This window comes from Struthio camelus, chromosome 18 (assembly GCF_040807025.1).
Source record: "Struthio camelus isolate bStrCam1 chromosome 18, bStrCam1.hap1, whole genome shotgun sequence".
Lineage (NCBI taxonomy): Eukaryota > Metazoa > Chordata > Aves > Struthioniformes > Struthionidae > Struthio > Struthio camelus.
Window position 1 is genome coordinate 8,286,538 of NC_090959.1, and position 140,991 is coordinate 8,427,528.

The 140,991-nt window shown below is 47.9% G+C and overlaps 5 protein-coding genes across 10 annotated transcripts; 1 reads left to right on the forward strand and 4 right to left on the reverse strand.

Moving 5' to 3' along the window:
- Positions 1-626: 626 nt before the first annotated feature.
- On the reverse strand, positions 627-18,427 carry LOC104141729 (thyrotropin-releasing hormone receptor). Its single transcript, XM_009671166.2, has 6 exons — positions 18,411-18,427; positions 16,765-16,835; positions 14,992-15,101; positions 13,105-13,291; positions 11,599-12,371; positions 627-2,721 (listed from the first exon to the last, which is right to left on the reverse strand). The coding sequence occupies exons 4-6, from the start codon at positions 13,178-13,180 to the stop codon at positions 2,326-2,328; spliced, it is 1,245 nt and encodes a 414-aa protein (XP_009669461.2). The 5' UTR covers positions 13,181-13,291; positions 14,992-15,101; positions 16,765-16,835; positions 18,411-18,427; the 3' UTR covers positions 627-2,325.
- A 4,838-nt stretch (positions 18,428-23,265) lies between these two features.
- On the reverse strand, positions 23,266-30,817 carry OCSTAMP (osteoclast stimulatory transmembrane protein). 4 transcript variants are annotated; one of them, XM_068912734.1, is made up of 4 exons: positions 30,799-30,817; positions 30,224-30,331; positions 28,082-29,126; positions 23,266-26,657 (listed from the first exon to the last, which is right to left on the reverse strand). In XM_068912734.1, the coding sequence occupies exons 2-4, from the start codon at positions 30,265-30,267 to the stop codon at positions 26,316-26,318; spliced, it is 1,431 nt and encodes a 476-aa protein (XP_068768835.1). In that variant the 5' UTR covers positions 30,268-30,331; positions 30,799-30,817; the 3' UTR covers positions 23,266-26,315. The 4 variants fall into 4 exon arrangements, with proteins under 4 accessions (XP_068768835.1, XP_068768836.1, XP_009669390.1 ...); XM_068912735.1 differs by lacking the exon at positions 30,799-30,817 and adding an exon at positions 30,633-30,719; XM_009671095.2 differs by lacking the exon at positions 30,799-30,817 and adding an exon at positions 30,562-30,647.
- A 4,692-nt stretch (positions 30,818-35,509) lies between these two features.
- On the reverse strand, positions 35,510-73,160 carry SLC13A3 (solute carrier family 13 member 3). Of its 2 annotated transcripts, XM_068912171.1 has the most exons (14): positions 72,851-73,160; positions 71,408-71,645; positions 54,781-55,046; positions 54,231-54,394; positions 48,820-48,886; positions 47,899-48,084; positions 46,934-47,059; positions 43,133-43,228; positions 41,196-41,300; positions 40,039-40,136; positions 38,726-38,838; positions 38,201-38,362; positions 37,730-37,867; positions 35,510-37,155 (listed from the first exon to the last, which is right to left on the reverse strand). In XM_068912171.1, the coding sequence occupies exons 3-14, from the start codon at positions 55,014-55,016 to the stop codon at positions 36,970-36,972; spliced, it is 1,677 nt and encodes a 558-aa protein (XP_068768272.1). In that variant the 5' UTR covers positions 55,017-55,046; positions 71,408-71,645; positions 72,851-73,160; the 3' UTR covers positions 35,510-36,969. The 2 variants fall into 2 exon arrangements, with proteins under 2 accessions (XP_068768272.1, XP_068768271.1); XM_068912170.1 differs by lacking the exons at positions 71,408-71,645; positions 72,851-73,160 and adding an exon at positions 65,552-65,718.
- Positions 73,161-74,578: 1,418 nt separating this feature from the next.
- TP53RK (TP53 regulating kinase) lies at positions 74,579-75,952 on the reverse strand. Its single transcript, XM_068912173.1, has 2 exons — positions 75,674-75,952; positions 74,579-75,200 (listed from the first exon to the last, which is right to left on the reverse strand). The coding sequence occupies exons 1-2, from the start codon at positions 75,915-75,917 to the stop codon at positions 74,722-74,724; spliced, it is 723 nt and encodes a 240-aa protein (XP_068768274.1). The 5' UTR covers positions 75,918-75,952; the 3' UTR covers positions 74,579-74,721.
- A 4,253-nt stretch (positions 75,953-80,205) lies between these two features.
- Positions 80,206-88,426, forward strand: SLC2A10 (solute carrier family 2 member 10). 2 transcript variants are annotated; one of them, XM_068912172.1, is made up of 5 exons: positions 80,206-80,279; positions 84,068-85,405; positions 86,366-86,488; positions 87,116-87,251; positions 88,022-88,426. In XM_068912172.1, the coding sequence occupies exons 1-5, from the start codon at positions 80,276-80,278 to the stop codon at positions 88,116-88,118; spliced, it is 1,698 nt and encodes a 565-aa protein (XP_068768273.1). In that variant the 5' UTR covers positions 80,206-80,275; the 3' UTR covers positions 88,119-88,426. The 2 variants fall into 2 exon arrangements, with proteins under 2 accessions (XP_068768273.1, XP_009669387.2); XM_009671092.2 differs by lacking the exon at positions 80,206-80,279 and having other exon boundaries at positions 80,467-85,405.
- The last annotated feature ends 52,565 nt before the right edge of the window (positions 88,427-140,991 follow it).

Sequence of the window (140,991 nt, forward strand, 5' to 3'; positions counted from 1 at the left end):
AAAGGTCCTTTAAATTTTAGGGCTTTCTGCTCACTTTCAACATTACATATGCAAATTTAGCTGCTATTTGAGCTGCAGCAACGGGAGTATCCAGCTGCCATTCCGGATGATAAATATGTTTAGACATAGAGGCTGTTACAGAGGGGAAAAAGCAACCTCCTGGATAGTGATGCAGGGATCATCTCCCAGATATAGGAGGTCATGGTTCAGATCTGCTCTTGTCTGCGCTGTAGTTATAATTTTGTAATACAGCAACGAGCCACAGCCGTGCATGGCGCATGCAGTCACAATCTAACCGTGGACACCGTCAGGCTCCTGTGACAGGGCCCCTGCCCTCCCCTTCCCCACCTTACCCTTGACCTGTGCGTTACTTCAAGGTGCCCCTTGTGCTACGAGACTTTTTTGTCTGCTGATGCTTTTGCCAGTGGTTTGCTCTAAACTGCTGAGGAAAAACCTGTGCTAAGGGAAAAAGTGCCTGTACTAGAGAAAAGATTGTCACCAGTAAATCATTTCTTTTCCTAGTTTCTTTTTCTAAGTGGAACAATTTTCTCATGCTGTAGCCAAAGTATTTCCATTTTCTTCAAGAAGCAAATCCCAAATCCATGTGCAGAACTTCCGTAATAACAACAAGGAAGATCTATGTTTGTAAAGTCCTCGTATACACAAAAAAGAACAAAAAGGACATAATCCCTTAAATTCCAAACAAACACTATTTCACAAATACCTGCAAAAACAATATTCTTTTTCTTCACCCCACAACTATTTTGGGTCCAGAATAAGTAGTTTAATAAGTCACAATATACTAATCATGCAAAGTCCCCTAACACCAAACCAAAATAGACCCTGAGCAGGTCTCTGCTCCCTGGTGGAAAGTGTAGGTCTTGTTCTGACTCACGCGGGGAAGTTATTTTCCATAGATACAGAACAGTTACTTAAAGCCTTGCGCTCTTAAAAATATCACACAAGTCTTCCCAAAGTTGAGGTAAAATTGTAAGATCATTTAATGCTACAGTTTGCCAAAAAACAATGTTAAATAGTGAGACTGAATTAGCTGTCCTAGGAAGAATCTTTTACAGTCACTTTCGGGTTACTGGTGGCTGACATTTATTTTATTTGGCAAGAGTCTCAGCATTTGGTTCACACGTAATCTTTTACATTTTACTCCTAGTTGAGTCTCCTGCAAGGCTGGGGCAACCGTCCTTGGGCTGGTCTCTTGAACATGTCGGGTAATGAACATCTACTTTGCTCATTAGATAGTAGCAGCAAAGAGTATTCCTAATGTCTTACAGTTAGCGTGTCACTTATCACAAAACACATCATTACAAATTTCCACAAATTATTCTCAGAAAATAAGAGACTTGCTTTACCTGCATTACAGTTGAAATGCAACTGTACCTGGGGCAGAGCATGGCACCTGAGCAATGGTATGCTGCTGCACCACACCACATTGAGCAGAACTACAACACCCAGTTGAAACGACTGTAGGAGTTTAGGCAGGAAGGATAAAATTATCCAGAAAAAATTAGACTAAGATAGTAATATTATTACTATCTTAAGGAACACCCACTATTCTCAGTTTCTTTCTTTTCCTGTAACAGATGAAGCCAGTCTGGACCTTGGGTTTATGTGCTACCAGCACAGCAGCATTCCCAGGAGCACGGGGTGACAGTCAGGACAGCCAGCCTCAGACCTCCAAAACAGGAGTTTCCATCTGAGATGGTCAGCTCGGTTCCTTCACAGTCAGTGAAGAGAAACAGTCACATCTATGGAGTCATTCGCTCCTCCTAAGGCAAGTGTCTTCCTCAGATGACTACCCTGAGGTGAGACAAGCCACTTTCTGGAAGCGCCTAATCAGCTCCATTAACTATAACGGGACTCTAGTGGAGCAGCTCACATGGAGGTTTCTATGGATGGATGTCATAGGCATCTAAATTTGGATGGGTGAATCTCACCCACCCTATAAGAAAACTGGTCCAGCAGAAAGGGCTTTTTTGCAGGTAAGCCTTTCTCTTTCCGGATTTCCTTTCAATGGTCTGGCCTAACGGAACCAATAGTTGCATTTGCACGTAACACAGAATGGATTTGCAATGCTATATTTAACTGTAGATTCTTTAAAGATGCTAAACGTTGACCTGTGCCTACCACTTCACCAAGCAAGAATAAATTAGCATTAAGTAAAAACAAATTATTTTGCCTCTAAGAATCTGTTTTGCTAAATGCCCTAGAGAAGTAATAAATTAAGCTTGCTGCAATGCCAAAGCAATTTCTATTGGCACTTTCCCACTGCAGTGCATACAGCCACATACGCCCGCTGCCTTGGGTGTTTCAGGGTCCTGGTGCTTCTTTGGCAGGCTTGCTTTTCTTTGCCAGTGCAGGGAGACTGTTGAGATCTTCTTGTTCAGTAATGTTGTGATCAGAGCTGTCATGAGAATAGTCCTTCATAACACTGTAGTACACTGGAGCAGTGTATGGGGGGTGGTTTTTGGCACTCTTCTTTTCACACTTGCATAACTTTCTAAAAGCAGCCCTGAATTTCTGGGACATCAGGTTGTAAATGATGGGGTTGATGGCACTGTTCAGGTAAATGCACATCCGACAGAAGAGGAGGAACCAGATGTTCAGGTATGGAGGGTCCATGAAGGAGTTCACTACCACCAGCGTGCGATAAGGCATCCACAGGAGGGCAAAGAGGACCACGACAACAGCCAGCATTTTGGTCACCTTTCGGGTGCAGTTATGCAAAAAGAAAAATAGTCAGATGAGGCTAAATCTCCAGCAGAGCCTTCCTACCTGAAAACAATTGTGCAGACAGCTAATTCAAAGTCTATGTATCACTCACATCTCTCTTTAAGCATTTATAATAAGATTTAAATAGGTACATACACTATGGGACTCTCTAGTCCTCTCTGATCAATTTTGTTCCATGAAACCAATTTTGCGTAAATAAAACCCTTAAATGATGGGTTTTCACCTAGCATTTAAGCTATGGAAACTCTTCAGGACAAGCATACACTAACCTAGAAATGAGTTGGAAATAGTCAAGGGAAATTCTGTAATAGAAAGCAATTTTGAAAATTGCGCACAGGAAATCAGTGGAGAAACCAACCTGCGCAAAGGTGAGATCCCAAGGTCTGCGGCCACTGTGGGGTATGTCTCAACTATCTATCCCAGAGGGACTGACCTCCTACACCACCTACGCTGTTTCCATCGAGAGCCTCCCAGTACAGCGCAGCAGCACTGGCAGCAGAGGAGAGCGTCTGGAGTCTTACACAAATTCCTCACTCATGCTGGTAGGGGAGATACTTAGCTAATTAATATGGGTTATTTTAATTTGCAGCACACTAGGGAAGTACTACATTAACATATTAGGAACAAGGAGACATTGAGAATTCAGAAGTGGGTGGTAATTGCCCTCAGCTGGACTCAAGCTTGATTAAGAAAATGTTTTTTGCACTGAAACTCCAGTGATCCAAATAATTTTGACAGCTAGTTCTAGTAGGTGACAATCATCTCAATCATCTCCAGCAAATACTTACACAATAGACATGTCCTCAAGGAGGAGAGCATGAGTAAATAGTGGTGCCGCATGCATATTAAGGCAGTGGTGTTTCAAATGTCAAGAAAGAGGATTGTGCAGTTTGTCCAATTCTCTATAAGGAAATAAGCTCTTAGAAGCTCTTAGATCATGTTCATACTCTCTCAGCTTTTCTTGTAGTACTTTTTTTTTTTTTTTTTTTTTTACTGTTGCAAGCAACCATGCCTTCCTGAAACGCTTTGAGTGGAAATCAGGGGTGGCTGGCAGTGGCAACAAAACTTTCCCCACAAGGAAGAGGAACTGTTGTCAAGCTGAAGCCAAAACAGAAATGTTTTGCTGTGTGCGGTTTATTGGGAAAGTGAGGACACTTCCCAGAATAAGAGCTTACAAAGATATTGTGAGTTCTTAGGCTGTTGCTAAGATCGCAACGTGCTTGCTGTCCCAGTCTATTGCCTTCCGGAAAGATATAGGAGATTCAGTAAAAGGTAACTTCAGAGCTTTTCAGTGCCTTGCTTGCAAGGGCTGGCTGGATTCAGAAAAGTGAGTACCATCTCGCAAGCTTTTGGCTCCCAGCTATCCCATCTGGCATGGAACTGCTATGGTGATGCCTGTCTTTTTTTAGAAATATTCCTCAGCAGATAGCTTGGGGAGCAGACAGCAGCAGTTTCAGCAGCACTTGGTGCACACTTGACCATGACCAACTCTCTAACCGCCAGCATGGTTGTTACCGCTGAGGGTCCCATGCCGGGCAAGACTGACTGGACTGCCCCATGCCAGGAGCAGCAGTGTCTTTGCGCTGGTGCTGAGACTGTATTGAAGCGGTCTGCCCTGCAAGACCTGCTAACAGAGAGCTCCAGGGTACCAAATCAGCACAGCAAGGGGCAGGTCTCGCCTCGTGTCTGTACGCTGCACAGGCGGCGCGTGTGAACGGGACCTGCGTGCTCTGCTTCTCTGTCTAAACCTCTTTATCTGTGATTCTGTGATTACAGCAAATAGGCATAAAGGATGCCAGTGATACATACAGCATAAATAAAAAAAAACTTTTTTTAAAAAAAAGGATATTATTTGCCCCAGCTGGTGACGAAAGAGGAATGAAGTCTTGAGAATGAGGATGAGATGGATTTCATGGCAATCCTGATGTGTCTTTGTAGGTGTCACCTTGGGTGTTTTTACTGATAATGACAATGAAGCTGATGAACTCGATGCTAAAAATTTGTAATGGATAAAAAGAAAAAAAATACAATAACCGCAAGAACTATTGTTACCAGTTAATGGGAAAAGATATATAACATGATAGAGGCTAGCACACCACTGGGAGAAGTAATGGCTATTGTGAGAAATTAATCTGAGAGAGACAGACAGGGAGCAGCTGAGTGCAGAGACCCAACTCCGCAGCAGAGCCATTGAGGCTATTTCTGTCTATATAGGAAGAGCTCAGATCATACTGACAAACCTGGGTACTTTTGCCTGCTTTTCAGATTTGTAAAGAGATTTGCTCTCACCATATCTGGGTGCATCTGAGAACCCGAATGCAGCTGATTTGAACAAAATGGCGATAGTCAGCTGAACCCTACAGCAAAATGCAACCAATTCCTCCTCTTAGGAGCTCCTAAGTACAATTTCAGTCAGCATTTAGTTCCCCTCAGCTAAGGAATTTATTCAGATCGATCCTCCTGGAAGGTTTGGCAGGCTCCATGTTTTATACAGCTGATCCTGAGTCTGATGGCCCCTTAGTCCAGCCTGAAGGGGCCCCTTGCCAAAGGGACGTCTCTGGGACAAGGGAGGTGGGAGTCTATCAACTTTAGCAGTCCTCAGCAGCAGGTTCACTGCAAAATATGTCCCATGAAAGTGAAATACTACACCTACGCAGATCGTCACTGAAACACAGACACTTGTCACTCAACATAACAGTTGTCTCGGTGCCCAAGGTGCAAAACAACCCACCTCGGGGCTGCGCAGAGTAACCCCCTGGACTTGTGCCCTTAGCTCTGCTCTCTGGCAAGTGTCACTTCTGGATAAGAACTTTCTATAGGGCTGACATGTCTCCCTTAAAGCCAATAGATTAATGTTGCTTTCTTGTGACCCTTAAACGTCTTTGACTTTTTGACTGTTGTAACTCTCTGCCTTGTTTTATTGCTCAGAGAACCACAGTGTTTGCAAATAGTAATCTACACACTTAATAGTAGCAACAGTGACAGAGGGAGGGCATCTTAATAAGGCTGAAAAGCAAGTTGGTTCCAGTAATTTCTGAGGCCACGGGAAATTAAATATGGAAAAGAACTAGTGATTCATCTGCCTTTTAGCCATAACTGCCCCTGCTTTTCAGCCGGTTGTTATGGAAATGCCAGCAGACCCAGCACGCACTCGCCCCAGCTTCGGCCTGATTTAGTATCTGTTTGTTCCCAGAGCACCTACTCCCAGACTACAGAAGCTCTGTGATCAAAAGAGTACTTCCCAATACACATCCTAAAGCCCTTCAAAAATGTTATCTTTGCCCCGTGAGAGGAAACTGCCTGTAGAAACAACGCTGTAAGGATTTATTGCCTCTCTCTTCCTAAATGCATTCAGTCCTCTCCTAGGACACTGTGTCCAGACTGCAAGATGAGATGGGCATCCCTGCCCTGAGCCTGCTGGAACACTGAAATACGCTTTTTAAAGTCAGCTATCGGTACGGACCACGTTCTCCTAGGTGTTACCTGCGCAGAGCTGTATATGATGCAGTATGCCTCCTCTGCTTACAACGGAGCATCTCAAACTCACTTTCATATTTCCATCAAGGGGAATGAAATGCTCCAACATCATTGTCTCTATGCCTGGAAACCCGTTTCCATGCCTCACCTCACTTTACCTTCACAGGGATAGTAGTTATAGCACACCTCAGATAAGTGTGTTTTCCTGTGGCTATGCTTTAGGCAGCTCATTTATGCCCTTTCCTAGGCTAATGGAGGAGGGCAGAAGTAGAACCTTTTTTTGTTTTGTAAGTTTTTCCAAAAATCACAAGCATCAAAGAAGTATCATGAGGAATCACAGTGGTCTAGGGCTTCCTAACCTCTCATTTCTAATGCTCTAGTGATAAATGAACCTAATCAGCACTGGAGTGGGCTTGGGAGAACACAAAGACATTTATCCCTTGAATTACGATCCAAAAAAGACAGAACTTTGCTGTAGTCTCAAAGCATCCCCCCAGCTCAGCAGAGAGCAACTTCTTGAACAACTGTTTTACAACTGTGTTAATGCAGTGTGTACTTACAACGGCAATAAAGGAGCTATGGAGAGAAGCAACACAAGGTTTTGTAGAGAAAGATGAGATATTTTGCTAGATTAGTTGATATAACTAAAAAAATGCTTGAGGAGTTAAGGCAGTGTTTTAAGTTGCTGATTACATCCTGTTGGCCAAAGTCAAGGGGCAGCTCTAAGTCCACCAGGCTGCTCCATTGGCCAAGCTAAGTACAATTCCCAGAACAACCCCCCCTTCTCAGTACGAAGGGATTGGCGTCTTGGGCCCCACTACAGTCCTTAGATCTGTTCCCTTTTACAGCGTGTGTGTGAAACTGCCTCCATGCAGCCTCACCCTGCCTGGCTAATGGCCAGATATTCCTCCCCACCAGTGTCGCCCTTCCTCCTCCAGGGCACCATCCTCTTGAATTTCAGCGTCTTGTTTAGGAAACCCGCACCCTCTAGTGGCCCTTCACCAGCAGACAAAACGCACTTTTGAGGAGTCTGGTGTTCACATCTACAGCACTTCATTTCTGTAGGTCTTCATTTCTATAGACATAGCAAAATCCGTGCCTTGCCTTGCCCTGCTCCAGACCTGCGTGTTTTAGAGGCAGCAGTGAGGGAAAGCCAGCACCTTCACACTCAAAAAATCAAGCCGTGCAACAGGGAGACTGTCCAGGAGCACCCAGGGCAAGTCCTATGGCTGAACTGCAGATCTCCACAGTAAAACACCCCCAGCCATCCGAGCTCTGTATAGTCAATGGAGAAAAATGGGGATCTCTGGGGTATCCTCTGCCAGGTACCTCCTGGGGGAGTGTATGCATGGTGCCTGGAAGAGCCTGTCCCCTGTGGGCTGGAGGTCAGCGGACCCGCGCAGATGTGGTCGTCTACATCTCGGTCAGGCATTTGCAGGGTCGGGCTCCTGCTGCGTCACATCACTCAGGAAACAACCTGCCACGTGCACGTTCTTGTGAAGCATTCGCTGCACGTGTGGCTCTTGCGAGACAGCAACGACGGTATTGCTGTTTTGGCCCTGAACTTGGAAACACGTTTTCTAATGTTGTTTTTAGCATTTTAGTCTATTTTTGGCAATCACATTTTTAAAGAAGTTATACACCTCTACAGGAAAATTACCTTAACGCTGCCTACTGGTGGCACACATGCCACCTTTGTAGCCCCCTCCTCGCCCTTTCAGTTTGGAGACCTCCAGCATTTGTTACTAGAGCAGCTGCCGATGCTGTACCCGTGCTCGTGACAAGGCTCTTTAGCAAGGAAAACCTTGGAAACCCCCGGTGACGTTTTCAGGCGCTGTCAGCACGCCTCTGGAGAGCGTGCTAGGCAAAGGCCTTAGCCCAGGAGGCAGCTCTTTCCTCTCTGCCCTGGCCACAGGTGATTAATGAACAAGTAAACCGCTTACAAGCTCCAAAGCCAGCATCAGCTGTGGTGAAGCAGCGTCCGTGGTACAATTCGAGATGCAGTGGTGTTTCCTCCCATTTTGGGGGGAGCAATGCCATGGCTGGGGCAAGGCGCTGCAGCAATCTGAACAGAAACTCAGCTAGGGACCAGGATCAGTGCCCTTTCCTGACGAAAGCATTGTTTGAACAACAGAAAATTTTAACTTTGACTCATCCTAACGCAGACTTTGCTAACACCTTTTAAGCTCTCACTAGCAAGACTGTAGGGCCCAGACCAACAGCCTGTCACTCAGTTACAGGATAAGCAGCTGATGGCACAGTCGTGATTTCTTTCCCCATCACTGCCTCAACACAGACTGCTTTGGAGAGCTGCTGGTTTGCAGTCAGAAGGATGCATTGAACAAAATGTGGCTGGAAGCCCTGGGAAATAAGAGTCTGGCCCAAGACACTTCCCAGCACACAGGGTTTCGCACATCTCTGCTTCCTTCCTTTACCGCAAGAAGAAACATTTGCAAGGAACCAGCACCAAAGTGCTCTGCAGTGGCCTCCAGGTCCTCCGCGCAAAGAAGCATCTGCTGTGGAGCTGGCACAAGGCTGCCATCGCCTCTCCCTCCTGCAAAGCAGCTTCCTCAGCAGCCAGATGGGGAGAGATAGCAGTAAAGTGTGAAAATGGTATAAAGTCTCCCCATACCGCAGGGGCAGATAAAGAAATGGTTGGGGATGCCACATGTACGCTGATATTTATTCAAAAATATCTGCTTGGGCTTTTTTAACCTTTAGAGGAAAGCCCTCTCCCCGGGCCCTGCGTACAGGTTCGGCCTTAATCCTCGGTTATTGGCACACTTCTCCCGGTGGGCTGGGGCAGGCAGCTCGCAGCCCCTGCAGATGCTGCGGGAGGATGGTCCCTCACCTCCTACCATACCAAGGAGCCACCTGGGACTCACCCCTACCAGCAGCTTGGAAAAGGACGTTCTGGTCCACCTTGCCAACCAGAATTTGATAGATTGGGTCCAGGATGCTCACTTATTTTATGCTGACAACTGCTGTGGTATCAAGGAAGTACTGGTATCTAACAGTACCCTGGTCTGAAGTCAGCATTATGAATGCTAAAAATATGCCCTGAACTGGGTGTAAGTTACATTGCTTCTCACTCACTGGCCTTCGAAGGGCTTCAGTGAGCTAAGTACTTCCAAATACTACAACAGTAACAATCACACACACTAACAACCCTCTCATCTCTGTCTGCAAGGGCTTCCTCTAGTATGTGTGGATCAAAACTTGGCAGTGTGGCTGTGAGGGAGCCGCTGCTTTCTCTCCTGGACAGGCAGCAGCCTCACAGCAGGCTCTCAGGTGCTTCAGCTGGGCTTTTTATAAAGCCAAAAGCTAGAGAATAATTCCGCAAATCAACAGCTAGCTTCCTGGCTCTGGGGTTAATGACTCGCTTCCACTTCTCTTTGTAAACTCTAATAATCGAATCAGGCTCTCAGCAATTTGCTGCTTAAAGCTGGATGGCTCTCAGCTAAATATCGAAAGGGAGTTTTCCATCTCGGAGGCATATCAGACAACAGCAGAGCCATGAAAGGAGCTGGGGCAGCATGAGGCATCCTACCACCAAAACTTCACATCTCAAGAAATGGTTTGAACATGTCAGCTAGAAGCCAAGTTTGTCTGTGTGGGCCTCGTCCTGTATGAGCTCTGCTTCTACGTTACACTACCATAAGTTCATCTGAGAAGATTTTTGAAACTAGGATCAGAGAAAATAATCTCTTGAGAGCCTGCCAAGTTCATGCTAGAGCTTTTCATTTACCAGGTGAAGGCAGGCAGTCAGCTCACCTCCATCAGGACTGGCCAGAAAAGCAAGGAGAGAAAAAGCATGCGTGACGGGACAGCAGGACCTACGCTGTGTCTGAAAGGAGTCTCATTGCCCGCCGTCTCCTCGGAGCCCTTGTCTGATCTGGGCCAGCGAGACGACCCTCCGCTGCCTCTCTGCTGAGGCTTTCCCGGAGCAGGGCTGTGCGCGGCCGCCGGGGCCAGCAAAGCTCAGCCGGACACTGCCAGCCTCTGGCAACAGCTTGGGGTTTTTTACCCAAGGCTCCTCGTGACTCTGTCTCTTTTTTCTATCATTTCTATAATCAGAATACTGGTTATCATAATCAATACTGTCATTACATGCATATTTTTATATAAGGAGATAGGTGTGGATTACATAATGGAGATAATAAGACTCTACCTTTCCAAAAAAAACTTCCAGCTTTACGGTTTAAAAGCTCAATAACATATCCATTGTGGGACTGGCTTGGAGTAACTAGAGACCTGGCTGCCAAGCACCACGTCCAGCCTACCAAAGCAGCCAGAGACTATGGAGGAGCAGTCAAGTACTTTAAGAGAAATCACTACTTGCACAAAGCCTTCCTGTGCTAGAGGGAAAGAAAAAGCTGAAGTGAGAAGACTTAGTTCATAAAGAAATACACATTTCGTGGAGCTGTTCTCTCCCTCTCAGTGACTCTGAATCGTCTCTCCCAGGGAGTGGAGGCTCTTGTGCTAGTTAAGTAATGAAATACTGAATTGTAAAAGTCAGAGCTCTAAGACAGACTGAAGTCTGTCTAAGGCTGGCTGGAAATCAGGTCCCGCTTGCTCAGGATCACAGCAGAACGGCTAACGTCAGAGGCTTAAGCCAAACTCCCAGATCCACACCTTTCTTTTAAAACAGCCGATGTCTCAGCTTATTCAAAGTTTGAAACCTGAACTGCAAGGTCTCCTGCAACCTGCCAGGTAACAGGCAAGAGAGTCCTGTCTCCAGACCCTGGCCTGTCTAAGGAGATGGGGACAAGACAGTAAATCATCCATGTGGCAGAGAGCGAGAGTAGAAACAAGGGCAAAAGAAGGTGGGAAGGAGATGGAGAGAGAGAGAGAAAGCAGGCAGAAGGCAGAGGAGTCACTGAAACTGAGAACAAGCTGCTGTCTCACAAAGGCAGGTTCCCAGTGCCAGGAGCCCGGGGCTCCGAGGGCAGGGAGGGGGGGAGTGCCAGCTCTCCCTTTGCTCCTCTAAACCCCAGGCTACCTGCACAGGACTCTGCTGGGGGAGGGGGGGGTGAGTCCCACTGGCATAGTGGGATCTAGCACTCCCCTCCTCAGGGGGGCAATTAGTCACTAATTATCCAGCTACCTTCCTTGCTTCAAGAGAGGTGGAGCCCTGCTGTCCTGCCTCTCCCAAGTCACACTGGAGTCCAGCTCTGCTCCCTGGAGCCCAGCCAGAGCCGGGGGACACATCTCCACTGCTGCGCAGGCAGCCAACCCCTCCCAGCACCGACCACCAAGGGAAATAAAATATTGGGGTGCCCAAGCCCTGCCAGAGTCCCCCCTTCTGAGCACAGAGACCTTTCAGCACTGTCTCCAGCCCAGCCCTGCCCCAGCCCGGCACGGTGCCCCTACCTGCTTGCGGGAGCTGAGGGCCCCCTTGTTGCCCTGGCAGGAGAGCTTGCGGGAGCCACCCTGGTGCGTGGAGCCCAGGCAGGCATGCTGCAGCGTGGTGGGCAGGGGGCTCACGAAGAGGATGCGGGCAATGAGTCCGTAGAGGACAGTTGCCAGCCCCAACGGGATGAGGTAGAAGATAGCAAAGTCCAAGAAATAGATGGGCATGTAAAGGCTTCTGGAGACTCGGTAGCCACAGCTGACCTGTGCCCCATCCGAAAAGGTGACCTGGGACGTGTCCACCAGGAAGAACCACATGAGGCAATAGAGGGAGGTGAAGAGCCACAGCGAGGAGATGATGCGCTTGGCTCGGGATACGGTGCACAGGAGCTGCGCCTTGATGGAGTGGCAGATAGCGATGTAGCGCTCCACTGTGAAAGCGGTGATGGACCAGGCTGAGATGTTGATGCCCAGGTACTGCAAATAGGTGATGCAAAGGCAGCCAGCATAGCCATACACCCAAGAAGCCATCACTTCCGAAATGTTGGGCAGCCCCGCTGCCAGCAGGACGATGAGGTCGGCCACAGCCAGGCTCACCAAGTAGCAGTTGGTGGGGGTCAGCATGTGCTTGGTGCGGAGCACCACCAGCACCACCATAGCGTTGCCCGCGATGCCCACCCCACAGACGAGCAGCACCAGCAGGATGGTCACCACCTGCAGCTCCAGAGGGTGCTGGGGCATCTTGCCCAGGGTCTGGTTGCCGCCGGGGGGGCCCAGCGCGGGGCCCGGGCGGGCTGTGCCGTTGTCCATGGGCGCAGTGGGCCGGGGGCTCCTGCGTGCCCCGACCCGGCTCCCGGGCGCAGCTAGGTGCGGAGCTGCCCCCCGCGCCCCCCTCTCTCTGGCCCCGGCTCCTCCCTCGCCTTTTTGCCCAATTCCCCCCCAAATCTTGCTCGCAGCCGGCTCCGCGCGTCCGCCGTCGGGCAAACTTCCCCGCTGCTGCGCCTTGGCGGGAGAGGCGGGGACCGCCCAGGGCGCCCCCAGCCCCCAGGTCCCCCCCCAGCCCAGGGAGCCCCCGGCCCCCGCCCGCCGCATCCCCCGCCCTCCCCGCCGGGTCCTAGCGCGCCGCTGAGCGGAGGAGGAGGAGGAGGAGGAAGCCCAGCAGGGAGGCGGGGGGCAGGCTGCAGACCCCGCAGCGGTTTCCCTGGTATCTCTTCCCGGGGAGGCTGGAGGGAGTTAGCTCCGGGGACCCAGGCGTCCGGGTGCCTGGCTTGGCAAGAGGAGCCGCAGGCTGCGCTCCCTCTGGTGAAGGAGAGCTGAGGCCACCCTCCCCTCCTCGTCCCCAGGAGGGTGGGAACAGGGCATGCCAGGGGGACCTGTGGCTTTTCCCGTTTCCCTTGGGCTGGGGCCGCAAGTTTAGAAGACCCTTCCCTGGGGGTCAGTAAGCGCAAGGTAACCACCTCCCTTCTTCATCTTTCCCACCGCCGTCCCTGCTCCATCCTGGTGGCAGACGGCTGGGGAACAGCTTACCCAGTCCTGCAGATGGGACATCCAGTGACAGTGTCGCCCGCCGGGCAGGTGCGTGGTACCCCGAAAGCCCGAGCATTTGCTGTTGGCTCCGTGCTTGCTCCGGGCATCTCCGCAGGCTCAGAAAAAGCGTTTTCGAGTTGAAACAGCAGTTTTGTTTGCAGAGATAAAGTGTTAACAGTCCCCTAACCTACAGGGCAGAGGTCAGGACCAGGGGAAGAAGCTCACTTCTTGGTTGGGCAAGATTTTAATTAGCAGCAGAGCTATCCAAAATGGGAAGGATCATTTTGCTGCCAGATGATTCAAGTCCAGGTTTTCAAAGGCAAGTTTCTGCACCTGGGCTTTACAAACTGAGCATACATAAAAGGCAGCGTGCTCTCTGCAGGAGCAGCAGCCTGTCCTCTGTGCTTTTTGTGTTGCTGTGACTGATAATTCTTTTCACTTTTCTCTGGGGAAACCTCCCTTTTTGCTCTGTAGAGGAGAATCCCTTTACATGGCAGCTCTCTTTTCTGTCCTTACAGACCTCCTCAGGACATGCTTTGTTCTCCCTTTTTCCCTGCTTTTTAAAAAAAATGCACTTTAAAATCCCATGAGTAGTTACAGATGTTTAAAAATACTATTGAGACTGTATTCACCTATTTAGATTGTAGTCACTTATTTGGAGTTAGGCAGCCCCACATTTAGTCACCTGGACAACCTTAATCCTGCTGCTTCTCCCCCCGCGTCATCCTGCAACTCTCACTAGGGGATGAGACGCTCTCCCTCCCTCCAGCCGACACACCGAGGGAGGCTGGGGCACAAAACTCATCACACAGAGAGGCTGAACGAAGTCTGTGCTGCAGCTGTGCACCTTCCCACTGCCAGAGCACCTGAGCTCAGCAGCAGTCGCAGGGCACACTACAAATGTGTGTGCGTATATCGATTATCTCCATGTAAGGAGCACTATCCATCATACAACGCTTTTTGAGGCTTGGAAAATGCTTTGTTGCTGTCAGATAAAAGGCACTATCACAGTTATCGGTCACAATAAAAATTATAATCAGCACTGTTGTCCTCTGGCAAGAGCACAACCTATTTATTACAGTTGCAGCGTCATGGTTATTTATTCTGTGCCATTAGCAGAGCTGCAACACGTTATTCCTCTCCGAAGCTTGCCCTGTGGTCTCACTGTAGTTGTCATCTGTCTTGACCCTTCTCCAGTCTGAATAAATACCCTATTCCTGCATATCATTCATTGTGGCCACGGTGCAGTTATTTTCAATAGAAAGAAATTTGACGTCCCTGGCAGCCTCCTGCCCTGCACCGTCCGTGACGGAGACTGCTGGGAAACATCCAGACGTGAGCAGCTCCGTGGCCAGAAACGGGTCTCTGCTGTTACGGTGGCACGGAGAGTTAATTGTGAAGCAGCAATAGCAGAAGATAGATGAGTAATGACAAGATTTAATCTTGCCTGTGTTGGTGGGAAGGAGGGGGAGTGTGGGCACGCATATCTGCTCACGCTGTTCAAGGCTTTACATCCCCCCGTTGCTCCAGGGTGACTCCAACACAAACAGGCTCCCAGCAGTTAGTCAGACTGTCGCTGTGTTTAACAATCCTGGGGATGGAGGTGGGGGGGTCCTTCAGGTTCAGACTGCAGCAGGGACAACCAAGGCCTCAGAAATAAAATCACTGGTGCCTGCTTTTCATTAGTTAATTAAAAATCATCAGTACTTATTTCAAGTCAGAGTTATTCTTCCCCACAGAGCTCTCACTCTTTTCCTACCCCCCTCCCCATTTTCCCTCTTCTTTCCAGCGGATTTAGGATGCTTGTCACCTACTAAAGTGATGAGCTGTGGGAGCTGGCTTGAGTCCTGTGCTTGACCCACTAGACCGTGTTTTCCCTTTCCTCACCTTTCCTTTGCGAGTGGAGGCCCTGGACGTGGCACTGAGCAGCGTCACGTGGCCGTGCAGCTCAGCAGGCTGAGCCGGAGCCTGACGCCTCACAGCGCCTGTTACAAATTCTGCAAAAAAGACCTTGGCTGTGAGTTGCGAGCAGTCGGCTGAGCAGTACTGACAGAGACGGACAAAAAGTTGTGCACGTTTCCTAGCTGGGAGATCTCTGCAGCATATTCCTGGCATGTCTTCTACTGCAAAATGTGGGGAAGGGAGAGGTGCAGTCTTGGTGGCAATGCATGCTGGAGAGGAGGAGGAGAAGTCACAAAACCCTGAGTAAATATCATGAGGGGGTATTTCAGCTCAGCTGGTTCCTCAAACAAGTTCCAGGAACCGCCTGTCTGGGATCAGGAAGCAAAAATAAAACGAGCTCCTGCAGAGACTGGAGAAACACTTTGTATGGGTTCAAACCTAGAATAATTTGCAGGATCGTTGTGGATAATTATTTCCCTTGACACTTTGCTTTGTGTCACTGACAAGTCAACAATTATTAGCACACCAGTAATAACAACATTATTTTGTCTGGCTAAACCAACTCACTTCTTGCCTCAGTCCCAGAAGAGGTATCTAATTTGCATATAGACATGCAAGTGCATATATGAGGGCGGGTGTCTATGTGCAACGCGCACAGCTGTGTAATATTTCCTACACATTCTCAATATGTTAAGGCTTTCTGTAAAGACTGACTAACACTTCCCATCATAAATTCTCTTTTCAGTAGCTTATAACTTTCAGGACACGACTGGGCCATCCTGGCAGCTCTGGCAAGGGCTGCCTCTGAAACAGGATGCATACGCGGACCCCTGCGCAAGGTTGGCAGGTGCTCATGGAAGTTCAAACCCAGCTTCATGGCTTTCCCTCACCCCTAATAAAACTCATTTCTTTAACACAGCATCCCTAGGCAGTTCATTTAGCCCTACCAACAGAAAAAAACCTTTGAGGCTTAGCATATTTAATAAACAAAGCTGTGAGAAATCGATCTTGCCCAAATTTGTGACAAACATTTGTATTCTCTGGTGCTTCATAACCCACAAATATTAAACCCATAAAACTTCTGCAGTTAGAGCTGGGGCACGAAGGCTGCCTCTGAACCCCGAGCTTGCTGCTGGTGAAAGGAGAGAAGATGAATCACAAAAATGGCACAAATGGGTTTTTTTTGAGTGGATTACAGAATTTGGGGAGAACTGCCAAATTTTGAACTGCTGAGCAACTGTGGGGAAGTTATTCCCACCTCTGTACCCCTCGTTCTCAGCAAGAAATACAGAAAAGGTGCTCGTCTGCTCCGCAGAGCAGCTTGAGCACTGCTGCTGGCAAGTGCTGTTAAAAAGAGGGGCATGAGTCAGTCTATTAAAATCAGTAGTTATTGCTCGCTCGGAAAGACAAAGGAGGGGGAAGGTCTACCAAAATCACCTTGACTTGTTTCAGAGGCGCTGCCTAGAAGCAGATAGCTTCGGGTACTTGTGGGTCAATGTCCTACCAGATCAAACCCAAGCAAAGTCATAGCAGTCAAAAATTACAAAGATGCAAAATCAACATGGGCTCTAAGAGGAGACTGTGGCTGGGTTAACCAAAGCTGAGCCTTTGCCAGCTGCAGCAAGGCAAGAAGCATCGCTGAAGGCGCAAAACGGTGTGTCCGCAGATTTTGTCCTTTGGGCACTGGCTGCATCACATCCTTCCCAAATTGCCTGCTCCAGTGCTCATCCCGCAGACAGCACATGGGGTAAAACGCACCTGCAGTTCGGGCCAGAAATGGTCTGTTCCTGAAAACAGTGATCAGTGTGGACGAGCTGCCGGGGGCCGTCCTGCAGGAGTAAGAGCAGAGATAATGCTGTGGGGAGACAAAAGCACTATGTACAATATTAGGAAAGAAGAAAACCATGGCAGAATATTTGACTGTAATTTTGAGTTACTTCAGGTTCTGTGACATCTAAATGTCCACCCAGTAATGCTGTAACAACCAGCACTCGGCCATCACGATACACAGCGGATTAACCCAGCCGTGGAGCGGGGTGCAGCCACCTTTGTATCTGTGCTCTCCCTCCTCTTAGACCTGGAGCGTAAAGCAAGGCTCTGCCGCACCCGCGCACCCACCCGCATCCAAACGTGGAGCTGGCGTCCACTGAGGGTATCAGCTGTCCGCCGTGAGTGAACGCCCCAGGGCGCAGCAGGGCTTCGACTTTGCTTTGCAGATATCTGCCCTGGGCTAAACACCAGAGCTGTGGGGCAGCAAGGGGCTCTCCTGCCTCCTCCGCCACCACCAGAGGTGAGGAGAAGGTGTCCAGCTCCGCACCGGGTTGGGACCTTCCAGCACAAGAGCTCCCATGTTGTAGCTTAGCATGTGGGTCCCTGTCACAACGTGCCTTAGGAGACACGAGGCAGCCAGGTGCAGGGGGTCACGCTGTGTGAGCCACACCAAGCCAGGGAAAATGTCTGGACAACAACACTATGTCCATGAGGAGGGTGTTCAAAGCTCTGCGTACTTTGGCTGTGCTGAAACAAATATCCAGGTGCTCACCTGAACTTGTGTCCGAAAGACTAGAAACTCCGAACTCCAGCACCGCGCTGTGCATGACGGTGTTTGCAAACTGCTGGCCCGTGTGCCTACGGGTACACAGCCAAGTTTGAAGCTTCATCAAAAAAGGTGGCCGAAAGGGGCTGTCAAGACAACTTCATTTGTCCCATGCCAGTTCACCCCTGCACGGGGCAGGCTTTGCCAAAGCGAGAGGTGCTGTTTGCAAGCTGGATGAGCATCACAGCCAGGGCCTTTGGCAGACACTTCACACTGCACTGCAGTGGCAGATAGCATCAAGCTCCGCAAACAAGCATCTGCAGCAGGGATGCTCCATTCCTGCACTGGCCCTGCTGAGGCTGCCGAAATCCCCTGCCACACTGAGCCCTCTCTGCATAGGTAGTGATCAGGGAATAAGAAAACAGCCAGAGACTCTCACAGGGTAGACATAGGAGCTGAGAGGCAGCGGGAAAAAAAAAAAAAATCTATTAGGATGAGTAAACATGGCTGGGCTTCGGGATGCATCGGGCCTCAGCTCCCCTTTCCCTGGAGACGCTTTGTACCGTCCCTGCACTCACAGCCTCAAAGCACCTCGCCGTTCTCACGGGCCCAGGGGAGACATAGCAAGGCAGAGAGTTGCCCCCAGCTGGGCTCTGTCCCAGGTGATCTCCTGCACACTTGGTGATGAGCTAAATGTACCTCAGGGATCAATTGCTCTGTAGGATCTACCATCTCCTGGGCACTAAAGTGCAGGAGCTCGTCCGGCTGAAGCCTCCATCTCTCTTCCTGCCACCACAGAGCAAACGCCCCAGCCAGCGTCTCTAACCCACCCACCTTCACGCCTCGGAGCTGCACGACTCTGCCTTACCCACTGCTTCTGCCAGTATGTTCAGTCGCTCCCCTGCCAAAAGCAGTCGCGCGGGGTGAGGAGTGGCAGGAGGAACAGCTCTACCGGTGGCATCGTGCTGGTGCTGTTAGCGCCACTGGTGCAGGAGGTGACCTGCTCGGGCAGATGGGGAGTCAGGGTGCAGGGAGCAAACTCCTTCCTCGTGTGAGCGCCGGGGGGAGCGCGACCGCAGGCCTCCGAGGAGCCGGAGCCACCGGGTGCAACCTCATCCGCTCCAGGGAAAGGAAAACCCAAGCTGGTTTTCAGTTCCTCTTTAGGACATGGCCAGGGGTGACCAAAGTTTCCCAGCACACCCACTTAACTCAGTTTGCAAATTTTGCCTTGCCAAATGCCCTGGGAGCACAGAGTATGAAGTATCGGTCACGTGTAGCATTTTCTCTCCTGTGGGGAAAAGAAACCACAGCTGAGACCGGTCTAGTAAAGCCCTCCGCAGCATCGTGTCTAAGACTCCCCCCTCCCTTCCTGCCATCCAGGCTCCCTGCTTTACTGTCTGAGCAGTCAGGACATATCTTTACCTAATGCAAGAGGAGGCTTTCAGCCTTTGAACTTGGTCATTTCAGCTTTTCAACCTGCTTCAAAGGGTAAATTAATATCAAAGCTACAGATCACTCCCTGTCCAAGATAATATCTCCCTGGTCGTATCGCTGTGGCTAAGCCGTAACGGGAACACCAGACCAGGAAAGGAGCAGGCAGCCCAGGGCTGCTTCCCCCGCAGGCGCTTTGCTGCCAGCTCTCCTCCAGTGGTCACCTCCCCTTGTCTCCCTCCTCCTAGGATCTTGCACCATATTTCAAGTGCAACTTTTTGTTGACTTAAAGGATTTTTTTTCCCAATTCTCTGTGGAGAAATGAATTTACAGAGGTGGCTTCTATCTCTTCACCGAAATAAAGCATATTTTTCCTGTGATTTCAAGTAACAGGAGGAATTACAGAAAGTTAGACTGGGACAGCATACAAAATAGGAAAAGTGCAGCTATGTGGGACTTTTTTCATCCTTATATTTGCATGTTGAAAACATTTCTTCCAGTGAATTCAATTCCTCAGTCCTCATTCGCGAAGAAACCCAAAAGTGATTCTGTTCCAGTGCCTGGGCAATAACATGACGGGCTGGGGTGCCTGAGCACAAACTGCGGTCTAGTTGACTTTGTTTCATGAGAATTTCATCAAGCTTTCATAAATCGCAGCGCTTCAGGACATTTCATGTAGCCAGTGATCCATAGTGCTGTGGCACTAAAATGGATGGCTGAAATCAAGCATCTTGGGGCTTCTCTGAGTGCCTGAAAAGTGAGCTGGTTGTCAAATCGCCTGTTATCTTTGGAATCAGTACTTGCACAAAGTTTTGGAAATCAAGGAGATTGACAGAATAAGGTGCCTAAAATATAGGCTTGATTATTGACATCTAGGTTTTCAGCAGTCACCTCCAATAACCAGCATTGCTTGCTGGGCAGGAAGCAGTCTCTTTTTAACAGTACCAGTTCAGGATAGTGCAATGGTGACATCTCTTCTACGGCACTGCCTCAAATCAGCCTCCGGCAACCTCTGCACTTAGACATAGGTTTGCTTATCACCTCTGACCTCTGAAGATAATCTTTTACGTACCTCTCTTGTTTTGGTACTAGTGCCCTTCAGCCTACCAAAGGCCCTGGAGTAGGCTTTTCTTTGGGGGAAGGCTTGTAAAATCGCTATCTGAAAGATGCTTTTCCCCTGACCAACTGGTTTGAAGGCTTGGAGGAAGGCTCTCAACTCTCCCACCTTTGTCTAAAATGCCTGGGGCTGGAAGCTGCCCCACTCGGTGGCTGTGCAGCACCCAGCACTACCTGCACACGGGGCTTCTCCTGGCAGCAGAACGCACTCCCTTAAATAAATGCTAACTCAATAGTCATCTCTTGGACAGGGCAGAGCTTGCTGAAGTGTCAGACCTGCTCATCTCAGTGGCAATCCGAGACGCCAGCTCACAGAGAGCACCATTACTGAATCACTCCTTGGAGTTTCTGTATATTTATATGGGAGTTGTAGGTGGGATTAAATGTTTGAGACCACGTTGTGCTGGGCAGCGCTGTTCCTGGCAGCATGGTGCTGGGCTGTGCTGTGCTCACTGGCTCTAAGCCGTCAGGGTTACTGGGATGAGCAATTTTGGTGACAGTGAAAGCAATTCTTGTCCAGCAGCATCATAAAGATGCTGCAGAAGCAAGTGATTTCTGTAGGCAAATCAAAGCAAAAGAGAAAATCTTCCCCTCAGGAAGGCTTTGCACAGACATTATTTTGCTTTTCTTTTACTGAAGTTATGCTGCCTTTGTTCAACCACGGCACAAATCTAGCTCTGGACGCTTGCAACAAGGCAGTTTCCCACAATACCAGCTAGAGGTCTAGATGTTCTTGCAAAGCAAATCAGAGATACCACTGCAGACCATTACTCAATCTCACCCCATTATATGCTAGGCAGAACTCACATTTAAAATCGTTATACTCAGTTCCTTCTCCTGATTCCCTTTCCCAAAGCAATGGCAAATCCAGCTTCGGTGAGGCTCCAGAGGCATGGCTAATGCGCTCTTACAGAGGCCTGAACAGGCTTCCTAAATTACTTCGAGCCTGAAAAGTCCCTCAGAGGACATCGCCTGTCCGGGATCCAGCGCCACTGGCAACCCTTGCCATGGTATTACCAGTGTAGGATGGTATCAGGGTCGACAGGCATCTAGGCATCTCGGAAAAGAGCCACAAGGTTTCCTGCAGTTCTGGAGGAACCAAATCAGGGAAAAGGCATCATTTCTGACCTTAAAATCTTTTCTGCCATGCTGGTTCCATGTTTCACTGCCGAACTGTGAAGATTATGTTCAGTCTCGACACAAGCACTGAGCTTTCTCTCTGAGGGGTTTCCGTTCAAAAACCCTCCCCTCTCCCCTCATCCCCTGCAGGCCACGTGGGCTCTCTAGACACCCGCAGCGAACGACAAGTGCTGCAGGGCATCAAAGGTGCTTTCAAGACCTGTGCTCGTTCCCAATTTCCTTCCGTCTCGGAGGCAGGAGGGTGGTGCTGAATGAAAACGAAGGTAGGATGCGCAGGAGGAGTGAGGGCTGGGAGTACGGGAGGGCCATGAAGTATGAAAATCTCTTAGCAAATAACGAAGCTTGTAAATTAGTCCTACTTAAAAAGTGTATGTAAATACATTAACTTCACCTGCCAGTTAAGTCTGTTTGGTATTTCTCTGTTGCATGTTTAAGTAAATTCTGGAAGGGCAGCTTACATCTCTAGCATATAATAAGAAAACACAGCAGGTAAAACTGTATTTCGGCCTGCTCTGATCTCGCTGAGAGCCAACACCTCACAGGAGAGAAAGCTGGTGTCCACCAGCCGTGCCCCCCGCCGTACCCTCCCCAGCCCGATTCGGCGTTCAGGGACAGCGAAGCGAGGATAGCCGATACCTCGCGCTCCGCTCTTCGCTCTTTGGGGCCTGCCTCCTGTTCCTGGGAGCCCCCAGGGGATTTAGAAAGCAGGTTCCCGCAGGGACTGAGCTGCCTCCCCTGCCTGAGGGGCGATCTTTACTAGCCTGAGCTGTTTGCAGACGGGCTGAGAATCCCCGCTCAGCCTTCCTCCACATTCCCAGAGGGCGGCCAGGCTGGTGTGGCTTTTACCTCCTCTATTCTTCTGCTCTGGGTATTTTCTTTCTGTTTTAGTCTTGGTACAGTCACCCTTCCCCTTGCAGCTGCCTTCCAGGCCCACAGCCCCGCACAGCCCTTCCTCGCACTTCCTCTTTCCTGTGCGGTTCCCGACGCTCGCCGTCCCAGCTGATCGCTCTGGTTTAGCCTTCGACTAAGCCCAAAGGAGCAGCAGTGCCAGGAGAGCGCTGAGCTGCCTGCATTGCACGCGTTCCAGCCAAAGATACGTCCTTCAGCCTGTGTGCCGCAGCGGAGGTGGAGATGGAGATGCCCACACGGGAGGTTTCAGGGAGAAGGGGCGAGGAGGAGCACCTCGAGCCGCTGGTGCTGCTGCTGCCCCAATGCATCTGTCTCCCATGCAACGCTCTGTGGCGAGGTCTGGTTGCGTCTGGTTAAGTCACATCACCGTTTTGTGCCCTTGCTCTTTCTCTGAACTGGCCTCAACACCTCCGCAGCCCGGCTCCGTACCACCCATGCAGTGCTTGAAAGCTGAAGGGCTTACCAAAAACAGGAAGGGAAAGTAACACAGCCCTGGGCTGCTGCGAGAAGGTGCCAAGCACGGATCTCTTGACGTAACGCTGCTGAGGATCTGAGCTAAAGTGTTGCAATTAATGGAAGAAGTCCTGGGAGGTGCACAGAAGAAACGTCGCTCAACTGTTTCCACGGGGATTTCTTACTGCATTTGCAATGAGAAGTTATAGTGGGCAGCCTCCATGCAAGGAAATTCTGCAGTAATTTGGCTAAATCCATATCTCATTGCAAAGCCAGGCCACCGCTCCTGGGCTTGGGAAGTCCTTCTCCCACACCAAGCCCTCGGGCTGCAGCAGCTGGCCAGGCCCCGAGCTGGCCCAGCCACGGGAACCAGCCCGTGGCAGCGCCTGCTGCTCCAACATCTCCCTGTTGCACAACAGCACGGCTGCGTGACGCTTGTCACTGGGTGGCCTGTGGCACGTCACTTTTGCCACAATTTCCTGGGTTTAGCTTTTCATGGGAAAAGCAGGGCTGTGGGTTAAGTGGCATAATGCCAAAGAAACAGTCTTTAACAACCCTTTTTTCCTCAAAAAGGATTCATCAGGTATATGGATAAGATACGCGTAATGCCACAACCTCAAGCTACAGTAGTCTTGTTTTAACGTCTATTCGTATGCATTGACATCTCAGTGCTATTCAAGTATAATGTTATCTTTATTTACCATTGAATATACACATACTGAGTGTTTTAACATCAATACAAATTCACCCCCAAAATATCAGTGATGAGTATCAAAAGGATATTTTCCTTCCTACATAAAAAAAAAAACCCTTCTGGCACTAACAACATGAAACTTCACAGCGCTCCACATGTAGCAATTCACAAATTTCTTGCTGCCCTTTCTAATTAAAAAAATCCAACATCTCTGGGACAAAAGCCAGTCATCCATCTGCCGCCCTACCCTCACCTCCTCACCAAAGCTCCTGGCTCACTGGGCTTTCGCCTCTTAAACTCAAATTCTTTCCTTGCTGGTTTTTACATGACTGTTAAAACTAAAATCTTTGCATGAAGGTAACCAGGCAGAGGAGAGCCCTAGGATTGCTCCCTGAGGGCACGATTCATCACCCCTGTGGCAGATGTCCAAAATGGGGCAGGTGAGCTGACCTATAGATGTAGCCAGGCAAAAGGAGCTCTGCTGCACACAGTTAGCTGCCACTGAAATCACTGAAATTCGTGTGATATGCACCACAGTACTTCATAAAAACTTGTTCTTAATCTCTCTGGATCTCAAATTCCCCTGTAAAATGGAAATGAGTGCGTCTCCCCTTCCTGAAGGATTTATGAAGGCTGTAACTGGGGGCAGAGGCAGAGCAGCAGTACCTTACACTGATTATTATTATACTTTCAAGCAGATATAATTACCCTAATCAAGGCTTAGCTGATAGTGAGATTTCCAGTCTAGAAGTACAAAGTTCTTAGGATTTGTCTTTAGTGGGTAAAATTTAGTGGCAGCTGACAAGCTCTAGAAAAGAGAGATTAGGCTGAAAGCGTGCGTTTCAGGAGCTGCTTCACATACCGTACAGCTGTCCCATGTGGGAGATGGCCAGCACCCATCAGTAGGAGGCAATGGGAGGCTTGGAGCAGTGCTTGGCCCTGTTAGTTCTTCTCCTTGGCCTCACCCAAGCCTGCACGTGAACCTAAGTCCTCTCCATCTCTGCACTGGGTCTAAGTATTTCAATTAGAGAAAGGGAGAAGGGATTTGCTAACGGTTTAAGGAGGCAGGAGCTAACCCAAAATCAAATGTTTCAGTGCCTTCCCTCTTCTGGCTGGGTCCTATCATCTCAATCAAGTGAAACACCCAGGATGTACTTGAGCATGTAACTACCCTTGCTCAGATAAGCCACCTCCAGATCATTAATGCTCAGCCTAGGCTCTATTTAGAAGAATCTTTTCAAAAGGGGCTGTTATTTATTGTTCTGGTTTCTCATCTGACAGGAAGATGTAGCTTGGTGCAGTTTCAGCAAAGGCACCTTGATCAAGATAGCTTTCTCTGATGCTTCTCATTGCCTGGGCCAGCCTCTCACAGAGCAAACACCTGCAGTCAGCTCCACAGAGAAACTCTTTCTTTGCTCTGCCGGATGCCCTGCTCCCTCTTTCTGAACAGCCTTCCTAAATATTCCCACTCCAATCTCCAACCTCTTCTGAATTTTCTTTTCCATGAGCTGGTAGGTAGGGTGAAGAATTGGAAGCTGCTGTTTCAGTCCCTGGCTCCAGATAATTTTAGCTATTCAAAAGACATATGGAAATCTTTTTGCTTTCCCAAAACAGAAGAACATAGAGCATTTTCTAGAGAAACCTCAAGACAAAAAGCCCCTAGTTGCTGCAGAAGCAGAAAGGTGCTTAGATTAACCACCATAACAGCAGGGAATTAGGAAACCTGGGGAGAAGAATATACCAGGGTTTTGTTAGACGCTAAATAAAAAAAAAAGAAAGAAATTAAAAAAAATAAAATCCAGACTGACTTTTTTCAAGCATCTCCAAACCTGAGAGAATATGATGCATCTGGCTGCAGCTGCCACTTCACTTTTGCAATTTAATTTCATTGACGTGCATTATGTCAAATAATTACCTTAATGAAGACTAATGGGAGAAGAGAGAAAAAGAATAGACACACTTGGAAAAAAGGAAGCTGTGAAAATGCTTTGTTTTTAACCCGGCAGATTTACCTCCCTTTCTTCCTGGCTCTTGCCTGGAAGGGGCCTGATCTGCCCCTTTTTCAAAAGTATCAGGTTTCCAATGTAGCTCCAGTGATAATTTTTCACATTTTAGGTACATTGCCATGGTTTATGCCAGCGCAACATGTTAAAACAGCTATTTGTTCGGAAGAATCCAGGCGTCCAAGTCCTGCTACTTCTCTGCTCCCTGCGGTGCACTGACTCAAATGCCAGGTTTCAGTCTGCCACTTTTAAGGTCCTCCAGGATTTTGGCCTAAGTTAACCTTTGTTGGCTGCTCTTATCTTCTGCTCACGTCCTTCAACAATTTTATTGATGTTTCTTTTTGGAGAGCCCCTGTGCAGTCATTTCAGAAAGCCCTTCCATACTGACCTCCACCACCAGGAAAGCCATGCCCAGGATCTGCATCTAATGCTCATATTGATTAATGCTCATTTGTTTCAGTGGGCTGAAACTGCACTTTAGTGGATGAACTATCTACTAAGGACTAATCATCATCTAATCTATTCAAATTTCTGTGCGTGAAACCTGAAAGGAAAACTCCCTGAAAATTAAATTCACTCAAGTATGTTTCCTCTCCTGCTGTCCAAAAGGATAACCGGAGAGAGAAAGGGAAGCATGTACTTCCTCAGGTGTGGATGTGACAGGGAAGGTAAATGAACCAACTCCCATGTATTTCCCATGTAGCATTGCCTAATGCTGCGGTTATCCTCCAAATCATATGAATTATCTCTACTCCCTTCCCCTCCATTCCTGGCAAAGCTAACTCCTAACCCTGAAGATTTAAAAAAAAAAAAAAAAAGTACATTAATTTGATTTAAAATGGGCTAAATATAAAATGTAATAATTCTTTTTTTTTTTTTCCTCCTTTTTTTGGCAGATTCCAAACATTTCTCTGACTCTGGAAAACAAATTATCCAAGAGAAGGCAGCTATGTGATCCCACTCCAGAAACCTGAGCCCAGCTACTGCCCAGAGGCCTCAGGCAATCCTTGAATTCCTAAAACTGTTCTTAGTTTCTTACAGAGTTTTTCTCCTCCTCAAACTTCCTGGACAGCTTGTTGTAGAGGTAAAGGGCTCGCTTCTCCTCTTGGCTCTCAAAGAAGGAGGCTGCAATTTTTCTGCATGAGCGGTGGGCATAGGTTTCCAGAAATACCGTGGCGTAGATGATGCAGTAGAGCAGCCCGACAACAAGCACCACCGAGTTATTGGGAGGTCTTGGTGGGCTGATCCTGCAATGAGCAGAGCTGAAGCTCAGATAATGACGGTAACTTTTTTCAAAGTCCTGAATTAGTAGCCCTCCGTAAGGAATCTGGAAAAGTTTCCAGAGGAAGGGTAAGGTCCTTATTTTTGCCTGAAATGAACAAAGTAAAAGGTTAGATGGGATATAAACAAAATAAACAGGTTACTACAAAAGCGTCAGCCTAGAGGTGTGTAATCAATGTTACAGCTTGTTCGGGTGCAGTAAGACCAGGACGTTGAAGTGTATATATGCTTCAGGCTGCCCGAGCGTAACAGCACGCTGTGTAAGCACTGAATACTTGGTATGGGAAGACCTAGTCCTATCTGTGATCTTCATTTGCTATTACAGTGACTGTAAAAGGTATTCACAGGGCGAGATTTACAATGAAGTACATAATTCAAAGGTTAGCATTAGTAGCTACACTTTTCAGATTTGAAGTTTGTTTCTAAGCCTCCTCCCTCCCTTATTTTTTTTTTTTAAAGCTATAAATTCATGAGAAGCAGGTGTTTGAGCTAAGAAGCCTCAGAGCTGAGGAGGGGAAAGGCTGCATGGTAGAATCACAGAATGGCTGAGGTTGGAAGGGACCTCTGGAGATCATCTCAAGCGGAGTCCTCTAGAGCATATTTCCCAGGGTCACATCCAGACGGGCTTTGAATATCTCCAATGAAGGAGACTCCACTGCCTCTCCGGGCAACCCGTTCCAGTGCTCAGTCACCCTCCCAGTAAAGGAGCTTTTCCTCATGTTCAGAGGGAACTGCCTGTGGTTCAGTTTGTGCCCGTTGCCTCTTGTCCTGTCACCGGGCACCACGGAGAAGAGTCTGGCCCCACCCTCTCGACACCCCCCCTTCAGATACTTGTAGACATTGATGAGATCGCCTCTCAGTTTCTCTTCTCTGAGAGAACGGGGGGGGGAGGGGAGAAAAAAACCCCTCACCACCGAAACACATAACCCCCCCCCACACACACACACACAATTAGTCCAGATAAAGGATATTAAAATAGATTGAACCTAGAGAGGCTTGCAAAATAGGATTGAACAGGGTGATAACAGGAAGCCAATGAGCAGAGCTTTCTTTTCAAGGAACAGCCAATGCAATAAAATGAGAAGACATCCTCATGGATGAGAAGTGTGTTAGTCTGCCTCCCTTTACAGTTCTCAGTGTTTTTCTACACCCCCTGAGGCCCACAGACAAGTGATGTGGGGCAGCTCAGCTGGGCACCTCTCCGAGGGGAAGCCGGGTCCCATCTGTGTGTGCACCAGCCCCAGCCCCGTGTGCAGAGCCGCTCACTCAGAGCTGCTCCCTGAGACCAGGCCCTCCAGGGGCCCTGCTGCTCCTGTTCCCTGGTTGCATCCCTCACAGCTTTTGAAAGACAAGACTTTTTGAGCATCACCAGTCCCTGCTGTGAGTCATAATCTCCCTCCATCCCTTCTGCACACTGGGTGAAAGAGCCACTCCAGAAAGGATTTGCATCAGCTGCCCAGAGAACTGATATACCTGTATTTCATGAGCTGGACAAGCAAACCCGGCACTTACACTGTATTTGATGCCGAGAGTCACAGGCACCACGGAGAACTGAGCCACATTTCTCACTGCAGCGTCTGCTACGCTGAACGCAAAGTGGTCCATGGCAACGATGACCAGCATCAGCATCAGGACCACAGTAAGGAACATCATTTGCACAAGGCAGAGCATCAGTTCCTCCCGGGACAACTTCAGACCTGTTCGCCGAAGGAGATGTTTGGATGAGCCTGTCAGCAGATGAGCCGCTTTTCTGTCCATGGATAAACGCTCCAGTTTCTTGGTGATGTAAAAATTGTCAAAGCGGAGGTCGGTAAGATAATTTTTCAAATAGCAGGCGGACTCCAAACAGAGATAGAGCATGGAGAGGCCAGCTACCAGTCTGTTGCCTGCTCGTACCGAATCTTTTACCAGTGCTTCAACCACCAAAAAGTTGTTCCTAATTCTCTCACCAGCAAGATGCATTTGCTGATTAACCAAGGTGCTGTTATTAAGTAGTGCAAATTTAAAATGCCCATTCATAGGCCTCCAAACATTATTGTCATCAACAATTGTTTGGATTACACCTCCAAACTCCTGGGACGCTTCTCCTAAAAGAGTGGTTGAGTTCAAAAGGCTCTCTGAGTAATTCTTGCAGATGCATTCAATAACCTGCAGTATGGTTTTAATGTTACTTATAATGTTCGGTGTTACGTTAACCGCCACAATCATGACGCACGTAGACAAGAGAAGCTTCCGACCTTGTTTTGTACCTAAAGTTGGCATCGTTATACTGAAGGCACAACGGGCAGGATGCACCAAAAAAAGGGTCAGCAGAAGGAGCAGACTGAAGGAAACGGCAATTGCAGTAGAGAGATGCCACGAATACTCCAGGGAAGCAAACATCCAGTTGTAAAAGAGGCCTCCTATCACCACTGTGATGCAGAAACACTGTAGAAATAAGGCCCACAGTTCTCTGCCGTTTGCTGGAACAGGCTTGGAGTAAACTGACCATTGATCTACCATGGTCCTGTGTACCTTTGGGAACAAAAAGTCTTCACAATAGACACAGACTCTCAACCTGTACAAAGAAGAAATATCTGGGTATTAGCAGAGGAAACACAGAAATGCACTCACTAGGGGGCTTTCTTGAGACAACCTCTCATGGGTCTTTATGACTTCCTTATACAAATACCCCTGGTCTCCCCCTTCTCTGCCTCTCTGCTGAACTGAGCAGCTAGAACCAGGAAGATCTTCCCCAGAATGATGCAGGACAGAAAAGTTCAAAGCATTTCTTGAAAGGTTAAATACCAATTACAGTGCAATAGTTCCTCCTCAAATGTAAGCACAGAACAGTATTATATCATTCTATAAAAATCCAAATAAGGTCACTCAGAGGGGTGAAATCTTTAGTGGTGGCCTGGGTTATTTAGAGGAAGCTGCGGGGAGAGGAGGGAGCAGTAGGCTCCTTCTACAGGGATGTGGCTCCTGGCTGCTGTGGCCGTCATTAGCTCCAGCTCTACAATTATAGGGTGTTCAATGGATGAGAGGAGGTAGAGCAGGAGCTTTTGCTCTCCCTGCCTCTTAATAGAAAACCAAACTAAAATCAGGGAATTCAAGGGTGACAAGTACAGAACTGATCAGAGAAGATACTGTTTCACACTGATGTTCCAGCACCAGCGAAAATCCCCAAGGATAAGATTTGGCCAGGGCAGACAGGATGATATGTCCCATAGAGCTATTTAAATGTCTAATGAAAACAAACATTGGGGAAGGAACATCATTTCTCAGGCCTTGGATCTGAAGGGACTCTCTAGAGACCAGAAAACCTGGGGTGGGGGGGATGAATTCTCCCACTGGGCGGGGGTTTTTGTTTTTTTTTTTGTTTGTTTTGGGTTTTTTTTTCCCCCTCTCTCCTCTACATAGCCCAAAAACCTCTCCCATAGTCTTGTGGGGCTGACTACTGCCAGGGAGAAGGCATGGGGTGAAACCCAGCCAGGCAATCCCTGTCTCCCCCAGTCAGAAGCAACCTCAGCTACTTCATCAGGAACAATTCTGCCTAGCAAGTTTGGCCAATTCATTTACTGCAAGTTTTTTTTTTTTTTTCCAGTGGAAAAAAACATCTCAACAGCTATCAAGGCAGAGGAGGGGGTAAAGGTTAAAGTAGATACTACATACCAAGCTGCAGAAAGGTGCCCCAGTCTTGCTCGTAACCTCTCCATGCTCCAGGGAAGCACCTTGCCTTATTGCACTCAGAGAGGATCTTGGATACAGCTGCTGTGACACCTGGGAGAAAATATAGAGACAGTTAACACTACGGCCAAGATTTAAAAAAAAAAAAAAAAAAAAAAAAAGGGGGGGGGGGAGGCTTTTTAAAGCAATTCAGATTAGCAAAAGCTGCCAATTCCAGAAGCAGGTAGCACGAGCTGAGCACATGTCCAAGGAAATAACCCCACTGCTAGGACAGGGCAAGGAGGCACCACAGCAGTTAGGTTTTGCACCTCTTTGTGCCTTACTGTTGTTACAGAGAAGGCTGATTTTCACAACACTCAGCTGAAAAAAGTGAGTCAATGACTTATGGACTGACTAATGTGGAGCAAGCATCACATGGGAGATGGGGTGTTATTGTCACTTATTGGGAAATCGGATGTCTCATCCCAGCTGACTCCTCCTTGCACTGCCCACCGGTAAGCAGTGCGGTTGGGATCTCTCTGCAGCCTGCAGAGAGAAGGGGAGTTTTTACTCTTTCATACGTCAGTCCTGGCGTGAAGGCATCACCGGGCAGGATCCCGCGCTGGGCACGGGGGAGAAGACTGGCCGGTTCTCGCAGCCCTAGCCGTGCGCGACCGAGCTTCAACTCCTTCCTTTCCCAATTCCCTATTCCCAGCAAATCCACTGCAGGGAAAATGCTGCCGTAGTGCAGGATTCCCAAACGGCTGAGAAGGACCCAGGCTTGCAGGCCAGAAGGGGCCCCGCGCGACCGTCTCGTCCGATCCCCTGGGTAGCGCCGGCCACGGGGCTCCCACGGGTGGGGGCCGGCCGGGGCGCTTGCCCTTCAGCCAGCGTTTTCGGGGGAGAGGATTGTCCCTCCTCCAGCTAGCAAACGAGAGAAACCGTTGGGCAAAACCCCACGAAACCCCCCGGCTTTTCCCACCTTGCCGCGAGCCTGCGCGGTTTACGGGAGCCCGCTGCGGGGTCCAGCAAGCCTGCGGCTTTGCCGGAGGCTTTTCTGCCCAACCCGCTGCGTCCGGGGGAAGCGTCACGGCCCGCTACAGCTCCCTCCTCGAGCAGGCCAGGCCTCGCCGAGCGCGTCTGCAGAGGGCACCTGCCGCCCGCGCTGCGGCACGCCGAGCCGAGCCTTCCCGACGGGGACCTCGCGGGCTCCCCCCGCGGGAGAGGGCGAAGGGCTCGGGGTCGACCCCGGCCTCGGGGGCCCGGGCGCAAACGGGGCTCGGCTTTCCCGAGGCGGCCGCCTTCCCCGGGCAGCCCGTGCCGAGGGCAGGCGCTGGAAGACGAGCCGTGGGGAGCGGATCCGGCCCCTTCCCGCGGGCAGCGACCGCGGCGGCTCCGGCCCCCGCTGCTCCGCCGACCCTTGCTGCTCAGGGAGAGAAATCCTGCTGCCCGGAGGCTTCCTCCCGGGGCGCCGGGGCGCAGACGCCGAACGAGGCTCGCCGGACTGCTCCGGCTGAGAACGGGCGCCAGCCAGGCGGGCACGTAGGAGACCGTTGTTCATCTGGAGCGTCCACTAGTTGTTGAACTAAGTGTGCAGACTGCGAAGGACCACGCCAAAGGGCCCGGAGCCGTATCCTGCCAGACTGGCTGGGTTCTCCTGAGCAGCTATTCGGAGATTAACCTTCTGTCGGAGAAGAAAGATGCTGATTTCAGAGCTAACCCATATCAGCAAAGCCCCTGGGGCCCCCATCTGGGCTAAGTGGGCAGCTTTCTGGGGCAGCAAAAAAAATTTTAGCAATAGACCATGAAGAACAGAAAATCCCTAAAATCCACTTCACTGTGATGAGTGTTTTCCGACTTTGCGCCATCCTCTGGCAACGGGGAGAGGAAGCTAGTGAGGCAGCTCTTCTTCACTCTGAGCAGCAACAAGAAGTGTCGTATGTGTAGTTAAATCTAGATTTTCCTTCTGATTTGACCTTAAAGTTGCTCTCGGTAGGGGCGACATGAGGAGGGGTTAAATCTGGAATGTCCTCTGTTTTATACCCCCAGCTGATAATCTGCAAATGAGCTGGCGACATCAATGCCTAACTTTCCCCAGGACACAGTGAAGAAGATTGCTTTGCAGAAATAAAAAATATACATATATATGTGTGCATATATATATGTATGTATAAATAAGTTTATATGTGTATAAATGTATGTATGTAGCCTGGGGTGTGGGACATATACACACACACACACACACACACACACACACACACACAGAGGATTATATATGTATGTGAAGCAACTGTGACATCTTGCGGTCAGACTCTGTTAAACTGCCTCAAGGTCTGTGTTCATCTGAGCTCATAAATTATTCGGGTGTGTGGATGCAAGGAGACCTTCAAGGAAAATTGAGGACATGAAGGAGAAACGGGACTGCAGGCAAGTCAGTGACGGGTCCGTGTCCCCGTGGGGATGTGCCAGGGTGCCCTTTGCCACTCAGGGTCACCAGAGGTCTGCTGGCCAGCTCCCAGGAGACAGAAATGGGCTTTGCTTTCTCCACAAGCTCCACTGTGGGAAGCTATAATCATCTTGCTCAAACATCTCCGATTTAGATTTTCAGCGATACGGTAGCAGACAAAGAGACCCAAGTGCATGGGAGCTAGCTAACAGGGAGTTCTGCGACTTGATATAATGGTGTGAAGAAGATAAAAGGTTTAATCAGTGTAATAGCCAGGAAGCATAGCCGACCTTCGCACTGAACAGGGGATAGTGACTGATCTCACATCAACCAGGACACAGATTTTCGATGCATTTCTGCTCTTTAGGCTGCAATTTGCACAGGACAGGTCCCAGGGCAGTCCCAACGGAGCATCGTGCCAAAACACCTGCAGGTTCAACCTGCAGTAACAGCACGGGCATGGTGGGGGTGGTGAGGAGGGTGCAAGGGGATGCAATGTAAGGGAGAAGCTGCCTCGCAGGCAGCGTGGGGTACGTGAACTATACAGCATCAGAAAAGGACTGGGTAAATTAGATGAATGCAGGTATAAAATATTATGGCTTAAGGCTGAAGAAATTTCCCCATGGCACTATCATCAGCACCTGCTGAACATGTTATTCAGCCAAGAAATTAGAGGGTGTGGGAAAGATCAGCCTGCTAGCGGTGGTGGTTTGTTTGTTAGAAATCACATGCAAATGAACAATTTATGGTGATACAGGGTCAGGTTGTGTCGTCTTTGTTTTCTACTGTAGAAATACAGAAAAATCCCGGCAGTAACCATTCTGTGACTCTTCAGGGGAATAAACGTAGTAAGGGATTCAGAGCTATTTAGCCTGTAATAGCTAAATTTCATCTATTATGCTGCAGGTTCATTTTTTTTCATTTTTTTCTTTTCTTTCTTGAACTTGTTGTATTGCTGCTGGGTGCAAATAGGCTGTGCACAGCCGAGAAGCGGCTGCATCTCTCCGGCGGAGGCATTTGTTATCATGCTGAATTACTCACCACTGTAAAAATCCAGATAGCAAGGCTTCTAGTGGGTCTCTGAACAGCTTGTAAAGGAACTTTAATATTTGTTTCAGGGACAAAAGATACTATGAAATGCTTTACTACTGCAAATAAAACCAGCATGGTATTACTCTAAGCATCTCAAGAGAACATACGGATTTTTCTTTCCAGATTGGATGGGAAACTTCAAAGGAATAAAGCAGAGTTCTTCTGGAAGTTGAATTTTAATGTGCCAGTGGCATTTCCTGTTAATTAAAATTCAAAGCAGGCTGCTAATGTGAATGGCTTTTGTGGTTATTGTTGGATTTTTACATTCCTAAAGAAACAGTGCATAGGCAGGCAAAGATCCTTTAAAATAACGTTGTCTAAGTTACAGAAGGGTAATACAGCATTCGAAATGCTGTTACCTGCAGATTTTCATATTTCTAGTCGCCTCACAGGAGCTTCAAGAATAATGGGGGGGTTAACTCACCCTAAAAAAACCTTCTTTTGGTGATGTTAGTGCTAGCAGCAGCAAATGTAGTTAGACTGTATTTATGCACGCCAGTTCATTCTTGAGCCCCAGAAGTACTAAACCTTATAGATTTCTGTTTTAAAAAAATTAAGGATGCCAGAATAGTCCTGCTCTCACAGATGCCTGGATACAAAAAAGTAGAATTAGGTAATGCTATAATACACACACCTTTAATCAGCTCCTTTGGGGAGTCCCTGGGAAATATAAAAAGCATCTTGATTATGAGGCTGTGGGTAAAGCTGGCAGAAGCCAGGTCTTTGGCAGAGGCTGAGGATCCAGGTGATCCTTGCACCCTTCCCAGGTCTGCCAAGGCCCCGTTGACCTATGTGAGCTTGGGTAAAAGTCACTAACTCTCTCTATGCCTCAGTTTCCCACATCTGGCACCGAGACCATAAGCCTTCCTTTACAGAGAGGGGGCTTGTGAGATATCTTCTGATCTTTGAGCAAAAAGTGCTACAGAAGTGCCAGGATTCTGGCAGCAACTTTTGAGGGCACTTCTACACGTTCTGTGGTGTCAGTTCTGGTTTCATGCTCAAATGAAACCTTGTCCCTAGGTACCACCAGGATGCACCTAACCAGATCGGAGCCCATAAGTAAATCTGTAACCCATGCATTTGTAATGGAGCGGGACCTGATGTTATCATTCAAGCCTCTGAATCAGACATTCTGACCCATCAGAAGGGTCTTGCTGATGATCCTCCAGGCTGTGGGCTACAGAGAGCACGAGACCCGATTCGTTCCACTGAGCGAATCTGCTTTCTCGCAAGGGCAGCGACAGCCACAGGCGCAGAGCAGGGACAGCAGGGGCTCTTCCGGCGGCTCCGAGCTGCGCCGAGTACAGCCAGTTCCCTGGCTGGGGACAGAGACCTGACACAGTTCACAGGCGAGCTGGCTGCGCAGCGACCTGCACGGAGTCCATGTCCCTTCGCCGGTCAGCCCCTGCGTGCTAGGGCACGACGATGACTGTCTGTACAGAAAAAAGCCTCCAGAGCCAGAGCTGACACTGAGCTGCCTCCAGGAGGCTGGTCAGGCGAGAAGGGGTCCCCGTCGCTCCTGGCTGGCAAGGCGGCAGAGGTAGCCTTGAGATCCTGGTCTAGGATGTTTCCCAGGCTTATTGCCCCACCTGTTTAGCAGGGCTCTGTTTTGGCTCAGCCTGGGGCCGTGCCTTGCTCTCCCTCGCACTTTTGGGGAACAGCAGCCAACATCAGGGGAGTGAAGCTGGTAGAAAGGGAGCCTTGGCCCTTCCTTTTCTCCCCTCAATCTACAGAGCAAACAGGACAATGTAACATGCTAATAAATGTGCTTTATTGTACATTTTCCAGAATCATTAAGGATTTTGTCTCTGGATTGATCAAGTTCCACATTCAGTCAGTCTCTTCTGGTGGTTTTGGTTCAACCTCCAAAGGTTCCTACCTACAATGCAGCCCCGATGCAATTCCATAGCAGCAGTAACTGTGATTGAAAAGAGCATTGGGTCTGAGGGATGAATTACCCTGTGTGCTCTCAGAGCTGACGCTGGGCACTGTCAGCAACACAGGCGTAGTACCAAAAAAACGGAGTCAGATCCCCCGGCTCCTGCTAATCAGCCTTGCTGGCCAGCCTGGACTGGAGCTCCACCAGTTTACCCCATCAGAGAAAGGGACCCAGTGGAGTCCAATACCTAGCATAGGGACTCAGTCACTAACCTTCCTAAACCAAGAAGTTAGATCCTTTGTCCCACAGTCCATCTATTTCAGTGATTGACCTTTTAAATTAAATATTTTAGATTCTTAGAGAAAAATTTAAAAAAAGTTGGATAAAATGTTAAGTGATTAAATCACAGTCAATTTGCAATCCTTTCATTGAAAGTACCCAAGTAATCAGATTTTTTTTAGATGTTAAGAATCAAAGTCTACTCTTCAAAAATGTCAATAATATTCTGATGCAAATTGTCCACTGACCTGTAACGTAGCAGCTCGCTCACGAGTGAGTCAATCTCACAAACCTAAGATTGGCTACATTTACCAACGGTGAGATACCACCCGATGTCCTCAGACTCAGAAATGAATTTGGCTCCCAATCTCCATCTGTGTATTCAGTGCAAAGAACCAGGCAGAAATTACTGTCCTAGGTTTTCAAACCATTGAATGCGTTTGGAAACAAACTGCTGCCTCCCCATTTCCAAAGCATGGAGTAATATGCCAAGTCCTGCCTACACATCTCCTGAATCATCCTTTCACGTGCAAACCTGAAGAAATAGTCTGCATCCTACATGACAGAATTACTCACGAGACCGTAATGAAACCCCATTCTCCAGTCCTGCAACAGCCATACGGCCAAGGCCAGGTTCTGACACGCTCACATTGGGCAGCACATAAATAATCCTGTTGCCTCCACCCTGGTGACAGGGTTACTCTCCAAAATGCAATACGGTATCAGGAGCTAGAACAGCAAAACTCCCTCGCTTTCAGGGGAGAGGCATCTCCCCGGAGATGCCATATACTTGCAGGGTTGTCCAGTAAACAACTACCTATCAAGGATGGATAAAGTTCTCTGGGAATATCTGTCCTCTCCCTGTCAGAGAGAGGAGAAACATCTTCAGAGAAAATAACAAATTGATATCGTGACATACACCAATATTTATAAAAATAAAATTAAACCAGAAGGTCCAGTAGGTGTGAGCAGCCATGTGGCCTTCCTCCTCTGCATACTCTGATGATTCCAGTGCCCAAGTCCTAAGTGAGTGAGTCCTCCCCGGGGTGGCTTTGTTCATATTTTATTTAGAGCACTTAAAGTGACATTTTCTACAGCTGTCATAAGCGATGTGGCATTTTCTGCATGGATGTTGGCCCATGCAGGGAAGGTCCCCAACTGGAAGATGCTTTTGGCCCATGTATTCATAGCCAAGCTAAGAAGCAGAACTCCCATAAGATTCATGAGCAAGCCAGTTCTTGCCTACAAGAGAAACACAAAGACTACGCTTGAGTTTAGACTGGACACCCTCAGTATGTGAAGCATGACGCCTATTTGAAAATAAGTGTTATAAAAATGGAGCTTTGTCATTCATATTAGCAACATTTTAAGTGTGCTTTCTTACACCACAAAGGCTGTTCTCCAGACTTTTACCCAGCTTTGATCCATCAAACATGTTACCATCTATTTAGCCTCAGGAATGTGATCAGGCACTGGAAGCGAGCCTAAATTTACTCATAAGCTTTTCCTGCACCAGAAAAACTACAAAAGTTGAGCTACTGATATTAGGAGACCAGGAACAGGGTCTGAGAAATGCTGAGCACAGTCATGATCAGTCTTGTCATCACTTGGAACCACAGCAGCTCTAAATTTCACAGGGCCAGAATAAAAAGGCTCTTTTCATATCCCTACTCCTTTAACCGCTGCTTAAAACAGCATGAGAGTTGCCTTTTTACTTTACTAGATGTTGAACCGGTAACACGTCCGAAAATTACTTTCTTAAAGACTCCACTCAAATTGATTATCTTCAGCATTTTCTGAATCTAAAACAACTTACCATATCCTTGACCATCAAGTGTCCAGAAGAAAACGCAATTGAGTTAGGAGGTGTTGAAACTGGCAGCATGAATGCATAGGAGCAGCCTACAGTTCCTGGTATCATTAAATAGAGGGGATTTACTTTCAGACGAATGGCCTTGAAAAACAGAATGGAACAGAAATCGTACATCGGAGATTAGGAGTCAAAAGCAGAGATATCAAAGAATGCCAATAGTTACTGCATTGTGCAGAGCCATATCCCACTTTCTGTGATAAATAATCGTATATCTCACCAATAATGTTTGAAAGACCATTATCTGGCCATTTCTATATTATGCTACAGGCACTTGCTTTGCTTCTTTCCTGCTCTAAGGGCAGGAGACCCACAGGGTGCCTCTCCCAGCACAAGACGTGACACAAACCCACCCATCCACAGGGCACAGCGAGGAAGGGAGCAGAGAAGTGGCGGGTCTCATCGTTTTAGTCTTACCAGTTCTGCCAAGACAGGCAGAAAGATTATAATAGTGGCCGTATTGCTGGCAAACTCTGTGAACAAGGCGATGACAATAGTGATGAGGATGACAGCCACCGGCGGAGGTACGCCCTCCAAAGGGTGCAGGCGGCCTCCTATCCACACAGACAAACCCGATTCCTGCAGATGGGGAGAGAAAACAAGCCAGACTCGTCTCTGCGCACGAGCTGATCCTTTCGTAGAATTGCAAACCACGTACAACCAGAGATAACTTTGCTTACCCACCACTGCAATGCAACCACCTATATGCAGGGTGTGAGTATTTAACAGTAAGTAGTTTGGAAGGTGTTGCAAGATTTACTAGCCTCCTTAGTTAAATACCACTCGCTGTCATCAGTGGGAGTTAAAAAGCAGGTCTTTCAAGTGTATCGATCTGTAGATGCAAATTTCCCAGAGTCAGATGAAAACCCCAAATGACACCCTGTTAAAATCAAGAGTGGTTGGGCAGAACCGCCGTCATGGGACATCTGTGGCAGGCCTCACCTCACAGCCTTTTGCCATTGCAAATCCTCCTCCAAGCAGCAAGATGATGTTCCAGGGAACAGTCTCTTGGGCCTTCTTCCAAGTCAGCAAGGGCTGTATCTCAGTGTTCGGTGCTAGACCAAGAGGAAAACCCCCGCATCACACACACACACACACAAAGATGAGTGCATAAGTCATCATCTGATAGAATGACATCATTAGCCTGACATCAGTGCTGACGCTCACTAACCATGAGTTGCTGATGATTAAAATATGCATATGGATTCTCTCAAGTGAGATGATTAAAAGATTGTTTAACTTAAGATCAGGAAAAAAAATTACTTAGAAAAAAATCTGAAAAGCAAAGAAATTCTAGCAGTTTAGGTTTTCTTTCAGGATTTCTTAGGGAAACATTTAACATCAGCTTAAATTTTTCTCTATAAAAGACATAAATATTATCCTCAACAGACAGGAGTTCGTAGGAGGGGGAAATTTTATACCATTTAAATTATGAAGATATTATTAATTTTCCACTTGCCATTCAACAACCCCGGAGCTTTGTAGCAAAGAACTCACATTCCCCTTCAGGCCATTTCTCAACACATGCCGAAGTGAGCTCTGTCATATGGAAGGATGCATTAAAGAGACAAGGGCACCCATATTTTATCCAAAGGCCTGACCAGACATCTTCCTGGAGTATGGACAACCCAGCAAACGTGCATAACTCAGAGCAGCAGCAGCGGCCCTTATTTTCTTCCCATAGCCCCCAGAAGGAGCTGCACCATCCACAAAGGGCTGGGGCAAGCCAGCCCACAGCACCTCCAGCAGCAGCATTTCCACATTAAGAATGTCAGAGACAAAAGTATCCAGATAAAATTACGACAAGTGGCTCACAAATTAAAATTTCCATATGTCATTGCTACTCAAGAGGACAGGCCCAAGATCTCAAAAGCTTCCTCATGCCAGAAGCCTGCTGGAGAGCCTGGGCTTTAGGAGTTAAAGTCAACATTGATTTCAGTTTTCTTTAACATCCCACAGCATCATCTCTGACAGCTACACGAGTAACTGAGTCATTCCTGCAACAGGCAGCAGGGCAGTGACTCTTAAACCTCTTTTGGCACTTCAGAAAAAATGACTCGGTATGCTGGATTGCACAGGCCACCCCGCAAGCCATGCGCTACGGCCTGGCCCTGCGGCTGCTGCGTGCTGGGGCAGGACCAAGGCTGCAGTTCTTGGGTTTTGCTCTGTGTTTGGGCTGTGGGAGCACAGACATGGCCAGGGTCCCTGCCCAGATGCACCTCCTGCTCACCTTTTAAGCGAAACCACCTGCTCACCTTTTAAGTCAAACCACCACCTGAAGGAAGGTTTTTGTGAAGGGAAGAAGAACAGAATAATCACTATGGTGATTCCAGTAACGGCATCTGAGATGAACCTGTTCAAAAGCAGCAAAAAGACTTGTAAGAAGCACAAGCCTGTAAAATTACAAAGTTTGTGAGAATGGGGATTTACTAAAGAAGATTATGAGTTTCCATCAGGTTAGAACAACATTAGTTGTTCACAACTGTTTTCTTCTTATTTCCCTGTTGAGCTACACTTCTAAGATGGTCTGTGAAACCCTTGCAAAAACTGCCCAAAAGCCCCACGAATGCAAAAAACAAGATCTAATCCCCGGCACGCTGAGGCTCTGGCTGTTCGGATCACTGGCCATGCTCAGTGCATGAGGCTTTGCAAGGAGAACGCCTGTAATGAGGGCTGGAAAGGTTTCCTCAACTCCCCACAGGGCAGCGGGAGACCTGGGCAGGAGCCCAGGCTGTCTTAGTCATGAGCGCTTTGTAAAGTGCTCAGCTTCTAAGGTGAAAGCTAGGCCCCATCCAGTAAAGAGCTTAAGCATGCGTTTGATTTTATGGAACTACTAACTGATGAAGCAAAAATTTGTAACTATTTCATTCTATTAAGGAATCATATATCAACCTAGGGCTTTATAAAAAGAAACTATGAAAGTCTTTTCTGTTTAGAAATAACAGCACCCTCTCTGAGCTTTAGCCTTCCCCAACTGTTGTATCCTTTTGTCTTCCCAAGGTATGGAAGTCACAGCGGAAATAAACTTGCAAAACAGATGGGGATGGCACTAAGGGTCAGCTCCGGCAGTCTCTCTTCAGTCCAGATCTCCAGTGATATCAGTACATTGCACAAAGAGTTCAGGATTTCGTTGTAACTACATTTTTAAGTGGTGTTGCTAACGCTCAAACTCTGAGGATGGCCTCAAAAAGACATACGGAAGCATCTGCAATGCCACCTTCTAGCTGGGCTTCATGTACCTCCTCCAGGAGATACAAACAATAAAGCCCCCCCCCAGCACTTGAGGCTCACTTTAATTTATTCCATGAAACCTGAGTAATAGTGTTAAGCAGCACAATCAGAAACCCAGGAATCTCAAAGACTTGGAAATGCCATTGAAAAATGTGACAGCGGAATGAAAATAAAATCTTACCCTGGTGCAAAAAAACTTGCCCAACCTGGAATGAATTTTGGGTCCCTGGAGAAAAGCATGATTGCAAACATGCAAAATAAGAAGAAAATTGCCTGTTCTGCAAACCTAAAATTAAAAGAAATGTCGTTAAGCCACAGTTGTGCTAAGGGGGCAGACTGAAAATAGGACAAGTAATGAGCTTAAACTGAAGCAGCTTGGGTGAGAAGACAGGCAGCTTTTCTAACAGCAATGACAGTGAAACACTGGAATAGATTGTAAATCTATTTGCAAATATTGGTATTTGCCAGCAAATCTCTCTTATTGGAAGACACTAAGGACAGGTAAGATGGGCATCCGGCATGCTCAGATCAGATGTCACCACTCGCACGTGCAAAGCCGACCCTCTGGATGTGGTAGAGGGGAAGGGCCGAGCAGCTTCTCACGGTCATTCCTGTTATCGCTGTCCTCTGGGGTGTTTCTAAGGCACATTTTGGGCTGATATGGACCAGCTAGGCATGACTGCACTTCACTTCAAGCCAGCATAAAAGGACAGATGAGATTCAAATCATATATGACACACCAGGAACAACCTCCTCCAAGATCAAAACCTAAACAGTATCCCTCAGACACATGACAAATAACAGGGGGGCCTGTGAATGGCAATATGTTACGCTAAATATTAGGACCAACTCCACTGATGACTCCTGGAGTCAGGATCTAACCAAGATGATGCCTTAAAACACTGTTTAAAATCTCTCAGAAGCACAAGGAAGGGCATTTAAACTGTCGGGAGGAAGCCACTTGCATTCATTTTAAGTTAGGGCGTTGCTAATCAGATTGGTAGAGCAAAGCTTAATGGACTTTCTCGCTCCTAGACCTCAAAGTGAGACTTTGATTCTTACAGAGACATTTTGCAGGCTTCTCGATAATGTACTGAATGGAACAAATAAACCAATTTCTTTCATGTACAACACAGGCCCAGACAATCATCTTTGAAGAAACACTCCATTTCACATACAACAGCAATAATTACAGGGTCAGTAGAGCCACACAACCATCGCTGAATCTTCACAGCATTTCTGTGGGTATGAGAATATTATTTTACAGATGGAGAAACACAGACCTCTTGAGATTAAGGCCTACACTTTCAAAAATCTTCACTAGCACTGATCGCTCAGAATATCGGTGGCTGGTTGGACATACCTAGGATTTGATTTCTGGAGCTTCTCAGCTTTTCCTGATTCCCCCTTTTTGGCATTTCTCTTAGGTTTAACACTCTCAGGGTTCTTTCTGCAGGTTTCTTTCTCCAATATACGATCTGCATCATTGCAATGTGCACCGCACTTTTTTCAGAAGACAAGACCTTTGAGAAACTACAATACAAGTGTCTTGTTCTTTCTTCACCTGACTAACGAAGCTGAAGGAGTAATTAAAAAAAAAAAAAGTATTCCATGAAATGGGTCTAACTTCTTTCCATATACTTTCTTTTGCAGCTTTCAAGATCTATTAAAGTATACCCATAATCCATAGGATTTACATCTACTATATGAGTCATCAGTTTCCTCAGCAACTACTTCCTACTTTGCAGAACAGTTATAAGCAGGTATGCCCAAATCTTCAAAATTCAGCCTGTATCGGTTAGTTGCCTACAGCACATGGTACTGTTTTGTTCCTGGAAATTGCAAACAGTTATTAAACAACAGAGCATGAATTTAATATGAATTTTGCTCCTGATAAGCATTGGAGTATAAATATACTATTTGCAATTACTTGTGCTAGTGAAGATGAAGAGGCTGGATTGTGCAAAAACCAAACTTCAGCAGGTCATGAATGTGGAAATGCATATTTCATTTTTTTTCTAAAAACAATTCAGTGTCACTCAGTCCACCACTCTTCAAACAGGACATTTCCAACCCACTCAATTTCTGTTCCGTTTCAGTCCCGACTTCATGACTCACTTGGTTGGACCCAATTTCTGGTAGTCCTCTTTTATCACTTCTCTGGCTCGGGCTTCTGCATCCGCCCTTATATTGGACTTTTTCTTTCTCCAGCCCCTGCCAATAAACACAGTTACATTTTTACACATCTCTAGCATAAGTCACCTGAGAGCAAATGCCGCGTTCGGTGCCTGCTCTGGAAGCTTCAGAGAGGGAAAGTTTCTCCCAGAGGAAGTCTCTGAGCCTGACGGCATGTCTCTTGTGGCGGTTTGTATTATCTTCCACCATGGAGAGCGGGAACAACCTCGCAAAGCCTAGCCCTACGTCTAACAGCACGCAGTTGAGGGTAGACTTTTTCTTCCCCTCATGCCAAGACTCAGAGGTGCTTGTGAAACCCATGGGCACGTCCACTTGCACAGAAAGGCAGCTGCAGGCACCTCGCTGCCCCGACGCCATCGACAGCGAGCGGGGCTTGCATTTTGAGGGCAAGTTTTCTGACACGTGGCAGGAGTGCGACTCTGAACACCAGAGGAAAAGCCCTGGTGCTGCCTACAAAGCCTGGGGCTGAATCCTGCCCAGACAGTAGATGTGCAAATCTCAGTATGCCCAGCGGTGCAGATCTGTAGGGAGCAGAGCAGACAACCCCGGATTGAGACGCAGTGATAAAAATGCAGCAAGCCAGAGCACCTTATGCGCACTGACTTCCTGAGGGTATAGCAGGACTGATGGTGAGACTCTGGTGCAGGTAAAGGCAGGAAGGCCTTATTTTATGCCTTTCTCCCTGCATTCATGCAAAGGAGACCCATCCTCTCCCACAGAGGGAAGGAAGTTTCCCCTCATTTATATGCTGAGCAGTTTCCTTCAGCGTGGACTCTGATTACCGAAAGAAAGTCCCGACGTTGCCGGATTTCAGCATCGCTACCAGATAAGGACTTTGGCAGAATGAGGAGAAAGCAGGTGACATGGAAAACGAATCTGTCCCTTCACTTCTCAAGTCACTTGCAATTTCCTGAGTGATCTCCGAATGCTGCTGAGGATCAACAAAAATGTGAGGAATTTCTAACTGGCCGGGAATGTTAATGTGCTCCTGGCTAAGCCTCTTAGGCCGGCACCGCTAACCGCACACACCGTTTGATCTTTTGTAGTATGCGCATACAAATGATATATTCACATCGCTCACTTCATATCCCATCCTATCCCATGCCGCTGGGACAGATTTCTAACACTGCCTGTGACCTTGATTAAACCTACAAAACGAGACTTACTCCGTCAGATGTACAGCCCTGAGTTGCCTGAGCTCACTGAATTCATTCATTGTTTTAAAGGGACTTTGTGGTTGGGAATGAATGGCTGATCATTCAAAAACTCCTGAATCTCAAATAGATATACCTGGTCCTTTAATTCGGGTTTTGGGGGTTTTTTTGTTTTATTAACTGCACCTTCACCTTAGCTCAGTCAGTCTGCAACTAAGCCTTTTGAAGTCTCCTGCGTTTAAGCAATATGTGCCTGCTATTGAGAGATGGCTCCAACAGGGCCAGGGAAATGACAAATAAAATGTGGTTCTCAAGGAATAACTTCTCTTTTTAAGAGATCTGATTTTTTTTAGCTTGATTCTTAGGTGCAATCCTGCAGACACCAAGGATTTGCCCTTATATACAGCCTGGCCACCATCGCTACGTTGCTGGGATCAGAGCAGCCAAACGCACGCCTGCATAAACGCGGTTATACGCGCGCTGCTTTGCATATCTGTTCAGAAGCACTTCACCACTTGGCAATATTGGTATGTCTCCTGGACACAGCTATCCCAATAAAGTCGCGCTTTGTGCTGATAGAGAAGAGCCAAACAAAACAAAAGGAATCACGTTCTCCTACTAAAAGAGCAATTTTGCCTTTTGCCTTGGCTCGCGGCCAGCACAGCTACCTCTTCCCTCACCTGATGCCGAAACCCCGGCATCAGAGCAACCTCATGCCAGCCTGTAAAGCTCGACATGGCTTTAGTTCATAGCAGGATAATTGCCACTGCATTAGGGCTTATACACATACGACCGTCTTGCTTAAACAAATCCTCCATTCAGCATGTCTGCACTTCTCTTACAGGCCCGGCTGAAGGATGGTCCCCACTGAGGTTGCTTGGAGCTCCAGCCCAGCAATGCGACTAAGGAGACGCATAACTCACAGAAATTTCTGGGACCTTACCCCAAGCTTTAGTTTAAGCACTTACTTAACTGTCTTGCTGAAAACAGCCCCACTGCACAATTACATGCAAGCTAGAAATTTAAGGACCTGGTTTGGTTATTTTCTAGATTGCAGCTTTCCCATTGATTTGTTCCTGTCTCTGAGACAATGTAAATATTTAGTCACCTCTCCTGACCTCACCTTTTCCCCTCTATTTACATTTTAAACTCCAAATAACAATTAAAAATCTTTCTAAATATTAGAAATTGTGTATAGTGCACGGAGGAAGCAGAACTGAGTTTGGTACTATCACATATGAGTGTATATGAGAGTATATAGGGGAAAAAACAGGTTCCAAAATGAATCACCAAGGCAAAATGGTAATTATTTCAAAGAGTGTACACTAGATGTTGGAGGAGACCTTGTAAGTGCCCTGCCGAGATTTACCAGTAAAACACGTTACTCTCAGTTACAGATTAACATGTTGTCATAAAACTAAGCCCTATCATGAAGCAATCTGTTCCAAACCCGGGTTTCAGGCCTAGGAACAAATCCTGGCTCTTCCATGTTCTAGGAGATTGTTTCTATTAATTCAGTGGAATCAAGATTTCACCCTCATCTTCAAACTTTGATCCTGCTTTCTCTTCCGTCAGTGAAATTCTGCCACTGACTTCCATAGGCCCAGGTCAGGCAGTGAAACTGAACCTAAAAATTTGTTTAACTGAATGAATACGTAAAAAAATCTGTGCATGTATTTCAGATTGATAAAACATCTGTAACTGTCAAATAGCTCCAAAACTCTCCTTTTACATACCAGCAATTGTTTATTGCATGTAGCTGAATGTTCAAAACGTTCTGTAACTTGAGATGAAAGAATGTTTTTGTTTTTGTTTTTTTCTTTTAAGAAATATTCAGCCTTAACCTTTGTGTTTCCATGGAAGTCTATTTTTACAGCCAAGTAAGAACGCCAGGTCTTTGGGGGCAGGCGCTGAGTTAGGGGGACTTGGACTCGCACAGCTGATTTCGGGGTTACACAGCAATGACCATCCACAGTGAGGCTGCGTGATCTAATTTCCCGGGGATAATTTACCCCATACCCTCGCCTTACGGCACAACACCTTGGAAACAGTCTCATTTACAAGAATGCTTTTGATTAGAGCTGCTTGGAAAAGAGAAGTGAAAATGTTTCAGGTTTTGTTTAAGAAAATATTGCCTCTTCAATGCCTTCCCACGTAGAATCACCCCCGGGCTCTTTCGAACAGAGTACGGAAAGCAGTTACTGTCAGGGTGACGTTCATCGCTTTCATCCTGTCCTTCAGCTCTCGCTGGTGAACAGGATCGAAACAGAGGTAACCAGGCACTCTTGGCTGGAGGATAAATGACTAACTTGGTTCTGTCAGCTTTGCTCGGAAAACCTTTACAGCCCTTGGAACATTTCGTTGCACAAAGATGACACATAAACCGCTTCTTAAAACAGATTCATTGTTATAGCATGAGCATCTCAAAGGGGGTTATGAAGTCCCCTCCCAGAGCCAACAACATTCTAGGTGATTTCAGTAGATTGAGTACAAGAGTCCAGACGAACATGTGATTTACAATGCTGGTATAACCAGACTAACATATATGAATAGCTGAATATAAACATACCTGAGGTTAATTCCTCCATACAAGATGGAGATCCATAGCCATCCCATGAGAAGAAAAATCAGCATTAGAGGAAATGCAAACATAAACCAAGAACCAAAGTTCACCACATCACATTCTGGAAAATAACTAAGCAAATGGGAAAAAGAAGGTTAATGCAAGAAGGGAAAATAAGCCTTCAATTTAAGGGTAAACAAACATCTGAAACTAGCAGCAAAACATCCCACAATCTTGCCAGTTGTGTATTTAATAAATACTCCTCTGTATGTAATAGCACTTCTCCGGGCACTATGAGATTTGGGCAACGTTGTGTCGGGACGGCCTCGCCAGGCAGCTCTGCCGCACGGAACTGACATTGCCCAACTGGACAAGCAGCCGGGAAGGGAAGCTTTGAAAATCTGGCTCTCCATAGTCTGGTAGTCTCATACAACGATATTCTTGAATGCCCAGTATCTTATTGTGGTTTATTGATCTAAGTCCTGATGCAATACCTGCTGCGGAGTCTGAACATGAATTTCCCTATGCCTCCAAGATCCTTAACGCGCTATTTGTAGAGGCCATTAAAGTTCAGAAATAGCTGCATGCACTTACAACGGCGAGAATCTATGCTCCTACACACACAGGAAGCATCTTTTACAACTGAAAAAACAGGTCCTAAGTAGTGGGTTCCCTGTTTTTCTTCTCTACCAAACTCTGGCAGATACAAGTGCTCACAAAACACTACATGGCCTGTTTCATCAAAATAGTTATGAGATTAATTTTAAGCAGGTAATTAAATCCCATTAAATTCAATGGGATTAAGGGCATCAGTAAAGCGAAGCACATAGGTACTGGTTTGGCTGAAAGCCTGACTGGGTACACGGGAAACCTGTTTATTCCAGCTAGGGTAGCTGGAATCGTTCTCTGCTTTTATCTGCTCACAAAGGGTCTCAAAATGCTCTGAAGGGGCATGGATTTGCCTCCCATACCTCTTCAGCTGTCCTAGAAGAATGAGATTCGGTGCCGTTCCCGTCAGGGTTGCTGTACCACCGATGCTGGCTGCATACGGGATTGAGATGAGGAAACCTTTCCAGATATTTGTTTTGTATTCTTCCTCCTTCTTTAAGTCTGAGAGCGCATCGCTGGCAACCTCCTTCTCCTCCGTCAGGTCTTTGCTTTAAAATATTCCAAAAGAGAATCCGGTGAAAGCCCTGGTTTAAATACAGCGCAACCAATTTAGAGCCTTGACAGAGGGAAAATTCCCAGTTCTTAGTAATCCAAGCTAATAATGTCCTCAAGGACACCCAAGTGGCTCATTTTGGCAGGAGGGGTCTGTCAGGCTTCCTCACCACTTCGTGAGTTGCCACTTGGCACCGGGCAGGCTTGCAGAGGCCACCCACAGCGCCTGCCCGTGGGAGCCGAGGGTGCCCGCGCCTCACCCGAAACTCCCAGCAGCTTGGGAAGCAGCAAAGAGTCTACCTTTCCGCTAGAAGGAAAAAAAAAATTTTTTTTGATAGCACCAAGTGGCAAGAAACATCTGCTCCTGAAAAGATGTCTTTCCCATCGTTTGTTAGCAAAGCTGGACCGTCAACAGCATGTGAAGCCTGGCGGTTTTTACATCACCTGCTTCGCACATGTGACGTTTCTGAGACAATCAAGGCACAATCTTCCAGCAGGGGACACCCCTGGCTACCACTCAAAGCATCTTGAAAACCTCTGCAATGGTTTGGACCTGCAGAAGGTTGCTGGACAGATACAGGTGGGTTTCTATGGTCAGCCTGCTAGCGGCTGGGAAGTTTGGCATAATCAAAACATTTCAGCGACTGATTATCACATTCGTAAAACTGCGTCTAGCTCAGGGGATAATTCTCTCTCTCAGCTCTCTAATACAAACTTTATAGTTAACTTACTCCTCAGTACTTGCCAGAAACTGCATCTCAGTTGGTACAGTGTAAAGTTTATTCTGCTGTAAAGATGCTGAAAAAGAAAGATGAGGACTTTAAAACAGTTCAGAGCATCTAGAAAATTCTCCTTGAACCAAACAGAGAAGGATACTGTCATTTACAGGGCAAGGACTGTGCAAACGAAGGGTGAACTAACACCATGGGGATGGGTGCCAGGAGCGCCCAGCTGGGATGGACAAGCCCATCTCCTCCAGCCGCTGCCTCAGGCCCCCCCTCAGTTTGGTGGCTCAGGGACTCTCACCGCAGCACACACTGCTTCTCTCAGACCCTGATGGACTCCTCAGTCTTTTTATCAGTTCTGCTGCTGGTCAGAGCCTGGGATAGTCTAATATGAACAGCAGCTCCAGGTTGTCGTTTATCCAAATGCATATTTATTTTGTTGGTTAACCATCGCTAATTTTTAGGAATAAGAATTGCTGAGCCTGACAGCTTTGTAACACATGTTCCTCGGGGCATAGCAAGAGCGCTGTCTGGCCCCGAGCTACCCACTGCCAGGGGATGAGCGTTTGAACCACCTGCAGACACCTTGGGCAGAGTCACCATAAAGCTATAATTCCTTCTTTAAAGGCAACAGTGGGACACACTTGGGGACTAGGCTTCATACACTGCCCTCTGAAATCCTCCCAGAGAGCAAGGACTATCTTAAACCATCACCTCCCTCCAAACAACGCACCAGGCAGGCTGAGAGCTTCCTCCAAGCCCAGTGCCAGGACCCAAGTCTGAGGCCACCCCATGGACTGCGCAGCGTATCCAGCTCTCGGGGACCCTCCTGTGCGGGTTACACCATCTCTACCTCTCTGTCTACCCTGTCACCAACCTCAGGGAGGGCAAGCAGGACTCGCGAGCACTTGGGAAAAGGGCATATTTTGAACAGAACACGACGACTGACGTTCTCTTTTGCAGTAAATGGGGAGGTGCGCCCAACTCTGTCCCACACGTGCATACCGAGGAAGCATTCAGAAATTGAAAGACAGACCAGAAACACAAAGCAATCTCTCTTTTTTTACTAAATCTCGCAATTAAGGCTTGTGACTTTTCATAGTTCTGACTCACAGCTTAACCTCCTGAGGTCAGGACTAGAGGTGTGCTACTAAACCCTGCTTTCCCTGTTCTTCCTCAGGCATGGAGCATTTGTGAACTCTGTCTCCTTCAGTCCAGGTGGCCCTTCACTGCCGCTGCTGGCCTTGCTATCTTTGCTTCAGGTCTTTGCACTTTATCTCAGCCCAGAGGCCGGAGCCCCTCCACTTCCCCAGCTCTGCAGATCACTGCGTGCAGAGCCTACTTCCTGCCATCATCACCCCAGCAAGCCCCAAGTTTCCTTGCACTCTTCCTCAGGCGGAAACACACTCTTCTTCTACCTGTTTACCCACTGAGGCAGAAAGCAGGCCAGACAGAAAGGAGCCGGTGGTCAAAGTCTCTGAACTCCCTCACTTGTGCACTGAAGACAACCGGCTCATTCCTGCTCAGTGAACCAAGGAGTTTTGCAATGTCATGTTTTACACATTGCTAATTTACTGAATTGAAGTTAATGGGCTGGGACACGCACATGCTGAGCTTTCACCCCAATGCTGCTATGATGCCGGGATGTAATGAGGAGGAAGAACATTAACCCATGGCTGACTGTGGATCCCCCAACAGATTTCGCCCAAGACCCATTATTGTTTAATAGTTAGTGTTGGCTCTGCAAAGATATATATTTCATTCCACCTCTTAGAATTCTTCATTTTTTTTCCCCGCTAAGCCCAAACTCCCATCTCATCTTGCTAGGACCCTGGCATCTGTGAGTTATCTCTCTAGGAAAGTCTGCAAAAGGCAACGATGAAAAGGAAAGTCAGAGATGCTGTAGAGCAATCTTTTCCTACTAAACTTCTAAAGGTGGGGGGGGGGGGATTGAAAATTGTTAGGGTTCCAAAAGTCAAAAGAGGGTGAAAAACACTGGGAGAGGACTGGGCCATAAGGACTTCTCACTGAGCAGTATGAGCAGTGGCCATCCTGCAGTTCTGGAGGTCCTGCTTGGAGCAGAAAGAAGAACAGATTTTTCCAGCTGAGTAGTGATACAAGCAAAGAAAACCTGAATGTGGGGGGAAAAATAGCTTAAGATAAACTTAAGCAGAACTTTTTAAAATCCTGGAAAATAAAATAAATAACTTTGAATTGAACCAAAATGAAATTTGTTTCATTGTAGAGTTACCTAATCCTTTTTTCTCCTGTTTTCTTTTTAATTTTCATCTGTCATTTCCAACAAAACAACCAAAAGATTTGTTTAGAAAAGTTCAAAAAGAAGCATTTTTTCATCTCCCAACCAAACAGCTTGCCATGAACATGTTGCAATAGAACCTTTCAATGTTTTAAAAAATTATTTCTCCCTACTTTTTGATTCAACAGGAAACATTCCTCAAACACAACATGAATTAGCAGAAAGGTTTGGTTCCTTCAAAGAGCCACTTCATTTTTTTTTTAATGACTTTGGGGAATGCCAGCCCAGCTCCACCACTCTCTCTCTCTAGCTCTGCATCTTGGCAGAGGCTGAATGATGGCCACATTATCCGCTACCTCCGTGCAAGAAATTAAGCATGTCACTGTAAACTGACCTTTAAAACCGTGTAACATCCCACCTCCCATTTCACTCAAATACCTTCTATACCTTGTCCTAGAAAGGTTTGGCTTTAATGACATTTCCATTGCTTCTACAAGGTTTAAGAGGCCTGAAGAGCAATGCCTCCGTTTGCCAAGGGCTGCCAGCGGCGGTGCTGGGGCTGTACCCTGCCAGCACGGGAAGGGAGCAGGCAAGGCGGCAAAGTGGACAAAAATACGGATTTCTCAGTTGCCCCCTTAGAGACACCAGTCAGAGATCTGCCACTCACCAAGGCTCCCCGAGCCCTGAACGCAGTTTATCTTCCCACACCTGCCTGGTTACAACACGGAGGATACTCACTATGGCCAAGGCTGAGTGTTGTCCCTCCTGTCTGATTCTGCAGAAAGTCTCCACACTGGAGAAAAATCAGAACAAGCAGAACCAGCTGGAGTTTCAGCCGCCACAGCTCATCTCACCGGATTTTTGTAGTGTCAAAATGAACCAGAAACCATTCCAAATCCTTAGCTATCGACGGCTCAAGCACGCAAACATTTATGACCTGCAAAATGCTACTCACACGGGGAAGCACGGGCATAAGTGATTCCAACTTTAAGGTTATCTCATCAGCATAAAAATGTGATCCATTTATCTGAGACATAATTTAAATTCTTGTATGGTATGAGTAAGCAAAGCTGACTGCTGCATAATCACAGAGCTGATTTCATACACTTGTTGCGATTTCTTCTGAAAAACCAAATGCCTTTAAATGCTACGTATTCTTTAATGTATTTTTAATCTATTTCTTTTCCCGAGCCAAATTTACTTTTTAGCCTTCGGGCCACTACTACAGTGCTATTAAAGTGTACCCAAGCAGATCGGCAAATTGATGTTATCATATGTCAGCAATAACATTTGCACCCATACACAGCCCGCTGTCAGGAGCTCGGTTTCATCAGGTCTGGGAGAAAATTCAACTGCGACACACCGTCTGAGAAACACCCCTGGTCCCGACTGCAGATGACACCTGCCAGACAGGAAACCTCCACAGAAAGCTCATTTTCCCTTCTCCTCCTCTAGGAATAAAATCAGACTCTTAGTTCATGACCGATTTCAGGCTTAGGGCTTCCTTCAAGGAACTCAGTTTTCCTCATCTATTCAGAAAGATTACAGAAAAGAATGAGTCTATCCTGGAACACTAAACTCCAGGTAAAAAGGCTACAGGAAAACCTGCATTTTGATGCTCTATATTTTACAGGTGACTTCATCCTTCAGTTATATTTACTACATTTACAAAGTCTCTACCTCAAAAGAAAAATACATCACCATGCAATTACAGGAAATTTTCCAAGTAACACTTTACTCATTCTTCTACTTGCATCCCTCTCCCTTTGCATCCCTCCATTCTCCTCTCGCATCTCCCTCTCCCTAATCTCACATCACTGTGAGCATTATGAGCCAAGCACATTAACTTCATGCTTGCCTACGTCTAGGACAGTGGGGTCTTGATTTTACACGTTCCCAAAATCTACTGTAATTATAGTAACAACTACACATCAAATCATTTCAGAGGACAGGGGTCAAGAAGGTTAAAGAGCAGACTCATAAAATGCAGTGCTTCTCCGGAATAAGAAATTGTAGCAGGAAGACCATTGGGATTGATTTTAATAGATGTGCATGGTCAACAATTCACACAGCAGATGTGATAAAGTAATCTGGAGTGCGAATGTCTTATGATTGCTACACATTAATGATAAATGGTTAAGTACATCTTTATTAGAACATGCACATCTTTGAGTCTTATTCTGGGGACTCATTTTTCTATCTTAAAAATCAGCGGTAATCAAAAAGCCATTGCCATTACACTGCAGAAACAGAAGTAGTACTAATCAGTGCAAGTAAGAGAAGCTGCGACTGTTGCTCCAACTATCAGTAACAGTTGCGAAGGGAACTTCATTTTTGCTTTGCTGTTCTTCATCACTGTCTGCCAGAAGCACAAACTGCTCTTAGATACTTGTGAAAACAGGGACAGAGGGAGACTTTATCTGACTGCAGTCTCCCTGTCTGAGCCTCTCCACGACCCACTCGGCAACGGCACCGACCGCTAACTTAAAATCGGACCAGAGGAGACCCCAAAGCATTTTGCAAAGGGGTATTCAGCCTGCCAGCCCTCCCTTTCCTCCTCCTCCTCTGCCCCAGCTCAGACTCCAGTCTCACGGATGAAGAAAGGGAGAGGGGCAGAGGAGGGCCGGGCTGGCCACGACCACGCCGCAGCCCCGGACGCCCCCACCCCTCGCTGCCCCCAGCCCACGCGAGCCCCAGCCGTCCCCACAGCAGCGTGGAGCCACGCCGCCGCCACCGGAGGCATTTCGATCTACGGGAGCTGCCGGCCGTGGCTACGGCTGCAGCAGGCACCTATGCGAATCTCGTCATCCCCGCGCCGCCAGGGGAGCGCAGACCTGGACTTGAGTTTGTGCCGGCGGCAGGTTTCTCGAGCAGGTTAGCTGGGTATCACCAGTTCTTTCTTGTTTTTTCCAGACACATTTGCAACTCATAAGCATTGGCTCCTGCATGACATGAGGAAGGGGCAGGATAAAAGGTAGTTATATGCCAATAACCTTCCATCGCTGTAATGAAGTCCATGTTCTTGAAATGGTACTAGCACACAGACTGAGTTGAGCTAAGAAACCTGGCGCTTGCGTCAATGGTGGCAATGAAATGGGGCAAATTTGCTGGCAGCAGGGAAGACCTCAGCTTGCTTCTACTATTGCCCTGTCTCAGTTACCTTGGTTTTCTTCATTATCCCTGTTCAGATCTTTAGATGTGTCTTTCTCCCCAAAGAGGCTTTTCAAAATTGCATTTGCAATTGGAAGCATCATAGCAGTGGAGGCAGTATTACTTAACCACATGGACAGGAAAGACGTTGTCAACATCATTCCTAAAATTAGTCTGGAAGACAGAAAAAAGAAAAAGCTGAATTTCTTCAGTTTGGCAGGCACTCTAACACAGTCCAGCTACAGGAAGAAAACCTCATGTGCAAGGATCACACAAAATTAATAAGAAAAAGCACTTCTGCGACTATCCTGTAACAGGGCGAGCATGAATAACCAGAGTAAGTGTCAATACGGTGTCAAACAAAACAGTTCTCCCTGGACTCTGCTAGCCTCTAAGCAAAGGCAAGACCCCACCTGAACAAACTCGATAAGCATGTGAAGCTCCCTGGTGCATGGGTGACGCTTGCCTTACTGCCCGCAGCACGCATGTGTGCGGCGCGACTTCCCAGCTGCCAGCAGCTCACTTCACCCCGCAAAGACCCCGGCTGCTCTGTTAGTCACCTGGCGGGCTGGACTCCCACTAACATGAGGACACGGAGAGCAATCCTGCGGTGCAAATTCCACTCCTCGATGGCAGATGCCATGATGAGGCCACTGAGGAAGAGGAAGTTGGTGTCTAAGAAATACTGTGGGCAAACTTTGTTAGATGGAAGGATCCCCAGGAAGGGAAAGAGGACGATGGGCAGCAGGGCTGTCACAGCCAGTGGCAGCGCCTCTGTGCACCAATACAGGGCCATCAACAGGATCACGTAGAGACATCTTCCTTCCTGCAAGAGAAACAGAGAGGATAAAGTAACACATGCTGGGTTACAGAGTAGTCTTTTCGCTTGGAGACGCCTATCACAGACAAGCAATATGCACCAACTACTCCTTCAGGGATACAGTATTTCCCCCAAACCATTCCCATCAAGGGTAATGCCTTCCCCCATAGGTTGTGTGCAGGGTTCAAGGCTTATCTGGTTGCCTGAACTTCCGATGTGCTATAGGGTGGCAATGTGCTGGGGCATCAGCTAGGGAAGCTGTGGAAAGTAGGATCTGCTGCTTCGCATCGAATCAGGGTGCTAATCCTCAGCTCACGCTGCTGCTAGAAACTAGCGCTGCTAATACCCACAGGTGTCTAGCTCATCTAACAGCTGCTACACTTAATATGTTTGTGCTTTCTCTCCAGCTTCCACAGACCATGCTTTTCACGGCTATGAGAAAAGGACTTTGAGAGAGGTCCCAGGGAACGTACCGGGTCTCCATATTTGCAAAGGGAGGCATACAGAAAGGTTTCTTTTATTGGATCAGAGTCTCCGGAGAGATCTGTGTGAAATGATTCCAAAGCAACCCATCCCAGTCCCTACGGAAATCAATAAATCAAGAGTTACAGTGCTGTACCACTTCCTATTTGCCGAGAGCTTGCCCATATTCAGTGCCACCAAGCCCTCATCCAAGGCTGGCGCAAAGCCAGGGCTCCCTCGCTGTGGCTGCAGTAAGGCTTCATTCATCCGCCCGGGAGGCACAAACTAGACCAAAGTCATTTGTCACGACAGCCTTAGGAGAAATAACGAGCTGGGGAAAGAAGTCAGGACAACTGCCCAAAGCGCAGGGAGAAGAGAGCCCCAGAGCAGCGCTGGGAGTTAGAGGACCGCGTGGAGCACACCGGAGAGCGAGGGACCCGTCCGTCACCACCGGCCTGAAGAGGGTTATTGTCAGTGCCTGCAAGGCAGCGTGCCCGCAGGGCTATAAATAACAGCTCAGAGTCATTTGGAAGCCGCAGAACTATTTATTTTGCCACTATTTTCCAGCTTGTTGAACAGGTTGAATTGTTATTCAAAGCCACCTCTGTACCTCTGCTTGGACCTTCCCTCTGGGCACCGAGGTTGCTGGGATTTCTGAGGGCGATGGCGGCTCCCCATCCGCCTTGGCTCGGCTGATTCGGGGAACAGCGTGAACTGGGAATTGTATGAAACTGCATTTTGGAGATAAAGTGGTCTCAGATGAAGCGTTTGAGTGTGCAGCAAGCCACGATAGCAGGTAAGGCTGACGCAAAACCTGCTTGGCCACCTGCAAAAATGCACTGCAAGCCTTAGCTGAACATGGTTGCCTCCAGCTCCCACTGCGGACACCGGCTTAGTAACGCACACACACAGAATGACGATGAAAAATAATCATTATTATTGAGGGCTAAAGAGCAGAATCTACTTTGACATCCTGGATAGATAGAGCTAAATGAATTTTAGTTAATGTGGATTTATTATTTAATATATCTGTAGTGAGTGTTAGCAAATTGGCAAGAGTGAGAGAACTTGTTACTTGCTTTAGCATTCTACCTTTGCATGTCACAACCAATTTTGCTAGTAAAACTCGAGTGCTTCAGTGCATGTAGAAATGAGAATATCAGTGAACCTAGAGTAATTTACTTGGATTTCTTCATTATTCACAGAGAAGCTACCGCTATCCTAAGATCTGCATTTAAAGATCATTTCCAGTCCTAATTTTAGACCATGGTAAAATTACATATGAGATATTGAGCCTATTCCCAGGGCTCATACCTGGCATCTCTCAGCTGCCATGAATCCCTTATAGCTTTACTTCTTCTAATCAGCAGGACCAGAACAACAAACCTGGGAGTGCTAAATTTTGCAAACAGAGAATCATGTTGTGACATGTTTGCACTGTAGATTAGTGATCTATTTCCCATGGCAACTGATAATTTCTCTTTACTCTGGCTTCTCTTATATACCACAGAAATAGCTTTGCTCTCATTAAGTTATTCTCCATTTGTTCACTAAAGGTCATATAAATCATTTTTTCCTCCCAATGGCACAATCTTCTCCAGTCTTCTGCAAGGAAAGTTTCACCGGAGCGACTTCAAATAAACGTGCTTTGCCTCTGACAGGGGTAGGACAACTGAAAATTTTTAATATCACCTTGATATAAGAGCAGATCAGTGAAGCATTCAACCCACCTGATGAAACAGATGAAACAATTTAAAAAGCTAGTTGTAAGCTAAGGGATATTTATTTTCTGGTGTATGGAAAATGTTGCAATGAAACACATTATGGATCTAATAATTGATCCAATAATTCCAAAAATCAAAAGCTAAGGAGCACAACTAAAACAGGGCAGAAAGAATTATGGTACGGAAGGGTTTTCTGAAACTGTGTAACCTACATGGAACAACAGCAAACCACTTCAAAAAGAAAGCTGTAGTATTGCAACTTATTTTACCCCAAAAGAGGACCAGTTGCCCTGTACTAAACAAGTTTTCACTTAAGACAAGACAATCGTTCAACAAATTAAGAATGAGGCCGTTTAGAAATAACTCAGATTTGAAGCAACTACTCCCCAGAACAGAAATTTAAGGCTGCAAACCACTAATAAAATGGAAAGGTTTCTTGTTTTCAAGCTATCTTGCAAACATCAATTAATTAATGGTCGCAGCCACCTGCGAGCTTGGTTACTGTGTGGGCAATAAATTCTAACACAGATAGGAGCCTTACAAACGCTGGGAAGAAAAGGATTGGGGGAGAGGGTCACAGCTGCCCACACCCATGCTATGGGCTGTGGACGCTGTTGCCTGCAGCCCTGTCACCCCCCCGGGCATTCGCTATCCTTCGATCCCTCCGCTGTGTCACTGAGTATCAGACGCCTTTCGACTCCCCTCACCTCCATGCAGCCTTGTTTTTCCAAAATAAGTCCCTATCAAAGTTCAGGGGGGGAAAAAAAAAAAGAAAAAATGGCAGCAAATACAAACTTTAAAATAGGTCTTGTGATTGGGTTAATTTTATAACCATTTAATGATTTGCCGGGAAGGGCTTTGCGGCTCTGGACTACAACATCTCACCTTCCTGTTGCACAAGAGCCTCCAGGACGACCTCTGCCCTGCCAGACACGGGGCCCGTCTTCGCCGCGCTGAAATACCTGGGATTTTCCACCCTCGGGGCTTGGCTGAGCTGCGGCAGAGGAAGGCAGCCAGCACCTCGGCGGGGAAGTGTCCTGCGGGGAACTGGGCTGAAAGGGGACATCAGGGCTTTCGTTCGCCTCTGTGCCACGCTGGCCCTGGGCCCTGCTGAAGGCACCCTGTCCGGCTTTGGTTTTGCTTTGATGACCTTTCCTCATCACGTGGCCGTTGCAGCCTCATGTCCCAAACACGGACTCTCCTCGTGTCCCCTCGGCAAAACGAGCCATCGAGGGGACATGCAGGTATTAGGAGGATGCTCCAGGACCTCTATCTCAATACCAGGAAATTTCCATTTTGCCTGAAACCAGAGCTTTTTAAGCCCTTCTGTCCCACTACTGCCATGAAGGGCTATCTTATCTGTGATATTCCCAAGTACTTGAGGCAAAAAAACCTAGCAATGCCTTTAGCATCTTGCTAAAAAACTGCTCTCAATTTGCAACTCAGATAGATGGTTTTCCCCATCACCTTAGTCGCACGGCCTATTCTCCAGTTAGATGGAGATTTGAATCCGATTTCTACTAACTCAGCTCCTGCAAACATTCTGTAATCTGGACATAAAATAAGCCCTGTTTACCAACACTCATGCCAGCGGACTTGTTTTGCTCCCACTGGGTGTTTGCAGAGTGGCTAGAAAGGGGCCGTTGCCACAGGGGCGCAAGCATTAAGAGCTGTAGCGAATCCCTGAGAAGATATTTTGCTCTGCAATTGTGATGAAAAAGACAAAGCTTAGGAAGCACTTTTATTTGAAATTCTAGACATGTTTTGCAATTGGCAGAAAAATAGAATCATTTTCTCCACTTTATGAACATGGCAGCTGAAGCTCAAAGAAATTGAGCAAATTGACAAAGATCATGTAGGAAACTTATGGCAAAAATGGGCATTGTAGGGAAAATCCTCCCTGCTTCAGGGATCTAATCCCCTGGGCTCACACCTCCTCCTGTAGATCCCACCAGTTCAAACATTCATTGACTGAAAAGCGAAAGCAGCATAACGTGATGATCCAACTTCCTATATGAGGTTAAAAGGGCTCCCTACTGGAAAAAAAAATCTCTATTTCAGCATCAGGCTTTTTTTTAGATAGATCCACATTTGGTTAAAAATGGAAAATTTTTCAGTCATGGTCAATCTGCCACAAGTTGAGTAAGCTGCTGTATGGTTAATTAACCTCACTGTTAAAAATACGTTGTGGCAATCTGAATCTGTTAGCTTCCATCCTCTGCATCTTGTTAAATGCTCTCCCTTTATCCTCTAGCCTGGGCAGCCCCTACCCAAACTCTGCTCATGATGGATGTGCCTTCAAGATGGCGAACAAGCCACTCTTTGCCTTTTTGTTTTTTGAGAAATAGGCTGAGCTCCTGCAGTCTCCCACTATGCAGCCTGTTTTCCAGTCCTTTATTCATTCTGCTCTCTGAGGCTCCTCCGATTTATCAAAGTCTCTTTTGAACTGTGGAAGTAGGAATGCAGGGTGTTTTGATGCTAATTGCAACTACAGCAACTAGCAACCCAGTAGATCCTCACTGCTCTTACTCAACTTTTCATGTGTTTATACGCACAAATTCGCATTAGCCCTTTTGGCTCTGGGTCGCCAGTCTGGATAGCCATGTTCAACTTGGGACATGTTGCCATCTCAAGGTGTTTTTTGGAACCTGCTTCCCAAGAGGAACTCCAAATAGGCATGGCCTACTTACAGTCACTGTTCCCAGCTATGTGCGTTTATCCTGCGGTGGGTGGAAATGCACCCGGTTCATTGATCCGCAGAGCTCCTCAGGCAGCTCTTTAAAAATTCTTATATGCAACTTGTCTAGACCTGCAGGGTTAGCTGCAAGTATTTTACTTTTCCTTTGGTTCCAATCACAATCAAAATATTTCATTAGCAGACAACTTCATATGATGGGATCGTACTTCCAGCACTTTCCTGAGCACAGAACAAAAAGGCTTACTGAAATTGGCTTTTTTTGCATTATCCATCTAGCAACAGAACATCATGGGTCCGATTCTTTTTGTGCCTAACACACTTGAAAAAACATTTATCACCCCCAACACCCTGCCCAGGGATTTCCTCCTCAATCCCTTCCTCTCCCTTTTCAATTTTCTATGGTTCGCAGCTCCCATTTATTATTCATTCTTGTCAACTTCCCTTTTCCCCAAAGTATTGCTGCTTTCACTTCCCCTCCGCGCCAACTTGTTACTTAGCCAGGTTAGCTGTCTCTCCAAACAGAAGCTCTCAGTGCACATGGCCAAATGCAGTCATCCAGCTTCCAGCTATCCCTCCCCTTGCTGAAGTTCTCCCTCTCAGCTGCTTTCGGCTGATAACCGCTTTCAGTGAGACTGGCTTCTAAATCACCAAGTACGCACATAACATAGATGCAGACTTCACGCATGACATGCGATCAGGCTGCAATCGCTTATTCCACCTGCCAGGCTGCTCTCCTAATGGCTCCTTCTTTGCTCGTCCGTGCTCCTGTATGCCGGTGCAGCATCCAGCATTCGTCACTCCCGTCTGGCAGCTGTTCCCCTCGTACCTCCCTGGGGACGCCGTGCTCCTCATCTGCCACATTACAGGCCCCCATTTGCATCACCCATTGCCCCCATAATGACATAGCTTGGAAGTGGTCCGTGATCTTTTCTTTTACATGCAAGGAAAGTCATTTTTCTTCATTCTTAAGTCTCCTTGTTCTGTTGAGGAGGACTCATCACTTCCAAGTTAATTTTAAATTGATCTATGTCCACTGAGAAAGTCAAGTCTGTTTTTTGAAGGCATTGGGCCCCATTTGCCTGCTCAGAGCTCCTTTTAGCAGATTTGGCTGCCTCAGCTGTTACCAAGCCAAGAGGCTGTAGACATTGAGTTCATTAGGAGCTGTTGGAACAAGCTCTTTGCACAGCTCATTGAAAGTGCCCCCCATGCTCCTTCCAGCAGAACAGTTCTTCCAACCCCTTCCTGCCCTGCCGGAGCTCTTTGCAATCATTCACAGCTCTCCCAAGTAGGCACTTCCTCTCATGGGTCAAATATTCAGCCATTTCAGCAACAACCAGAGTGGGAGGTGACGTGCAGGCCCTTATGCAAAGAACTGACTGCTGGGAACCAGCACCAAATGTTTCACTGTGCAGTTTTAAAGGACAGACACAACTCTGTTCCAGCCACAGCTTGGGGAGCACACCCTGAGGTCTAAGCAAAGCTGCCCACAAAGCAGAAACTTCATTTCTCTATTTAAGAGAAAGGAGACTGCAGACAAAACCACTTATGCAAGTCTCCTTCTCCAAGACCGCAACCTAAAAAGGACATCAAATAAAAACAAGAGGCATCATTAAAATGTCAGCACCAGTGCCTGCCATGGCTTTGTCTCTCTGTGTAGGGACATGCACGGAGTTCTGCACAGGTGCCTGGAGAACAACCGCTGCAGGGTGACAACCAATGAAGATTTTAGTAGTATCTTGCCGTTACAGATGCTGAAGTTGAGCAGCAGTAAGCAAGACCAGACTTGATGTATGATTTCTCTCAAAGGATTTTGTCTCCAGGGAAAGGTTACATAATTGCAAGTTCACTAGAAAACCCATTACTCACAGGTTTCACTGAGAAACACATACTTTTCCAAGAAGCCACATCCCACTTGTTGTTCTCTATCAAACCCAACTTTAGATCACGATTTCTTGGTTTCAAAACCCAAGTGAAATGCTGCCCTTGAAGCCAAAGCTAAGATAGCTCTTTATGGCTCTGATCCATTGGGAGATTAAAATTGCTGAGCATCCCAGTGGGGACAAGGATGATTGACTTTTGGAGGTTGATATCAGAGCAGAGGACTGAAATATGAAGAGTCTTTTCTTGGAGTACTTACCTGGGAAGGTAAATGCTGACATGGTGTGGGAACAGATTTCAGCATCCCCAGAGTAGGAAAGTGCAGCAGAGATGCCTCTGAGAAACACTCTCTCATGAGGGAAACCTCATCCTGAGACTAGGGAGGTCTGGGCCTCGCTGCTTCTCTTATTCTACCAGTTTAACACCCTGTAGGGTAGTACAGATTTTCCCAGGTGTTCCCAGATGTGCGAGAAATTAGTAGCATGGAGCTTGCTAAGATGAGTCCTCCTCACCAAGGAATTGCTTCTGCCACCAGCTTGCTCTCTACAGGTGTCCTTTCTGGACCAGCCTCTCAGTAACAACTGCCACGGGCCAGTAAGCTGAATTCCGTTTGAGATGGAGCTTGCTGACTATCTCAATGAGCTCTTGCAACGCGGCTAGCCAGGATAGCCAATAGCTGGACTCTAGGCCTGTATTCGAATAAATCCTCGGACCCAAGCAGTGCAGCTGAGGGCATACATTTTCCATCACATCACACGCCAGGACAACTTCCAAACGCCAACCACGCAAGACTCCACCACCTGCTGAGGCTTTGCCTATTCCCCGCTCTTCATGTTTTTACGTTGCTGTTAAGAGCGTAATCTGTTCCCTTCATTTCCTCACAGCCCCCTGCAGCTCAAGCTGCAGGGAAGTTTGGTAAAGCACAGCTCTGGACTTCAGAAGTTAACCCCATGCTGATGCAACAGCAAGTTTCCTTTCTTGCTGCACAAGTGAGAGGCAATTTAATGTTGAAACTGTAGATGATTCATTGGCCCCTGCACATGAATAGATACGATTTTCTGACAGTTACTAACAGCTGCAGGTTCACCCGTGTGCTAAACTTTGGGGGAGATTTTGGTGAAACTGTGGAGCTCATGGAAAATGAAGAATAACTCACTAATGCAAGCAGGCAGGCCAGCCAGCAATTTCCTTCAGTAGCTCTGGGGGGGCCTCTCGCTCCTGGCCCACAGCTGCCTCGCTGGTCCTTGACCTTCTCAGTTGCAAATGTTCCACTTTTTGTGGAAAGTTGTAAAGTTCCACTTTTCCATCACAAGTTTTTCTTTTACGAAAAACCTGTTGTGCACATTGGACTGTCTCTGGGCTTGCACACAAGGACATGTTACCACCATATGACAAAACTGCAATTAGTGTTTTCTAACAGTACAGTTACACCAGCAGACATTTCTTCTTCTGCATGTGAGGTGAAATCTCCTCCTTAAATACCCAAGTCTTTATACCGTGTGTATCAGTATAGGCTTCAAGCAGTAAAAAGGGTATCCACAGCGAGGGCTTTCCAGCAGCGCAGCACCGGTCTGATGTGTGAGTTATTCTCATGATTCATCCTCGCGGGATGACATTTTGGGGGTGGCTCCGAGCTCAGCTCAGGCACAAGCTTGCGCTGAGCACACAGCATGTTTCCTCGCCCTCTAACTGTCTCAAGATGGCACACGTGCCAAAGTCAAACAGAATACCATTTAAAAAAAAAAAAGTCATTGAAGTCACTTGTTCAGCTACACTAAATGAACGTACAAACTAATACAATGAGCTGCTTATGAATCTGAAAAGAAATTAAGCACCTGTTAAGTAATCTACTTTCTGCTCTTTGAGGCAGACAAATATTTAATATATTCCTGCTAAGTACTCAGCCAAATAATGCAAAATAAGAAGCAAGGGAGATTAAATTCAAAGCAAAATTTTCTCTTTTAACATATTACGTCATTAAATCAAACAATGGCTATTCTTTTTTTTTTTTAATTTGGGAGATTTATGTTATTATATTTTTTCTTGAAAGTTAAGGTTTTACCCAACAAGAATTATATAGGTAGAAGCAAATGCCACCTTCGTGTCCTTATAGCCACTGAATCATTCTATAATCACTAACTACGGAACGTCGCTTATTTCTTGCTATTAACAAAGTCATTCTCAAATGGATCTGAGTCAGAATATACAAGTGAAATCCTGGCCATACTAAAGTCATTGGCAAAAAATTTCCCAGTGACTTTATTGCCACATGGACTCCCAGCCACCATTCAGATGGTGGTGAAAGCTGTGTGCATGGGACGAGTGCAAAAATCCTTCGTTTTCCAAAGTTTTGCCACAGACAAATTGCTTAATGTGCTGCCTAACACGTCTGAAATCCTAAACCTTACCAGAAGACTAGTCAATTCCATGTCTACAGAACGACTCAAATGTTTCCCTCGCAAAGCCTCTCCAGCTGCAATAACAGAGGTCCCATGCTGCTGAGCACCCACATCTGCAAGGCGCTGACCACCACTTCTGTCAAAAAGGGAGCAATAGTCCAGAGCAGAGCAGCTACATCACGTTTCATAGCCAATTTTAGCATGAATCCCACTGCCACGCTGGCTCCATCTCTGTAACTTTGTCTCCCCCTGTCCAGCACTGCTGTCTATCATAATCGCCTTGCCATTGGGGAAGGGGCAGCACCAAGGAGGCAGCTTTGCTGGACCATCAGAGCTCAGCTCCTGACACTTGCTCTCCACCCCAGTCCCGCAAAGAGCTTGCTGGGTGACACTGGCCATGCCCATGCTCTGCACCTCAATTTCCCCAGCTGTAAAATGGAGCAATTGATACGTGACCTCCTTGGACAAAAACTACCATGCGGCAGCTAAGCTTCCTATGTGTACAAACAGAAAAAGTACTACTTAGAGCCACTTAGTTTAAGCTGGTTCTGAGCTCTAAGTTCTTTAAACCTCCACAAGTGTTTACGTAAGCAACATAAATAAAGGTTATGTTATCTATCCCCTCTTTCCCCTGAAAAATTAAAACAACCCCAGGATGCTCCCTCCAATTGCACTCTAAGGGGGCTGCAGAAGGGCAGTCCCTAGGTATGGAGCTGTGCCAGACCGTGGGCTCCAGCCGTCCCCTCCGTGCCGGGGCAAGGGCTCCTAGCCTGGGAGACTCCCCCAGCCGCAAAGCAAGCGGGTCGCTCCAGGCTGTGGCCCGCTCACCACTACCTGCTCAGCAGCACGCGGGGAACCCTCGAGGGCAGCAAAGTGACCGTGGCGAGGGCCCAACTTGGTTGCAGCCAAGCCGCGGGCAGGTGCGACAGGACCATGAGGGCCGGCTCTAGTACCCTCTGCTCATGCCCCCCATCCATGCCCTCCAAATCTGTGCCCTCCAGGCAGTGCCCTCGGTGGGTGACTCCCGGGGGGTGGGGGTGGGGGGGTCCTTATTTGGTGTTTCCCCAGTCCATGCCCTCCAACCTGTGCCCTCCAGTCAATGCCTTCAGTGGATGACCCCCCAGGGGGGTCCCGGGTTGGTGTCCCCCCCGTCCATGCCCTCCAATCTGTGCCCTCCAATCACTGCCTTTGGTGGGTGACCCCCGGGGGGGTCCCCAGTTGGTGTCCCCCCCCGTCCATGACCTCCAATCCGTGCCCTCCAGCCAGTGCCTTCAGTGGGTGCCCCCCCCCGTCCGTGCCCTCCCGGCGGTGCCCTCGGGGGGCGTCCCCGGGGGTGCCCCGCCGCGGTACCTTGGCGGGCAGGCTGAGCAGGACGGGCAGCAGCGCCAGCGGCGCGCACAGCAGCACCAGGAACCGCCGGACGCTCCACACCTTCTTCACCAGCGCCCCCAGCGCCGCCATCCCGCCCCGGCCCGCGGGGCCGCCCGCCCGCCCGCCCGCCGCTTTATGCCGCGGGGGAGGGCGCCGCGCCGGGGGAGGGCCCGGGGACGGGGCGCCCGCCGCCCCGCCCCGCTATACCGCCCCCCACCCGCTGCACTGCCCCCCGCCCCGCTATACCGCCCCCCACCCGCTGCACTGCCCCCCCGATCGCCTCCACCCCGCTATACCGCCCCCCACCCACTGCACTACCCCCCGCCCCGCTATACCGCCCCCCACCCGCTGCACTGCTCCCTCCGGATCGCCTCCACCCCGCTATACCGCCCCCCACCCGCTGCACTGCTCCCTCCGGATCGCCTCCACGCCGCTATACCGCCCCCCACCCGCTGCACTGCTCCCTCCGGATCGCCTCCACCCCGCTATACCACCCCCCACCCGCTGCACTGCCCCCCGCCCCGCTATACCGCCCCCCACCCGCTGCACTGCTCCCTCCGGATCGCCTCCACCCCGCTATACCGCCCCCACCCGCTGCACTGCTCCCTCCGGATCGCCTCCACCCCGCTATACCGCCCCCCACCCGCTGCACTGCTCCCTCCGGATCGCCTCCACCCCGCTATACCGCCCCCCACCCGCTGCACTGCTCCCTCCGGATCGCCTCCACCCCGCTATACCGCCCCCCACCCGCTGCACTGCTCCCTCTGGATCGCCTCCACCCCGCTATACCGCCCCCCACCCGCTGCACTGCTCTCTCTGGATCGCCTCCACCCCGCTATACCGCCCCCCACCCGCTGCACTGCCCCCCCGATCGCCTCCACCCCGCTATACCGCCCCCCACCCACTGCACTGCTCCCTCCGGATCGCCTCCACCCCGCTATACCGCCCCCCACCCGCTGCACTGCCCCCCCGATCGCCTCCACCCCGCTATACCGCCCCCCACCCGCTGCACTGCTCCCTCCGGATCGCCTCCACCCCGCTATACCGCCCCCCACCCGCTGCACTGCCCCCCCGATCGCCTCCACCCCGCTATACCGCCCCCCACCCGCTGCACTGCCCCCCCGATCGCCTCCACCCCGCTATACCGCCCCCCACCCGCTGCACTGCTCCCTCCGGATCGCCTCCACCCCGCTATACCACCCCCCACCCGCTGCACTGCCCCCCGCCCCGCTATACCGCCCCCCACCCGCTGCACTGCCCCCTCGATCGCCTCCACCCCGCTATACCACCCCCCACCCGCTGCACTGCCCCCCGCCCCGCTATACCGCCCCCCACCCGCTGCACTGCTCCCTCCGGATCGCCTCCACCCCGCTATACCGCCCCCCACCCGCTGCACTGCCCCCCACCCCGCTATACCACCCCCCACCCGATGCACTGCCCTCCACCCCACTATACCACCCCCCACCTGCTGCACTTCCCCCCCCCCGGGCCACCCCCACTATACTGCCCCTGTCCCACTATACTGTCCCCCACTACACCCCCCCACTGCACTGCCCCACCGACCACCCCCCCCAGCTATACCATCCTCCCACAGCCCTGCCCCTTACCCCACTACCCAGGGGGGCGCTGTGCTGCGCCCACTGTACTGCCTCACCCGACCAGCACCCCTCCCACTATACTGCCCCCCACCCTCTATGCTGTCCCCCTGCTACACTGCCCCTCACCTGCTATCCCCCCACCTGGCTGCCACCTGCTATACTGCCCCACCATACTGTCCCCCACCCCACCATACTGCTCCCTGCCTGCTGCTGCTGACCCACCCCACCACCATACCACCCCCCCGCTATACTGCCCCCTATACCACCCCCAGCCTCACCGTATGGCACGTCGCTCCCCCGTGCCAGAGCTGCCAGCCCCGCACAGACCGGCCCGTGGGGACGCAGCGCCGCGGGGACGTGCCACCAGCACCGCGCCACCCGCCGGGCCAGCGGGTCGCGCAGGCAGCTGGCAGCGAGCGGGAAGGAACAGCAGCCTTTGACTTCAGGACACGCTGGTCGTCCTCCGCTGCGCCTCTTCCAGCGCGTTTCCAGGCAGGCCAACGGGCCCCACCAAGGTCAGCGAGGGATTTGTTTTCCCCCCCAAGACTCAACGTGCGAGTTCACCCGGGTTCCCCTCCGCGCTGCTGCCGTCCACCTCGGGCAAACGGGCAGTTTTATTTCCAGTGTTGTCTCCCTCAAGAAGTGAAAAGTCAAGGCAGAAGAGTAACTAGCTCCAAAATCACTTTGTGGCAGCCCCTAAGAGGCAGGAAGCATAAAAGGTTTCAGCAGAAACCTATTTATTGGGATTGGTAAAAAACGCTTTAACCTTCCAGGTGCTTCGAACTCCCGACGCGTGCTTCAGACGCTCATAACAAAAGCAAGGTAAAACCTGACTTTCTGTGAACGTATCGAGCTCTAGCGTCCCCCTTCCCTGCAAAACTAGCTCTACGTTTCCTTCAGCTCCCACCTCAAGCAAAGGGTCAAAGGCAACTTTTCTCATTTCTTCTACCCCTTCCTAATTGCCGTCGCTTTAGCTGCTGGTCTTTGCAGTCAGAAGGGTTTAGCAGTGGAGACATTTCCAAACACATTCAAGGACTCCAGCGTCACAAGAGCTCATCCAATCTGAGCCCCAGTACATTGATGTTTTATGGCCTGCATCGAGCTATGCTAGTAACTCAGGCTCAATACCTCTAAGTGGAAGGAGACGGCGAGCACAAGGGACTGCTAGAAAAAAAAAAAACCCACCCAAATCCAGAGGTTTAAATACCTGTTTTAGTTCTCACACATTTCCCCCAGTGGACAGAAATAATACACAAATGCATGTTATAAAAAAGTCAAAAGCATGAAGAAAAACAGGGAGTCGGGGTTGTTTCTCTCAACTCAATGTAACCACCGACTCAGACGTTTGCCGAGTTGCTTGCAGTGCCACGTGATATGCTTTTCCACGTTAAACAGCAGCGAGGACCAGCAAACAAAGGCCAGAGGCGCAGGTTGGGATAGGGCCATGGGAAATACTGGCAAAGCAGGAGGCGAAGTCTTGGCTCATACAAGAGTGGGCTGAAGAAAGCAAGCGAGGAGCATACGACTATACCCTGGCTGGCCTTAACGTAATCCGGCGTGGGCCAGACCCATGCAGTTAAGGACGCTTCAACCACGAGTCAAAAAAAAAGCACAAGAGCCACAATGCTCCAGCTCTGCGGCCAGGCTTTGCTGCTGGTCGGGACAGGATCACCTCCATCGCGCCGAGGTAAATCCCAGCAAGGATCTCAGCGACTGCCGGTCTCCGTCTGGCTGCAGGGAGGCCGGTGAAGGGCAGATCCGCTGGATCATCGGACTGAGCAGGAGATCAAAGGGGAAAAGGGAAGGAGGAAGCAGCCAAGCGGGCTGGATTTTCTCTCCGCTTTCTGCATCGCCTGGGTTCTTGCAACTGGAGGCTCAATGTAGTTGAGCAGAGAGGAGAAAAAAGGGAAAGTAAAATAACCCCTTCACCTCACTTAGGATTTCACCAGCATCCTCCGACTGCCCTAAAGCATATTCAAAATCTGGGTGAGCTGGGCACCACAGTACCAGGGGCCCAGGATACACAAACCGTGTTCGGCAGGGAAACCCTTCCCTCTTCACGGCTAACCAGCTCGCTGGAGAGCTACCGCCTCCAGGCAGGTCACTCCTGGAGCACCACAGAAGTTAGAGTCAAATGAACTGGGGTGGGGGGAGAAGACAGTCCACCGAGGAAGCTGGCTCGAGCTTACAAACCCGTGCATCACTGGCACAGAGGGAACAAGAAATTGGAGAGCAAGAGTGGGATGATAAATTCAGTACTAGAGATTGGGCTGTACCCCTGTCGGAACAGACTCTGCTCCCGATGGGAACTGCCTCTCCCCTGGGCTCTTCCCTCTCCCTAATGGCGTATTTATAATTTTGCACAAAAAATAACAGCTCAGTTAATCCCCACATCCATCCCCGGGTGGGGGGCTAAATGCTGATGGCATCATCGTTACGGCTCTTCCCAAACAGCAAAGCAGAGAGCGACGCACTTCAAAAGCACTAGGAGACACTAAGGCCGCGGTCTGTTCCTTCTCTTACGACGGTGCAGGTTTCCGCCAGCGTGCAGGGAGAGGGGAGCGGGAGCGCCTTCCCTTCCCTCTGAGCCATGCCTCATCCTCGCCACCCCGCTCAGCTCTCCCACCCACCCGCTCGGCTCCCCAGCGCCGACGCTGCCCTCAGCCTCAGCGTTTCTCAGCCGAGAGCATCGTGCTGGGGCTGCGTGCGGGTTCACCTGGCCTTCCAGGCCTTCAGCTGGGAATTACGATTTAACTCAAACCGTTTCTTTTTTCCTTGTAAACTCAGTCTCTGCCACCCGCGCTTCTGTGTCTGCGGCTGCCGCAGCTTCCCTCTCTGCGTTCCTCCCCGTCCCTTCTCTCCGTTACTGGGCAGGAAAGTTAAGACAATTAATGCAATACACAGGCAGCTGTACTAGGCAGGTTAAGACCACACCGGTGGCTACCTCAGCACACTTATAGCAGTCATAGGGCAGACACCGTCCTCTGCAAAACAAGCGATTCTGGCAATCGCGCTCCAGGAGCCTCAGCAGGGCTGGCGCTGGGGGTCAGCACTCCTGTCTTATCACACTCGGCCTGACAGCAGTTTGCAGCATCTCCTTACAGAGTAACTTTGTGCACAAGCTCCGTTTGTGCAAAAGAAAGAGGTGCTGCATGGCACCCGGGGGACAGCTGGGGGATGCAGGGCTTGTACTCGGCCACGGACAGGCTTTATCTATTTGCGGTGAGCCTCACGTGCTGAACTCTGGGCTACAAATGAGCTTTTATGCTTTTATTGCACTAACTTGGTTTCCTATCAGTACGGACGGGAGAGGAGGGCTGCAGAAGGTTATCAACGTTTTGCATCTTGCAAAACTGGAAAATATCAATTTCCTGCAAACATTGAGGCCTAGACTGGAAACAAAAAAAAAAAAACCCACACACTCAAAAAACCTACACCCCTTTAACTTGTATGTACAGTTTTACATATACACACAGTAACTTCATGCACAGAAAAAACACTGTCCAGAAGTCATGGTAACAGCATGCCTAGATTATGCAACTGTATTTCCATTCCTGCATCTTGTCATACTAGTGTAGGTTTTCTTCCACATTTGTTTTTCCTCTTAGTGCTGCTGTTGGTCTACAATCCACATCCATCTCCAAAAATCCCCTTATTTCAGTTCTGCACCTACAGCATTGGTGGGCAAAACAGAACGTATCATTATAACCACAAGCTAATGCCAAACTAGTTATCCTGAGCCGAGGGACCGACTCCCCCCTTCCACAAGAGAAATCACTGGTGACGATCAGACACCAAAATTAACAAAACAGGCAACTTAATCAATAACCAGCACTTCCCTCTGAAATCCTAACACAGCAAATTCTTCTAATGAAACTCCACTTCCTTCCATTTCATTTGTCATTCCCCTTTTCCTTTTATTCCTCTTTACACAGCTTAACAGCACACACCTGGTGTTCACTGCACTTTGGGTGAAATTCAGGCGCGGTGCAAGAACAGGCTGGGCCGCGAAGCCCCCGGAAATGAACCTGTTCACAGCCGGCCTGAATTGGGTCCCCTGAGGCAGTAATTCACTCTTAAAAGCAGGAATATTTAAGCAGTAAAAAGAAGCCAAGTGAGCAGCTGTCTGTCCAGCAAACAGTTATAAGTGTCTGCGATGGCAAGAACATTTTTCCCAGATGTTAAGATTTTTCTAGTGCTGGTGACAATGGTAGAGAGACACCCAGCGGTTACGTACAGTATAGTTGATCGCAGTTCACATCCCCTCCGATTCTCACTATCATCGAGGAGACGGGCAGGAGCGTTTCGGTGCGTGCAAAGGCCAACATACCCTCTAGGCCAGGGAAACATCCCTTCTGAGCAAGCCAGGGATGGGCATCACCGGCTCTGCGTCCCAGGGGGCTACAGCGACGTGTGGTGCTCGCACCCGCGCTCTGGAGAGGGCGCAAGAGGCTGCCGGCTGCTTCCACCTGCCACTGAAAGAGAGAGCGAGAACAACAAGTTTCTCTGCATTAAAAAAAAAAAAGTTTGGGTTTCTAGCCAGAAGGATTGTTTACCTTTTTCCAAAGAGAAATTTCAATTTCTCTTAAATGCCTATTTTTTATTTTAATGGTTTTCCCTTTAAACGCAGTTGAGCTAAACTTGGTCTCAAAATATATTGTTATGACTTCTTTTACAAAGTCAAACCACACTCTAAAAAAACATTGGTGGCTTGAAACTGTATTTGCAGCAGGCAACACTCAAACCCTTTGGGAAAAGACCCAGGCCGCAAAAAGGTGCAGGTTGAACGCTGCATGGGGCCAGCTCCTTTTTTTCCAGAGAGCTTCCACTTTGCTGGACATTCGCCCTCTGTGAGTTTTCCACCTTCAGACAGCATTTGTTCAGCATCCACTCCAGTTATTGATACATACATATCAGGTTGAACAAGAGGAAATATCAACAGGCTGTCATACGGCTGTGCGAAAAAATAACAGTTTATATAACGAGGAGGAATTTTGTCATGCAATGAGGAAAAGCAAAACAGTTTGCTTTTCATTGCCAGCAATGTTCTGCTCTGTTTTGATGCACCGCCAAAGAGCAGGTTTCAACAGAGGCCAATTCAGGAGTCCCGGCTAGAAGCCGTGTCCCGCCAGCGTGCCCCGCGCGTGGGTCGGGCCCTCCCCAGGCTGCCGACCCCCCGCTCCCCTACACGGCTTCGGATCACAACACTGCCCAGCCGTAAAAACTCGCAGCTGATCATCTTTGTTTCTGCTCCGCAGGCCCATACGGAGAGCAGCCAGCGGCTGCATTTTAATAAACACAAGACAGCAGGAAGCAAACGTCTTCAAAGCGCTTTACAAACATAACTTAATCCTGGCATCACCAGGAGACGGTTAAAGAAGTGTTTGTACAGATGGGGGCTGGCGGGCAGAGCGGGCGAGCATGCTGCCTCCCCTCAGCGGCTCTGCTGGTGGGGCTGAGCTCAGCCCTCGGCGGCGGCCTCCTTGCCTTGAAGGCGAGTGCCCACAGCAGAGGGACTGGTCTCCACCATCAGCCATGGCAAAAGCATGGGCTAGGGTGGCAGAATTGTCCCTCTCCAGCTAGCCCGGGCCCTGCTAGCCCGGGCCCTGGTCAGTGACATGTGGCCACCCAATCGGCCTCTGCAAAGCCTTTGCACCCTCGGGGCAGATTCGCTTCTTACCCGCTGGCTGGCTGCATCGGCGGCGGGCGCTCCTTGCACTCGCTCCTGCACGGTGGGAAGAGCGGGGGGAAAAAGTCATTTGCGGTGCAAACACCTAAAAGTCGTAAACCCGCGAGCAAGCGCCCTCTCCCCTCGGGCCCCGGCAAAGCTGTCGCTGGGCCGGTGGAACCCGGGCCCCACGCTGGGGCCGGGCACTCGCCCAGGGCGGCTCCTCTGGCAAGGAGGTGAATGCGCGCCGGGCACCGCCAGCCCGGCGCGCTAGGACGCTTGCACGGCGGTGGGGGGAGGGCGGCCGCGAACTCGCGGCCTCGGCGCCCCCGAGCGGCAGCGCTACGCCGGCGCCACCGTTCTACCCCAACCACCGTTTCGGCAGCCCTTGTGATGCCTGATGCCTCGGGCCCTGGTGCCCTCTCCACCACCCTGACTTCTCCCAGGCTGTTTTCTCCCAGGGTTGGTTTCGCTCAGGTTGCTTTGGTTTAGATGGGGAGGAAGAAACTCCCATCTCCATCTCCCTTATGAGGCTACAGGCATAAGGTGCCCACCGTACCCCAGCCCTTCTTTTGCACAGCTGTGTGTTCCCCTGCAGGTGGAAAAGGCAATCTGGAAGGGACCTGTCAGAAGCTGTGAACAGAGGCGAGCGATGCCACTGCGTGGAAGGGGGCTTCCACAGGGTTTGCTCTCTTTTTTTTTTTTTTTGGCTGCTTTGCTCTTAGAGCCATGCTGCACCGTGCCCGAGCATCTTCAGGCAGAGCAGCAGTGGCAGCACAAGGGAACAGCGTGGAAGGTAGTGGGTGCCCCCTTCTTCTGCAGAGGGTCTTCCCTCATTGACAAAGTGGGGGCACAAGAAAAAAGCATCTGCTCAGCATAGCAAATTGCTGAGGGGAGAGAAGTTTCCTGAGGGCTGTTTTTAATCCTCATCTGAAGTAAATGCTAAAGCATTAAAGCTCACACATCTACAGATCTAACTTAGATCCCATTCTGCCTGTAAGGACTGATTATCCTCTCGCCATCTGCTGTGGGGTTCTTAAAACTTTTTCTCTGAGCCATCTTGCATTGAAACAGTAATCCAGAAAGACAAGAAATATAGAAAAATGTTATCAAAATTGAGAAAAGCAGTTACCTAGATAGGCAATCATAACACAAATAGTCCTTCCGATAAAGACTCAGAAAGGAAATTTATGCTAGACTTCTTGCTTAAACTGGAAGTTTCTCAGCGGAGAACTGCTCTTGTTTTATTATTTCTATATTTGCTTAATGAAAGAATATCAAAAGTTACAAAAGCCAAAATTACTACTGAAAAAAATGGACCTGTCTTATTTTTATCTCCATTTCAGCTGTTGTCCATGTCTTGGAATTCACAGTCCTCCTGAGAAGTTTCAGGAGGAGGTAGAGAGTCATTTATAATGAATTTAAAGCTAAGCTTCACAGTAAGTCTTCTGAGAAAAAGAACAGGCTTCTTTTTCTCTAGTTACCTTCTGTAGATGTCTTGGTATCTCCAGGTCCCTTTTACCTGCCACAAATCTACAGTCCACAGGCTAAAAAGATACTCAGTATGATTCTATCTACACAAAAGAGGGCCAGTAGAATGACATTGAAAGCTACTTTTTAAAAGAAATATTTAACCTTTAAAAAAAAGAAGTAACCTTTAGCTGTTTCTTTCTTGCCTGTGCTCTCATCTCACATAATTACTTTGGTTACTGTATGACTCTGCTAAGAACTACACAAAGATTATTGCCACACTGTAGTAAATTTATTTAAGACACAGACTTATCAAAATAGCGATATGTGAAATAAAACCAACTGGAAGTACAAATAAACATATATGCAGAACCTAAGTAGTAATATTTCTCCATCACTAAGCCTGCTCTTTTCTAGCCAACCATGGATCTCTTTCTTCCCCTTAACCGTACTTCATCCAGCTTTTTGACAACAGGACCAGATTTTTTGGATGTAGCTGCGTAAGTCTTCAGTAGAGTTTGGAACACAGTTTCTGTATCGGGATGAGTACTAAGAAAGGCCTTTTCCAGAACATACAAATCAACTCCTTTATCCTCAGGAAGACCTGAAACAAAACTGAGTCCAAAGTCTATCAACACCAAGTCCAGCTTCTCCATGGGTGGTCGCAGAAGAATATTACAAGTTGTAAGATCCCCATGTATAAGGTCTTCATCGTGCATTCTTGCCAAGAGCTCACCTAACTTCTCTGCTAGGGGAAGGAGGCTACTGGAATCATTTCCACATTGCTGTACAGAAGCAATATGATCTCGAACTGTAACCGAGTCTACGATATCTTCAAGATATATGCAGTTGGTGACATAATCCACAAAGTAGACCACCGGTGCAGGAATCCCTATTTAAAAAAAGGACAAATTAAACGTTAAGTGTTAACTTATAGGAACTTCCAACTTTATTAGAACAACAAAACACAGTCAACGCGACCCTTAACCGAAAAACGCCAGATTCAGATCACCCCTGGCCACCGATAACCCACTTCTAGGGCCCTCCTCTGCCAAACCCCACCTCCCAGGCCACGCTGCCCTCGCCTCCGTCCTTAAATCCCCTCGGGAGCCCCAGCCCGACCACGGCGCCGGCCACCGCGGCCCTCGGCGGCTGCAAAGCCTGCGCTGGGCCTAGGCCGGGCTGCGCTTAGGCGGGAGCCCCGGAAAGGCGGCGGGGCAGAGCCGCCGCGCGCCCTCAGGAGAGGCCGAGCCCCGGGGGCCGGGGGGGCGCAGGGGCCCGTCCCCAGAGCGGCGGCCAGGGCCGAGGGGGGCCTGTCGGCTCGGCTCGGCTCGGCCCGGCCCGGCCCGCCGCCCCCGGCCCCACCTGCCCGCCGGCAGCGCAGCAGCGACCGGGCCTCCTGCGCCGTCCGCCGCCGGCTCAGCCGCTCCTCCAGCGCCGGGTGACGGTACCGCTTGGGCAAGCGGAGCTTGGCCACCGCGTCCCGCCCCAGGAAGCGGCCGCGGTACACGCACGCCTCGGCGCCCTGCTGCACCAGCCGCAGCCCCGGCAGCGGCAGCGCCGCCACCTCCTCCTCCGCCTCCCTCCCGGCCGCCGCCGCCTCCGCCATGACAGAGCTCTGCGCCCCGCCCTCCCCGCACACCCCGCACTGCGCAGGCGCGGCGCCGCCTCGGGAACCTTCGGCGGCCGCGGCGGAAACAGCCGAGCGCCCCCCCCCCTCGCCTGCAGCGCTCGCCGGCCGCCGGCGCCCCCGCCACAGCGCGCCCCCGGGTGAGGGGAGCGGCACCCGCCGCCCCGGCGGCAGCAGAGCCGTCCGCCCAGCGCACGTTAGTATTGCTCAGCTGCCCTTGCCCTTGGAGGTGGCCAGAAGCGCGTTTTGTCTTTTGTTTTCCCGCCCGCAGCGTTTGTTTCTCTTCCAGGTTCGGTGTGTTCGCGGGGTGCCCTAGCGAGCGCTCGCCCTCTCGCCGCAGCCGCCCTGGCAGCGGCTCGCCGCAGCGTCGCGGCCGGTGCAACCTGCCGGCAAACGGGCGCCTTCTGCGGCTCCGTGTTTGGCATTTCCCAACACCGCAAGTAGTCAAATAAGCAGAAAACACGTTTTCCCTGCCTTGTGGGCAGGTTTTATCTGAGCAGCCGTGCACAGCCCCCGCAGACTTGCACGCGGCTCACGAGCGAGTGCACCCAGATGCCTTCGGTTCGTTGTTTTGGTAACAACGAACAGGACACTCTTCTCTCACGCTGGCCAAAATCATCCTCCCGAGTTTTCAAAATACAAAAGAAAATATTTTTGTTTTATTTTTCCCAATATTTTATTTATTCAAGTACTATCTTCCCTGTGATTCGATTTATTCTTTTGCGCTTTCAGTGCGGTAAGCGGTTGACATAGCCCTTGGAAACCATCTGGAGCCATTCACAATATTTATGGTATCGCCCAGTATTTTTATTGGACCTCTGAATCACCCCAGAGAATTTCCCTGAAGCCCCAGACTCCCTGGTAAACCGTTTAATTATGTAACTTTGTTCTCCTGGCGACAAGCGTTTACAAACCCTCCTTTCGTAAACAATATAACTGAGTTTAAAATTGCAACGCAGCAAAGCCAGCTCAAGGGAAAGCAATCCTGATCCGGCAGCCGGGGGTGCGGGGGCCCGGGATGCGCCAGGCGTCGCCGCAAGGCTGAGCCGGGACGGTGCCCCTCGGACGTGCGGGGGACCCGGCGAGCGCCCGGAGCACCCCCGCCTGCGCCCCGCGAACCTGAGCCCCGCCGGCTGCCGTGACGGCACTGGGGGTGAGACGGCTGCGACACCCGCGGGACGAATGGAGGTTTATGACCCGTTAGTGAAGGCGGTAGGGAAGGAAAGGAGGAAGCTGTGAAAATGCCCTTATCTTTGCTGACTGGAAGGATGCGCACAGGTTAGCATAAAAGAAAAACGAGAACAGACGAGCCTAATACGAACCAGCGCTCTCAGCTGTAAATCAGCACACTGTAAATGCAGGTGTCCACTGAGCTGGCTTCACCCTACCTAGCTACAACCCTCGCACCCACTCATGTGCTATAATGTTCATCAATAAGTGAATTGAGCTTGGTCCGTTTAGTCTTCTGAATCCCTTCTGGAGGGTGAGTTCTAGTTAGAGAGAACGTGCTCAAGCATGTGACTAGCGTTGCTGAACGCGGTGTCTTCCTTCTTCTAAGGTGGACACCTGTTTCCTCCCATATCTATATTTTCATTTCTGATTTTAAAGTCTCTTTGAGCTGCTCCAGCCCGGCGGTACAGAGTCACATCTTCGTTCCTCACTGAGCCGCGCAGAGCACCTTCAGTCCAGGCCGTGCTGCCAAGCGCAGGCTGCCGCTTCAGGCGCTGAGCCCTCCAGCACACACGTCCTTGCGGCTAGTGCCCGGTGTTTGGTTCAGTTCGAAGCAGGATGGTTCCCTCACGCATCCAAAACCAGAAGCCAAGAGCACGACACGGCTCCGAAGGAGACATGGCCCTGCTGAGACACGAGTGCCGAGAGCGCATGGAAAGCATCAGGGCTGGAGACGCGCAGCAGAGGAGAAGCACGAGCCGCCCGTGTCTGGGAGCGGCCACGGCTCAGCGCCCGGCTCGCTCGGGCGCTGCAGCTCCTCCGAGGGCCGAGATCAGAGCCCAAAGAGCCAAGCTGCTCGCTTCACCCGGCCCAGAGCATGCATTAACTGCAAACCGTACAGTTAGCAAGACAGATGTTACCTACACAACTGCAAAGCAAGACCTTTTTCAAAATTACCCCCGCTGTGCATTGTAAGAGTTTTCCACGGTCCCGTGTCGGAGGGCCATAACCCGGAGCCAGACGCAGTGCCGAGGGCAGCTATATTTCGGTACGTCCTAGTGTAATCTTTTCGGCTGCCTTTTGTAAACATGCCATAAAGCTTTGCTGTATTCCCCAGGACCTCACCTCCTTGCCGTCTTTGCTGATAACATTTACTAGCCAGAGAACAGGAAGCCACCAGGAAACGTAAGGGGTGGCTTCATGCTTGCAGATACACGTATGCAGAGTGAGCATGGAGAATTTTCCTTCTCACCCCACAATCATTTGAGAAGCATTCTAGTAAAACATGCAGGAACTGCTCAGATAAAACGTAGGCTATGTGGGCAAGCCATATACTTACCCAGTGATGCTGAGGGCTGTAGCTGCCCTCCGCCAGCATCCGGTGGTCTCTGGCTCCTTGCTTCATGTGGCAGAGGAGTCAAGCGCAGGTGCCACCTCTTCCAGCTCACACCGTTGTGCACCCAAAATGTCTAGGCTTGTGCTCCGGGGAGGAGTTACAAACCAAAGAGAGCCCTTACCTGAATTTGGGAGGCCAGAGATCATGGGCCAGGACATGCTGTACCCCAAACTGCTGTGCTCTCAAAACTTGGAATATGAGGCCAAGATACAGACCTGTAATGTCTTCTGGCCACTGCAAGCCGGCCTCATAGGTAGAGTCTGTGGGAAGAGAGAAGACGGCAAGCCTTTCCTCCCTCTGAGTGTCATGAGAGCTAACCATGATTTCAGATCTATTTAAACTACTTTAATATTAATTACAAACTCTATTGAAAAGCTCCTTCCTGAAACACCATTAGTTTCTGTTGAAAGTCTTCACGTCTGAAGCCATTCTTCACCTACCGTATGATCCCTGTGCAGCTGCGAGTTTATATTAGATACAAGGTTTTAGAAGCGGTATTTTTTACATACTGTATTACCATTGAAACGGAGGGATATGAATAGGAAGCATTTATTTAATCTGTAAAATACATAGATGATTTGAAACACTCTTAATATATACCATGTCTTTGAGAAGAAACAAAACCAAACCTTTTGATCAACTGCTGTCCATATTGCAGAGCAGATATCCTCCAGCCTAAGGCTGAAAGGACACACACCATCCAGTATTGCCAGTCTCAAGCACCCCAAAGCTATGAGCTGCAGCAAAGAAAGAGGTAGCACCGCTGAGCTCCAGAGCAGAGCCATGGCATGTACCCCATCCCTACATGCCAGAAGAATGAGTCTTCAAATATTTCTCTTAAACTGCCCATTCAGTTAACATGCGGAATGAAAGTTGAAAAGCTCTTTTAAAAATATCACATGCACCCTTCCTTCTTCACCCAACACGTTTACTTTTGTTTGCGTTGGAGGGGTGTGCCGGCACTGCACCCACAGCAGTGATTGTCCACTAGAAAAGAAGAGTTCAAACTCAGTCATGCTGCCCTTTTTTAGGCTTGAAATGATCGATCCTTCCTAGTGGGTATTCTTCGGCTTCCCAGCTGAGCCACCAAAAAACTGTCATAAACTATCAGCCAGCCTCTTGTGGGCTTTCCAAAGGTTTCCAGTCTAGAGGAGTAAAACTCTGTGTCAGGATCGGGTCCGGGGTCAGTGGGGAGAGGTGATTCCTGCCCCCCGCTAAAGTAACATACAGGCAGAGCCTGGGGACAGAGCTGCCATCCCAGCAACACAGGCTGTACCCTGCTGCATCCACATTTTCAGAACAATTACAAGTGTAGCCATGCCCGAGCTCTTTGATGGAACTTTATCAGTCTGTGCAGGCAAATCTAAGCCTGAGTATTTGCGCACACAGCTCCGGACTCAGATGCAGGAGGGCAGCGGGAAGGGCGTTTCGCCCAGCGCCGCCGATCACGCAGAGTTGCTCCGTCCCTCACCGCTGTGTTTGCACAAGCTCTCCAGGACGGTGCGCGCCGCAGAGGCAGCCAGCGAGCGGCTTCGTCCCGCGGAGACCGGCGGCTTCTCGGGGGCACTGCGGAGCGTCGGAGCCCTCGGGCTCCCGGCGGGGCCGGCCGGGGCGGAGCGCAGCGGGGCGGGCAGGGCCCCCGCCCGGCCCCGGCCGCTCGGCAGCGACGTGGCGCCGCGCCGCCCCGCTGCGGCCGCGGCCGGACCCCGGCGCCGCGCCGCTCCGCGCCCCGCTCCGCGCCCGCCGCAGCCCCGCGCCGCCCCGCCGCGCCATGGGTGAGTGCCGGCCGCGGCGGGGGCGGGCGGCACCCCGGGGCGCCGCGGGACAGCTCGCCCCCGAGTGCCGGTGCCCGGGCCGGGCCGGGGGCCCCGAGCGGGGAGTCGGAGCCGCAGCCCGGCCCCGGGTGCCGGGGGCTGCGCCGCCGCCGGTGCCGCCCCGCCGCGGGATGCCGAGCGGCGGGAGGGAGGCAGCGGGCCGGGGCGGGGGGGAGAGGGGGGCCCTGGGGACGAGGCCGCAGGGCTGCGACCGGACAGGTTTTGTCCCAGGAAAAGTTGAAATTCTCAACTTTTCCGAAAGGCTCAGCGTGGCACGCGCTCTCTCGCTCTCTTTTCCTCTCTTTCTCGCTCGCTCTTTTCTTTTTCCTTTTTTTTTTTTAGCACTTCCAGCAGCAAACATTAGGAGACAAGTAATTTCCTGTGACGCGGCCCTTAAGGCCATTCCAAGAGCATAAGTGGGGAAGAGAGAGGGCTGCATGCAGGGGTAGAACAGCAGAGACAGAGGACCAAGAGCTAAACGTTTTACTGCGCTGAGCCCGTTAACACTGGTATATGTTAATAAAGCCTTTAGCGGTTCAGAAAGTGGCTCAGTCTCAAGCCAGGTCAGCAGCACCAGTTACTGCGCTGTCCTGGACGTTGGTCCTATGGCCAGATTTTGCCGTGGGCAGGGAGTTGCCTGTCACGACTCTTTGTGAGACCCATCAAACTTTCTGTCCTAATGCGAAGATCTGAAAAATCCCTGAATTTCCTGACAGCATCAGAATTAACTGTATACAAAGCTGAATTTTAATCAAAGTTCATAAACCGTTACTGCCCATTTAGCTAACAGGAAATACAGCAAAATCTGATTGAATCAGCTCTGGTATTTTCATCTGAGCTTTATGAAACTAATGGCCTGTCCACTTTATGCAAAGCCTTTTATTCTCACTGAGCAAATATTATTTCTAATTATCTGCCTAACATGTGTACAAAAAGTGATAAAAGCAGTGCAGGTAGTCACACAGAGCGTGGTGGGGGGGATTGGCGTGTAGCCTGGATAGCACAAGTAACGAAAAGAAACACAAAGTTACAGAATAAATACAAATGCAAACATAGCCATCACTGAGAAATAACCTTTCCTGCTAGCTGTAATTAAACACTCAATAGAGACACTTCCTTTTAAACACAACTTGCAAGGAAAAAAACCCTTAGGCAGCCTTGACTGAAGAAAATTTTCCATCCTCTGGTAGTTGTTGTGTCCACGTTCTTTCCACATAAAGTCTACTGAAACTGTGAGTATGTCTAATTAAACAAAACCCATGTGAGAATACTGATATCATCATATGCTGTAAACCAGCATTTTACAGCGCAAGTGCCTAACCTAATGCATTTACCCGTGCTTCCAAAATTCCAGCTGGGGGCGGGAGGTCACTGTTGCTGCTACTCCCCAGTGGTGCTTTGGGGGTTTCCAGTCCCCCTGTCTGCAGGGGTTCTCACACCGTGTTTGCTCCCGCCTGCTGAGAGCATCTCCCAGCAGTGTGCTGAGCAGCATGACTAATGGCTCACCCATGGTCACCCTTTCATCCTCTCCCCAGGGCGATGAGCACGAGCACGTGCATCAAGCACCTTGTTTTTGCAGGGTTGCTTGGGGTGGGTTGGTTGGTTTGCTTTGCTTTTGCTGTTGTTTCTTATTTTATCTAAACTTACGTACTTAACTAAAGTTGCACGCTTGGCTGCACAGGAAGAACAAGGTCAAAGACTTGCTGCTTGTGCTTGGGGCAGGCAACACTGAGTTTTTCAGGTCATGGTGAAGTTGGTCCCATAGTCATGGATCAGCCCCAGGAAAGTTGTGCCTGACTTGGGGGTCCTAGGTGCTGAATACTTTAGAGAGAGAGATGAAGAAATCAGGGCCATTCCCACAAAGTAATACTGAGAGTGTAAGAGTAGCCAGGACAAATAAATTTTTGCAAGCAGCATTTTCAACTACACAATTCATGCATCCTTAATTTCTACAAGTCAGATTTTCCCCATGTTATTTTCCTTTCCTGTAGTGTCTTCATCAAAGCTATTCAAAATTACTTTGTAAATATGAATTCACTCTCTCAGACTTTCCTCACAGGTAGGTCACAAGGTAGTATTGCTCTGTGAAGAGAAATGGAAAACTGAGACCTAGAAATTTGGGACTGAGCGCAATTCACTAACATAAGCACTTGCATGAAGAAATGCCATGGGGTGTCGAAGAGCTCTAGTGGGGCTAAGAGGCCTGAGGCACGTAAGGCAGACCCAGCAGAGCCTCGCAGGGCACCCTAGGAACTGAAGGTTGTGGTCCTGACAGCTCAAAGAGAAATCTAGTTTAAATCCCCATCCCCACCCTAGCAAATTTGACAATGGTCCCCTGCTATCTCCCCCCAGGCTTGTTCGTCCATTCAGCTGTGAAGAACAGCCATGAGGCTCCCAGTAGAACATTCAGCAGTGAAACAGTTAACACCACTCTTTCAGGTTTCCTTAGATTTCCAAGTTAGGTTGAAGTGCACGCGCAATCCATCACTTCTCACAGCAGGCTTTTGCATTCACGCTCCTTAAACTGCTATCCTGAAGTCTGAAGATTTTATTTTGAGTAAGAGCTTAGGGCCTGGAGTTGTAATTGGGCTGCAGCTGAGAAGGAATCCACACATTGCAGTCATTTATCTGGCCACAAAATCACATCATAAATAGAGCCCTGCCTACAGGATACCACTTATCTGATGAGGAGGTGTTAAGACTGCCTCAGTTATTACCATTTGTACGTGGTCTGAAAAACTAAGTCAGAGGAAAGAAAGGAGACATAAGACTTAGCAACTCTTATTTGCATTAACTTGGCCAGCCATTTCTCCCTTTGCCGAGGTTCAGATAGGGAAATGGAAAAAAAATTAACTGCTAGGTTAGTAAGCTGGTAGCACAGTGCCATCCATCAGTAGAACATAAGGTTGTTAGGCAAATCAGTGTTTCTGTGGTACGTACCTCACAAGACTAAAAATTAAGTTTAGAAGCGTCATTTCTCCCTAGGAGCTCAGCGAGCATAGGACATCCACTGAGATGGTGAGAGGATTGCTTGGAAGACAGCAGGGCCTTATTGAAAAGAGATTTGGGGGAGAAGGTGTAGCATACAGAGAGCACAGGGCAATGGCACACATTTTCTCTAGAAATATGAATAGTGCAGGGCTTGAAGAATAGATTAGGTGACGCGTTAGAGGGGAAGTGAGGATGAGCAGTAAAAAAGGGGACTGGGCCGGGCTGTACTTTCCAGCTCTCTCTGGTGAGATCAAACAAGCACCACCAGTCCTCTTCCAGTGAGTCACTTGTGAAATTCATGTTCCTCTCATACTAAAAGCTTCTAGGCTGCAAACTGTGGACTAGATCATTACAATGATAATGTCAAGCACATTCAAGTACAGAAAGCAGAAGATAAATTCCCTTCCTTGAACAGTTTTTCATATTTAGAGCCAAGGAAGAGAAACAATGGAGGATTCCCCAATACAACTCCAGAGAGGACAAATCATTGTCTTCCGCTTGTGTCTAAGTCCTACCTTTGTTAACAGTCCTGTTTTCAGAGTTCTGCCCCCCAAATGTGTGCCACAGCACTTGGTGGAAGTATATGCAAGCCCGGCAGGTTGTGTGAATGTCTGCAGTGCCTCTCCAGACAACCATAATGACGTTGGGGCAATTTGACCCCGTGGCAGGCCAGAACAGCTTTTTCCACCTTATGCACGTTGACAGCTTTTCTGCAAGAGCCAGAACACTGAACCTAGCACTGCTTGCTTGTTTTCCAGGTCGTGCACTGCTGGTCCTCCTGTTATCTGCAACAGTGTCTCTCCTGGGTGGGTTGATATTTGGATATGAGCTGGGGATTATCTCTGGTGCACTGCTGCAGCTGCAGATAGACTTTCACCTCAGCTGCTTCAAGCAGGAAGTTCTGGTGAGCTCCCTACTCATTGGAGCTCTCCTTGCCTCGCTGGTTGGGGGGATCCTCATTGACCACCATGGAAGGAGGAGAGCAATCCTCGTCAGCAACTTGGTCCTGTTGTTTGGCAGCCTTATTCTGACATTGGCAAGGTCATTTATTGGACTGGTCATTGGACGCATGACCGTGGGCTTTGCAGTCTCTGTCTCCTCCATGGCCTGCTGCATCTACGTCTCAGAAATGGTGGCTGCTCATCAGCGAGGGCTGCTGGTGTCTCTCTACGAAGCAGGCATCACCGTAGGCATCTTACTGTCATATGCGCTGAATTACATCTTTGCAGATGTGACTGAGGGGTGGAGGTACATGTTTGGACTGGCGATCGCCCCAACTGCCATGCAGTTCCTTAGCATCCTCTTTCTCCCAGTGAACCCTGTTAAATTAAACTCTTGGGACTCAGACTCCCAGAAGGGTCTCATTCAATTGCAGACCACTGAAGACAGAGAGGTAGCAAAGCAGGAGCCATATAAGGAGAAGTATTACTCTTTTCTTGACCTTTTCAGGACCAGAGACAACATGAGAAGCCGGACTCTGGTGGGTCTGGGACTGGTGCTCTTCCAGCAATTCACTGGGCAGCCCAACGTCCTGGGCTACGCTTCCAAAATCTTCCACTCAGTGGGATTCCAGAGCAATTCTTCTGCGATCCTGGCCTCTGTTGGGCTGGGGGCGATCAAGGTGGTCGCCACGCTCGTTGCAATGGTGTTTGCAGACAAGGCTGGCCGGAGAGTGTTGCTCATTGCTGGCTGTGTAGTGATGGCAGTCTCTGTCACCACCATTGGCCTCACAAGCTGCACCACTCCGCTAGCCATGGCCAGGGACTGTAAGGCAGCTGCAGACCCCAATGCCTCCCGCACGCAGCATCCTGCATCCTCCCAGCCCCCTATGTCACACATCCCACCCGCATTAGGGGCTGGCGGAAGCCAGGCAGGCCCTGGTTTTGCCACAAGGGGTGCACAAAGCAGAGGCGTCCTTACTGGTTCTTCCCACGCTCAGAAAGTGGACTTGGCAGATCAGTCCAAAAAAGAGACAGTGGAAAGCATGGGGTCTCCTGCCAGTGGAGCTGCCTTTACGGAACATATGGTTTTAAATTGGATTATGCTGCTGAGCATGATGGCTTTTGTGAGCGCCTTCTCTGTTGGATTTGGACCAAGTAAGTATGGTGTTTATATATCCTTGCACTAACCCAGAGAATAAAGCTAGCGTTGATCTTTACAGTCCCGTTGAAAAACAGTCATTACACATCTGCTTTACCAAGCAGCTGGGTGTCTGGAAACTAGAAAACGTACCCCTTCAGCCTACTGAATGCTTTCCTACTAGTCCAGCTCCGTCACCTATAGGGCTGGTACGGCATCAGGGCAAGCTTCCCTTCCACACTATCACTACCCTGGTAGTGGCTTTTTTCTGTCACGCTCATTGCAAAATCGGAGCATCCCACAAGCACTTCCTAATCTTCTTATTGTTCTTTCTTGAAGGTTTCTCACTATCAGTTGGTCTTCTTCTGAAATTATTTTTCATTCATTGGGTGAGAATACAGATTAGTTCTTACTTCCTTGTGACTGCTAGCATTTTCTGGCATTTATTGTTTTAAATGCTTTGGTGAGAGAAAATAACATCTAAGGAAGTGAGTGGAAAGAACTTGAGGAAAAACATAAGTGCACAGCAAGTCCTGTAAGCTTGACAGTGACCCTTTAAATTATTTTGAGCAAAATAACCCTAGGATAGGAGAGACTAATATATACATTGCTTTCAGCTCTGATTTTAGCCCAAATGCAGCACTGTATCTCTAATCCTGCCTTTGTCACTTCCTTACAAAGAGCGTGTCCCAGCAGCAGGCTTGATTTGCCAGATCTTTTCCATCCGATGAGTGACCAGCTCCCCTGCTTTCTTGTTTGCTCACTGGACCTGTCTGTATTTTTATATTATGCTCCACAGAGTGCTGCAGGTAGAAGTTTTAAAGCAGTCGGCTGTTTACCACCAACAGCTGTGAGTGCTAGGCGAAGCGAAAGCTTGGTGCTCTATAACTTCCCCCCCTCAAAATCTTACTTGCCCGTTTCCCAAATAAGTTGCTTAAACCGTACGATTGTCTTTCTAACCTCTCTAATCTCTGCAGTGACCTGGCTAGTCCTCAGTGAGATCTACCCTGCTGCGATAAGAGGAAGGGCCTTTGCCTTCTGTAACAGCTTTAACTGGGCTGCTAATTTACTGATCAGTCTCTCGTTCCTGGACCTTATTGGTAAGTGTCCCCCCAGCCCTCCATTTCCCACTGGTAGGTCTGTGAAGGTGTCCACCACAAGCTGTCTGGACATTAAGTGCATTTTGAGCCCTGGGGACTTGGCACTGGAATAGGTGTGACTTGTTTGTGGAGAACTGTGCCTTGGAGAGCAGATTTACTAGACAAAACAGGCAACATCCACCTGCTGAACTGGCAGACGCTATTCTGAGTCCCTCTCTCAGGCATTTCATAAGAAACAGCCATCACCCTGTGGGCTCTGCTATGATACTGTGGTATCAGGAAACCGTGGAGTTTGCAGCTTTAATGTCTGTAGCTTTGGAGCCTTTCCTGCTGGCAGAGCTGTCTTGATTGAGGATTCACCCGGCACTGCTGGGCCATGGAGCTGAACTGCTGTCTTGCTCCTTCTGTGGCCCTGCTGGGCCAAACTTGGGGTGTCAGATGTGTGTGAGCTGTCCTTCTCCCTGAGCTGATTCCTGGTTCAGCCCTTGCAGATAAGCCCTTTTGAGGGCTTCAAGATACCCCTACCAGACGCTAATGACTACCTTGCAGCGAGAGACCAACTTCCTTCATATCCCATGATGTGACTTACCTCTCACGAACCCTTCACACGCTTGAATCTCTCTGCAGATGCCATTGGTTTCTCTTGGATGTTTCTTCTCTATGGACTGATGGGAGTGATGGCTGTTATATTTATTTATCTCTTTGTTCCGGAAACGAAAGGACAGTCCTTAGAGGAGATAGACCAGCAGTTCTCACGGAAACGGTATGTGTGCTGTTGTGCCAAAGTGACAGTGGTGTTTCCTGCCATTGAGCCGCTCCTGCTTTGAGAGTACCTACCCCAAGCTCCCATTCATACCTGAGGTCTATAGCTTTAGACAGTCCAGGCCTACAGTTCCTGGTCTGTTGTAAAAGTCTAGTCAACATAGTGCAAATATCTCAAGTTTACAAATGGACCATTAAATGGAGTGTGTACTCAGTGGCACATTACATCAGACCTGTTCATTGCCCTGTGCCCTATTGCCCTGCTGCTGAAGGGCACTAGTGACAGTCAGGGGAGGAAAAGGGGCAAGAAACCTGGATTTGTGAGTCAGGAGAGGAAGCAGGAGCAGAGGGGAACAAAAGGGGCAGATAGGATTGTCATTTCCCCTACTTAGACTAGTCTTAGGTTGATCCCTCAGCTCTGAGGCAGGCGCATCTCCCTGTGTAGCGCAGGCCACAGGTTCTCACCCAGTGCTTTCTGTGCAAAGTCTGCGATTGCTGGCTGGGCTAGAGAAGATCATGTGGGATTTATGCAATTGTGGTTGTGAAGGGAAATCCCAGGAGGTGACTGCTGGTATGCGACAGGGCAAGAAATGCCGGGGTGGAGGGAGATGGTGCTGCCAGGCAGCTGTGATGGCAAGAGGTAGAAGCACACACCACACAGGGATGGGGTTGGTCGTGGGGGAGAGGTAACTCCTGCTGTACATACAGGTCTGTCTAATTCCTTACTGGGAGCAGCAGGTGCTTCAAGTGACCTTAGTCATTGCCCAGCAGGTTGTGGAAAGGAAACGTGTTTCGACCAAGACGTGGAAGAAGGACAAGCTGCACACATGCTCAGTACCAGAGAGTGGAGTATGCCAACAGCACGTGAAACAACTGACTTACCACCAGTGTCGTCCTGACAAAAGGAGTAGCCTCTGGGGCACCAGGAGATACCTCATCAATGGCCTTTAGCTGGTGATCCCTGTCCACAGAAAGGTTTCACTGTAGTGCCTTAAACTTTGGGAGAGTAACAGCATCTTTCCTTTGGGTCCTTGGAGAATGCTTGGTTGCAGGCATGGAACATGTCCTTCCTTTGATATCCTTTATTGTTCAAGGGACACCATAGTCTGTGCCTGCCATCATTTAAGAGATTAGTGGTTTTGTATGTGGGAAATAAAGCACAACTTTAGCTGACAATGCTTTCCATCCGTATTATTCATTTGTAGACAAAGTGTATTATTTTCCAGTTCTCCGAAGTACTTATTGCTTTAGAGAGGAGAGGATATTGCAGGTGGAATGTGTCAAACACTTAGCATTGTACTTTAATGTCATCACCCTTTATAACTTCTGTGTAGGAGCCTGGAGTTTGAATTTGGAGCTAACTTAGCTAAACACTCTGTTTCAGTGGAGACAGACTGAGTGTTAGCTCACAGACTGCTTTTTCTCATAGCGCAAAGGCCTAGCAGCTTGCACATTTGATTTTACAAGGCTATGTCTACACAGATGTAGATTTAGATTTACATCTCGTACGCATATTTGGCTGCTTTTTTTTTTTTTTGTACACAGAGGCTGTTTTGCATTCATAACCAGGACTTGCATGCACAAAAATGCATGCAATATTCTGGTGCCTTCTTACAGCTGTACGTTCTCTGATTAATTTTTTAGGCCCTGTCATCCCTCCTCCTGATACATATACACTGTAAAAAAACCACATCACACTCATTTCTGAAAGCTTATGAGAAGGGAGAAGCTGGCTCCTGTCCTACCGACCATCCAGCTTTGCCTCTTCTGAACCCCAAAGGAATCAAGTCCCAAAGGTCGGTGCATTTGGCTGAAAATGCAACCACTGGGCAGCTCTTTGGGGACCAACACTCATTACAACGGGCCGCTTGGTTGGCACCACAGTCATGCGTGGAGGATGTGGCTCAGACCAGCTAACGGCATGTGGCCATGTCAACCAAATCCCCTGTCTCAAAGAGAGGTCAGGTCACAAAAGCACTGGAAAATGATCTCCTGTCTTTGGCTGTAATTCATTCCATGACCATTCAGTGATTGCTCAAATCACTTTTTGGAAATGCTTGTCCCTTCCCATTCCCAAGGAAGTGCCCCCAATCTTCCTTGCTCACCTCTGCTCCAGCTGGGAACACCACCAGGCCTTGCCCTGTTTGTTTTAGCAGGCCCTTGGGAAGCAGCTAGAAATGCCCTAATTTTTGAAGACCCTCATGCACTGCAGATGCTATTGCCTCAAGGGATGCAGTGACACCTGTAAAATATAAAATACATACTGTCTTCCTAAAGCTGTGAGCCTTCCTCAGAAGCCCGTGAATACTGAGCTGTATCATGGGTTGTGCTTCGACTTACTGGGAAAAGAAGAACTGATGCTGTCTTAAAACCTAGACTCTCATCCTCCTGATCCTGACTGCAGCCTATGGCCCTTGGTAGTGGGGTCACATATTTATCCCGGGAGCCCTGGACACAAGGGAATCTGTGTGCATGCTGCATGTGCTTGCATGCACACATACGTATACTTGTGCTACAGAAGTGATCCTGAGAAAGGGCAGCAGACCTAAAGGAATGTTTTTCTTTACAGGCTGTAACCATTTCCTCCCTACCACTAGCAGCAAAGGGGATGTTAGAAAGCACTCTTTGCTGGCGTTGCATTTGTTGCAGCCTTGGGGGCAAGGGCAGCCACAGCCCCACTTTGCGGTCAACCTCTGGATCTGGGTAAGGACTCTCTCCAGCACTCACGTCAGGCCTCTCAGTGAGGGTAAAAAAAGTGCACTGTCTAGTGTCGACCACGAGGTGACACCCAGAGACCAGGAGAAACCATTCCTTCTTCCCTAGGGTGTAAAGGCCTTGCTCTGGTTTGTTTTGTACCTGACACAGCAAGTTCACCCTGGCGCTAGGAGTGCCAGCCTGGAAATACACACACACACACACAAACACACACACACACACACACACACACACACGTGCACACACACACACACACACACACACACCCCAATCCCATCTGGCAGGGCATTCAGGACCAAAAATCTCAGCCCATCTCGCCCCTTGGATGCATCTTCTGAGCCAGAGGGACTCCTTCGCCCTGGAAAGCCGGGATGCTGGTCCTTCCCCACCCTGTGTCATTGGGCTTGGGGGAGTCAGTGGGGAAGGGAGGACTATTTGAATGCAGATTCAGAGAAGCCAGTGACATCTATTCAGTGCAGTGTGTGCTGGGGAGCTGCCTCGCAGGAGGGAGTACCACTGCAAAGGTGCCTGTACTCAGGCTGTGTGCGTAGGCTTAGCTCTGTTCTGCACTTCCTGGCAGCTCCCTTCCAGGACACCTGGCCCATGTCCTCCTTACAGGCAGATCTGAGAGGAGCCTGCAGGTCTTTTCTGTGCTGCAGAGGCTGACCAGGGCTGGGGGCCCCAGAGGATAAAAAGCTGCAGCTGGCAGCCCCTAAGCTGGGCTGGCTGATGGGCGCAACAAGCAGGACCATGCAGGTTCAGAGGGGAGCAATTTAGACCAGGGGCATTAAGCAGGGCTGCTGATATTGCCAGGCTCTGTGGGTGGTGGTACAGAAAGCTTTAAGTTAGCTTGCTGTAGGGGAGTAGGGTAAGAGGGCTCTCTTTCCTACTTTTTTGCAGGAGTATTCAGCTACTCTGGACTTCCCAAACTCAGCAACTGAGGATCGTAAGACAGGTGGAGGCCGGTCCACGGCACAGAGCGCACTATACCTAAGGCATCTCTACTCGGGGCAGGCTCTGCACTCACACGGCAGCAAGTGCACAAAGCGCAAGGCACGGGCAGCAGGTCCCGGGAGGGCCTCAGGGACGTGGCAGAGCAGATTCCCCTCATTCCCATAGCCCTTGAGGTGCGGAAGGGGATGCATGGTCTAGGGAGGAAGGGCTTCCTGCTGGGGGGATGCATCTGGTCTCTTCAATGAGCCCAACCTGCCAGCAGATATCATGGGGTCCTGCACCCTAATCGTAACAGAGCTGGGCTGGTGGCACTGAGAAAAGGAAAGGTCATAGAGGAGTGTTTAAATGAGAAGTCAGAGAAAAGGCAGTGGGTTCAGAAATCCAGACTTACACCTCCGATGAGGGGGATGTAGTTACAGTGAAAGACCAGGAGGACAATAAATAGTGCCTTTGCAATAGGCCAGGAAGGTGAATTTGATCACGTGTAACACCAGCAGACCCACAGGAACAGTATTAAGCAACAAAGCAAGGCCAAAACCTGCAAGTGCTTCTTTACCTATACCGCAAGCTTTAAAAAAAAAAAAAAAAAGATAATGCCAGGCATTCTCATTGCCCTAAATGACAACACTAGTGTACAGGCATTTCAGCGAGCTGCTGGAAGGCGAATAATCACTGGGTTAAATGTTGCTGGGCTACCAGCTGCAGAGGAATGATGGAGTGGGATGTGCGGGGCGGAGAGGTGGCACTGTGGGTGAAGGATTGCATTGAGTAGAGCAGCAGAAAAAGAGCATCACTAGAGTATGCTTGAAATGGGAAATCCAATGGGAATGGGACTCTAGTAGGAAAAATTTAGAGCCAGGACTGTGCTACTGACTGCTGAACAGCATGAAGATAACAGTCAGAAAAATAAAATGAGATTAGAGAAGCTGAAATTCAGGTCAGATGGTAATAGTGGGAGATCTCAGCTATCTACATGTAGATTGACTCAGTGATTCATCAGGATGAAATAACATTTTTGGATGCAATAAACGACAGTCTCCCAGAACAACCAGTCTTAAACCTACGAGAAGAGCAGCTGTGCTAGTTTGGATCTGCAGTGGTGCCCAGGACCTACTTCACAAGGTGTTTGTGGGAGAGCTGCTCTCTACCGGTGACCACAATACAACCAGTTTAATGCTGTAGCGGGAGAGAGCACACCAAATAAATCCAGCATGTGGCTATGTAATTTCAAGAAAGGGAACTATGAAAAAATGAGGTGATTAGTCAATAACAACAACAAAACTAAAAGGAACAGATGAGAAGCAAGAAGCCTGCAAGTAGTCTGGAGGTGATTAAAAAATACTCTATTAAAGCCCAAATGTGCCGCAGCTCAGAGAAAACCAAGAGGTCCTAAAAAACATTCTGCCTGTCTCAACAGGAAGGGTAAGGAGGTATCACAGGGAGAAGGTCGGCATTTTAAAAGTGGAAAGATTCCCTACGTGGGGAGAATGGCAAAACACATAAAACACAGCGAGTTGAGTGTAGACAGAAAATTCAAAGGACTAAGAAAGAACATGAAGATCTCTTTGCAAAGATTGCTTAAACTGATAGAAAAAATTTCTTTAAATATATCAGAAGAAGCTGGCTAGGGAGCCAAGGTGATCGTGCGATTACAAAGGTGTCAGTAGGTACCAGGGAGGAAAAGTCATGGCAAGGTAGCTCAGGTATTCTTTCTTTTTGTCCTCACTGCTGCAGAAATCTGGGAGATCCTCACACATCATTCATTCTTCGTAGCCAGTAGGTTAGAGGAACTAGATCACTTTAAGGTAAATATAACATCATCACTAATGGCTACCGTATCAGAGGACTGGTAGGTTGCTAGTGTAGCTCCTACCTACAAAACAAGCTCTAGAAGGGATCCTGAGAAACGCGGACAGGCAAGTTTGACCTCTGCCCTGCTGAGGGGGAAGATTTCGCAAGACCACTGACACGTGGGCAAATAGTCAGGTGGGAAAGAGTCAGCAGATGTGGCTTGAGGATGACATGGATGAGGAGACTCCAATGGAGACAATAGGTTCAGGTTCTCAAAAAGCTTTTGCACTGATTATTTTAAAGAATTTACATAGCCATGGGATTGAAAGAAAGTATTGAGGCTTATGTGCTCTCCCTAAATGTCATCTTCTACTGCCACTATTGGAGCTGGAAGTTTGTGCCAAATGGAGCACTGATCTGACCCAGTGGGGAATTTCTTGCATGATGGGAAGGTTGAAAAGGGGCTGCCAGGCCAAGCTGTGGGCTGGTGCCATCAGGAATCTTCTGACTCCCGGGCTGGAGCTGGGGATCGAAGGTGGGTCGATGCTTTGGGTTAAGATGAGGGTTAAGCGGCAAGGCAGAGGGACAGGGGCGTTTGTGATGGAAAAGGCAGGGAAAGTTGCAGGCTCATATCAGAGGCTCGTACCACATGCCTGGGCCACAGCAGAGGCCACTGAGGCCTCTGAAAGGTTTCTGCGGTTAGCAGAGTGGATCAGAGGAGTCCTCAGGTTATGTGAATTAGTTTCCTCCATAATCATCTAACTGGACAAACATGTCCCCTCTCTAAATTTGTGACCCATTAGTGCAGAAACACGCTATTTCTCTTTTTCTCTCCCCTGAGGCTGAGACCCTGTAAGACTAGAGGATACAGAAATGCTTGAGGTGGTGATAAATCTTCTTTAGTGGGCTTTTATTTCCTTTTCTTTCACAATATTTTCTTTAGTTTCCTAGCCAAATTTTTTCTAAGGAAAGATTTCTGACTTCCTTTGAGCCACAGCTCAACATCTGTCCACATTGGGGGCTGAAGTAATACACTGTTAAGGGGTTTTGATGTCAAGCCCAAAACCCCACCAGGGATTTATGCGGCTCTCCCCTTTCCTCCCTCCTCCCCTTCAAACAGTCTTTCATTTGCTCTCACTAATTGTGCTGTCATGCCTTTCTTTTTTCCCCGGTTGTGCAGACAGGCTTTCATGCAGGCAGGTTTCAGTGACAGATGCCTGTGCCATGAGCTTTCCTACGAGGTGGGTTGTGCAGGCATTAGCTGTGTAGTGTGCGCACAACCTGAACGAGCTGAAATGGTCCAGGCACCCCTCCAGCCGGGGGACGGATTAGGTAGTGGCTTTCCTGTGCCCCGGGGTAGCTGCTGGATAATAGCTGCCGGCTGGGAGAATCCAGCCAGCCCACCCGCAAGTAGCGCTTGCTCATTTAAGGAGGCAGGAAAAGATTAACTGAGTATCTATTGAAAACTGGAATGGGAAAGTCTTCAGAAGGATTTGGGTTGGGGACCAGGACATTGCCTTTGGAAAGCACAGTGTCCCCGGCAAGCATGGCTGCGTGTGGGAGGACAGCTGTCACAGGATGGATTGTACCCGGGTGGGACAGCACTGGTATGGGGTGGACTGCTTCGTCAGGCCAAGGCTCGTATGGGTGGCCGTGAAGAAGGATGCATTCACTGACCCACACGCAATTGTGAAACAGGAATTTGGGGCAGGGGACCAAGTAAAGCGATCTGCTAGGACAAAAGCCTGATCTCAGTCTTTAGCCACAAGGAGGGACGACTCCCACCTTTGAGCTTCCTATCAGCTCTGAAGGCATCATGGATGCAATCAGAAGCAAGTCCTGTGGGGGCTCAAAGCCCAAACTTCCCCAGAGGAACCCACACAGGGGAACCTATGTGGGCTTTGTCACTAGAAGGCGTGTTACATCCCTCGTGGTGAGGAAGACTGGGGTACAGCAAGTGGGGGAACATACCTTTCAAGTTTGTGGATGATTCATATCTGCTGTATCTCTGCTTTATAGCACTTCTTTTGGTCTAAGGACAGGGAGGAAAGAGTGAAGGGCCAGCTGTGATCACCAGAGCTAGCCCAGACCCCACAGAGAGGTCCTCAGAGGGGACTAGGGCCCAACACCCCCAAAGTGAGATTTGGGGGACCTCTGAGGACTGCCCCGGGTCCCTTGCCATCCCTGCTGCACCAGTTGCGTGTTGGGCTGGGTGCTGCTGCTGCTAGGAGGAGCCCAGGCCCTCCGCCCACGGCGGCCCCCAGCCCTCTGCTCCCCCGAGGCCTCATGTCCCTTCATGTGCTGGAACTGAAGCAGCTGCAAAAGCTGCTGCTCCGGGGTGTGCGCTTCCAGCAGAGGCCCTGCCTTCAGCCTCGGCCGGCAGCTTGCCTCCAGACAGCCTGGGCGTAAATCCGTAAGCACCAAGGAGCCCAACAGTTTGTCCTCTAGGTCTGTGGGGTGCTACCGACTGGCACAGATTTACTGCAGTGATGGCTGGGAAGAACCACATGAAGTCCAATGTTATGTTAGAGCTAGAGAGGAAAATGAACTAGATTTTTACGCCTTTTCCATTTGATTAGAAATTGCGTCTTGTGTTTTAAATGCCTGCCTGCGAAGACGGATTTCCGAAAGAGAGAGGCATTTTGTCTGTGCTTGTGTCTGCAGGCCACCACGGGGACAGGCTGGGACGCGGGCAGGCCTGCAGTCCGTGGGGGCACCCGTGCAGACGGGGTGCTGAACTGCAGGGAGTTTGACCAATGCAAAATTAATGTGCTCTGTCAAAGAGAGGACTTTTAAAGAGCAATGACAGGCGACCCCTCTATTCATAAATAATCTTGTAATGTGCCACAGTCAAAATCCAAATGATATAAGAACTAACTACAACCCTTAACTTGTTGATCCTGGTCCAAACTGCCTGCAGAAACCAGCTTGTACACAAAAGGTGCAATGTTTGAGACCATTACTGAATCCTCAAGCGCAGCCAGGGTAACATGATCTAGGTGCCTGACTTAGCAGGAAACACAGGAAAGCGTCACACTCCTTGGTGCAAATAATTCCACAGCTCAGGAGAGAAGTGCGAGGATGGGGGTCCACATCCTTATTGTGCAAGTGAAAGCCGCTAGCTCAAGGACTGGATCCCACTTAGTTTCTGCTTGGGGGGAGTTAGAGGACTGGATGAAAGGAGCCAGGATACATGAAATATGATAACTGGAAAAAATATAAACCAGAAGATGGGCTGTTTAATGCACTACAGATCCAGCAAAACAACCAGAGCCGAACAAAAAACATTCCTCATATTAGACCAAAGATATAGTCTCGACCCAGGGAGAACCTGGGAGGCAAAGTGTGCGTTGAGATGTGTTTTATTAGCTCTGTATGTCTCTAGGCACTGCGTGGACCAGACCCGAACTGAGCATGCGGGATGGACTTTCTCCTTGCGCTGCCTGTCTCTCCTGGTCCTCTCTGAAGGTGCCTCTGTGGCTCCTTTCAGGTTGCCCAGTGCCTCTGAGCCCCCCGTATGTACTGAAGCTATTAGGTTAGCAAAAACAGAATTGCCATCACTTTTAACCAGAGGAGTAAAGCATTTCCTGGGCAGTTCTTTCTCTAAGCATTTTGGTGCCTACTAAATGAGACCACAGGGCATAGTTCATGTTTCTGCGCAGCTCTCGCTGCCCACGCTAGATTGCGAGTCTAAGCAGCAAGGGCAACATGGTGGCAGATGGGACTGGGACAGGAGAAGTAAGGTCTCCCCCAGGCACCAGGAAGTTGAATGTTTGCAGAGTGAACCGCCCTGACAGAGGTCACACTTAGAAAATCCTGTTTTCCTTATGGAGACAAGGTGCTTTGAACTGGGATGGGAATTAGACCCAGTGAAGGGCTGCAGTACCAGGCAATCCAGAAACCACCACCATGCCTCGGATCTCGACAAATTCAGCCTCTGCATAAGCAGGAAACACATCATCAGCTTTTCAGGCTCAGCTGCCTGAGCTCTGTACACCCATGGTTGTATCTGTGCTCACTGAAAGCTCGCAGGGGTAACAACCACCCCTGTGTCCTCATTCATGCAACCCCTGCTCATAGCTGAGCCCTGCTGCATGTTGTGACCTCCAGCAGCAATGCAAATAAAAATGTCACTACTATTACTATTAATAGTGTTTCTATTCCTGCTGCCATTATGATTGCTTCTGCTACTATTAATAATAATATTTACATATGCAAAACCGCAGATGCAAAACAGATGGTTTGGTTGAGACCTCTGAAAAACTTGTCTCTGCCACATGTATTTATGACGAAGAGAGAGAGTTAACCACACGCAGTACCGTAAAGAGAACAAATAGACGGGGAAAAAGAATGAAATAATTCCTTCCATATTCCCAAAAGAGGCTGAAACTCTTCCATTCCTTCTGTCTGCTTCTATCCTTTCTAGCATTTAAGACTCTTTTCCAATATCAGGTCAGGGATGGTTTCCATATTTGTTCAGACTTGTCTAATTTTATTTTCCAGTTCAGCTATTATTTTTTCAGATGCAGCTTTTCCTGATGGGTGGAAAATGCAAAAGGAATCGCTCATCCGCTCTCTGCAAGCTTTTTCCTGACCACTGGGAAGCTCAGGCACTATTCCAGAGCTGGAGTAAACCTTGCCTTGTGGAGAGAACTTGATCCCTATTTGCTGAGTTTGCGAGTCTGGGAATAATTTAAGGTAATGGGAAAAGTAAAAGTGAGATAGACTACCACTGTCCTGAGCCTATCTTGCTCCCATCGCAAGCACCACACAGCCTTGCCTGGGAGGATGGTAATGACCATGCAAGATGGCAGGCAATAACTCCACTATGGGCCACTATAGTAGAGCAAGAGAGCAGCAAGGTGCTTCAGAAAGCCCAAAGTGGAGCAGCTGGAAGGCTGCTCCTCATTGGCATGGAGCAGGGCAAGATTTTTGGCAGTTTCCTCCAGGCTTGTTTCACAGAAACAGAAAATAACGGGAAGTCTGTCAGCGAGATGACGTGCTCCTTGGCTGGGCGGTGCTGGTGCAGGGCTCTCAGAGGTCACCACTGCAGGGCTGAGCTCTTCTAGGGAGGTAGCTGGAGGCAGGTAGCCAAGGGGCATTTGCATTGCACTTTGGTCCCGTTTTCCCAGAAGTATTGGGAGGAGCACAAGGACAAGACTAAAACATGCAATCCTCTTGCGTGCACCAACAGGTAGCAGTGAGCTGGGAAAAATGATGCAGAAGTGCCACCAGTGTGACCAGCTTCCCTTCGCGTGAGCTTCGGTTGCTTGTTGATATAGTTGTGGTTGTGGGCGATAGGTAGTTCTGGTTACAGACAGGCTCCCCTGCGCCCATGGTGCCGTGCGTGGGGCCACAGAGCATCTGAGGGCACCCTCAGAGGCAACCCGGCATGCGGCACCGGCCCTGGTGGCTCCTGCCCTAAGCTCGGCACTGGAGAAGGCAGGGCCTGCAGCTTCTCCCGCGGCACAGCAATGCTGGAACGGAGGCGGCTGCGGGACAAGCAATATCGCATGCTAATGAGTATGGCAGAGTCCCTGAGCTCTAATGAGTAATAAAGTGCCCCACAAACCAAAGAGACCCCAAGTACTATTGAGGGCTAAATAGTCCCCAAATGCTCACTTCTCTCTCGAGTCAAATTCCACTCCTTCGAACAATTGTCATTACCTTTTGCACATCAGGCTGCAGAAGACCTCAAAGGGGCTGTTAGGGTCTACTGTAGGGGAATAAAGCATGTGTCAAAAAGACTTCTAATGCCCATTTTAAAATGGCCTAAATATGGCCTGCAGTTATATGATAAGCTGCAAGGTCTCTATTGGGATAAATATTTTGGTTTTTAAATTGTCTCAACTCTTACATCGCTTACAAGAGATTGGTTTTGGCTCTAAACCAAAGCTTTACTGAGTACATTAAAGCAATATTAAAAGCCTGGTTTTTGTTCCATAAAGACTTTTAATGATTGTTGCTTTTTTTTTCTTTTAATAATGCTTATGATCAGTAAATATTGAACGTATCACAATATTGGACGTTTCTATAGCTCAGTGCATCTTACAGCATCCATACATCTCAGAGCATGCCTGGATGGCAGGTTATCCCCATTGCACAGATGGGAAACCCAAGCGTTCGGGGAGGAAGCAGCTTGTCCTCAGTCACCCTGCAAAGTGAACGCAGGAGTCCCACGTTGCTGTGCTCTCTGCATCGCAAGAGAAATTATTCTTAGTCTGCTGTTAATGAAAACTGCCCTCTTACTCTTTGCAGGGAAACCTGAGAGATGGTGCCCGTTTACCATTTCAGTTAGCCGTTTCTGTGGACATCCACCTAACTTTCTCACTCCGTGGTATCTATTGCTGTGGTTCCCATGGTGGATTTTATGCAGACGCCTGAACATCAAACAGTGGGATATTTGAACAGCTACAGGTTTTTTTTCAAAGCAGACCTGTAATTCATTCAAAGATTCAGTTTCAAAGTGGCAACAGCCAAGAAATCCAGAGTTCAAGCTGAGATAGGGTGTTTCTTACCATCCTGCTTTGTTCCTCCATGTTGTGAGGAGTCTCCAGGACGGGATAACCTCCTGACGCTGTCTTGCTGCTATCGCTGGGCTTTGGGAAGTGTGTTTGCATAGTAGCAAGTGAGGTCAACTTACAAAATTAATGTCATTTGAAGTTCAGCGTGAGTCTTGACTGTAAGGAATGCAGCATTAAAAACAAAATCCAAAGCTTTCATATTGCAAAACCTATTAGCTGCTTTACCGTTTTTGCAGTTGTGCCAGTTCACTTATGCTGGATCTTTTACCAAAGCATGACAGCTCATTTGTTTAGCTTGGGTCAGGCTTAAAGTTCTGGTGAAGCCTAATCTTGTGACCCGTATTTACTTTGGCCAGGGATGCCTTTTGCACAGATGACTTCCTATCCTTCCTAATCTTTCCCGCAGGAAAGGAGCTGGGAATTGCAAGAGGGGGAGGAAGGTGAAGCCAACCAGACAGGGAGTGAAAAGAAACAAGCGCTCCCCGTGTTGGTGAAGTGGGTCAGGTTCAGGGACCTTGTCTATTAAGGGAAGGAATTAAAGGGGGAGTCAGCACCTCCGCTGCCCTCATTTGAGATGCATCAGATTCATCATAGTTCCTGAGAATTTTATCCAACTGGAAATATGGCTGGCTGTAACCGCGACAACTTGAGGGCTTTGCAAGTACTTAGGGATGGAAAAGTCTCCACTTGGCTCTAACCTGTCAAACCTCCCACCGAAGCTGGAAAGACTTTTTCTGGAATAAACTGTAGGAAAGCCCCTGAGATTTGGCACTGAAAGGCTGCTCCCAGGTCCTGGCTGCAGGTTCCCTACGGAAGGAGTAGACTGGCGCAGAGCTGCACGTGCCCTTGCAAGGAGCTGATCTCTCTGCGCAACCACAAAAGGAGCATGGGCTCTTCACTAGGCACCTTAACTGCATGCCAGGAATTAGAGAATGTGAATTCCCTCATGTCTTACCTCCATTTCTGTAGGGCCTGATTCTGCTAAGGAGCAAATACCATATTCATAACCCAAACGCAGCCCAGGAACGGGCTCCCGTGTATTGCACTGGCTCGTGTGAGTGGTTTAGGGCCTAAACGTGCCAGCAAACAGTAACAGGGATTAGGATTTGCTCTGAGGAATGCTTCTAGCCCTGTAAGAGAGGAGTTCTTGGTGAATAGTTATGATGGACAAATCTAAAATTAACTCAGGAGAAGCATTTGTAAACACGGGCTCGGGACATGATGGATTTACGACCCTCTAAAATCTCTGTTTCTTCACATCTCGCAGAACCACAGGCCATTTTTAACATTATAACTTTGATTTGCTGCAAATTCTCTGAAAGAAATGAAAGTCTGGAATTGGTTCCAGTCTTTGCCTCCTGCTTAAACATGCAGGCCAATGCCAAGGTCTCCGCGGAGAAACCTTACATGGATCCTTTTGATGTAATTAGAGTTTAAGCTACACACAGGAAATACCTAACCTTCCCCTTTGAAATACTTGGCCTCACCTTCAATTTACTTCACAAACGCTAAACAGTAGCTGTAAGATTAAAGAAAGAGGAAAGAGAGAGAGAGAAAAGCCCTGCACACATTTTGGTGATTTTCTAAAATGGAAAAGCAGGGGCTGTTCTGCGGCGTTTGCTCGGCTCTGGTAGGCACAATTCACACGGGACCACCTCAGGCTGTTTTTCTGCTGGAAGCCAGACACGTGAACCACCGAACCACTTGCTAAAAGCTTCTTTCTTGCCATTTTTTGAAGCAACTTGGTGAGCACAGGTGCAACTTTCTAATGCAGCAGTGAGACACCATACGCTTTGCTGTCACTAGAAGTGCTGGTGAGCTTCACAAAATGCTTACTTGAGCTTCAGAAATACAGCTCCAAATTCAAAGAGATGTAACAATCAAGTTGAGGGCTTCTTCTGAAAGAAGACAAAAAGGTAGTTTTTGATATTATCTGATATTTTGAGGAGACCTATTCCCACAAGTTGAAATAAAAAATGTTGAGTAGCTGAGAATATTCCTCATGTTCCTTCCCGTGGAAGAGAAAGCACTTAAAAGCATTCTAAGGTTAACAGCAATGTGATGAAAGAACCATTTCTGTAGAGCAATAGTTTGAATAAATGCCTTCTTTAAATGCATTTTCCAAGTATTAAAGCAGAAAAAATTTGGGACAGGGTTCAAATCTGGTGATTTGATTTCAAAGCAAATGGTGAGGAAACAATCTATTGCTGCAAGGGAGATCCAGTTTCTGGTCTGGGTCTCCCTGGCTGTTGCGCTGGGACTGCGGGGAGCTGCCGGACCGGCAGCACCAGCGTCAGCAGAGCCACTTTGTGACTGGGAAGCAGAATGTGCCCGTTTGCACTGGTAAAGGCTTGGCATGTCCAGCGTGGCCACCTGAAAGAGGTGTTTCCGCACTGCCTGCGGGGCTTTGTGCTATCCTCCTAAAGCTCCCCCACTTAGGCAGCTGCGGAGCTTGCTGCTCCCCTAAGTCTCGTGCAAATGTCATGCTGAGAAGTGGGTTTTGGAAATACAGTAAAAGCCATCAATAGAGGGGATGCACTTTCCTGCTAGTGGGAAATAATGTATCTCGGACTTGTTCTACATAGAAATGCACTGGAGCTCTGCCAAGCTGGTGCCCCACAGAGGCTGAGAGGCTGTTAATTACTAAATAGGCAACAGCGCTGAGTGTCCCTTACCACTAGGGCATCATTATGTGCACCAAAGGGGCCTCAGAGTGGCATACAGGGTTACAGCAGTGGTAAGTGTACACCGGGTGGTTGCACTTGCTCTGCCAGTTAGCCAGTTTGCGTATGCTGTAGCTACAGCTGCATGCAAAAGTTGGTAATGGAACTACATCGGTACCTTATTGTTTAAACAGTACCACTATTTTTTTACAGAAGAGAAAAAAGAGAAAGAGAAAAACTCTCTAACATCAAAAATAGTTGCCTGTCTTCCAAGGCGTTCAATTATTATTTACTTATTATTCTAGTTTTTTGCTATTTACCAATATTTACATTGGATCAGACAGGTTGCAAGGGTTAGGATAGGCATGCTGAAACCACTGTGAATCTATGGGGAAAGCCCTTAAAGGCCATCGGTTTTTAAACTGTCTGAGAACAGCTTAATGCATGCTGCGTGTTGGGTTTAGTTCTATAATAGCTATCTTGCAAAGCTACCTCTCAGCAAATCTGAGATCAGTAACAATAAACCTTAAAAAGGCTTCAGTGTAGATGCACGTTTCAAAACTGACGGCTCCATTTCAGTGAGGCACATGTTTTGTGCAGAGCCCGCGCTGAAGTCTCGCGTGTGATTTGCTGAATCAAGACCTTAAAGTGGGAGCTATCTTGTCGCATCAGTAAGCAGTTGTTTTGCCAGGCATTGAGTTGTAAATGACATTACAGAAAACGATTTCTGATCTCTCCGTCTGATTTGGGCTTGTCGCCCTCTGCTCCGCCGCCGCCCCTGGCTCCTGCCGCCGTCTCCAAGCCCGCAGGTGAGGGCATGGCAGATCAAATCAGTTCCACCCTCCCAGGCCAGGGGTGTTAGCAAACAAGCTCCTCCTGACCCTTCACCTCTCTGCCATGGGAAAATGCTTGGAGAGTCATTTCCCCTGTTTTCAGGAACAAACAGCAGTAGTTTCACATCATAGGGAAGTTATGTTTAAGTCCAGCCTAATGGACTACTACTCCATCACAGAAAGTACGCTTTCTGCAGTGCAGTTAAGCAGGTATGCAGACCAGCAAGCTACACTGGCAAACAGCTCTCAAGAGGATTCATCATATGATGAAGAAAATAACACAGAGGTTTTGCATTCCCGTTGACTTTGCGTTTAACTCATGCGCCATAGCACGCGCTGGGAAGAATAGACAGCAAGAAAGGCCGTGGCAACAGACTGATCAAGCCGAGTCAGCGAGCAGTAATCAAACAGCCGCAAAGCAAATGAAAAGGCTGCCTGCAGGCAGCAGGGGCTGGGGGCTGCGTGCGCCTTCCTGTTTGTGTTCACCGGGACCCAGCTCCTGCCGTCGCTGCATTGCGCTTGCAGGGAGCTGCGGCGCGGTGACAGATGGCTGCTGGTTGGGACCCTTTGTACCGCCAACAGGGCTAAGCCATAAACAGCCTGAGGCATCGTCCAGCTCATTTCCTTAACGCCCAGGTGTGCTGTGCCCAGCTTTTGGACCATGCATCGCAGCCAGGTTACATTTGTGAAGTGTCCAGATAGGTACACACCAGCGAGGTTTTGCAGCTCCCTCCATCTCAGGAGAGAGGTGAGATCCGAAGCTGAAAGCCGAGAGGAGAAGGCAGAGGCTGCTTCATTGACTATCTGTTGATCACTGACTGTTTGGCCCATGCGGTGTGTATCTGGAGAATGGCAGACCTTCTTCTTACTTGAAAGTATTTCCAGCACACGCTTCTGTGTGTTTAGGAAGCGGTGATGATGTTCAGGCATTGAATCACCTGTGAAAGCTGACAGCCAGTTTCTCCGGCCGTGACGCCAGCACCGAACACTGCTGGTTCCCACTGTTGGAAGAGTCTCTGCAAAGCAGGCACCCGCTTTGCAGCTCCACGCACAAGCAGCATGTCGGAGAAAGGGCACAACATGGGTTTAGATTAGCTATGCTAAAGCTTTCATTAGCAAACCATCCTAATCCAGGGAAGTGAAGAGGCAGCATAACCCTGACCCCAGCACCCGTGGCCACCGCTGAGAGCCCGGCTGCCACGTCTGCCCTCTGAGATAGGCACGTTACCTACAGGCATCATCCATCCTCCAGCCAGCACAGCCAGGTCTCTGCAGAAGCCCTTGATGTTTAGTTTAGTGACCTTGGCCATGTCCATCAGAGAGCATCAAGGTGTGTGGACTTTGCAGGGCCTGGTTCCTCACCCGCTCCCTTCCCAGGACTCCTGCCGGCTGCAACAGAAACCGCGCGGAGCAACAACAGCCCCAGCCCAGAGCGCTCAGGCTCTGCTGTCTGCTCGCCGTGCAGAGCGTGTCATACTTCTGAAGAGTGACAAATTACCAGGAAGGGCTCCCCCACACCCCCGGCTCTGCTGCGCACAGCAGAATTCCCCAGTGTCGCATTAACAGCTAATAAAACAATAGAGCTTTTAGTGGCGGACTTCAAAGGCATCTCAGGCAGATGAATGAATTTAGCATTTCTTCACTTACTGTCAGCACTGGGGGAGAGAAGGGCAGGCTGAGGTCGAAGGCTTCAGCAGGCAGCAGCAAACAAATACAGCCTGGTATTTGGGCTACTGCGGAAAAAGGAGCGGTAAATCAGCTAAGCAATTGGCAAATACCAGATTTTTCTTGTCCTTTATCGCTGCTCATCCACTTCTGCTGTCTGTTTTCTTTTTTTCTTGTGCTCTACGACCACTGTCAAAATATTAAAAAAAAAAAGTCACGCCTAAACCACAGGTTGAATCACTAACAGCTTGTAGCAATGCAGAGATCTTTAGGAAGCCTGGCCCAAACTCAAGCAAATGTAATTATTTTCAGACATAGCAACACAATCGTATTTGGTAAATGTGCCTTGAGGTCCCACAGCTAATCTGCAGCTATGTGTCCATCTACATAATGATTTCTGCAAATCATTAGTTCATTGTCACGTGCAGTCACAATAAGCATCTATATGAATTAAGCTTTGAATTGTGCAACAGCCAAAGAACTTGCCTTTTAGGAGCTGGAGAAGGAAGTGTGAGACAGCAGGGAAAGCGGAGAGAACGGTATTTGTCTCAGCAGGCGCAGGGAGGAGGTGTGCGAAATGCTGGGATTTGCACTGGTGCGGTGGTGGCCCAAGCACTGCCGTGCCCTGTCACAGCGCAGGAGGGAGGAGGCTGCGGGACCTGCCCAGGGTTCCTCGGGAGGTTGGCTTTGAGTGCCATCAGCCAGAGAAATGGCTAGAAATAGGCCCACTTTTAAGACAGCCCCTCATCCATCTGTCTCAGCTTGAACACCAGCAGCCATGCACATTTTCCGCAGTGCACCGGTGTGACAGGCAGATAACCCACGGGCAGAGTGGGAGGCTGCACTTTTGGATATCTAGTTCTCAGTGCGGATCAGAGACCCGATGGCATGGAAAAGGCTCATGCTGCCCCTTGCAGGGGCAGAGCAGGGAGGCAATAGTTCAAATCAGTCTCGAATATGTGTACAGGGGAGTCGGCACAGTAAGTGCCTTAGGTGCTAGAAAGGCATAATATGGCTTGATTTTTTGTAGTGATTGCTACAAGACCATAGTGCACACAGATCAGTGGTGTCAGGTAAGACAGGAGGATGAAAGAACTATTACTGCTGTCTCACCTGTAAGTCGAGAAAACCTTATATTGGATAAAGACCCTCCAGGAACTTGCTCCCACAGGGAGCAAGGAAAAAGCACAGCTGACCAGCATAAATTGCAGCTACAATGGAGATGTTGGCTGTTGAAGAAGTTAGTGAAAGATCTCACCTCTTCACAACTCCAACGAGCAATGTCATGCCAGCCAAATCTTTACCGTGCGTGGAGCCTAAAGGGCAGTTTGGGAGGGACTGGAGATGGAAGAGATCTCAAATAGATGGAAGCACCATTTTGTAAAATTGCTACACAAAAGAACTGCAACAAGCAGCGTAGCTCAATTTCTTTCTTATATTTCTCCTCCATTTTCCAGGCAAATCTTGTTAAGCTGCAGCTTTTTCTCCCACAGAGTATCTACAGAAGAAAGAAAATCAAATCTCTGATTATTCTGTATGTGTTTTCTTTATCCTTATGTAGAGAACATGATACCCAAAACAACAGGAATGAATTAGCCTAACTTTTGGAGTTGGCATATTTTAGCCTCTTGAATGTCATCGTCTATATGCTACATCACTTCCAAGTCCAGCCCAAATGTTTTGTTCTGGAAAACAGCTTTAAAGGTTTCAGTCGTTTATGTCGCAGTCACATCTGGTGCCAGACTTTCAAGGCATGCTCCGTTTGGCCATCCTACAAAACACATCTGTAGAGGGCACTTTGCAAGCACTTCCCACCGCCGCATTGTGACAGGATTTGCGTGCAGCCCGCTCATGGGAAGCTGGGGCATGGCTTAAAAGCAGTGTGTTCGCAGGTGGGGAAGGAGAAGGCCTTCCGATAACTGAGCTGGCAATTTCTAGGTTCTTTAAACAGCAGCCCCTTCCAAGAATGCCCTTTGTTCAGTGCTAGCCCTCAGTTGCTCCATTCAGCCGCTCTCCCTGCTTGCTTGTAATTTATTCCTTCTAAAAGTCTTGCCTTAGGCTAGTAGAAAATTAAAACAAGGAGCCAGATTTTCTTTTTTTTTTTTTTTACTCACTTTTGCTCTTTCATCAAGAACAGTGAAAATTTGGCACAGTTGAATATTTTGTTCAGCTCTTTCTTTCAGTCTTTGAAGTCCCCTAAAGCCTTGGTAGGAGTCTAGGCTTCCACTCACATCTGCTTTCCATGAAGCCGTTTACCGCACTTTATTTGTGCCATATTAGATTTTTCAGGACAGGGACAGAACTAACGAAGCATTTACATTCCTGGGAAAGTGGCATATACACAACTACCACATTACTCCGATAGAAATAAACTACAAATGACATATTTCAAGTTCTCAGGAAAGCAGCCATCTTGCACTACAGGGCAGCAAAGAATCCAGAGCAGTTGCTTACTTCATGAAAGCAACTTTTCTTTTTAATGCCCAGTTAAAATTAAATGCCTGCAGTGCAGTTTCAGCTTACACAGTTGTCAAGAGATGCTCTAACCACCTATAAGGAAATGAAAAAAAAACATCTTAAAAAAGGGAGAGTTTGGATAAAGCTTAATGAAGACAAATCATGGCTGAACAGAAGCTGCATCAGAGACAGTATCAATGACACAGAGCACTGTCAACAAGACAATGGCATCATGCTGCTAAATAACTGCTAAGGCATTTCTTCTACAAGCAGAAGACTAATCCTGCAACAATGCGCCATTCCAAGGACTTTATTGCCCTCAGACAATGCAAAGGGTGCTGACTGAATCTCTTTATCAGATGGATGCTGATGAACCAGAGGGACTGTTAATTATCCTGCGGTTTTCTATTTTGCATTTCTCTATTTCATAAAAATAAAAAAACCCTAAGAAATATTTGTCCGTTTCTCATATTGAGACTGTTATCGAGATTGTCCTAAGTCACAGGCGATAAACTAACAGCTGAGAAAAATATGTCTTGAAGGAGTCAACATCAAGAGCCCAGCAAGCTCATTCTTTGAGCACTCTCTCAAATTGTCCTCTGAACTTAAAGACGGGGAGTTTGTTAAAAAGGCAACTGGAGCTTTTAAAGTTCACCAGAGGGTTGCCTATCCAAACTCAGCACAGCTCCAATCACTGAAGCTCACGGAGGAAAGATTTTTCAGAACCTAATTTTGTGCCATCCAGGCAAAAGACCAAATCACAATCAAATGACAAAGTGTAAAATGTGCTTGCATTCATTCAGGCTTTGGAGGAAAAAGGCACTTACTGATTGCACGTGATCACAGGGACCGCTCATCAGATAGCAGACAAAAGCATTTATAGTATTGCTTCACATTACTTAGGTCAGAAATGGCCAAATCAAGCTCTCATATGCTGTTTTGAGCAAAAATGTACCTGATTTTTATATCTAAACAGAAGAAGACAGTTTTAAAAATCATGTCCTATATATGACTATGAATAGCTGCAAAGGAAGGTGATGGATAGTACAGTCTCCTACCTCAGTTTCTCTCACAGTTTAAGAGGATAAAGTGTTCACAACATAAGTTATTTACTATATCCTATCACTTAGAGGTCATAATAGCTGCAGATTGTACCCAGATACAGGAGGATTATTGTAGGGTGTGATGGAGAGAGGGTGCATATGCGCTGCTGCCCAGGCTCTGTTGATTTCCCGTGCTCCTTGCTGCTTGCCTCTGGTGCCTGATTTTCCCAGGCTTCCCTCCTTCCTTTTTTCCTATAGGTTTTCATTTCTCCATTTCCTTTCATGGAACATATTTTCAAAGACAGACAGCATTGAAGTAACCCACGAGACAACCATTGTGATCCCTAAAAGATGACTATGCCTTTCCTTTTGCCTGCACAAAACACACGGCTCTTCTATTACATGAAGTGCTGCGTACTTATACACCATCTTCATTACAGTCATATGTCTTTGGTAATGTATTGCACATCTCTTGTAGAAATATGGAGACATGGGTCAGATGCTCAAAAGCAGCATGGAACCTGAAGGGCTCTCTTACCTGGGGAGGCAATCAAATGCCCCAGCTATGTTCAGGTCTCCACTGTCCCCAGAGACACAGCCCTTGCTGGGAGGTACTTGCAGTCACTGAAACAGGGACTGTAGTGGATGTCAAGAAGTAGGGGGCCCATGAAAGGGATGCTTTTCTTCTGTTGTTCTAATGGTCTGAATTATTTCATGATGGCAAAAACTAGGAGAGGAAAAAACCACAGCACTATGTTAAAAAAAGAAAAATATGATTTTTAAAAGTGCTGTGCCAGGTAAAACTCCTCTGCTTTGTTATTATGAGAGTTCCCAGTATTGATAATTTCTCCTAGTTGCTGGTTTGTAAGTCACTTCTGAGTAGAAAATTCAATTACACGGGCCAAGTCAACAATAATGTTTTTCCTGGCAACAGTTCATTTTGCCAGTGGAAACATTTTTCCTCCTTCTTCTTTTCTGGATTCAGCTCTGCAAAGTTGCTAAATTCTTCCAGATCTCTGGCCTGATGTGATCATAAATATCCTGATTGTATTCCACTGATTGACAGACTGGGGATGGATTAAGTAGGGATTACAGCCTGGAATGATCAAAATGTGCTTTCATGGTCAGTAACTCTGCAATAAGTCATAGTTCTAATGTACATTAACTATATAATCTAATTAACATGGCTGTTTATGTATTTAATATTATTCTTAAAACTTTTTAATAAAAGAGGTTTTAAGAAGAATTATATGTTGTTTAAAATGTAAGAATGTCTTCTTTGAATGTACAGCAGTTCAGCTTTTGCACCGTCACTATTAATAAGATGACGAATAACACTATCTCTTGCTATTAAAATGTGACTTTTGCAGTACAATGGGCCTAATTCTACCCTCATCTATGTGCAAGCAAACCCAGCTTTCTGCTCTTTCATTCAAAGTTACTTTGGATATATGTTTTAGTAATTCAGAGCAGAATTTAGTTCATTAGGATTAAAAAACTACCTTTTTAAATAAACTGGGGCTATTAAATCCATATATAGGCGTCTAACTAAAAGCGTCTGAATTTTCTAAGGTCCTCAGCACTCACAGCTCTCAAGGCTGTCGTTATTTACTGAGTAGGAGCAGCAGGAATTAGTCTTATGGGTACAAAACTTAACTGTTTTACTGCACAGGTTCACATATACATGCTACATACCTAATGATATCAAACTAAATGAAACAATTCATCAAGGTAAAAAGTCAAACCATAGCAATGTGTTCAGCAGCTGCACTTGTGAATATAAAGAGAGTCTGCCATTTGATTGTGAGGTCAAGGACTTACAGTAGAGATGTTTTGCAGTTGTCCATAAAAACTGAAATCTGAAACGAGCAAATATTTTGCAGGACTGTGGATTCTCTGCTGTCTCCAATCCACCCAGCCTTGCAATCGCATCCCAGAGCTGTAACTCGTGGTGCTCCGCAGTGATATCTCTACTCCAAGGGCATTTTTAACTTTCAGAAAACTCTGGAAGATTTTGCATTTTCACTTGCTTTTGTGCCTACTGGAAATGTAAGGTGTTCCTGAACCTGATGTTCTTCCGAGACTGAGCTACAGCAGGGGACTGTGGCATTACAAAGCACTCAGCACACAGTCTGAGCCTGTAACTTTGACTTAGAGAGCTCAGGTAGGTGTCTGAGATCCACTGGGCTATTTCAGGATGCCACACTTGGTGGCTCAGATGATGGGGTAGCTGGGCAGTTAAATGCCACGTGCAAGTATTACCGAGCAATGCTGATACCACCACATGAGTGTGGCCTGGGTGGAGGGACAGGCAGCACAGGCAGAAGACAGCAGTTGATGACTAACAGGGGCCAGGGCAAGAGGAAGCACGAGCCATGCTCTCACTCACCATGCCATGCTGTCTCCTCCCTCCACCATGTGGCCATCCTTCCGGCCTGCTTCGTACAGCTTCTTCCTGATTTGGGACCTTTCAAAGAAGAGAAGCAGAAAAGTCTCAGCATATTCAGCTGCTGGCCTCTGATGTCCATGCTGCTCCAGTAATTAGAAAATATGCCCGAGGGGCTGCTTCTTCTGGCGCACGGACGCTGCTAAACCAGGAACAGGACTGACACCATCTGACTCTGGCTTCGGACCTCAGCTAGAGATCACAGGAAGGTTCAGTCCTCCGCTCATCCAACACCTGGCCTCCTGACACAGACCGTAACTCTTCTGGGTTGTGACCAGCATTCAGGTGATAATGGCTTTCGTTACTGCTGACCTTGCGCAGGAGTCAATCCATCAGTCCAGAGATGAAACAAGCTTCATCATACCGCCAGTCCTCCCAGCCACACAGAAAGCTCTACCCAGAGTCCCTTAAATGAAGCAGGAATGTTTCAATTTAAAGGAATTAGAAGCATCCTTAAAATGTGATGGTTCCCATCACATAAAGTCCCCGCACAGTGCACTGCCCGACAAGCCTGATTATTCCCCAGCTGTACAGGGGCTTAGAAAATATGTCAAGCACTCAAATCATTTTAGATCCTGCTGCACTGTACATACCCAAAATCCAAATAGGGTTCACATTCGAGACCTTATAAAAAGTTGAATGTGCTCCAATAATTTAAATCACTCGATGAGGTTTAGAGTGATTTAAAACCGTTGGAACGCTCCACGTTCGGTGTGCAAGGGCTCCGGCTTGGACGAGAATCAAGGCATGTTCTAGCATAGCAGCTCCAGGCATATTGAATCAATTTCAGCATGTAAAAATAATTAACAGTGATAAAAATACATTAATAATGCTATAATTATAAGGCCAGACCAAAGTTTCAGCCTGAAGAAAAAAAATGGCTACAGAAATTCAGAAAGGTTTGTGATCAGCTTGAACTAGGAGTAATGAGGGATTTCAGTGACAGGAAAATAAATGGAGGCAAACCAAGTGTAAGGAGCAAAGGAAGATCACATTTGTCAGTAGTTAAACAGTTTTACTGGCCTGAGTAGCAGGACTTGCTAAATTCCCTCCTGGATCGGTGTCAGCATAGCATTGCTAGGCCAAGGGATCAGAAACAGTTTAAGGTCCAAGATCTTGCGAACCGTCAGGACTCAAATCAAATGCTGTATATCATCAAAGTGGCACATAAATCTCCACTTTCTAGTAGCATACAGTAGGAAGGCCAAATTTAACACCTGTCTGGAGTGGATGTGACTCTGTCTGACTGGTGCTTGTCTGGAGCTTCCCAGAACTCGCTCAATCTCCCCAGGAGCGAAAGCCCCGAGGGGACAGGATCCTGGCGCGGCATGCCGCTGGCTCACCCTCTGTTCCTCAGGAGCTTCCCAGCAGCTGGATGAAGCGGCTTCTAGCCTGGAATAGTACCAGGAAATGCCCAGTGCGGTGGGGATGAATACCAGCAAGGCAACATTAACCTCCAACTGATTTTGTCACATCAAACCGCTGATATTTACTTTGGTCTATGGTCCAAGATGGTTCTTATTTCATCATGGCTGATTCACCCATCCCAACTTGTTTTGCACTCATCTATCATGTGCATGCATCCCTGGCTCTTTCAATAATACCATCCCAGCCAGCAGAAAAATATGTAAAATAAACTAGTGGCATGAAGCCTGTGCAAAGTAAGAGGAAAGAATATGTAAAATATAACATATTTTCCAGTGCACGTGGTGGGGAGAAGAAGGGTAGACCTGGACAGGTGATGTCCTCTTTTGCAGAGGAAAGACGTATTAATTTTAATTCCCCTACTAGAAGATGGAGAGGTTTTTTTCTCATTACTCATGTTAAAGTGAATTCATGAGTGCAAAAGATAGACACTCTGCTACCAGAGCTACTAGCAGAAAAATAAAGCCTAATCTATGTCCTGACATTCACAATTCTACCGCAGTTTTGAAATGAATCTTTTACTTTGGCATGAATTCCCATCTCGCTCTCAGTGAAATACAACAGAGCTCAGGACAACTGCAACCAAGAGAGAGTGCTATGAAAAAGGCCCGCACGCCCTTTACTATCTTTAATCATGAAAATAATCCATTTGCTGCAAACCTGATATTCATGGCCGCAGCCCAAGGACCTTGCAATTCACAAAAGCGCCAAAGGGATCCATAAAAAGTGGCTGGCCATGAGGAATTTACACTTGTTTTTTAAGGGGAGTAAAAATGTGACTATAGCAATTTAGAAGAGTTTATGCATTCAGGCCTTAGAGAGGTTTAAATCACTAAGAAGAAAGCTGCAGTGGTGCCTTAGTGAGCCTCAAGGCAACATGAAGAGCAAAAAGGAATTCCATGGCAGAAGTGTTTCTGGGCTGAGGAAAGCGCTTTGAAGATCACCCCGCCCAAAGGAGGGATCCCCAGCTCAGCTCTGTGCTGGGCTTCGATCTGCCTGAGCTGGACCATCCCAGCCCCACACCTGAGCTGCATCCCCGCTCTCCCGTGCCCTCCTGTCCCACCTCGGGAGGAAACCCCGGTGGGCGAGTGGCACACGCAGGAGCCCTCCAGCCAACAGAGGCGGCCTGTAGAAGGAGGCCCTGCAGGGAAAGCACTCTCAAAGGGCTCCAGATAAGACTGGTCTCTGTAAGAGATAAGGACAAGCCCAGGCCTCCCAGCATGCAGGACTAATTGCAAAACCCATCTCCCCGACCTGTGCTTCCCTGTCTAAGCCCTTCTCTGTTTCTCATATTCACTTGCTAATTCTGTTCAAGTGTTTTAATCCCAGCTACCTCCAGGAAAAAGAAGTAACAACTTTTGTTATTTGGAAATGATGCTAGTAAAAACACCAAAACACGGCGAGGGAATTGCTGCTTTTTTGGTCTGTGAGAGGTGCTATCCGCAGCTTTGGAGGGCCTTAGGGCACCGTCCCGGGCTCCACATATTGCCCTCCGCTGGCTGGGGGAGCTCCTGCCCCTCTCTGCAGCGTGGCAGCACGTGCTGAGGCCGTCCAAACCGCCTTCCCTGGTGTAAAACATCTGTTACGGTATCGTCACATGCTGCTTTCTGCTGAGAAAAATGCGCTGGCAGGCTGCAAGAATTTGGGACGTTCTGCTTCTGCTGCTTGCAAGGGGACAGGGCTATCCCATCGTCGAGAGAGCTCCTTGCTGTTCCCAGGAGGGAGCGATCTGCATGGTATTTGGAGAAAAAAAGAGCCGAGAAAACAATGGCAAATGCCAAGACATTTAAACAGACAGGCAATGCTGATAGGAGCAACTGGCTCTAAACTGGCACATGCTCTGAGGCTCAAAGTGCCTTAACTCCACATTTCCAGGGCAGTAGGGCCACACCGCCTACCTTTGCAATGCCGGGGAAAACCTCACGGGCTTTGCTGACTGCTCATGCTTCTAGGCTCAGGAGCAAGTATGGAGGAAAGCACTTTTTTGCTTTAGCATTGGGTATACGTTTTATTTTCCTTGCCTCAGTGCCCTCAGAGTGGTTGTTGGCGGCAGTAGATGGTGGGCTTTATTTTTCTAGCCTGTTGTACCCCTCTCAGGAGAAGTTGTTACAGTTGTAGTTGTATTTTTCCAGCTTTTCCAGGCTTACCAACTCCCCAGGGTGCTGTTTGCCTGAGTGGTTTGGTACAGTTTTATTTTTACAATAACTATTACACTTTTTAATTTTATTTTTGTATGTTAATTAAATACTTTTTAATCACAATGCAGATGCAGTGGCAGAGGCCAAGAAAAATACATAAACAAGAAGAGAATCCAAACATACATCTGCCCAGCATGGTACCGAAAATCTTTCCAAACCTAAGTTCAATCTAGCCCAGTCCTGGATCTCTGCATGAAAAATTTAACAACACAACTCAACCAGCAGTAGTATACTCTGAAGCTCACTGCAATTTTTTTGTTTGGATTAAGAAGGAGGAAGATGAAACGCCTAGATAGCAGCTAGTCTGCACGTGCATGAGAAATTCTGAAATGTGGCATTTGCAAGAACCCACCAAGTCTGCCCACCCCGCATTCACCCCAGTCCTCAAATCCGAGAAAATATCCTGCGGATGAGGTAGGCCAGCAATTCCCAGCTGAAACGCAGACCTCAGCAGATGGTGCGTGCTACATAAATAGAGCACGACAACAACAACAACCATAATGTGCTGGCTCTGAGCACGTCGTTGAGGGGGAATTCAGCTTTTCTCTTGAGTTACATTTGTTATCTGGGAATTGTAGGTTGTTTCACATTTGGTCTCTCTGTAACTCTGGTATCACCTATCCACAACTTGTACCTAGCAGAAGATGGGAGTCCTTGTGAGCTTTGATCAGCTAGCCCACCACAGCTTCTTGGCCTGAGTTAAGCGGACCAAGTACCGCAGGCGGAGAGAGCTGTGGCAGGAAGGGAATTGTCATTTCACCCTGTTAATGAAAAAATTCTTTTTGTACAGCAAAAATGCAACTCATTTCTCATCCATGGGTCTAGACATCCCTGAGGGTAACCAGTTCAGCCTACTACTCCATATAGTTTCTCCTGGCCCAGTATTCACCCCTGTAAAATACGCAAGGAATCAACTTTTCCACCTATGCACAAGCAGTGAAAAGGAAGTAGAGACCGCTGACGTCTGGAGGGCCATGTCCTTGCCTAGCGCTGTCAAAGTCATCTCTTCAAAGCGCTAACGCTGTAAAATTCTTGCCATGCCTGAGAAATAGAAAAGCGAGATTTAATTTAAAATGAGAGATATTGGAAGGGAGAGCTGCAGGTGATGGGGTGATGGCATCTCTCTGGCCCAGCTCCAGGAGGGTAGGAAAAGAAAACAAGCTAGATGCGTTATATCCTACATACCTTGGCAGCCCAACAAAGTGATGCTCACGTAGGGCTCATGAGCGAAGCAATTAATGACAAGGAAGTGGCGCGAGCCGCAGCACAAGGAGCGCTGTAAGAAATTAGGGCTGAAGTTTATTCACAGCATAGGAGAGGCAAAGCCATAAAAAAATCTGAGAGCAGTATGTACGCAAAAGGTCAACATACTAGACACACAGCGAAAGCAGTACAAATACTTCTTTTGAGATCCCTGGAGTGATCCTTGGTGCACCTGTCGCTGGGGACGGATTCATCCAAACTCTCTGACTAGTCTGTGGAGGAACTTAGATACAACAGCGTATGGCTTGGTGAAGTGATAGATAGAAAGCCACTCAGGGTGGCTTTTTACATGTTTGCTGAAGAGGTGATTTCATTAGTATCTACATTTATCAGAGTCATGTTAGTCAAGAGCTAGGGATGGTGCAGGAGGAATAGCTAAGTGTAATAAAGAGATACGACAAGAAAACTGAGGACCGCATTTCCTCCAAAACCAGGGCTTCTTCTGGAATACTCACTGAAACTGTGCGATGAAAACTGCGGCAGTGGAGTTATCCACATGCACACAAACAGAGAAGACTATTACTGGAGACACGTCCCTGCTCTTCTATTGCAAGCAGTCTGAACGACTGGCCAGGCTGCCTCACTGCTGCAGGGTGTGGGCTGGCCTGCCGTGGTGGGTGACTGCTCTCCTGGGGCTCTTTCACCGGCTGCTCTGGTGATCCTGGGGTCGTGCAGCTGCAGACCATCCTCAGAGAGAAGCTTGCTAAAGATATCTTACTCGTCTTTAAGTCTGTTGCGGTCCCAAAGCCCCTTCCAATAACTTAGAGAACTTTAGGGACTGGGCCGTGCTAGAAAGATGTTTTCCTATTCTTATTCTTATTATTACTCAAACTACTTCAGATGGCTTCTCTTGTTCAAAAAACTCCGGTTCTAACAAAAGCATCCAACCTGCGAATTTAATGCTGGGCAGAAAAAAACCATCAATGCATCTTCAGAAAATGCATTTTGATTAAAATAAATGGTTTCATGATGTCACAAAAAACGTTCAAAGAATATATTCAAGAAGCTTTGCTTGGAAACGTATTTTTAATGTGTTCCCACAGTAAATTTTTTTGCACGTTTTTGTTTATTTTCCTTTCCTGGGGGAAAAAAACAGTAGTCTTTACTTCAAATACAGATTGGACATTTTAAAAATCAGCGTTTCCTCTAGAACAGAAACTCCGAATTTCGGCCTGTCAAATTTACAAGGTGGTTTCTGCTAACTCCAAGCCCCGCACCCTGCAGGAGGTTTGCGTAGACTTGTACAACCACACTAAATAGATGACAGGAGACTGAATGCAACTTTTGGCCTGAAATAATTCTATGATGCTTCACAGAATCCAGGACCGTACACTGATGTCTTCATTCAGCCCTTGCTTGGATGCTTTCTCTGAACTAAATGAGAGTTTTCTCCAAAGAATTTCATGTTGGGCACCCCCAGTGACTGACAGCTCCGAATTTGCTTGAGTGCAAGCGTTCAAAATTACAAAGGGAAGGGGAAAAAACCTCTGAACTGAGGCAGCCTTGCATGCCCTTCCACCAAAAACTAACCCTTCAGCAGAAACACCGATATCTGCCTACCGTGTGATGAACTTCCAAAATTTCTTGTAAATACTTTTTCTAGCAATTTATAGCAATTTGATTATGGCAATTCCAAACAGGCCTCAGCTCTTCTGCTCTTGTAATTAGTCTAAAAGGACAACAACGAGGCTCAGCTGCTTGGCTGCCAAGCAGAAAGGTCAAATTACTGACCCCCATTTTGGGGTATCGGTTACAGCTACCTCAGCACTCCCCATTGCCTGCTGCAGTTGTCTGTCTTCTAAATTTAGCTGCTTTTAGTTGCAGGATATTTTCTCCCTGTATACAATGCCAGCATGCTTCACCACTCTCCCAAAAAAGCATATCACAGGATTTTGGCAGTATTTATCACTAAAAGTTACAGCCTGCGTGCTATCTTATTTATTGAGTGTTGACAGAGACTTTGATGCTGGTGGTACACCCAAGTAAAGGCAGCACTACTTAAACTGTTTCAACTTAAAACAGTGAAGTTGGGCCCTTCAAAAAGGGCCCCAAAAAAGCTGCAAGAGTGGCTTTGCATAAAATCTCAGCAAGCAGTTTTGAACAAAAAAATTAGGTTCATAGATATACGCTACACTGAAGATTGTTTTGCATTTATTTCAATCATGTGAACACAGACTAGAATGTACCATTCAGCTAGACAAGGCAAAGAAATGCAGTGTTCAGAAATAAGATTTAGACAATTCTTCATGGAAGCAAATCTGATATTCCCCTGTCAGCCTACCCGTCTCTCCAATGCCACGGATGAAAGGCACAATGCCAACCCTAGAGCTGCATTCTGGCTTATCCTATTTTTACACAAAATACATTGTTCAGAAGAAACTATTGGGCTGCTTATTGGTTTGGGAAGTCTCAATACGAGAGTGGCAGACTGACCCCTCTTCCCCGAGGGAAAAAATGGTGTTGTCGACGAGCATCCCGTTGTCTGGGGCAGCCAGGGTCTTAGCAATGCCCTTCTCCCAGGTGGCATGCCCTCCCTGTCTTTCCGGGGACAGTAACAGGAATATGTGAAGAACCTGCACTTACAGGAGCCCCATCTTTGACCAATAACAAAGGGGCTCCCTCAGTACACAAAGTTATCTACGGAGATCAACCTGTAAGAATAAACAATAACTCATTTTGCTGCCCATCCTGACTGAGACCGAGGTTGGATTTGGGGAACAGAGATAAAAGTCTTTCAAAATATGCAAGGGATAAGTGAGAAATTTTGGCTTGCACAGGGCATTTTTGACATTCCCACATGTCTCAAATGTCCACAGCTTTAAACGCAAACAAAATCTGTGGAGATTAAAAGAACCTTGACCCTATATTCTTTTTGCCTTTCATTTGAAAAAAGAAGCAAGAAGCTGCACACACCCCCTAACAGGCACACGCACTCACGCAGCACCCCGGCCCAGGCCCTTTTCTTCTCATCCATGGGAATGAAAGTCCCCCCCTGGAGCCCAGCCAGGTTGCTCAGGGCATGCTGTGCTTGTTTTCCCATCTGCAGTCTCAGCAGAGCAGTGAATAAGGGCTGTCAGGGAGGTGTTGAACCCACACCATGCTTGACTTTTCACTGGGGTCTTACTGGCCCAGAACAAAAGCCTGGATCCAAAACCTCCTCAGTTTTGGGGCGTTTGAAATCTGGATCCACATCTGAAGCTTGTGGTCGGACTTCCATCTCCAGGGTTTCAGTTTGGAGTTGAGTTCATAAACACTTCTGCCACGGCCTTTCTCTGCTTTACTTGCCATGAATCAGGAGTTACTGCTATGAAATTAAGTTAGACCTGACCATAAGTGGAATTAGAACAGGGTTTACTCACATAACTAGCCATACCTTTCCACTTTTTTTGTTCTGGGTAAAACATCCACTTAGAGACAGTGGTTCATAAGCATGCATATGGTACAGACGGCTCTAGGGTAAAGCTTGGCAATGCAATGCTAGGGGAAGGAGAGCTCAAGCAGGATGAAAAGTCAGCAGAAGCACGCAAACAGAAAATGCTTGGAAGCAGATGTAAAAATTCATCTGCCTCTTCTGCCAAATGATCGTCAGCAGCATCAGAGGACAAGTGCTTGCAGCAAATTTGCGCTGCAGCCCCCAATGCTTGTTTTAAGCCCGCGTACGTCCGCTCCCCTGTGTTCTCGCTTGTGACCTCTTCATTGAAAATTCAACTCCAGAGCTTTATTTTCCTCGCAGGGTAAGCAGGAGTCACATGTTTGAGATGCAGCAGGCAAAGCACTTCTGGGCTGTCATTGAAATAATAAACATTTTAATATAAGTTAAGAAAAGCTGCCTGTGGGCTGGCAATAGTAGAACCCCAAGCCTGCACATCCAAGCTCCAGGCATATTGCTTTAAAACTTACCTCAAGGCTTTCCCACTGCTCAGACACGATGGAGAGGAGCATCTTAACTGAAGGACATTCCCCACTATGCACTAAACCCCTCCGAAGTGCTAAGCTCAGGGTACCAGTGAGCTCTCTTCTCCTCCACCATAGGAAGCCCAGGAGCCAGAGGCGTTTGGGCATGGGTTTGGGGAGGCCAGGAGGTGAGGCTATGAGCCTGCTTCCTCCTCCTGACTTTTTGCTACTGCTGGTCCTATTCCTGGGTTACAAATTCCCCAAACACTGAGGAGTCCCTGGCAGAAGGTCTAACAAGCACTTTCTTCTTTGCTGACCAGTTTCATGGCATGATATCTTTTTAAGTTTAAAATCTGTTAAGTAGATACCTTGCAGTTACAGCCTATGACTTTCTTCTAGGATCCAATACATTCACTGCATGTTTCAGGATGACTTTTAATTACTGCAAGTACAGAGTATTATCTTCTACTCACAGAAGGAAACAAGAAAAATGAGCTGATGGCGGGGGGAAGCAATCAGCTATAAACCATCATCCAGTTCATCAGCAGAATGTTCACTAAGCCTCTGCATATGCAGTGCTTTATGGGTTAATAATGTCTCTTAGAAAGCAAAAGGTTTCCAGCTGTAATTGGATCCTTTGTATGTGCTTTCCGCTATAGGAATCAACTTAGCATTGACATCCTCGTAAAAATTTCCATTAGATTGAGGACTGAATGCCCACTAAGGCTCTGTGTGGTTTTGCAATTGATTCACTGAATGAAATCTTATCTAAAATCTTTTTATTTTATGCTATTATGGGCACAGGGGAAAACGGTGATGTAAAAATTCTCACTGCTTTGTTAATGCACAGTGCCTCTTGGAAATGGCCTTTGGGTTACCTAAAAAGATTGCCATTTCTATTTCCCACTATTTTGTTTCATATTACCAGTAATTGAAAAATGTTTCATTTGTTACAAAGTTACATATTGACACTTTGAATTGAATTCAGAGCCTTTATCTTTAATCTTCTTACTAGCTAACTTCAGACAGAGGTTCGTGCTATCTAGAGGGAAAAAACACCATGCATCACCTTGCATTTTTTCAGCAAGACATAATTTTCACAAGACACATGTAAAGCTGTTGGTAAAGATCTGAAGAGCAGTTTAGCCACCTAGAAGTTAGAAATCAGACATTATGCTGCTAGAGTCCCTGCAGTGCTGTTCCGTCACTGCATCTCCAGAGAAAACACAGGGAGAGGTTAGAATATTGCTTGCAAAAATGTCACATATTTTCCTTTTATAAAATGATGCCCGTCCAGTAAGGAAACAAGAAGATAATCCATATTTTAAAAAATCCACATATAAATAATCCAGTTTTAGAGTTGTTGGATTAAAAGTTTTCGATAGCGCTACAGCGGCAGTTCGTACGTCTTTATATGAGGCCATTTAGTTTACGAGGCTTAAATTTGATAAATTCTCTCTTTCTCTCACTGTTACCCCCTCCCCCCCCCCCCGATGCCCAAAACGGAAGGCTTGCCTAGCTGGAAACCAGAGTTCCCTGTCCCGCTTTGCTACTGTGGCAGGAATATACTTCCTGAGCAGATGTGACTTTTTGTAGTTTATAGAATTTATATCTTCTATATATTCTCGGGCATTATAAGCCAAAACCTTTCTTTACAATGAAATTGAGCTATTGTTACCGCTGCCACCAGTCCTGGCTGCACCAGCGGCAGAATATCTCAGCCTAACCAAGAAAAGGGAAAAAGAAAGAGTAGGTCTGCCTCGTCTTTGCTGAAACTCTGCAGGGCTGTATGGATTAGCTACTACATCCTTTCCTGCTTTCCGTGCTGTGAAGAATGGAACCTCCCAACCCAGAACCAGAATGAAGGCTGAAGCAAGGAATTATCAGAGTTCTTTGCAAATACTTTTTACCCTCCCCACGTCTGTATGTTAGACATTCCCCCCTATCCCCCGCAGCCACAAAGGCAACCAAACGCTTACACCGTATGTACATACACTGCACACAACCGTAACCTCACAGCTGCACAACCCTGTGCCAGTAGCACGTGCATGACACCTGTATGCTCACACCCTGCACTCAAACACTCGGAGACACGCTAAATGCAAGCAGGGGGGTTATGCACAAGTACAGGCTCTCGGATATACAGCCCGTGGGCATATAGTGCACACGTGGTTCATACTAGCAAAGCGTATATGCGCAACTAACAGGTTTATTTTTCTGTTGTCTTTGTTGACCCTGACTTGGGAACTTCTAACGGCCCAGCAGCAGCCGCAGCATCCCTTGCTCCAGGCTGGGAGAGGTTCGGGTCGCGGCGCAGCACCCGCTGCGAGCACCGCGAGACCCTCACCGTCGGCTCTGCGCGCCCTGCAAGGCAGACACATCATAAAGCCTGTCTTTGCTCTCCTCCCTCTCGTTTCAGTCATGGGAAGTCTTTGCAGCACATAAGGATACGAATAATAAAATCCCTTGCGGCACAGCTGGAGGGAAGGAAACAGCGGGCGGGAGCAGCTGGGAGCAGTGCTGAAGCGTGCAGCCCCGAAAGCAGGGCTGCGTGCCGCGAGGCAGAGCGCGGCAGGCCCCGGCGCTCGGTCGCAGGCGCTCGGTGGAAAGGGAGCACCCCAGAGCCGTCGCAGCAAGGCCGCGGTGCCCGTGCCCTTCCCAGCTTCCCTGTAGCGTGAAACGCTGCTTCCTGGGATCTGTGATTTGCTGCATAACATACACTTTCACTTGGGAGCACAGATCCAGCATGCCCTAGTGATGCTTTCCAAGTATTTATTTCCAGCTTGGGTGACTGGACTTTTTTCTTAACTTTTCTTTCAGAGAAAATGGGCATTTTTCTAATATTTTTCCAATAGCCTTAAATATTTTCTTAAGAAAAATTAGATTTTCAAAATTAAAATATGTAATTTTGAACTACACATTCTGCTGTAGAGTATATACAGTAATATACCATATACAAAATACTGTATATACTTTATATACCTTACTATACATTACTAAGCATGTGATGAGTGTTCTGCCCTTTCCTCTGCTTTTCCTCATTTCTTCAGTGCAAAAATAAGAGAAAATAAAGGAGCAAGATAATGGGAAAGAAAGAACACAGAACCAGCCCAGACCAGAAATGAAAAAGTAATTTCAAAATCCATTTTTTAATTTTTATATGTTTTCTATTTAAGATGCCAGAAACCAATTATTTTTTTGCAAAAAACATAGGGGAAATAAAAAGAATTTTTAAAGTAATATTGATGAAAATAAGTCATTTTTCCTAACAACCCACATCTGGCCTGGCTAATTCTGAAGGCACCTGACATTAGAGGAGCCATGGGACCATTGGCTCGGCAGCGATATTTGTCATTAGTCCAGGAAGAAACCTCGACCTGGCAGAATTTTCATTCTCTGCATTCGCGAACACACACAGTGCGACCACAGCCTGGAAGCTCACCAAGACGACAAATGAGCTGAATCCCAGATTCCATTTCAAAGCCAACCTCAGAATTTCCATGGTGCCTTGAACCCTCCGGTCTGACATCCAGAAATCAAAGCGGTGACACTGGCACAGAACAGAAATAATATAATGACGAAACAGGACCCTAAAGCACTTAGCAGTGACATTTTAAAAACAAAATGCCATGCTAGAAAATAAAGTCACATATCCTTTAATCTCCATGGCTCTGTAGCATCGTAGTCTAATTAAACCCCTTTGCAAAGCCTTCGCAGAGTTACAGCTACCCCGACTGGAAAAAGGATGTCCTGTAATAGCCATTAGATGGTCTCCTCTCCCGTCACACCACCTGCATAACTGCCCTCAGTAATAATGAATGCACACGGCAGGAAGAATGACTGGGTTTGCTACAAGCTCAAATTCACCCCATAAACTGCAAGACATTGCTAAAATTTCTGTCTGCCCTGCTAAAATCATGTCCCTGGATCAGATATGCAGAAGAAATGAGCTAGACCCCTTGACTGAAGGATCTTGCAGTCCCTTAATATCAGTCTACTGCAAAAATAACAGCAATTTCTAAACTAGGCAGCCAGAGAGCAGTGAAATGAAGCAAGCGGCCAGTTTATAGCCTCAGCTGTGCTTGTGAGACTGCAGTTTAATTTCTGGCCCCAGAGGGTGGTTGCGTAGGAGCAATACCCCCAGCTCGCATTCCTGGCACGCATTGTTCCCCAGCCCGGCGCTGAGGCCAGTCAGGTCTCGCGCTGCAGGAAGATTTCTCTTGGCCTTAGCCTCTTGCTCATCCACCTGAGAAAAATTCACTGTGCAGATTTGCGGCGTGCTGCCACTGCCCACCTGCTCTGCAGGGCCATGGGCGACAGCCGAGCGGCCCTGGGGCAGGGGACTGCGCTGCTAGAATGACTGTCCCTGGCCACAGCTTCGTGCATGGGCCTCTCTCCCATCACGGGACTCAGCGTGCCTAGGGACACCGCCGTCACGGGATTTGACACCGTTTCCCTTCCCCCTCCGTCCATGTCTCAGTGCAGTTTAAGTGGTCTGCAATCTTACATTTTAGTTAACCGGTAGCAATGATGAGTTTATGGCTAAAATGGCCATATGTCTCCTAAAGAATCCTTTGCTAGTAAGGATTAAATGCCTGCCTAGTCTTATTGGACCTACTCCTAATATTCATAGCAAATAATCCCATCTGTTTCAGGCAGAAACGAGTAAGGGCTGAGATTTATCCTTCTCTTGTGTCTTTATTATTGAGAATTCTTGCTATTCTTTGCATTCTGATTTCACGCGTGAACTGCAAACGACCCACTTCGTGCTAGACACCATTAAAACACCTTATGTATAAACTGTAGCAAGAATAAACACCACCGCAGATTTGTTAAAACACTCCCTTTCTTGCCGTAGAGATCCATAATCAGAGACCACCTCCAACGAAATGATCTTGCTGTCCAATCTGAAAAAAAAGAAAAAAAAAGGCAAAGGGACTTTTTTCAGGTCAGGGATGGACTAGAGAAGACTTGTCTCCTTCAAGTGGGTGCTACCATTACTACTTGCTCTTGCTGAGGCCAGGCTGCCTCTCAAGGAGGGGAACACGGCCAGCCCGTTTTGCAGAGAGCTGTCAAACCATGCGGCTCCAGGCACCTTTCTGAGAGCTGTCAAACCATGCGCTCCAGGCACCTTTCTGAGAGGAGCTGATCTCCCACCCAGCAAAGGCAGGAGCAAGAAAACCGTGGTGAGGAAGCAGTGGGGGAAGCTGGCTGAAGCAGTCACACACATGTATGTATCAGCATCGATGGGACTCCTAACCTATGGTTATTATTATTGAGCACAGATATTTTTGAGCACAGATAGGTTTTTCAAAGCTATTTTGGAGGACTGAGCCACAAGACTCCTACTTAAAGTGAGCCCCCAGCTGAGCTGGCAAACTCAGTGCATATTTCACAGGTACGTGCTGCTGACTTCCTCCTCTGTGCACTTTTCTGCAGAAGGAGCCCAGCGAGGGGCACAGGAGGAAAGAGCAGTTCGCTCGGTGCCCTGAGCGGCCGAGTCGGCAGGTCTCCTTCAGCTAGTGAGGGGGAACCTGCAGCTGGGAGGTGGGAAGAAGCAGCCGGGAGCAGCAAACTTCTGTGCTGGCACCACTTGAGCAAGAAGAGGACACGTGTCCGCAGCCCACTTTACTCATTTATATCGATGTGAATGACATGAGAAGCAGGCCCTTGCGCTGTTACGACAGTAAGCACAACAGGGAACTCAGCCTCCTCTCCTGAGGGCATGTGCCTTGCCTACGCCTCTGTGGTACCAGCACAATAAATAATGCGTTCCTGGAAAAGGAGATCCAAGGAGGTTTCCATAAACAGTTCAGGACTTCTCCTTTAAAAACCCCTAAAATATTTTTTTAATGGCTGAGACATGTAAGTCGTTAAGTTTCTGTCAGTGTGTTCAATACATATGTATGTGCCAGAGACCAGAATCCTACTGGAGCCTGTACTGCAGGACATCTATAAAAGAAAATTACAGTTTAAGTGTCCAAAACAATGATCTGTGGGTGGTCCTCTGGTTAGCAGATGAGTTTCTGCAGTGCACATATAGCTATTAGCAACAAACACCTCTTGTTTTTGTCTCAGTAGCCTCTGCATATAAGGAAGAGTTAGTGCACGTAGGATTCATTGCTTACAGATTAGCAGTTTATACATCTTCACAGCATAAAGCGTGTAATACTACCTGCGCAGGTCTGATGGCGTTTTCACTCAAAATAGGACTACCTATAGCAGTTTATGAGTGTGAAGCTACAAAAAGTGAACCACCTTCTGCTCACACATGGGGTTAGGTCTTCTAGGTAAAGCCGAATCAGGGCAGGGTAGGGTGGAAAAGGTAGTTATAAGGTCTTCTCCTTGGACACGTGTCAAATACTCGCACAGCCAGTTGGACCCTGCCTGCATAACATACCTGCCTTGCCCACAGTCACAGTGCAAAGCCTCTTAAACCTAAGGATTCTTTCAAAAAGGCCATAGAAAGTATCACTTTCTTGGCTGCAAAGATGAGCTTGCTGGTGGAAAATGAGGGTACAGCTAAGCTTTTTTTCCCTTTACTTTTTTTCTTTTTTTTCTTTTTTTTTTAATCTGAACCACTTCCTTGTTCTGATTTGGAATCTGACCCAGCAAACAGTTGCATAAGTTCATTGAGGTGGAGGAGTGGAAAGGATGGGGACAGGGCAGGGGTGTCAGGAAGGACAGAAACCTTTTACAGCAGATTTGCTTGTGCAGAAATTGTGTCATGGAATGAAGCCCTGAGGGTAATCAATGTACTGCTGTCTTCCCAAATCTGTAGAGACTCTGGAATTTGAACTTCCTCGTCTTGTTAATCTAACTGTTCGCTCAAAGGCTTCTCGCAAGTGTTGTAAGTACCACCAGCAGCCCAGTAATTTAAGAACATGATCTACTAATTGGCTATTGGGATGGGTAACAATGTATACGTAGGTTTAGTTTAATGCAGACTTCTGGAGAAATTAAAAAGCAAGCAAAAAATATAACTCATGATAAGTCACTTCTCAGTAAACATTTTGGAGCTGTTAAATGATAAGATCAGGATAGCAAAAGACCTGCACATACGGGAGACTGTTGGTTTTAGGGAAGCCACTGTAACTACTGATCACAGGCTCCAGGAGGGAAGACCCATCAACATCCAAAAGTAGTCATAGAAGAAAGCTGAAATACAGGGTCCTGAAGTCAGAGCATACCATGTGAGTGGGAAGAAGCAAGACAGCACCTTTAAGAAGGGAAAAAGATGGGTGCTTAAGCAATAAAGCTGAGGGAATACATGCATCATGGTCAGAGAGAACAGATGTACAACTGGCGCTGTGATCATGAATGCCGTAAAATGTTACCATAAATTATTTCACCATTGATCACTCTGGCAGACATCATGGGGATAGGAAAGGGGTTGGGAGTAACAAAGATTTAAAGGTGCACCCTTAGGAGAGATTAGCTAATACAGTCTAACACACGCTAAGGGGATGTCTACGCAATAGACGGCCAGATGGCGTAGGGATACCCAGCTCATTTTGAATGAGCTAGCTCAGGTTTCAGCAAGACGCTGGCCATCACCAGCACTGAGCTCAGCATGATCTAATGAATACGCTGAAACTCAGGATAAATTAGTCTGCGCTGAGCTTTGTGTTGTCCCAGCTAGACCGCTACCAGTACCTGAACGGCAAACTGCCTACGTTACGGCGCAGTCACTGCTATTACTGCAGCACAGACACACTTCCACCAGGAAAAATGACTAGACAGTATGAAAGGCAGCAAAGCGCTTGGTACCGAAGCCCCGCGAGTCCCCAGAGCAAGCACTGCTGGTTTATAGTTTGTCCATAACAGTGCGGTGACTTGAATAGATCACCTCTGGCCAGCTCGTAAAGAGCAGGTCACCTGCAGATCCAGGAGCAGTGTGCCATATCACTTTTCAAACCATAATTACACATTAAAGAGAATGGAATGAAAGATATTCTACAAAAGCTGAAAAATTAAGCGGACGACAAGCTTCTGGAGAAAGTGAAATTGCCTCCCTAGGAAGGCTCCCACCTGCTGGGGCAAGTTAGGAGGGAGGGATAAGGGTTTAATGCCCTGCGCCACACACGTGCACACCATCGTGTGCCCAAGAAGCGGCCACAACACCTCCCCCACCCACAACACATGGGTGATCATTGTAGCAACGGGACATTTTGGCCAAACAGGTACTGAAATTATAAATGTTCTAAAACACTAGTTCCAAAGTGAAACAGTTCATAAGCACTTCCAGGGCACGTGTTGCCTTGTCCTGCAGTGCATTTTTTAAATTTTCCATCTTGGAGTAAATCCTAAAAGAAGATGTCACCAGTCATTCAGTTCTGAGAAGCGAGGGTGTCATTAGCATGTTAGTTTAATTGTGTTTTAAATATTACATTAAACAATTTTTTGTACATTTCCTAAGAAAGGTCTGCTTTCACGAGGTGTCCCAAGTCTCATGTCAGCTTACTATGGCTCAGATGCACACGTGAAATCCAATTAACACATTCCAAACTTCATTTCCACTGAAACACAATCAATTGTAACTTATTTTTGAATCACGCTGCTTTCTCTAATTGTTAGCTCCAGCCTCTGCTGAATAGGTGGTTAAGCAAATTATTCCCTCTCACATATGAAAATTGTGCTATTTATGTTGGCAGCTTTCATCGTTACTGATGAGGTTTCTTGAGCTAATGAAATAATGAAAACACAAAACAGATTTACTTTTCTTAATAAGGCAAAAGATAATGAACTAAAATTAAAATTGAAACTCTCACTATACACGGAGTTACTGTAATATCGTTTCTGTTCTAAATTAATGCCCGTGTTTTTTTATTCTATTTTTCACATGCCAGGGACAAAGCTAGTTAAAGATCCACTTAAACCCTGGCATTGTAAGGATGCTTTTACTTTATTGCATTTTTTATAAGAGAATTATGGGACATATAGTTTTGGTGACTTTTCTCTTATTCGTATTTAGATACACACTAAAAGGCAGCACTTTGATTAGGCTCTGAGTCGCGGTTCAGGGAGACCCAGCACTGAAGGGGTAAGGGGAGGACAGACAAAGATGGCTTTTGGTCACTCCTGCATCCTTCTAGCCTTGCCTGGCACTGGTCTCACACGCTCCCTGGTGCACACCAGAGCAGCCAGCTCCATTTGGATTTGCGTATCTTTTTGCTCACCCACAAATGGCCTCCACGGGGGCACAGGGCTGGGTGTGTGGGACTCCCTGGGAGAGGGCTGCTTCCCACCCCACCAGGGCCAGCCCATCTGCCTGGCGACCTGGCAGGTGCAGAAGGGACGAAGACTGCTGGGTTACTTTTCCAAACATGGACCCTTCTGAGCTTGCTCATGGAGACGCCGACCTGACGAGGCCACTAAGTGGACACTTAATGTTAAGCCTGTGCTTAACTCTCTGCTGGATCGAAGCCATGGGAAGGAGCCTGGTCAGCAGCCACGCGGGCTGTAATAGGAGATAAGCCACTGGCATCGCTTCAGAGCCGGGAGTCGACAAGAATGCCATACCTCTGTTTTTTGAATATATATTTCCAGAGTTGAGAGCAGCCAGTTTTCAGTGTAGAGAGATCTTGGCTTGAATACAAAGACCAAGAAATTCAGTATGGGCCAACTGTCAGGACACATCAGTGATCCTGTCAAATAACCTTGACAGCAGTTCCAGGAGAAGACGTCCGTGTCTGCGCCATGCAGGCTGGACTTTCACAGATGGACCATGTCACTGGGAGGGGTCCCAGGGTCTGTCCTCAGCACTTCTTCAAACCTCATTCAAAGTTGCTGCAGTTTGCTGGAGGAAGGACAGCAAAAATAAATGGCAGCAGAGCCCAGTAAGGGGTCACCTGAATACCCACAGTCTTCCCCAGCGCTGGCACATCGCACAGTGCCCCTAATTTGCTGTGTGAGGAAGCGGCAGTGTTTCAAAAGCATCTCACACCTCCCCTTTCCCTCCCTAAGCTCTCAGTATCCTGACTCATGCATCCCTTCCCCATGCCTCAGCGCCCACAGTTTCTTCTTAAACGTAAAACAATTACATATTTCTGTCAATAAATACCATACCATAAATTACCAGGCTTGCTGGCTCTCTGCCTGCCACTGGGGGAGGAAATGGCCCCATAAATATTTGTGCAAGACATCAATAAATTTGAAGTGTTGACTTGAGCACTCAGCTTCCCTATCTGAGACCCGGAGCAGAGCTTCCGGAGTTCACTTGTTTCTGCCGCAAGAGGCCAGAGCTGGAGGCCGAGGGTATCCCCAAGATGCTGAAACTGGAGATGGAGAGAGAGAAACGCTTACAAACTCCTCTGCAAGGTCCCTTCATGTTACTGATTCAGGTGGTTCAGACAGGGAAAGGCGTTAGGAAGGAAAGTGTTTCTCTGGCCTGTTGCTTACCTTCACTTTTTCTCTCTCATCTGATTTCCAACATCGTGCTTGTCCTTACTACAGAAATACCGTTGCTGTAGTGCCTCATCTGGCTGGACAGCTGGACAAGCCCTCTGGCAGAGCCACGTTAGGCTTTGGCCACAGCAGGTCACTAGAGAGCTGGCACTCCTCGGGCATGCCTGCTCCCAGGCTGCAGTGGACCCATGGCCCCAGGCAGTAAAAATAAAAGAAATGCAGGAAGTCATGGTCAGAGGTCCTTGAAGGCTAAGAGAGACCAGGGCATGCATGAGGGAATACTCAAGAATAAGGGGAAAATGAGTCAGTATGATCTTGTTCTGCGCTGTGTTGCCTCCGAGACAGATGCTGGGGGTGCAGTCTGTCTCCAAGATTACAGCAATGTAATCTGGGCCTGAAAAATTATTTGAGCTAGCTCTACTCTCATAATGATTGAATGGTATCACTTCCAACTGGAGGTCGTTTGGCTGGTGTTGATGTATCGTTCCCCGTCTAGGCACATGTACTGACTCATCCAGCTTTGCAAACTCTCTTTCGGGAAGAATTATTACATTCTGTAACACTCTTACACTTACATTAGTGCTGGATGCTCTTCTCCAGCTCCGCACAGTTTTCACTAAGAGAAAAGGTGTAACCTGTTCATTATATCCTTTTTTTAATTTCTCTCTCTGCTGCATGTAAACAAGCACCTGTACACATACAGATTGATCTCAGGAGGGCACCCCAGGGAGATGGTCCAGTGGTGGTTTACAGAGCCTTTCACCTCTTATAAATCAAATATTTGGGGGTCTTTTGTCTAGAAGTGCCTCGTCGCTACTTTGGTAAAATTTAAGAGTAACCTTGAGGACGAAAAAAGAGACTGAGCATGTGAGAGCAGAGGAGAGGGCCAGCAGGTTACGTCAGCTCTGCATGGGACATCTCACTTGTACCCCATGATATGAGCAGCAGCCAACAGGACTATTCACAGAAAGTCATGCTGACTATGATGATGAAAGTGTGTTTTATGTTCCCAAAAAGGTGATAAACTCTCCAAGATTCTCAAGCCAGGAGACCTCAGATTGTGACAAGTAATTAGAAATAATTGTGAACAAAGCACATTTGCAAAACTTGGACTACGGGGTGTGAATGTACTAGGAGGTTACTCCCTCGGTCTCTCCTTCCGCCAGTGTTCCCAGGTCACAGTCTAGACTTAGCTCTCCTGGGGAGAATGAAGGCGAGAAGGCTCAAGAAAAAAAAGTTACGAAACTCAAGCTAGTAAGTGTCAGATTTGTGATAATGCTGAATTCCATAATTATTATCCAGGCTACTCAGGAAACCATTTTACAAGGCTTAGTAGACATCTGGGAGCGAAGCAAGATAGATATTTATTAAGCTACTCACATTTCCAGCTTTGCTAAAACAATTGCTTTATCTCTTAATTTCCTATATATTAAGACCTGTATATTATAGAAACACAGACCTGGAAACGCTGCCCGTAAGCACCCCACCACGTCAGGAGTGACGGCTTAGCAGCGGCACGGCACAGATATGATGTGAAGACGGCGTTTGCCGGTGTGAAGGGTGGTCCCCACGTCCACCCGCTCCCTGTGCTGCCGTGCGGGTCACCCGGCAGCTCGCACCAGCGCTGCTCCTGCAAGGGCACCCGTTACCCTCCCGGCAGCTACTGGCCCACTGGCTACTGCAGCACTTGTGGTGACAGGGAAAATTCCTGTGGGATCGGGGCCAGGGTTCTCGCTGACTCTGCGGGCGCTGATTGCTCGCAGCTGAGCGTTTTCCCTGCTCCAGCCTGGCATCCCCGGCTTCCGCTGTGGAATTTGCCATTTCACTGCAGCCAGAAGCTCAACATCATGTTCCCTCTTCCCTGTTGGGACCTGGCTGCAGATTTGTCTTTCCGTGTCGTTTTCAACACAAGAAAGAGCACTTTTTTCCCGCCCTGCTGCCCATAAAGAGGAAAGCAGGAAGCCAAAAGAGAGTTCTGCTAAGTTTTGGGGGGGGGTCTTTTTGTGATTTTGCAAAGGGGGAAGAAAAGGACTGGCATTCAGGGATTCAGTTAGTTCCCCAAATTATGTTTTAGGAAATGAATATTTTAAAGAAAAGACAAAGCATTTCTAGTGAACCAAGACCCCTGAAGAGAGCACAGAGCTGCTGGTTGTGTAGGCATGTATGTGTGAGTTGGGTCCAAAGCCAGGACTTTTCCACCGGTGACTTCTTCCTTCTCAGCCTTCCACAGCCTTCATCAACAAGAGGTTCAACCCCCTGAGCCAGTCCTACCGACTATTAAAACCTGAATCTTTATGACACTTGTCCAGAGAAGTGTTGCAACAAATTGGAAAGCTACATTGGAACTACAGCTACAGTAAAATCAGTCTAATACCTAACTACTGAAAAGCAGCTGCAGGAAAGAGAGATGAGAGGGGAGTCCAAAAAAATCATTTGCCTTAAATCCGCAAACACCCATCAAGCATCGTCAAGCTATTCGGAGGATGGCTTTTGTTTTCTTTACTATTACATCTACTTTCCTAGTGACAAGCTACTTCCTTCCTTACACTAGGTTTCTTTCCCGTACTAAACATTCTTAATTTGTTATCTTAAGAAAAGAGATGTTGGAGAACAGTAAAATTAATGTATGGAGGGAGATTTGCCGAATAAGAGGATTTTTGCTGGCAGCACTTTGCATGAAAGTTGTTTTTCAAAGGGAAAAATTTACACCACGCTTCCTTGGCCTTTCGAGATTAAGCACTTGAAAGAGAGTCTTTGCAGCCAGGTACCACTGCTGGGAAAGGGTCTCCTTATCAGCTCTTAATTCGACACATTGGCAGTGCACCTGCAGCAAGCTGCTGAAGTTCAGAGCTTGGAGCCCAGCTCTAGACCACAGGAAAATACAGAAAAAAGCTAAAACAGCCAGATATTATGTCTCCCGCCTCACTAGGGCTCCTGTTCTCAATTCACTGTGACCTTTAGTGCAGTGGAGCTGATACTGAGCAAACAAAATGTTTGCATCCTCCTTGGGAGGGATCCTCCTGTTCCTGCTCTCCTCCTGTCTCCGAGCTATTAACTGGAGCGCTGCTAGCCACGTATGCCACACGGCCCCACTGGAGGAACAGAAATGACGCACCGAGTCATTTTGATTTGTGGCATCTCTCTGAGTAGGATGCGCAAAATAAAGACAGATGGTAGTGGATAAACTCCAGCCCCTGTGAAGCTGCCATTCGCAATAGCACTCACGCTGTGCGGAGCGCCCTTGGATGAACTTCCCTGCAGCCCACGGTCCCTGGTGACACACAGAGATAGTGCAGCTCATCTTCTAGTGGGAACATTTGTGCATTTGGCCATCTCATTTATTTTGCTTTTTGCAGCCTCCTGATTGTCCTTTTAAAAACCTCCTTTTCCACGTGACTGTTCCTGCAGTCACCACTTCCCAGGTTCATGGCGGCACCTTGTCGAGGCAGGGAGAGCTTTCTGCTTGAGGGTTTGCACCATTTATAACGTACGCCTCCTTCTGGATCAACGGTCTGCGATGCGCTGTGGGCTGGGGTGTCTTCCAAATGTTTCCACTACTTAGAACGGAGGTGCTAACGCCTTAATATCTACTTCTCTCCCGGATTTTTGCAGAGTAACCAAACGGCACTGAGCCTTCCCTCACCTCTCAGAAGGGCCAGGCGCCGACTGCCGTTCCCTTTCTGCCTCGCGGGCAGTTCAGCTCCTCTCCTCGCGCTTTGCGTAACCTCTGAGCTCAGGAGCCTGGAGCCTGCATAGACTGTCACATCATTTCAGCCAAAATAAATGTATGCATATTCATGTTTTCTGATACTTTTTTTCTGAAGTGTATCACAGAAAATGATTGCTGATGGTGTTTTCCAGAAGTTAAAATAAGACACAAAAATAACTATCAAGAAGGAACCAACTGGGGGTAGCATTTTCACAGGGTGCCTCTGTGATTTCAGATCCTACCTCCCATGTTCAAAAGCAATTCTTGACTGAGGAGCCAGGTCAGTTTTCAAAAAGGGAAAAATTTCAAAAAGAGAAAAAGGGAAAAAAATTTCCTCATTTAAATGCTTTTGCAAACGCTCCCTTTGGCTTTCAAAGGTACACTCGTGCTGCCTCACGGACCGTAGCGCTGTCTACAGCCTGAGCGATCGGAAAAGCTGCCGCCGAACGTGCAGCAGGACTTTACGAGCAGCGTTTGCGACTGGGGTCGTGCTGTGAGCAAAGACCTATTTTATTACACAGCAAATTGGTTCTCCCATTGGCAAAGTGCACATGATGCGGTAGCACAGGCATATGGCATAGCAAACTATGGGGCAGTTGCATGTAAATTATAAAATCTGCACCTTTTATGACAAAAAAAGCTATATATTAAAATGAGTGATACAATGATAGCATCCTCTGTGGGGTTTAGTCTGATTATTACCAGCAAAGAAGACCAGCTGAAGGAAATCCCACACATCTTTTTCAAAGTGCAGCTGAGAGCAGAGCGGCTCTTCTCAAGTCAGCTCCCTAGTCTACCAAGGGCTGAAAGTTAAAGTCTCTCGTAGTCTTCTTAGCAGATTTCCAAGCCACTCTGGTGCAAGCAGAGAGTTTTTTCATATGTGCAAGCATACCTGACAATTGACATAATCCCAGCGAACGCACTTTAGGTCAGTTAAAATATTTCAGTGTATTGACATCAATTCCAAAGCTCAGGCCCAAGGTCATGTTCTCATTTGTTTGAATAACAGAGCATTTAAATATTTATTTCAAATATAAAGATTTTTAGCTTATACAGGGGGGAAAAAATCCAAGGGACAAAAGTTTTCCTTGTAGCTTGCACTACACTAATTTCTAAACCTTGGCAGCCACTAGCAAGACACAGCAACTGCAAAAATCTGGCCAAGACAAATCTATAAAATTTGCACTGTACATACATCTCCTCCGCTGCATGAAGGCCTAATAAGCCCAAATACTTTCTGCCTCTCCTAACAGCCAAGCCGTGGAGGTTCCCCAATGGATTCTACCAGGGTCGGAAGCACTGAGACTTTATTATGTAACAACCCACACTATTTAGTGAAAATCTGGAATACTCTTTATTAGTTGGGGCTTTGTTTGGTCAGGAAAAACCTCCAGACAAATGTGATGACACAGGCATTTTTAATTTGCCACTTCACGTTCAGAGTAAATTAGGTGATTTTACTTGTTATCCCCGGCATTAAAACTGACAGGCTGCAAGGTTAGCAGTTCCCCTCAGCAGCTCTTGATGACATGGCAGACACACACAGAAATCACGAGCACATCAGAACGAATTAAGATCACCTCCGCTCCCCATAATCCGAACCACTCCATGTGGTCTCTCTTAGCATCAGTCCTAAATGCCAGCGCGCTGGAAGCCCATGTGCAAGTGGTTGGAGGCAAGCGAAAGGCGAGGTCAAATTCTGTGTGCGCCGTACGATCAAATTTGTGGTATAAAACCGACAATTACCAGCGCAGCAGTAAGTGAAAAACAAACGTCCTATCTATTACCCAATTCAGGACGCCAATGTGCTGCCCCAAGGACTCTCAATCTTCAGCTATTTTTTTGACATATTTGGTAATGCATCAAGTCCTAATACCTGCTCTCAAATGGAGTTGTTGGGATTTTTTTCCATTTGTGAGCTCAAAGTCATTTTCATTTCAGAATAGGCATAGAAAAGGCCAGCTAGGCTGCAGCTGAATTATAATTTGAGGATGCATTCCTCTGTGAATTGCACTTCTACTTAGGGTAATAGGAAAAAATGTAGCAGAAATGATGTTAAGTGCAAAATATTTAATCTTGACTGAATATCACTAGAGCAGCTCAATGCAGACCCAAAGGAAACACCAATAGAGAAAAGAAAAAGAGGAGAAAAAAAGAAATTCTAGCTTTCTGTGTAAAGAGGATTAGGAACTGAAATGTAGCCAGCATAGAAATACGTACTTTTGCTGCACTTCAGTCCAGATAATATAATTAAAATCACAGAAAATGTAGAGCCGGGTAATAAAAGATCCGAGAATGTTATTACGCTGGTGGATGCTAGGTAGTCGCGGTGAGGCTGCAACTGCTCGTTTTTTGGCTGGAGGTTTAGTGAATGAGGCTGACAATCTGCCAGACTTCGCTGAACGAGACTCACGCAGCTCCTGGGACTTGCTTAAAGAGGGGAAGCACCAGTGGAGATCTCCAGGCAGCCCGGTGATGAGCAGGGCCAGTTTCCCAGAGGAGATGCTGTGTGAGCAATTAGCAGTGAAGGGGACCTCACCCACGTCCTAACGAGCTCTTTGGGGGGATCTCCAGAATTGTGGGTGCTTGTGTCGCCTGGAAGACACTAGGCAAGCGCCCCCACCTCGTTTGCAGCTAGCTAATTTATGGTGAGGCGATGACGTACGGTTGGGATTTTGAGGAATACCAGGTGTCTGTCAGAGAAACGAATTTCCATTCGGGGAAGTCTCCTCTGCTCAGGCCCCGATGTCCGCCAGGCTGGCTGGGTGGGCCCTTGCGTGCACGCTGCAACCAGCAACCCCAGAAGAGCATGTACGCTTACCAGAAGTGGTCAAAATAAGCCAAATGCCTGATGCCCAATACGTTTGCATAGGACAGTGCAGGGAGAGAGGAGGAGGAGGGCGGCGCTCTACCCGGAAGGTGTCTCCCGGTGCCCGAAGCTGCAGAGGAGCTTCATCTCTTCCCATCTCCCAGCTGAGCTTGCAATCTGGGTATAACCTTTTTTTCAGAACTGCTCTAAAATTAGGGACCTCCAATGGCCAGCAAAGCTCAACTCTGAACAGAGGAGGAATAATCAGACTGCTGCTCGTAAGCATACTTTTGAGACGTACTTCCAAAGTCAACTTGGGGTGTGTTTTTCAGGGTGACTTTGAACAGTGTTATCTCAAGCCCCCCAGAGTGCCTGGGCAGGCTCCAGAGCCCAGCAGCGATGAACTGGAGGGAGCCGTTTGCTTTCCGGTCCAGGGAACCTGGCTCGTGCCAGTAATTGCCACAAGCAGTTGCCGGGTGCTGGACGCTCCCTGCCCTAAGCAAGCAAAATGCGTTTTCAGCATTCATTCCAATTCTGAAAAGATAATTCCACGCCGAAAAAGTCATCTCACTGGCAAAACACACTTTCTTGGAAGTACTCTCTACAGAGGAGGCGCAGACCCTTTATAGACACTTTTCCTTGGCTCCCGGAGGTGCAGGCTCCACGGGTCAGCGGTGTGCGTGCAGCAGCAAGCCTTCAAGGCTCTTACGTTTGCTGTAACTATTCCGTAGACCAGCATAAAATGCAGGAAATCTCATTCTTGTATTTTTTCCAGCTTCAAATGAGTAACCTTTTTTTTTAAACCCAGAAGAACTGCCGGATGTATTTGCAGAGGTACCTGCTCGGTTGCTACCTTGCCTCACACTCTTGCCCCCTCCGCTTTGCCAGTCAGTGTGCAGCAAGCATTTTCTGTTGACTCTGTCTGCCCTGCCGTGTTTTAAGCCCATGTATAATTGCTGAGAAACCCTCTCTACCTAAGAGCTAGAGGAGACTATTTCTTTGTGCTCCTTTCTGCTCGAAAGGGGCTGAAGCAGCAATCTTGACTCTGATTGGAAAATAAACAACTATAAAGTACAATAAATCCCATTGAAGAGTCCAGTCAAAACATCCCAATGAACAGCTAATGCTCTGCTAACCAAATCCAGATGTCACTGACTTGTCTGGCACTAATTGGTTGACGTGAGAGTAAGGAACTGTGTAACCAGAAGGAAATCTCTACTCCTTGCACTTGGGATGAGTTGCTAAGGCAGAAAATGGTTTCGTTTTGTTTTGTTTCTTAATTTCCTAACTACAGAAGAATTGCAGCACCTGTGCTCATTACGAGCTCCGCTAACATCCTCTCGGTACCAGGACATAGCCCGATTTTAGGAACCTTAAGGCACCTCACAAAAAGTTGCTCAAGAGCGCGAAGCTGTCTTTGACATCTGATGTTCCTTCATTCCTAAACATTTCTGGGTTTATTTGTTTAACCAAAGGACATGCCCTAGCAGATTGCAGTTAAGTTCTTAGATAAAGGCAGTTGTGAATTCCAGCTGGAAGTGTTTGAAACACCAAAGAAAATACCAAAGAAAGAAATTGCCTTCGAATATGATTTTAAAAAAAAAATCAAAAGGCTGGAGACGAGTTTGGAAATAGAAAGCTGATTTTAAAAACAAGATCAGTCTCATGCACCTCAGTTCCTGCAGCCTGCAGATTCCACATCTGTCTGCACCACTCTGCAGGGGCAGAGGGCAAAGGGACTAAGCAGGATTTTCCAGTGACTTTTTTCTTTATAGAGATCTTTGACAAGAGTATAGCATATATTCACATTTTTAAAACAACTCTAAGTAACATTACAAAGCAACCGTGTGTTAGGAAGGATCTTGTCTCTTTTACTAGAACACTGCCCAGTGCTGTGTTTCTGCACACATTTGCACTCATGTTCAACTGTAAGCAAAGATGTCGCATTGGCTCTAGTAAACTCCATGAGATTAAGAGTTGCTGTTCATAATTCGTTCTTTGCGGGTCTAGGCATATGCCGGGCACATAAAATGAGGTTCTGTGAAAGACATTCCTAGAAAGGTGATAAGATTCTGCTCAAAAAAAAGCTCCTTGTATTCCTTAACGTTTTAGATTACTGTTAGTGATACCTCTAATTTTATCAGATAACTTCTTAACGTGACTTTTAATACACATTTCCCTGAATGTCTATCATGTTGTTCATGCTTTATGAGAGCATTTTAGAACTATGTCAATTTACGCACCAAAATCTAATGTTGAACTTCTGTTTACTTAAATATAAATGCTTGCTAAGTAAGTGCTTGTTAAAAAAAGCAGCTCCTAAACTGAGCCTCGAGTGGCAGAGCCATTTTATTAGTGGAGCACTGTACAGTTTAGCATCTGTCTGGTCACATCCAGTCGTATCTTTCAGCCATAATCTGCAAGTGGATAACACAGGATTTGAAATACAGTAGGCAGTTGTGCAAAGCGTAAGCAATGAAAATTATATCTAGCCTTTAATCCAGGAGATTCGGGGCTGAGCTCAGCCCCCGTGGATATATATATCCATTCTGTATTTAGTTCCACATTTTCCAAAACTGGATGTTTCTCTACAAGAGTCATACAGGAGCAAAAGTGGGATTAAGCAGCTTTCTCTGGATGTTTTGTTACTAGTATCATAAATGTAATAGGTGGTCACACACGCAACTGTGCTGCACAATGATCAGCAAAGAAACTCGTTTCTTCCAAGATACTGGAAAGTGTCACGTTTCACGTATTATCTTCCCTTTGGTGCTGGGGGAGCAGGGATGGAAAAGAAGCAGGAGGTTATTCATACACTGCATGTTTGCAATCAGAAGCATTTTTATAAATCCTCCTCCAAGCCCCAGTGAGCGAGCGCTTTCTGCCAGTAGGGCTCCAAACGCAAAAGCAGCTCCTTGACCGAACGTTTCTTTCCGTACTTCTAAAAGTGCCAAGATTTGTCCGGCTTTGGCAATGATGATACAACGCAGGATTTCACTTCTGTGGATTCTGGACATGTATCAATATAAGCAGAACTACCGTCTTGCTGGTACAAACTGGCACCTGTTAGCAACCTCCACCCAAAGGCTGAGGATGAAGCACAGGTCCTTCAAGGAACATCTCCTCTACCCGGACTTCACCTTCAGCTCCCTGAAGGTCTTGGTCTGATATTTCTGCCAGGACAGGAGAGGATGATGACAAGGATTAGATGCGCAATTTAAATACCAGCAGGAATTCTTTAAAAATGAATGGAAGTACCAAATTCAAGTAGACAGTGAACTACTCACCAGAGTGGAAGAGAATTAAATTTTCTATTCAGTTTTATCTTGAAAGTTCTTACAAAGAAACTGTGAGATGTGAGGAAGAAAACACCTACAAGAGTTAAATTTCTGTTTCTGTAGAGCTGAGTTAATTAGATAAAATGGGTAAATTCCGAAACAGTGGTTTTTTAGAGGTGCAGAGCATCAGTGCTTACTGACTTCTAACATTAAATACCTGTTTTTATCTCTAACCACTTTAGTGCGCTAAAATGAATCTTTATAAAGCAGCCTTTGACTTTGGCAGCAAAGTTGAATGTTAAAAGAAACTGTTAACATCCATCCGAAGAGAATGTGGAAGAAAATCGGCAAAGTAAACTCAAGGGTTAATGGAAGTAAATGAGATAATCCTCATTGATCCCCCATAATCCCCACGGTTTGAGTGCAACTGTCAATCACTAGGAGAGATTTTTTTCAGATCTGTCCCTCTGTGAATAGGTCATTCCAGACCGAATGTACTTTACATACAGGCACACGTTCAGACACACACACTGACGCTGTAACAAAAAACTCAGCCGGGGAGATTCCAAAATGAAGGGGCAAATAAAGCCTAGCTAAAAATATGGTGTGCAAATTTAAAATATATATATAAAATTTCTTTCAGCGGCTAAAATACATTCAAGCCGCGTGTTTGTACTAACTCGCTGCTTCTCCTGCAAGCTAGCAGCAAGTCACGAATCTGCGAAAACCCTCCCCGCAGAAGGCAGAGAGACCGTTCCCATAAAATTAAAACTTAACTGTCTAGCAGATTGACCTAAGCAAAATATGGTCTGGAACGAAAAAGGAAATACTTCAGTCCTTTCGGAGAACCACCGGCAGAAGAAACGCGTTGAATCAAATGATGGCACAGCTGCGGCTGGTAGGACCCCAAGCCCGTCCCGGGGGAAGAGAAGCGGGCGGCAGGCGGCGAGCGGAGCCGCGGCAGTGCCGCCAGAGGTGCCCGGCCCGGCCCGGCCCGGCGCTCTGGCCCCCGGCGGGGAGCACAGCTGGGTCACGCAGCGGGTCGTCTCTGTCGCCCAGGCTTTGCCGCGGAAGCGCAGGTCCAACCCCATGCTTCGCTTTGCGGGCAACGCAGGCAAGCTGCCGTGCGGCCAGAGGTGCTGCTCTTTGCAGCGCTTGAAAGGATGGACCTATCTGAGGAACTTCCATGTCACCCTTTGCTTTTGGAGTTGTGGCTGTTACAGCCACGGCGCCCTGGGAACGCCTGCAGGAGCCAAGACCCGCTTTCCACAGCGTCCTCAAACCCGCCTGGGACAACGCTTTGTTCTCATTGTCCGCAGAGGAAGAGGAAATTGTCTGTCAAACGTTTGTGACAGAAGTGCCTCCCCCCCCCCCCAAAAGGCACCTCTCGGGAAGCCAGCGCGACAGCCATTTGCCACCTGTAAACACTCAGAGCAAACTTTGCTGCCTAAGCCTCCGCTCCTAACCTGAGGCTGAGCTGGAGATAAATGCCCCACTCTCAGGTTTAAAGGAAAACCAACTTGGTAGCCATTTGGCCTGCAGCCAGGATTAAAGTGTTAACTCCACATCTGTCAACCTGTCACTTAAACATTTACCAAACTGCTGACCACTTCTATTAAAAGACCATTAAACCAGGATTAAGCTTTTCCAGGGTTAAGCTGATGTAA

Coding starts and splice junctions, on each gene's coding strand:
- LOC104141729 (XM_009671166.2), bottom strand. CDS start 13,180: ATGCTCGGGCTTTCGGGGTACCACGCACCTGCCCGGCGGGCGACACTG. Junction 12,372..13,104: donor TGTCCCATCTGCAGGACTGG/GTAAGCTGTTCC, acceptor ACAACGGCACAG/CCCGCCCGGGCCCCGCGCTG. Junction 2,722..11,598: donor CCCTCAGCTCCCGCAAGCAG/GTAGGGGCACCG, acceptor TGCACCCGAAAG/GTGACCAAAATGCTGGCTGT.
- TP53RK (XM_068912173.1), bottom strand. CDS start 75,917: ATGGCGGAGGCGGCGGCGGCCGGGAGGGAGGCGGAGGAGGAGGTGGCG. Junction 75,201..75,673: donor GCTGCGCTGCCGGCGGGCAG/GTGGGGCCGGGG, acceptor TTTTTTAAATAG/GGATTCCTGCACCGGTGGTC.
- SLC2A10 (XM_009671092.2), top strand. CDS start 83,917: ATGTCTGCAGTGCCTCTCCAGACAACCATAATGACGTTGGGGCAATTT. Junction 85,406..86,365: donor CTCTGTTGGATTTGGACCAA/GTAAGTATGGTG, acceptor TAATCTCTGCAG/TGACCTGGCTAGTCCTCAGT. Junction 86,489..87,115: donor CTCGTTCCTGGACCTTATTG/GTAAGTGTCCCC, acceptor ATCTCTCTGCAG/ATGCCATTGGTTTCTCTTGG.
- OCSTAMP (XM_068912734.1), bottom strand. CDS start 30,267: ATGGAGAGGTTACGAGCAAGACTGGGGCACCTTTCTGCAGCTTG. Junction 29,127..30,223: donor GGGCACCTTTCTGCAGCTTG/GTATGTAGTATC, acceptor TTCTTTGTACAG/GTTGAGAGTCTGTGTCTATT. Junction 26,658..28,081: donor CTCTCGGCATCAAATACAGT/GTAAGTGCCGGG, acceptor TGTTCATTTCAG/GCAAAAATAAGGACCTTACC.
- SLC13A3 (XM_068912170.1), bottom strand. CDS start 65,662: ATGGCGGCGCTGGGGGCGCTGGTGAAGAAGGTGTGGAGCGTCCGGCGG. Junction 38,839..40,038: donor GTGGTGGTTTGACTTAAAAG/GTGAGCAGGTGG, acceptor CTCTTGGTCTAG/CACCGAACACTGAGATACAG. Junction 38,363..38,725: donor CAATGGCAAAAGGCTGTGAG/GTGAGGCCTGCC, acceptor CCCCATCTGCAG/GAATCGGGTTTGTCTGTGTG.